The 144,179-nt window shown below is 43.7% G+C and overlaps 2 protein-coding genes and 1 pseudogene across 4 annotated transcripts; 2 read left to right on the top strand and 1 right to left on the bottom strand.

Annotated features, from left to right (window-relative positions):
* Positions 1–48,760: 48,760 nt before the first annotated feature.
* On the top strand, positions 48,761–66,594 carry NMI (N-myc and STAT interactor). 2 transcript variants are annotated; one of them, XM_084797551.1, is made up of 8 exons: positions 48,761–49,092; positions 57,033–57,122; positions 57,937–58,032; positions 60,846–61,008; positions 63,878–63,984; positions 64,077–64,263; positions 65,346–65,452; positions 66,309–66,594. In XM_084797551.1, the coding sequence occupies exons 2-8, from the start codon at positions 57,039–57,041 to the stop codon at positions 66,486–66,488; spliced, it is 924 nt and encodes a 307-aa protein (XP_084653677.1). In that variant the 5' UTR covers positions 48,761–49,092; positions 57,033–57,038; the 3' UTR covers positions 66,489–66,594. The 2 variants fall into 2 exon arrangements, with proteins under 2 accessions (XP_084653677.1, XP_084653676.1); XM_084797550.1 differs by having other exon boundaries at positions 48,762–49,158.
* Positions 66,595–67,405: 811 nt separating this feature from the next.
* RBM43 (RNA binding motif protein 43) lies at positions 67,406–83,872 on the top strand (the record flags this gene model as incomplete). The annotated part of the gene is given in 7 exon segments (XM_084798976.1): positions 67,406–67,445; positions 74,558–74,781; positions 74,783–74,827; positions 74,830–74,955; positions 78,837–79,029; positions 81,071–81,150; positions 81,952–83,872. Coding segments are annotated over 7 exon segments (1,467 nt in total). The 3' UTR covers positions 82,711–83,872.
* Positions 83,873–111,864: 27,992 nt separating this feature from the next.
* On the bottom strand, positions 111,865–112,300 carry LOC311606469 (large ribosomal subunit protein eL30-like; annotated as a pseudogene). Its single transcript has one exon. The product of its transcript is annotated as a large ribosomal subunit protein eL30-like (transcript).
* Between the last annotated feature and the right edge of the window lie 31,879 nt (positions 112,301–144,179).

The raw sequence follows: 144,179 nt of genomic DNA, 5'->3' as shown, positions 1-144,179 counted from the left end.
TTTGGCCCTCTGTTTTGCTTCATTGATCTGCATATCTGTTTCTGTGCCAGTACCATGCTGTTTTTATGACTATACCTCTGTATTATAGCTTGAAATCTGGAATGGCCGTCCCTTGGCATTGTTCCCTTTGCTCAGGATTGCTTTAGCTATCTGGGGTCTTTTGTAATTCCATATAAATTATAGGATTTTTTCCTATGAAGAATGTCCTGGGGATTCTAACTGGTATTACATGGAAGCTGTAAATTGCTTTTAGTAGGATAGTAATCTTCACAATATTAATCTACCAATTCACATCATGGAAGGTTTTCCTATTTCCTAGTGTTTTCTTTAATCTCTTCCTTCAGAGAATAACAATTTCCATTGTTGAGGAATGTTGTTTTATCTCTTTGGTTAGACTTATTTCTTGATTTTTTTTGGAGACTATTGTGAATGGATTCTTTCTCAACATGCTTGTAATTGCTATACAGAAAGGCTACTGATTTTTTTTTTCCTGATTCTATATCCCGCCACTTTATTGAAAGTATTGACCGTTTCTAGAGTTTTCTGGTGGAATGTTTGGGAACTCTTACATAGAATATCATTATCATCTGCAACTAAGGATTGTTTGACTTCTTCTTTTCTGTTTTATCCTTTAAATGTCCTTTTCTTGCCCACATGCTCCAGATAGTGCTTTGAGTGCTGTATTGAGGAGTGGTGTTGGTGGACAGCATTGTCTCACTCTGGATTTTAATGCGACTCTTTTAGGGTTTTTCCATTTAGGTGATATTGGCTGTGGGTACGTCATTTATAGCTTTTAGTCTGTTGAAGTATGTTCCCCTCAATTCTTCTCTCTGTAGGACTTTAATCAGGAAGTGTACTGAACTTTCTCAAAAGCCATTTCTACATCTAATGAGATGATAATGTGATTTTGTTTTTAAGTCCATTTTTTACTATATTTACTGATGTATATATAGAGAACCATCTCTGCATGTTGGGCTAAAGCCAACTTGGTCATTATGAATGATACTTTTGATATTTGCCTGTATTCACTTTGCAAGTGTTTAATTAAGAATATTTGTTGTTTCGGTCAGGCGTGGTGGCGCACACCTTTAATCCCAGCACGCAGGAGGATCAATGTGAGTTTGAGCAGGCTGGTCTAGAAGAGCTAGTCCAGGACAGCTAAGGTTATCACTGAGAAATCCTGTCTCAACAAAACAAAACAAAACAAAACAGACAAACAAACAAACAAAAAAGAATATTTGTTTCTGAGATCAGTAGGGATACTGGCCTATCACTTCTTCCTTTATTGTGTCTTTACAAGGTTTTGCCATTACAGTGATACTGATTTCATAGGAGTTTGGTAATGCTCCTTCTCTTTCTTTCTTTCTTTTTCCTTCCTTCTTTCCTTTTTTTTTCAATAAGCTAAGAAGTGTTGGTTGTAGTTCTTTGAAAGTAGAATTATGCTGTCTCACATTTGGGTCACTAGCAGAGCTCTGCTGTGACTCTATCTGGGCCTGAGCCTTTTCTTGTCAGAAGGTCTGTGTTGCTGTCTCAGTCTTGTTTACTATGGGTCTGTTTACACTGTCGACCTCTTTTTGGTTTGGCTTTGGTGGTTTGGATGAATCTAGAAACTGATCCATTTCTTTTAGATTAGTTCTTTGAGAAGTTTGGTCAAGTACTTTGGTCATATTCACCCTCCACCAGATCCACCCCTCTCCCTGCCTACTCAAGTTTTTGCTCCTCGCTTTAGAAAGCCCACCAAGGCCAATTTGTGCTGCCCACATGCTCTTGCAGGTGCGCCTTGCACTGGTCATAGTCCCTTTTGATGTTCTGAATTTCTCTGGTCTCATACTGTTTCCCTATTCATCTCTGATTCTGTTTATTTGGTTCTCCTCTTTCTCTTGGCTACCCCACTCCCACACCCTTTGAATCCGTTTTCTTTGTTGGAGCTGGCAGCAGCTGGAGTTGGGTACCCTTCCTGCTTCCTGCTGCCCCCTGACTGCATTCTGGGAAATAGTTTCGTCGTTGTTTTAATAGTGTTCTTCCCTTCTATTTACGAAAGGACAAGAGAGACAGGCTGATCAGAGCTGTTGGTTGCTCAGCTTTAACTCCGAACCCTCTTCAGTCTCTCCGTCAGACTTGTTGCCACGGAGAGAGCAGTTTGCGCTCTTACTTCCTGAGGTGATTGCCATCCATGCCTACTTCCTAGCTTCCCAAAACGACATATTAGATCCTTAAAAATGTAAGCAGTTTGTGACATTTTAGTGGGTTTCGGGGGGGGGGGGAGGGAGGATGTTAATGTGTTTGTAAGCCCCGTAGCCCTCACCTGTTTGAAGCTTACGTCATCACCTCGTGGTGCAGAGTGGAGCGCCCTGCATCGGCCCCACCTGTTTCCCGTTCACTTCTGAGCATCCTCACCTCCAGGCTTTGGTTGTTGGTTGCTAACAAAACAAGATCATTTGATAACTTGTTGAGACTCGAAAGTTACAGGATTCTTACAAAGAAATGAGTAATCTTATGAAAAAAAAAAAAAGGCAAGGGTGACTTAAGAACTGTGACGAGTCTTGCTAGAGCGCCACCAAACAAGTCTGTATTAATACCATAATCCATCAGGGCAGGGGCTTTGTCCTTGGCCGCCGCTGCTGCACAGACCTGTTTTCTTTTTACCACTCTCATCCTCTTGAAGAATCTCTCAACACAAATGTGGGCTCTTAACTTCTCCGATTCAGCAAACACATGGCCTTGGAGCACCCCCTTGATTGGACATTTTCCTTCACACTGTGTCCTGCACGTGATGACCATTTGAGAAAACACAGTGCACTGATGACGGAGGCAGAGTCCCCGCTGTCCAGATGGCCCACCATTGCTTGGGTTTCTGTTGTGTGACCTGATCTTCCGCGAGAGATGAACCATTCTTCAGGCCTTGTCCATTTGGTTTCATTGATTCAGCCAGCGCCAATGACCTTCTAATTACTTGCCCTTGTGTCAGCAAGATGGCTTAGTGGCAAAGGTATCTGCCACCAAGCCTGGCAACTTCGATCCCACGTAGTGGAAGGAAAGAAACAATCCCCACAAGTAATCACACACACACACACACACACACACACACACACACACACACACATAGGCACACACATACTCACACACACACAAAATAAATAAACAAATAAATGTAACAAAAACCAAATTTCCCCTCATGCTATCATTGTCAGACAAAGTTCCAAACAGGCGGTCCTGCAGCCTAAGAAGGCAGTTTAAAAAAAAACCTAAACCATGTGCCTCAATTTGAGCAGATTAGCCCCGGCATCCTCTGCTTAGGAAAACAATAGTGGCCTCTCCCATTGGTCCTGCCCACGACCTACGGGCAGGGCAAAGCGCACTGCCCTGCCACTGAAGCTCATGTTTGTCTTACCAGGGCCAAAGAGAATGACTCACTAACGAGGCCCAGATTTCCCTTAGTCCGACATGCCAAGGCCATTGTTTAGTAATATTTGAGAGAAATCTCTAAAAAAACAGCACAAATCCAAACCGGCCAATAAAATAGCCATACACAAAAAATGCCAGACTAACAATAATATACCATTCTTTCTTTTTTTTTTCTTCGAGACAGGATTTCTCTGTGTAGCCCTGGGTGTCCTTTGCTTTGTAGACCAGGCTGGCCTCGAACTCAGACACCCACCTGCCTCTGCCTCTCTTGAGTGCTGAGATTAAAGGCGTATGCCACTACACCCGGCTATCATTCCTATAGATTTAGGTAAGCCAAGCAATCCAGTTAGGATTACAGTCTGATAATGTGACCGGAAGTCCCTCTAGAATAGCCGCACCGTTATCAAGGATCCTGCAGGGCTGATGACTGATTAGATATTTGTGATTGGAATCTGAGTGTTGGAATATTGCGGATCCAGAGCCGAAATTCTCTTGTGCTATCTTTAGTCCCTTAATTAGACACTCCTTGTTCACCTCCGACATCCCCGTGACTATCAGGTAAACCCTTTGGAATGTTTGAACAAACCTCTGGTTTCTATGACCCAACGAGCTAAGACTGTCTTTAGATAGTGTCTGAAACCTGCAGCGGAGATTTCTCCACTTTGTTATAAACTGTCTACTACCCGCAGCCCCCACCCTGCCCTCAACAAGGCATTTGGAAAGTTTGTTGGTTTGTAACTTTCTTTTATTCTGTAACTATAAAAATTTCATGAAAATGATCTCCACACGGGAACATGTTATTTGGAGCAAACTGAAGCTGTATTCCCCTGGCGAGGGGTGGGGGTGGGGGGAGCTGTGGTCACACATATTTGGCTCAAGAATAAACTCCTTTCCCTTTGAAGTGAGAGCTGTGTTTTATATGGACAACAGTAAGGGTTTTTATTTGTTGAAGCCATTTAATCTAACAGGCACAGATACTTACCATGTGCAAATATATGTACGTCCATTATTTTCAAACATATGGACTAGCACTTGGGGAAGGCTCAGTGCTTATAGTGCTTGCTTTTCCTGTGCAAGCATGAGGACTTTGGCCCAGATTCCCAGAACCCAAACCAAAGCCAGGCAGGGCTAGTAGCTGCCTATAATCCTGACTCTTGGGAGCAGAGACAGAGGAGGTCCAGTACTACTTGGGATCTGTGAGCTCTAGTTCCAATGAAAGACCTGTGTCAGAAAGTAACAGTGGAGCCAGGCAGTGGTGGTGCACACCTTTAATCCCAGCACTCAGGAGTCAGAGGCAGGTGGATCTTTGAAGTTTGAGGTCGGCCTAGTCTGTAGCTTGAGTTCCAGGGCAGCTAGAGCTACACAGAGAAGCCCTGTCTTAAAACAAAACAAAACAAAACATGGTTGAGCATATGTCCCTGTTGTGTGGTAGGGCATTTTCTGTGTATATTCCAAGGAGTGGGATAGCTGGGTCTTGAGGAAGCCCTATTCCCATTTTTCTGAGAAAGCACCAGATAGCTTTCCAAAGTGGTTGTACTAGTTTGCATTCCCACCAGCAATGAAGGAGTGTTCCTCTCTCTCCACATCCTCGCCAACATGTGGTGTCATTTGAGTTTTTGATCTTAGCCATTCTGATGGGTGTAAGATGGAATCTCAGTGTCGTTTTGATTTGCATTTCTCTGATGACTAACGAGGATGAGCATTTCTTTAAGTGTTTCTCGGCCATTTGATATTCCTCTGTTGAGAGTTCTCTGTTAAGTTCCAAGCCCCATTTCACAATTAGGTTGTTTGGTTCTGTGGTGTTTAATTTCTTGAGTTCTTTATATATTTTGGATATTAAATCTTTGTCAGATGAAGGGTTGGTGAAGATCTTTTCCCAGTCTGTAGGCTGTCGCTTTGTTCTACTGATAGTGTCTCCTGCTTTATGAGGTCCCATTTATTAATTGTTGACATTAAGGCCTGGGCTGTTGGTGTACTGTTCAGGAAGTTGTTTCCTGTGCCTATGTGTCCCAGGCTCTTCCCCACTTTTTCCTCTAATTGAATTAATGTCTCCGGTTTTAAGTTGAGGTCTTTAATCCACTTGGACTTGAGTTTTGTGCTTGGTGACAAATAAGGGTCCATGTTCATAGCTGCTTTATACATAATAGCCAGAACATGTAAACAGCCTAAGTGTCCCTCAGTAAAAGAATGGACTAAGAAACTGTGGTACATTTACACTATGGAATACTACTCAGCTATTAAAAACAAGGAATTCCCGAAATTTGTGGACAAATGGATTGACCTAGAAATTATCATAATGAGTGAGTTCACCCAGAAGCAAAAAGAGACAAACAGTATATACTCACTTATATCAAAACACTAGTCCAAGGGATACGTCCCATGAAAAACTTTACTTACCAAGAAAGTGAGTCAGAGGAGAGGACATCCTATTGAGACTTTAGGAGAGAGTAGCATGGAAGAATGGGGAAATAATAGGACCCACAGGGTCCTGGAAACCTACAAGAAGAACTTTATGACAGGCAGATCTGGGTCCTGGGGTCCTCCTCAAACTAAGGCACCAGCCAAGGAGAATATAGGCAGTAAACTTCGAACCCCTACCAAGACCTAGCCGACGAACATGATATTTTCCACTGTTGAGTGGAGAGTGAGATCTGACTCTCACATGAACTCTGGTGCCCCTTTTCTGACCACGTCCCCTGGATGGGAAGACCTGGCGGCACTCAGAGGAAGGATAGCAAGTTACCAAGAAGAGACTCGATATTCTAAGAGCATATATAGGGGGAGGAGGTCTCCCTCAATCACAGACATAGGGGAGGGGAGAAGGGGGGAAGTGGGAGGGAGGGATGGGAGGAAACCGGGGAAGGGCTAACAATCGAGATGTAATATGAATAAATTAATAAAAAAAAAGTAACTGTGGCGAGCCATGAAGAAGACACCTTTTGTGCTCGCTTCGGCAGCACATATACTAAAATTGGAACGATACAGAGAAGATTAGCATGGCCCCTGTGCAAGGATGACCAGCAAATCTGTGAAGCGTTCTATATTGAGGAAAAAAAAAAAAAAAAAAAAAAAAAGAAAGAAAGAAAAAAGGAAAAAAAAAAAAGAAGACGCCCTTTAAAATTACACAACTCCATAGCCACATCCATACATGTGTTTGTGCACATCCCCTTACATGTGTGCTCACACATATGAACTTATATATATATATATATATATATATATATATATATATATATATACACACACATACACACACATATATAGCATACACATACACAGAGAGAGGAGAGAGAGAAGAGAGAGGAGAGAGAGAGAAGAGAGAGAAGAAAAAGAGAAGAGAGAGGGAGGAGAGATAGGAGAGAGAGAGAGAGAGAGAGAGAGAGAGAGAGAGAGAGAGAGGGCGGGCTGGAGATGTACCTCAGTTGGTAGATTGCTTGTCTAGCAGTCATGATGCCTGGTTTCAATCCCAGCACTATGTAAGGCAGGTGTGGTGGTGCACACCTATAGTCCCAGCAGTTGGGAGGTGGAGGGAGGACAATCAGAAATGTAAGGTTATTCTCAGCTGCATGGCAACTGTGACAGCAGTCTGGGATACATGGAACTCTGTGACGACATGCCCCCCTTCCCAGGTCTTATTTTCAAAATAACTTCCTAGCTGGTCCACGGCGGAACATGCTTTTAATTTTAGCACTGAGAAATTTGAGACAGGAATATTGCAATAGGAGGCCAGCCTAGGCTACAGAGCAAGCCCCTATTTCAAAGTAAAACAAACAAATGGCTGCAGTAGCGCAATGCTTGCATAGCTTGAGAAGGGCCCTGACTTCATTACTCAGTATTGAAATAAAAAGAATTACCCAACAATCCAGGTGTCTATGGGGTGAAAGCTGAAAGGGCTCTTGTCTAAGTCCACTGTCCCAGAGCCCATTCCCTCTCCACAGTTAACCTCGCCAGTGGTTAGATGTGTGTGTCCTTTCATGTCTGCTTGTGACTTTTTACTCCTACATAGATATTCACACATCCATTGATCTGCATATTTACATGCCTGTAGTCTTCTCCATGACACTCTGTGACATGCTCTTCTCATTTATCCACCATAGCCCGGAGACCTTTTCATATCAATATTTGTTCATTTTTTAAGAGTGACCACATCAAGAAGAGACTTGAGGGGGCTGGAGAGATGGCTAAGAGGTTAAGAGCACTGACTGTTCTTTCAGAGGTCCTGAGTTCAATTCCCAGCAACCACGTGGTGGCTCCCACCCATCTATAATGTGATCTAATGCTCTCTTCTGGCCTGCAGGGGTACATGCAGACAGAACACTGTGCACATAATAATAAATAAATATATCTTTAAAAAATAGCTTCATGGCTAGGTCAGTGGAGCGTACCTTAAAAAAAAAAAAGAAGAGACTTGATACTCTATGAGCATATAAAGGAGGAGGGAATCCCCCTCAGGCACAGTCATAGGGGAGGGGAGTAAGGGGAAAATGGGAGGGAGGGAGGAATGGGAGGATACAAGGGATGGGATAACCATTGAGATGTAACAAGAATAAATTAATTTAAAAAAAAGAATAAACTTACATTTGAATTCTAAAAAAAAAGAGTGACCGCACAGCTCACCTCTGGATTCAGTAATTGCCATTTGTTTTTCCTAGTACTACTTTGAACATGGCTATGCTGTGTTGTCTATTGCCAAATGCGCTTTCATAAATGAAAAATTCTGTCGGAAGTGGAATTGTTGGCTAATGTTTATAAATGTTTAATAAATTGAAGATCCTGCTTCCCTGGCCTCTCTGCTCCCACCCCCCACCCTCCTTCCCTCCCTCCCTCACCATCCTCGCTCCTCCACCATAGTCCTTTTATGGCTGGCTAGAGAGGTTGAGGTCTTTGTTCATATTTTGTACTTGTCCTATATATAGAGCTGGAAACATCTTATTGCTTGAGCAATGTACTCAGGGAGAAGCACCTTCATGATACGCAGTGGAAGTCTATAAATAAACAGCAGTTTCACCTCCTGACCCTCATTCATTTGGAGAATGAACATAAATAGAATGACCAGGCTGGATGTAATGGTGTATGCTTCTAATCCTAGGACTCGGGAGGCTGAGGCAGAAGGATCTTCAATCTCAGGTCAGGTTAGGCTATAAAGTGAGATCCTTCCTAAAACCAATCAACCAACAACCAACCAACTGACCACCAATCAACCAAATAGCTGACTAACAACCAACCAACCAACCAACTGACCAACAATCGATGAACAACCAATTGACTAACTGACCAACCACCAACCAACCAACCTACTGACCAACCACCAACCAACCAACCAACCAACTGACTAACCAACCAACCAACCAACCAACTGACCAACCAACCAACCAACCAACTGACTAACCAACCAACCAGCAAACAGGCCACCAACTGACCAACAACCAACAAAGCAACCAACCAACATAACCAAACTACCAAAATGACAAAAAGGCAATGTTTATTTGACTTTTACGTTGCTAACTAAGGAATCTATCAGTACCAGTTCATATCAATTTTAGAACAAACATGTAGATCTACAATAACCTAATTCTTAATTAAACACATGTAACCTATACCTAAAATCTTAGCAATGGATTTATCTTTTAAAAGCATCTCAAGACGCACAGAATAAGCCAGATTCATGCACACTTTGGCATTGATGGCAGGGTTGAGTCACATCCAGAACTGAATTAATTTGTGTGAGTGGCTCACAGAACCCAGGGAAATCAGGCTTACCATTTTACTGGAAAGGAGCTACCAGAGGACACAGATGAAAAGACACAGAGAGTGAGAAAAGGAGCTCTAGAGCTCCCATGCCTTCCAACCTCTAGAACTGTGAGTTTGGCTGCCTGGAAGCTCCTGAAACCCTGATATCTGGGGTATTTATGGGAACTTTACTGCAAAGCCTTGGTTGCTGAAAGACAGTTTGAAACCCAAACAAGCCTGTGTGTGGAAAGTCTTCCTTTCCTGTCTATGGTAGTGCTCCCACCAGGAATGAGGAAGTTCACATGGCCTCCTGAAAGACAGGAAGGTCAGAGTCACAAACCAGAGACCAGCAGCAAAAATCAAAATATGAATCCTAACACCACAGACTACTTTTAGGTCATGCCATCAGCCAGGCGTGTTGTACCCACTGTCTGCTTTGCACAGTCAGAGACAATTTGTGTCGCTGATTTCTGGGCACTTGAAGGGTTTGGCAACCATTTCTGCATGCTTCTTTGCACCTTGATTCTCAGCTCCTTGGCAACATTTAGTTTTTGCTTCCTGTTTCATGGGGAGACCGTTGTTACAGTCTGTTTGTACCTTTTATTTTTATTTTTATTTTTTTTTTCTGGCCAAGCATGACTCTTCCTCCTCTGTGCATGGGTACTTTTGAAATTTTCCTTCCCATTTCTTTCTCATTGTTTTAGCGAGCTTCTGAGTGACAGTGAGAGTGAGCAGGTGTTTGCCCTTGCCAATCTGTAGTGTGCTGTAGACTTCTTGCCATGTGATATCAATGGATTATTAGTGTTATGATGTGGCTGTGCTCTCAGGGGTCAGCCAACACGGGTTGACTGTTTTCTTAGTGGTCAGTGTCAGCTCTAGTCGCTGCTCTTCACTGTCTAGTCTTCTGTCCTTGTCAGTAGTGGAATTCTGAAGTGGGCACACAGCTGCCAACTAAGGAGTGAGTCTCTGTGTGCAGGACTTAGTGACTGGCAGATGCCATGAGCAAATACAGGGCTCTGTGTTTATGCCCAATTTATGCCCAATAGAACCTAGGACACTCTCGAGAGCCAACTCTGCCGTCTGGAAGTGAGACATGGGCAGTTCAGAGGGAAGTGGCAGAGGACGGTGGAGAAACTGTTCTACCCAGAAGCCTTAGGGAGCAACATGGCCAGAAAGCTAGATCAGGAGTCTGCACTTGTCTCATCCATATGCTTGGAATGGTACTGAGTACAGAAATTAACTTCAAGCTATATCTTTAAAAAAAAAAAAGATTTATTTATTATTATGTATAGTGTTCTGCCTGCATGTACACCTACAGGCCAGAAGAGGGCACCAGATCACATTATTGATGGTTGTGAGCCACCATGTGGTTGCTGAGAATTGAACTCAGGACCTCTGGAAGAGCAGCCAGTGCTCCCAACCTCTGAGCCATCTCTCCAGCCCTCAAGCTATATCTTGAATAGAAACTGAACTGCTGTTTATTCATTTTCTATAGTTATATGTTTACATTTATATGCTAATACACAGAAAGCCTGTTTTGACCCACCATAAACTACTATTTTGAATATGGAAATGTGTTTTATACTGAGGAAGTTGAGATAGGAATAAAGAGGAAGCAAAGAGAAAATTTTTAGAAAGTATTTTATTCCTGGAAGGGAGTTTATACTTCAGGGAAATAAGATGTATGGAACAGAACCCATCCTGGTTGCAAGCCTTTCTGTGTAGGCTTCAGTGCCTGCATGACTTTTCTATTTATAACAGCGAGAGAGTGAAGGAAAATAACATTGTAGTGTACTTGGTAGTTGACTGGTGCCATTTATTATTTGTGAAAAAAATACGTTTTCTTTTTCCATTCCTATATTTTATCCAGACATGATGTCATATGAATCTGTTATATTTTCTTCTGAGGTAAAATTATTATTAGATTTCTCATACTTTTATTAACCTTGTCTTCTAGTTCCTTCCCAGTGAGCTAACAAAACACCCTGTGAGTAACGCTGAGCCACAGCTTCACTATGAGGTGCTCCCACGCTGAGCCCGCACAGGAAGAGCCCTGTAAGGAGAGGTCCAGCACATCACAGCTTTAATAGCTTTTCTCTGTGATTCAGCCTCTTCCTCACTTATTCCCCACCACGTCCGGGCTCTTACGTAGAGAGAAGATGATGCAAGGCCAATGCGTCTTATTCATTTAACATCGACTAAAAAACAAAACGTGTTGAAAGTACAACTTCCACTTAAAAAAAAAAGATTATTTATTTATTATGTATACGGTGCTCTGCCTGCATGTACACCTGCACGCTGGAAGGGGACATTAGATCACATTGTGAGTCACCATGTGGTTGCTGGGAATTGAACTCAGGACCTCTAGAAGAGCAGACAGTGCTCTTAACCACTGAGCCATCTTTCTAGCCCTACAGCTTCCATTTTAAAGAACTCCAATCAGCTTGCTTGCTCTTTATAGATTTCTTTTTTTTAATTAATTTTATATTTCACATATATATGATTTTATTTTATTTTTTTTTATTGTTTGGTTTTTCGAGACAGGTTTTCTCTGTATAGCCTTGGCTCACTTTGTAGACCAGGCTGGTCTCGGACTCCCAGTGATTCACCTGCCTTTCTGCCTCCCGAGAGCTGGGATTAAAGGTGTGTAGCACCATGCCCAGCCTATCAATATGATGTTTGAGACAGAGTTTCTCTGTGTAGTTCTGGTTGTCCTGGAACTTGCTCTGTAGACCAGGCTGGTCTCAAGATCACAGAGATCTGCCTGTTTCTGCCTCCCAAGTGCTGGAACTAAAAGGTGTGCATGCCATTAGTCCCTACATTTGTATATTTTATGTACAGGGATAGACACAGGCATTACATGCTCATCTCAATGAACTAAACCAGTGTTTATCTTTACATTTATTTGTTTCTTCTGTGTGAGTACCACAGTGCATGTAGAAGTCAGAGGGCAACTTTTGGGATTTGATTGCCTCCTTCTACTACGTGAGTTGTAGGGATCTAGTTCAAGTCATCAGGCTGAATGCTGAACACCTTTCCTGGCTGAGCATCTAAGAGGCCCTCCATTCAGTGAGTTTTGACAAATGAAGACACACTGACTATTTCCACCACCGGAGAGAGCTCCTCACAGTTTTGGACAGCAAATATTTCACTGTCCGTGGAGTGTCTGCCCTGCAAAAGCCACATGGAAATGTGTTGCCATTGCAACAGTAGTGAGTATTAAAAGTATTTACTATTAATAATGTCATGTGTCAATAAAAAAAGTAGATTCTTGGGGCTGAAGGGATGGCTGAGCACTTAAGAGCTCTGCTCTTTCAGAGGACCTACATTCAGTTCCCAGCACCTATGCTAGGTGCTATAGCTGTCTCTAAGTTCAGTTCAGGAGAGCTGATGCCCTCTTCTGGCCTCTGCAGGCACTGCACACATGTGGTGCACAGACAGGCATGCAGCCAAAATACCCATACTAGAATCTCAAAAACAAGTTTTAATAATATGCATATGCTAAAATATATTAAGAATAAACATATACCTAATATATAAATATATGAAATACACCAAAAAGAAAGTGGGGCCTTCAAGAGGTGCTTAATAATGCACGGAAATTGTGAGATGACACACACATAAGTTGACTACATTTTTTGCCTGATTTGTGCTGCAAGAATGTGTAACATTCAGCACACAGTGGGTTTGCAGTGACTGCTAGTACCTGTGTGACTGTCAGGAACATTCTGTGTTTTTTACTGAACATGTGTTACTTAAGAACTTTAAAAATTTTTTTGAGACAAAAAAGTCCTGAGACAGTATCTCACTCTGTAATGTACTCTGGTTCCACACTAGCACCAGTCCTATGACTCAGTCTCCCACAGTTACCAGCTGCCATCTCCAGCTAAAAATCTGTTTGTTGTAAATAACACCCAGTTAGGTCTTCCCTCCTCTTGCCAGGCTCACAGTCTATTGCTTGGTCAGTCCATTCCTGTTAAATGGAATTTCTTTTCTTCTTCTTCTTTTTTTTTTTTTTGGTTTTTCAAGACAGGGTCTCTCTGTGTAGCCTTGGCTGTCCTGGACTCGCTTTGTAGACCAGGCTGGCCTCGAACTCACAGGGATCCGCCTGCCTCTGCCTCCCGAGTGCTGGGATTAAAGGTGTGCGCCACCACGCCCGGCTAAATGGAATTTCTTGATCTGTAAAGTTTTAATCAACAGTGTTATTATTTGTTTTCCACTTGGTCTTTGTTTCTATTTCTTTTTTTTTTTTTGCCTTCTCTTGGGTAATATCAACTAATTTAATATTTTATTTAATATCAACCCTATTCCTTTCTACCTATTGACATTTTTTAACCTATTAATTTTAATGCTAACTTTTGTTGTTGCTGAGATACAAGCGTCATCTCTAATTTGTCACTGACTACAAATATTATTTTCCTCTTTAAAACAATATTATAATATACATTTGGATTTTTTGAGACTGGGTTTCTCTGGGTAGTTTGGGGTATCCTGGAACTCATTCTGTAGACCAGGCTGGCCTTGAACCCACAGAGATCTGCTTGTCTCTGCCTCCCAAGTGATGGTATTAAAGGCATTCTCCATCACTGCCCCACACTATATTATAATCTCATAACTGGGCAACAGCTCTGTTATTACTTTGGTTTTTGGTGCTCTGGTTGGCATGTGTGTTATGCCTACAATACAGTGTTAATTTATTATTTGTTGTTATTGATTACATATAAATAAAATCAAAATAATGCACTGTGAGATGCATACAAATTTTAGCAAATATAAAATAGTGTATGTAATTTAGGATACTAATTTACATTTTATCTACTTAATTATTTTAAGTTTAAGGGGTCCTTTTTTTATATCTTGGAATCTCAGAGTTTCATATGATAGCTTTTTCCTCAGATTTTAACGTGAAGACTTTCTCTTAGTGTTGGAGACAAATTCTTTACCTTTTCTTGAAAAATGCTTTAATTTGGGAGCTGGAGAGATGGCTCAGTAGGAAAGAGACCCCTTAAGGTCAGGATGGCTCTTACAGAGGACCCGAACTCAGTTCCAGTAGCCATATTAGGTTACTAGCACCCACTTTTAACTCCAGCTTAATGGATCCAGAACCCCTGGTTTCATAGACACTTGCAATCACACACACACACACACACACACACACACACACACACACACGTGCATACAATTAAAAATAAATAAATTAAAACAAATTTGTTCTTTACATCCCAGTTATAGGCCCCTCCCTAGGCTCCTTTGGGTCCCACCCTCCCTGCCTCCTTCATCCTCCTTGCCCCCTCCCCTAGTCCTCAGAAAGGGGGAGCCCTCCTCCCCTATCATCTGACCCCAGCCTATCAAGTCTTATCTGACTGCCTGTATCCTCTTCCTCTGTGGCTTGGTAAGGCCGCCCTGCCAGGGGGAGGTGATCAATGGGTGGGCACCAGAGTCCACGTCAGAGGTAGCCCCTATTAGCCACATAATACAGGATACCCACACTACAACCCACAGACCTAAAGAAGCCAAATAACAAGGAGGACCCTAGGGAGGATGCTTAATTCTCATTCAGAAGGGCAAATAGAACAGAGAGTGGACGCAGTTACAGAGAAGGAACAGGACAGGTGCCTACCATAGAGGTCCTCTGAGAGACTCCACCCAACAGAAGATCCAAGCAGATGCTGAGACTCACAGCCAAACTTTGGGGTGGAGCACAGGGAGTCTTATGAAAGAACCGGGGGGATAGAAGGACCTGGAGGGGACAGCAGGAGTGCCACAAGGAGACCAATGGAGCCAGAAAGAAAATATTTTTAAATGTCCTCATTTTGCCTTCAAAGTACATAGTCAATGCAATTTCTGGTTTTAATTCCCCGTTTCTGAAAGTTTCTCTTCATCCTGTTTTAAACAATTTGTTTTTTTTTATTTTTCACAATTTCATACTTTACATAATTTGGACATTTTTTTTACCCTTCCCCCATGACTCTCTCTCACCCCCTCCCCCAACTCCCAATGACCCCTTCTCAAGCCTAACAAGTCCCTCCTCCCATTCTCATGTCTTTATGTGTGTGTATGATCCGTTGAATTGAGGCTGCTTGTATGTGCACAGGTAGCTGATTATTTACTGGGGCATAGAAAAAATAACAGTGGCTACCCCACTGGAGAAAGTACTGGCAATATGTCTGATATCGTATCAGTGTTCCTCGCACTTTAAAGCTACTAACTGTTCTGTTAGCTTCTAGCCTTTAGTAGTAGTGTTGTTTGGGTAAAAAAAAAAAAAAAGATCACTTGTAATTCAAATTTTTGCTTTCTTGTTTATATTCTTTTCTAGTTTACTTTAAGATTTTGTTTTCTTGCTTTTTTTTTTCTTTTTTAGAGAGATTTATTTATTGTTATGTATGTATATGGTGCTCTGCCTGCTTGTACACATGCAGGCCAGAAGAGGGCATCAGATCACATTATGGATGGATGGTTGTGAGCCACCATGTGGTTGCTGGGAATTGAACTCAGGACCTCTGGAAGAGCAGTTAGTGGTCTTAACCTCTGAGACATCTCTCCAGCCCAAGACTTTTTTTTTTTTTTTCTGAGACAGAGTCTCTCTGTGTTAGCCCTGGCTGTCCTGGCTATAGACCAGGCTGGCTTCGAACTCACAACAGCAATCCAATTGCCTCTGCCTCCTGAGAGATGGGATTGTTGGCGTGTACTACCAATCCCGGCACAAGATTTTGTTTTCAAAGTTGAGCAGTGGTGGTGCACACCTTTAATTTCAACATCCCAAAGGGAAAGACGAATGGATCTATGTGAATTTGGGACCAGCCTTGTTTATAAAGTGAATTCCAGGACATTTGGGGCTACACAGAGAAACCCTGTTTTAAACATCCAAAAAGGGGGAAAAAGATTTTGGCTTACACCATGCTCAGGATGTAGGATTTTTGTTTGTTTGTTTTTGAGGTAGAGTCTTTAGCTACCTATGGCTGGCCTGGAAGTAGACCTGGATAGGTAGACCAGCTGGCCTTGGATTTAGGACAATCATTCTGCCTCTCTATCATAGGCCCTGGAATTTTAGTGTGAACCATTATGACAGGCTTGCATCTATCTATCTATCTATCTATCTATCTATCTATCTATTATCTATTGAGAACAGTGTCTGATGTAGCACAGGGTGGCCTCAAATACGCTATGTAGTCTGTCCTTGAACTCCTGATCCTCTTGTGTCTGCCTTTGCCTCCAAAATGCTGAGATTATTGGTGTGTGTCATTATGCCTAGTGATGTGTATTTTCTTTATTATTATTATTATTATTATTATTATTATTATTATTATTATTATTATCATCATCATCATCATCATCATCATCATCATCATCATCATTATTTTCTGTTGAACTTTACTGAACTCCCTGCATATGTAGGGTTTTGAAATACATTTTAGATAATTACTGATCACTAATCATCTCACGTATTTCTTTGTTCCATTCTCTCTGCTCATAGGAAATGGTGACGATCCAACAGCATCCGGATTGGACCATTCGAAACCATTTTTGGCTCTTCTGTTCTGCTTTGTTTATTCAGTTTTTATATTTGCGGTGCTTGGCATAGAACCCAGGGTCTTCCATGTGCTGCGTCATCTTGTTTTTTGAGTTGTATTCAAGTTCACTGATCCGTTTCTGTTTCAGACTGCTACCAAACCCATCAAAGTTATTTACTATATATTTATTAAATTTATTTTTACTTTTTGAGTGTGTGTGTGTGTGTGTGTGTGTGTGTGTGTGTATGTATGTGTGTGTGTATACCTGTGCCATAGTGTGCATGTGGACATCAGAGGAAAGTTTGTGGTAGTTCTACTTTTACCCTATAAGTCTTCTTGGGCCTATAGCACTAGCTGGCCCAAATTGAAATTTAAGTATTTATATATGTAAATATATATTAAAATTAAAATTAAAGATTAACATATAAAATTGTATATTGTAAAATGCAAGGTGTTTTTTCTATTCCTGCCATTGTTTTGAATAATGACATGGAGACCTTTACATTTATTAAAAGCTTCAGGCACTACAGCTGAGCAGATGCTCGGCTATTCTAACTCGATTATCCTCGCCTGGCCTACTTCCTAGCCACGTGGCTGTTACTTGCCGTCTCAGTCTCACCCTGGCTGCTCCTTCTCCATCCATGTCCTCATGGCAACTTCTACCTCTCTCTGCGAGCCCCACCTGAGCCCCCTCCTCACTGGGATCGGAAGTCCTGCTTTACCCTCTCCTGCCTGCCTATTGGCTGTTTAGCTCTTTATCTGACCAATCAGTGCATTATGGAGCACAAAGTTTACAGCATACCGAGACAGGAGATGCTTCATAAAAAAACGACAACGTCAAAGTCTGACCGCAGCCAGATCTCTGGGTACAGACACCAGCATTTGAGTACACAGTGCACGAAAACATCCTCTAACAGTATATGTAGACTAAAAATGTAGATTTGTTTACTTTATGGTTGAATGTCTTGCCTGCGTGTATGCAGGTATATCTATCACATGTGTGCCTGATACCTTGGAGGTCGGAAGCAGAAGTTTGATTCCCTGGAAGCAAAATTCCAGTTGTGAACCTTTATATGAATGCTGGTCACTAAATCCTCTGTAAGAGCAGCCAGGGCTTTTTGTTTGTTTGTTTTTGTTTTTTAGAGACAGGGCTTCTCTGTGTAGCCCCCCGGCTGTTCTGGAACTCCCCCTGTAGACCAGGGCTGGCTTTGAACTCAGAGCTGTGCCTGCTTCTGCCTCCTGAGTGCTGTCATTAAAGGTGTGAGCCACCACTGCCAGGCCTGAACTCTTGTTTTTGATCCTATTAAGGTTTCAGAGTGCCCTCCCCTAAGCCTAGTTCAACTTTCATCTCTACTTGGTGGGACTGTTTGGGGAGAAGGTAGGAACTTTAGGGTTCCTTGGGGGCATCTCATCTCTGATCATTCCTTTTTCTGTTTCCTAGCTGCTCTGAGTTGAAGAGTCTCTGCTTCTACACACACTCCCATAGCCAGCGTAACTGTCAGGGCCCACGAAGGCCAAGCAAGCGTGGGCTGAAACTTTTTGAACCAGGGAGCCAAAAGGTACCCTTTCTCCTTTAAGTTGTTTATGGTCGATAGTTTATGCCATTGATCATATAACTAATCATAAAATCAATACAGTACTCTAGAAGGAAAGAAGGAAATAAAACAAGGTAACAAAGAGTAAAGGCCAAATCTATGTCTGTAAGAGCTCTTGTCAAGACCCCTGCACACCTTTACATGGTGTCTGGTAGAACCAGAGCCAAACAAAATGATTTCTGAGGTGCTCATGTGTATTAAGCCTTGTACTGCAGCCTCATACCATAAACCAAAATCGTCTTCCTGCCTGCCTCTCACAATATGCACGGCTGGTCCTTCCGCCTGTTGCTCAAGGTGAAAACAGACAGAAGGGCACAGGTGAATGTTAACTCTTCTGTGTCGCTCTTCTGTTCTCTCTATAGAACCGAGGCTAACAGTTTATGCAATAAGAAATGTCTCCCTTTTTGAACCACACATAATTGTTGTACAAATTTTGGATAAGGGAGTTCTGTTAGTTATTTATCGCTATCTTATAATCAGTCTCTGAAACACAGTACATCGTAGCGGCACAAACTTATTACGTCATACAGGTTTTGAAGGCCAGAAATCCAGGAGTGGCGTAAGTGGGTGGTTCTGGCTCACAGTCTCTGATGAAGTCATAGGCTGTGGCTGGAGTCATCTCAGAGCAGAAGTTGGCCTGCAGAACGCACTTCCAAGCTTACGCACACACTGAATGACTGGCAGTCCTTCCTCATAGGCCATGGCTTAGGAGTCTCCAGCCTTTGCCAGTGGGGTTTTCCCTTGGATGGTAGAGTATCCTTATAAGACTTCCTTAGAATGAGTGAGAGAGAGAGAGAGAGAGAGAGAGAGAGAGAGAGAGAGAGAGAGAGAGAGAGGGAGAGGGAGAGAAGGAGACAGACAGAGAGAGACAGAGAGACAAAGACAAAGACAGAGACACAGAGACAGAGACACACAGAGAGACACACAGAGAGAGACAGAGACCCACAGAGACAGAGGAGAATGACAAGAGACAAGAGAGAGAAACACACAGAGAGACAGAAAGTACCCAAGTAGGAACTCAGTTGTCTATGATGCTATCTGAGAAGCGACATCTGCTCACTTCTGCTGTGGGCTGCAAATCTCACAGACCAAACTTGTCCTTTTGTGGGAATACAGGAGGAGGGTATAGTTGTGAGGCTTATTTTTTTTATTTGTTTTAATAGTAGCATTCATTTATTTTGTGTTCATTTATTTAAAAATTTTACATTATATTTTATTGTTGGTCCCAGCATTTGGGAGACAGAGATGGGTGGATCTATGTGAGTTGAGGTCAGCCTGGCTTGTATAGCTAGCTCTAGGCCAACCAAGGTCACGTAGTGATATGCTGTCTTTCCTCTGCTTCTACCATATGGGTCCTGTCGATAGAACTCAGCTCAGCAGGCTTGGCAGCAAGCGCTTTATGCAAAGAGCCATCTTGAGGATTCCCTGCTTCTTAATACATTTTAAGGCTGAGTCTCTTGTAGCCCAGGTAGACTTCAAACTCAATGCATAGGGGAGACCGGCCTATGTATTGAAGAACTCACGGTCTTTCTAGTGGTAGAGCTACAGGTCTATGCCACCGCGCCTGGCTGATTTATCCATTTAAATAGGCTTACGGCTGGACTGTTAGTTCTTAGTCTTTCAGCATGCCTACACCCAAAACTCTGTGACCCACGTAAGTGCAGATCTTTTCTTTTGGGTCATGAACGTTATTGAACAAGCTAAATCGGAATGATATTTGGTGCCATTAGAAGTGTCAGAGCTGGGCACCATGGTGTGTACCTCGAATCTGAGCATATTAGGAGGCTAAAGCTAGAACATCACAAGTTTGAGACCTGCTTGGGCTACCTGGTGCTCTCCAGGCCAGCCTGAGCTACACGTGAGACCATGTCTCAAAACACCAAAACCCAAAGCAAACCAAACTGAACCCAAACCCAGGCGTTTGGGACTGCCGCTTGTCCTCTGGTTCTGCAGTCCTCAGCACAGGTGTTGAGTTGTGTTTACTCATGTCTCCATAGCGCTTTCCAAACCTTACCTCAAACTTTCTTCTCAGCATTTCTCTCTCTGCAACTATCCTGCTCCCCTACATAAGAAAAAATATTTAAAAATTTCTACTAAACAATACTAAACTATTCTGAAATGAATTTCAATACTTTTCTGCCCAAGCCTCTCTCTTTCTAAAACCTTATGAAGTTCTGGCTCACACTTCAGCTCTCCTGAGGAATTAATTCTAAGCTCAAGACCTGCACACACGAAGGCACAGAGTTTAGCCTCAAAACTCAGTGCTCCCACTGTGACAGTTCCAAGACCAGCTGCAGCACTCAATCTCAGTCACACAGAGCAGACGCCCCAAAGTCAAACCACCAGCTCTGCCAAGCACCACTGCCTAGCAAAGTGCTGTATTGGCTTAGAGTGGACTAGACTTGAAGATAGGGGTCCAAGAGACAGACAGAACAAGAGGAAGAGGAGAAGGAAGAGGGAGAGGAGGAGGAAGAGAAGAAAAATATGGGTAAGACAGACGTAGTGGTATGCATTTGTCATCTCAGCTATTCAGCAAGATGAGGCAGGAGAAACACTCGAAGCTTATGGTCAGCCTCCGCAGCTGGCCTTAAACATGTTTTTCTATATGGATGACTCTAGGTGATGGATGGATGTACAGTCAAGCTTTCCTTCAGCCCCCTGCCTGTGCGGCGCTCTCAGCTCCCATGCATTACTACCTATCTGCTCGGGACACTGGGGATTTAGAGACTCCTATTTGACATGGATTTCAATTTGCCTTTGCTTTATTTATTCTCTCTCTCTCTCTCTCTCTCTGTTTTTCATCTATTCCTACTCTTCTCCAACTCCAACCCTTCACCTTTGCCCTGGAGAGTTCCCGTCATCCTTGGCTGTCTTAACTCCTTCACAACAGCATCTTTCCTGGAGCCTGACTCTCTTCAGCTGTCGCCTAGCTCCTCACCTTGTAATGGTAGCCAAGTGTCTTCCTTCTTTGCCCATTGCAGCCCCTGTCGCAGGAATCTGAAGTCGGCTGACCGTTTCCTGTATTTTATTTTATTTCAATGGATCACAATAGCCGGTATTCTTCCTGCTTAAAACTTTATCTCTCTTTGCTCTTATAAAAAGCAGTGCTCTTATAAAAATACAAAAAGTTAGACAGATTCCATATTTTTCGTTACTATTTTGCTTATCTTCTGATAGGAAAAAACGAGCCAGTACCCAGGTGTGAAATGCTTACTACCATTTTTTTTCTCCAGGCTTCTCATCTTCACAGAGCTCACATAATACTTCTTATGTGAAAGAAGGACAAACCATGATTCACTATTCCCTAATAGTAAATGACACAGTAACAGAGTACTCACTTGCAGTGGTGGTCTGGAATCCCAGCCATTCAGCCACTGACCTGACGCGTCTTCTCTGAAATGAGATAAAGATAAAAAAAAATCTACTCTATATAGTGGCTTTGAGGCCAAATGCTGATCATGTCTGTCTAGCATGTAGTTACTCATGGTGAATTGTAGCTACAGTCACTGTGGCTGTTGTTGCTGCTTTTGTGCTTGTTGCCATGCGAACTCCGTGTGGTGGCCTCTGACTCTTTCCCTGTCTATTTAATCTCTTATAGCTTTCTGTTAGGCCTTTTCTAGTCACACAATGAACTCAGATTCTCTCAGACTTTTTCCAGACCCATTTTTATTGTTTCTTTGTTCTCAGTAATTTTATTTCCTTCTGTAGAATGTTGAGAAGCACTTGTATGCAATGCTTCATTGTTATAAAAAACAAAACCCCAATCATTTGATTTTAACCAATGAAGACTTAGGAGCCAGATGCTGGAGTGAAAACTTGCTAGTTCAGAGAAGCAGAGAAAGGACCCAGCAGCTGATCTTCCTCCTCAGCACATGTCCTGAAGGAAAAAGCCAAAACCCAAAAGCTCAAAGCTAAGAGGCCAAGCCCGAACGCTTGCTTGCTCAGCTGACAGCCTAGGAGGAAAAGAGTCAAAAGCTCTTTCTTCTCCACACTGTCTTAAATACCCTTCAACTCAAAGTCCCTCCTTTCTGTTTAATCCTTGTCATCTGGTTACTTGCTCCAACTCCCCCCCCCCCTTTTTTTCCGAGATAGGGTTTCTCTGTGTAGCCTTGGCTGTCCTGGAGTCACTTTCTAGACCAGGCTGGCCTCGAACTGACGGCAATCCGCCTGCCTCTGCCTCCCGAGTGCTAGGACTAAAACTTGCTCCAACTCTTGACCTAGGGTTAACTTTATTAAATCCTGTGTATGAAAGTTCTTGGATGAAAGGTGTGTGCTAGGGATGAACCACACCATAGTCACCTGCTTACAATAAACAGATAGTTCTTGAATTAAAGGTGTGTTAGGGCTCAACCACAGCAGACAAGAAACGGGTTTTTAACAGTTCACCATCTGGAGTTTTGCAATGGGATCAAATATCCTGCAACAGCTCTTTCTATAAAGTCTTGGACTCCTGATTCTAGCCTGTTAGACATATCCACTTGTTTATCCAGCAGATGCCCTCATTCCTTCTTCCCAAGCCTATGCCTCTTCTTGAGCCATGTGATGGCAATAATATTCGTGACACCAGGAACTGAGAGTGACCTTAGCTACTTCTCTTTCATTCATTTATCCATTCATTAATCATTAACCCAAGCACTTTATGTCCTGAGATGTAGAGGAATGTTAATTTAGAACATGGCTGTTCTCGTAAGAGAACACATCCAAAGATCTTCTAGGTCTGTGTGATCTGGCTGGAATACAAACATGTCTTTTATCCAGAAGACAGAGGAAAGCAGATCTGAGTTCAAGGCCAGCCTGATATAGAGCAAGTATCAGGCAAAGAAAAGCTTAGGTTCAGGTGTGGTGGTACATGCGTTTAATCCCAAAAGAAGATAAGGTTAGTTTTTAGAAAAAAGCACCCATGTTTAAAAGTGATATCTAATTGAGTGACAGAAAAGGTGACAAATCAGAGAAGATTTGACAGAATAGGATACACCTAAGTCTCGTGAGAAGAGAGAGGAAAGGGAAGCTACTTAAGAGGTAGTTTTAAAGAGAGAGGAGACAGTTTTACCAGGACAGTAATAGAGAGATGGGTTGCAGAGAGAGAAAGAGAGAACTTAGGTGAAGATGGAAAGAGCCAGAAAATGAGAAGAAGCCAGAAGATTCGAGTAGATTGCTGAGTTAGTTTGAGGCCAAACAGAAGAATTCTGGGTCGAGAGAGAAGCGAGATTAAATAAATCAGCTGGGAGAAGAGTTTGACCCAGAACAGCTGAGTTGAACCAGCCAGCCCAGAGCTCAGAAAGAACAAGTAAGGGTGACCTCATTAAGCAGTGAGTCTCAGAGGCTGAAAACATTCTAGGCCTAGATTAGATTATATGGAGGCTAGAAGCTTTCATGACTAGGCCTAGCAGAAAGAGACAGTAAGCCTCCCAGACAACAATTGAGCCAGGAGAAGAAAAGTTCCTTTTATACTGAGAATTTTCCAGCTCTCTCTCCTCCTAGAATTGTCTCTCAAATACAGTCTAGCCACCCCTGGACTCTACCCATCCTTGTCAGATCTCCAAGCCCTGTTGCCATCTTCTGAATAGACTGCTTTCATTTCTTCCTTTCATTTATTACTCTATGATAAGGACAATCTTCTCGTATGTAAGCCAGAGGGTATTGCTCTTTGCTTAAAATCTTTCAACAACATAAGTCTCCTCCTGTTCTGGCTCCTTCCCTTCTCCCCCCTCTCTATAGAGTTCAGGGTGTCCTTGAACTCTGATCCTCTTGCCTTAGATTCTTCAGTGCTTCCTTTCCATGTGCCTGGTTACCTACTTTCCTAAAACTCTTTAGAATGAAGTTTAAACGTCATGAGTTGACGTCAGTCTATATTTTCCACCTTGTCTGAAGGGGCTATCATTTCTCCCCAATACTCTATTCTTGTCTCACTCTTCTAAAACACTTGGTGAGTTCATATTTCAAAATACAGGTGAAGGCGAGGTGTGGTGGCACATACCTTAAATCCAAACAAAGAGGTGGGGGCATCATGAATCCAAGCCAGCTATATAAATATTATTTCAAAAACTCAAACTCAGCCAGGCTTGGTGGCACACATCCATAATTCCAGCACTTGGGAGGCAGGGGCAGGTGGATCTTTGTGAGTTTGAGGCCATCTTGGTCTACAAAGTGAGTCCAGGACAGCCGATGCTACACAGAGAAACCCTGTCTTAATATAACCATCCATCCATCCATCCATCCATCCATCCATCCATCCAACGAACCAGCCAATCAACCACCAACCAACCCCAAAACTCAAACCCCGAACCAAAACCATAGAAAACAAAACTTACAGGTGAAGTATCCCATTCCATCAGTAACTTCCTTTTATATCGTTAACATAACTCTCAGAATTTCCTTTAACAAATGTGTGTGTGTGTGTGTGTGTGTGTGTGTGTGTGTGTGTGTGTGTGTGTGAGAGAGAGAGAGAGAGAGAGAGAGAGAGAGACAGAGACAGAGACAGAGACAGAGACAGAGACAGAGACAGAGACAGAAAGAGAGACAGAGACAGAGACAGAGACAGAGAGACAGAGAGACAGAGAGACTTGGTAACTCTTTAGTACAGTACCTTAAGTCTATTCACTTACATCGATAAACATGTTTTATACTTCATTTCCTTGTTAAGGATCAGGGAAACTTGACTAAAAACTAGAAAACACAAATAAAGGCAGAAAATAAGTCATTCCCAACTTTACTTCCAAATGTACTGGATATATTGATATTGGGATTCTGTGTTTATAGAAATATTAGAAGTGGGGACAAAAGTGGAGTTACTCTAGACCTAATTTATTTCTTCTTTTTACTTTTTTCTCTGAGTGTGTTTGTTTTGTTTTTCAGTGTTATGAATTGAAAGTGGGCCGCAGGCACACAAACCAAGCATTCTACTCTGAGCTACATTCCAAGGGACATGCACATAAAGCCAATAAATACATATTTTTAAAATGCAAAAAATTTTTTGAAGGTGTGTGTGTGTGTGTGTGTGTGTGTGCATGTGTGTGTGTGTGTTCACACATAACATAAAGATCAGAGGAAACTTCTTTGTGGGAATTAGTACTCTCCTTTTACCATGTGGATCCTGGGGATGGAACTCTGGTCATTAGGCTTGGCAGTGGGTAAAAGCTGAGATGGTTTAGCTTTGTGAAAAAATAAAAAAAAATTAAAGGAAAATCATTCTGTAAGTCTAACAGGGGAAATGAATGGAAGTTCACGTAAGCAAGAAGTCAAACCTAAGCTTGGGCATAATGGTCCATGCTGGCAATTCTAGCTCTTGGGAGGCAGAGGCAGTGGGGTTGCTAAAATGTTGAAAAGGACAAGTGGGATACACATTGAGTTTCAGGCTAGCTTGAACTACAAGGAGAGAACTTTTTTTGAAAAAAAAAAAGTTGGATGCAGTGGCGCACGTCTGTAATCCCAGCACTCGAAGAGGTGAATGGATCTCTGTGAGTCAGAGGCCGGCCTGGTCTACAAAAGGAGTACAGAACAGTCAAGACTTCATAGAGAAGCCCTGTCTTGAAAAAAAACAAAACAAAACAAAATAAAACTAAAGTCAAGGCTACCTTAACAAACAACTGTGGAAAGTAGATTCAGGCACTTGATAGACAGTTGGGTAAGATGAGCTCTGACTTCTTCAGTTTGGAGCTTCTGTGAATGAAGACAGCAGACAGGAATGTGTAACGCTAGTTGGACTGAAATGGCTAATAGGCAATTCTCAGAAGGTAGAGTAGAATGTCAGATTTAGGCTGTCAGGATGGCCAGGCAGGCCAAAGTGCTGTATTCAGAAAGTCTGGTTCGTGGCATCTTCTATCAGGAGCTGGGTGTGTTAAGTGTACTCAGAGGAAACTCAGAGGAGGTGATTTCCATAAGTGATGAGTGTGTGCTCAGAAACTTTTCTCTTCCTACTTTTCCATCTCCTCCCCCGTCCCCCTGTCCACACCCCCACCCCGTCCTGCCCTGACTGCTTTTCTTTCACATCTACAAGAAAATGATCAACATGGCACACACAATAAAGTTTATCCTCAACCTTTAGCTGTTGAGTGCTGAGGTTTGAACCTAAGGCTTTCTGCATTCCAGGTAAATGTTTAGCTACACCCCGACCCCACCACTAACCACTTAAATGGTCTAGTGGTATCCAACACCCTCACTGTTATACAGTTCATCTCTGGACTGTTCGTTCTTCCACAATGAAACTCTGAAGTAAGCAACTGATCATTCACCCTTTCTTTTTTGTTTTTGTTTTTGTTTTTGTTTTGTTTTGTTTTTGGATTTTGAGACAGCCCTGGCTGTTCTGGAACTCTCTTTGTTGACAAGGCTGGCCTTGAACTCACAGAGATCTGCCTATTTCTGCCTCCCAAGTGTGGGATTAAAGGCACGAACCACCATGCCTGGCACTACTAATTTTTGTATGTTTTGTTTTGTTTTTGTTTTTGGTTCATTCACCCTTTTGAAGGTCCTTGCAACCATAGCTGCAGTTCCATATCCATGAATTGGCTTCATTAGGCACCAGCTGAAAACAAAGCTGCAGCACATTTAACCTTCTTTTCTGTGAATATCTCGTCCACTCAGTACACTGTCATCCTACAACCTCTGTCCATGGCTACATCTCTGAAATAATATAAACACCCAAGTCTCTAGCACACTGCACCATCCAGTGAGGCAAATTTGTTTGGGTCATAATCTTATAGCCAAAGGTCCTTTCAAGGACCCGGACTTCTGGGATCTGGGTTAGTTGCTGTTGAACTATTTGAAAGTTGTCCAACGTTTTAAAATTTCACCTGGAAACTGAGAGCTCTTAGAGCCTTTTGATTCTCACATATATCTTCCATTCTCCCAAGAAGTAAAGCATCTTAGGCCTAGAGTTGGGGTTAAGCAGAAAAAGAATGAAGTTAAGGCTATAAATAAGTTTCTGTTACCTGATGTAACAGGTATTTGTAGGTCACGTCTGTGAGGAGTAACCCTGAGGTCGCTGTGATAACACTCCATCCATGCTACCCAGGTGGTGCTTGATAGACAGAGAAGATGTAAATGCCTAAGCAGTGGGCTCGGCACCACTTACATTCTGTGCCCAACAACTGAGACTGATGCTTAAAGAATGCTGGCTGCGCTTTTTCATTCCCAATCAACTGCAGCCCCAAACCCCAGAAACAGACAAAGATGGGCAAGAGACTGTATTCCACTGTCCTTTGCATGGCACCTGTTCTACCTTGCCTCTGAGGGTATGCTGTCAGTCATCTGCAGAGGAGACCCAGGGACGATGCTTCCTTTAGCTTTCTTCTTCCCTTGAACCCATGAGCCATCACGGTGTTTGTATAGGACACATCCATGTGTAAGGAAGAGCATTGCAACATGCTAAATGATGTAGAGAGAACTCTCCCTTTCAGACACTTGAGTATATTATCACTGTTGTCCCAGTAGATAAACTGGGGTTGCCTCTGAGTCACCGCCCCCAGTTACACACTCTCTCCCACATGTGTAAGACTGATGCAATCTCTTTGGTAATTTTCTGGAGAACAGTGACTTTTTTGTGTGCTTCCCTGTAATATTACTTTGGTTTATACCCAAAAAAGCATAGATGGGGTGTAATCCTCATAAGCACCCATTGAGCTAATTTTTTTTCTTGTTTTCTTCTGGAGTTCTCCTTAATAATATTTTCATCATAGTAGCAGGCGCCAAGAAGTTTCAAACCACGGAAGCCAGTCCAAAGATTAAAAGCATATAAACTATTTTCTCAAGTGGAGCCCAACAAGATGAAATCTGAGAAAGTGCCATTTTTCTATTCTTTCATGTTTGCACCACGGCAGAGAAATTCCTTGTAAATAAGTTCTCTTCTTTCTTCCAGAACAAAGTCGATTACAAAGAAGCTTTTTGAGTGCCTCTGGGGATGGATGGAAGTCCCATCTCTTTGACTCATCCGAGTAACTCAGTGGGAGTTGATTCTACGAACTTCGGTGGCGATGATCTCATGATTTCATCTATCGTGTCTACGTCTACCACTTTAGTTTACATAGCAAGGCTGCCCTCTCTGATGGAACCTCCTCCTGTCTGAGAACAAACTGTTGTTGCGCTTTAATAAATCCTCCCCATTAGGCATGAATCAGTCTGCTCTTTGGTGTGTGGTACCTAGGAGTGAGGTCAACCCGGCGAAGGTGGTCTGGCTCCAGGTCATTACTGGAATTTCCAATTTGGCATCTGTGAGAAGAGCTGGTAATAGTTACTTAGCTGGAATCTTCATAGCAGCATGGCGTTCTAGAGGCAACAGCGGCCATGGCCAGGGCCTGGATCCGACTGCTTTTTTGTCTCCAAGGTGAGGGGTCAAGAGACAACTCTTAGATGCAGTGCTCCAAAGAGTGAACAAGGACCAGTTCTCCTATGGTGTTCTCTCAGTTGCTACCAAGCACATACCAGAGTCAGCGCCCAGGAAATGTCTAGTGCTGTAAAACACGGCTCGAGCCAGGGTTCTTAGCTTAGGTTCCAAACACGGCGTAGGGATAAGCGAGCCATCTGACATTTCAGGCAGTTTTGTGTCTTGGTGGCTGCTTCTAGGAAGAGAATCCATAGCTCACACCAGAGTGTCAAGAATCCCACGGCCTTGCCTTCTGTGCCTCTTCTGTAATCTTCACTGTCAACTTGACAGGACTAGTGTCACCAATGGTGGCTCGTGGCTGGGTGTGCCAGTGAGGGTGTGTCAGGCTCAAGTCTGCATGGAAAAACTCACCCTGAAAATGAGCAGCACTGCGCCCCCTCCTCTCCCGCTATACACACACCTTGGCTGTGGTCCTGGGTTGAATGAAAAGGAGAAAGTGAGCACAGTGCCCACCCTCATCAGTGCTTCCTGATGTTGTCACAAAGTGGCTGGCCACCGCCGCCTCCTGCTGTCACGCTTTGCCTCCCTGACTGCCCCTTCAGGAAGGATGAACCCTATCCTGGAACTATCATAAGTCCTGACGAGCCCTTTCCTCCTAAAGCTGCCCAGCTCTGGAATTTTCTCTCAGCCATGAGCGATGTGATCAGAGCATCTTCTCTGTGATCCAGGATGACTTCCTTAGCATATCCGCAGTTTCTAATTATTTGCTCCATTTGGTAGGAAATGAAGGGTAAGAGCTGGGAGTATTGGCTCACCCTTCTAATCTAGCACTGAGAGGCTGGAGCAGGGGGATCACCACAAGTTTGAGGTGAGCCTAGGCTATACGGTGGGTTTCAGGTTACACTGGGTTAGGAAATGAGACCTTACTGCCACCACCACCATCACCCTCCAAAACCAAGAAAGAAAAACAAAACACAGGGTGTAGGAGTGAGTGAAGTCCTGCATCAAAGCGTATGACCTGGGTCCCGGACCCTGGAAAGGGTTCTCTGAGGCCATACCCTAGCCCACAGGCTGAGGCCACTGTTTGGGTAGGCCTGGAACTCACTGTGTAGCCTAAGATGGCTTCAAACTCACAGAAATTCTCCTGCCTCTTCCTGCTTACAGAAGAAATTACAGGGACGAGCCACCATGCCTGGCCAGATAGCAGCATTCTGATGGTTTGACAAGATGCTGAGGCACCACCACTATGTGACACATGTGTGTTCAAATCTCACTTGTCTGAGTGTTTGCTGAGGTATAGAAAGGGCAGAGGGAGTGCCTCAAACATGGTGCGGTGAGAGCGAGAAGGGGCCTTTCTTGTTCTGGAGCTTGGGTGTGGAGAAAGGGAGCGATGGATGATACAACTAGCCAGTCATGGCAACAGATGTCCTTGGGACTGGGGAAAAGAGGGAATGAACAGTCTGTGGTTTGGACTTTATATGCTGACTGTCATCTGCAAGCAGTTAACATGTTAAGTGACGTGGTGAAAGCAGCATATTTGGAAGAATAATGTGGCAGGGTCAGCAGGAGGAATGGAAAAAGGGACTCATTGGCAGGGCAGGTGCTGGATGTAAATTAGCTGTTATAGAATGCTCTGCAGAAATGAAAGGATCAGCTGCAAATTCTGATGTAAGAGGCAGTGGGGAGAAAGCATGCTGCCTATGACACCGGGAGTGAAGCAGCACCTATAGGACTTCTCGGCTGTTTTTTTGTTTTGTTTTGTTTTGTTTTTTTTAAAGAACACTGGGCCACCTGGTCACATTGCTTCTGGGAGGAGGAGGGCAGATTGGGTTGGTGGTCCTGCAGAGGCTCCGTACAAAGCAGGAAAATAGCACTGCTGATCCAGGTGATTTCAAGGTGAAAGGAGGTAGCAATATGACTGAAAAAAAAAACAAACCCTGCTCTAATTACCTCAGAGAGGGAGAGAGAGAGAGAGAGAGAGAGAGAGAGAGAGAGAGAGAGAGAGAGAGAGAGAGAGAGAGAGAGAGACAGGGAGAGAGAGAGAGAGAGAGAGAGAGAGAGAGAGAGAGAGAGAGAGAGAGAGAGCGCTTGCGCGAGAGCGCTCAGACTTGTCATTTGACTTACTCAATTCAAGACCAGCAGCTAACCATGTTAGGTCTTGGCAGCCCAGAAGCCTTCCCTAGCCACATTGCATAACCATAGTGCACACCAGGAGGCCTGTGCGACGCACCACGGGGAGCTGACTCAGGTCCCAGACTTCATTAAGTCATCCAGTTATTTTCTTCTGTACAACACTCACCCACTTCAGGTCTTCCCATCACAGCTTAAACCTGGAAAACTACAGTAATGCTGGCGTCCAGTTCTGCACTGTTTAAGGGTTGTCGTTGTTTTTTTGTGCTGTGCTGTGCTGTGCTGAGACTCAGTGCTCTGTGTGCGCGGCAGGGCAAGGCTGCTTCACAGGTGACTTTTTCAGCTCCCTTTAGCCCACTTGATCCTCACAAGGCAGCCAGCAAGATGGCTGTGTGGCTAAAAGGGCTTGCTTTGCAACACTGGGGACCGAATTCAGTGCCCAGAACCCTTAGTTGACAGAAAGAACTCACTCCTTACAGTTCTCCTTTGACTTTCACACAAGTGCCATGGTACACGCCTGCACTGTCTCACACACACACACACACACACACACACACACACACACAATTACACACACACTAAAAGTTTAAAACTCCTGGAACACTCTGTATTTAATTGTTAGACTAACATTATTACCTTTTTTTTGTGATAATTTGGAAGCGTCACTGAAAACCCAGGTTGTCAGCCTGTAGTGTCAAGGGGAGGGAAGGACCCTTTAAGAAATGGAGTCTTGCTGGACGTAGTGGGGCATGCCTTTCATCTCAGCATCCGGGAGGCAGAGGCAGGTGGATTACTGTCAGTTCAAGGCCAGCCTGGTCTGCAAAGTGACTCCAGGACAGCCAAGGCTACACAGAGAAACCTTGTCTCGAAAAACCAAAAAAACCAAACAAACAAAAATGGGGGTCTTGCATTAGGAAGTTGAGTCACTGGGTCTGTACTTTGAAGATGACACTGGGACCCAGGACTCTGCCTTTCTCTGTGAGTATTGGCATGAGTGGTCACCTTTGCTGCATGCTCTCCATCATGACGTGGAAGCCAGAAAACAATGTGCCCAAGCACCCACGGACTGAAGCCCCAGAACTGCGAGGCAACGCCAATCTTCCATCCCTCTTGAAGTTGGTTTTGTCGGAGCAATATAAGATGCAAAGCCAACACATTCCTGTTTGCAGACACTGGAAAGCTGCCTTTCAGAAAGATGCAGGGAAACATGAGCCCTGCAAGCTTTGCTGAGCAGCTATTATGTGCCAAATCCACTATGTATGTCCAAGCTCACGAAGCCATAGAGGACAAAGCAAAGACTCACCTCAGTTCTCTTGGCATTTTAAGGTGGTTCAGTTTCTGTCATAAACTAAATTCCTGGGTGTGTTTGGTCATTCACCTGAGAAAACTCTGAGCTCTTATTCTTCCGAAAGCTGAAAAACAATGCAAGTCAAATGTCCTCAAAGGCAATATTGTTTCCATTTCAATTCATAAAGCCACCAAGAGATAAAATCTGAAAGGCTACTTTCGTGTTTTATTTTCATTGGGGATGAAGCTTGTTTTTATTTATAATTTCCATGAAGGAGGTTAAACCCCAAGGGGGATAAATTAACACTGGTTTTTTATATCAAACATCATCAAACTGCCTCATGCAGCTTTCATGTTATTAAAATGAGCCCTGTGTGTGAGATCACTCTATTTTGTTACACTGCACACTAGGGCAAGCTGCTCAGAATCAATGGAAATGAATAATTAATTAAAGAGAAAAGAATATTCCTTTTAAGTTCCAAGATACGTTAGCCTTGTTCTTTTTCCCTTGGCCTCTCTCTACTTCCTCTTTCCACTCTTCTGTCGTTGTGAACCATTCAACTCCAGAGTTTATTCCTTCCCTTTTGGCTCAGAGTAGCCATAATGTCGGCCAAAATCAGGCAAGGAGCCAGTGCTCTCTGAAGGAGAGGCCACAGGAAATCAGGGCCGTTGCTGTTCTTTCCTCAAGAAAAGGGCATCAATGGGGTCCTAGAAAGAACCCGCACTTCCCACTGATGGATCCAACACCACCCAGGCTGGCCAACAGGAAGAAAGCCCTGGCCTTCCTGGCCAAGGTAAGGCAAGCGGCAAACAGACTCATCCCAATGAAGGGCCATTTCTTCAGATGCTTTGCTTTAGTGATGCTCAACCTGGTGAATCCCTGGGCAGTCCAAACCCCAGCACCATTCACACTATCCAAACCCTAGCACAATTCACACTATCCAAACCCTAGCACCATTCACACTATCCACACCCCAGCACCATTCACACTATCCACACCCCAGCACCATTCACACTATCCACACCCCAGCACCATTCACACTATCCACACCCCAGCACCATTCACACTATCCAAACCCCAGCACCATTCACACTATCCACACCCAGCACCATTCACACTATCCACACCCCAGCACCATTCACACTATCCAAACCCCAGCACCATTCACACTATCCACACCCAAGCACCATTCACACTATCCACACCCCAGTATCATTCACACTATCCACACCCCAGCACCATTCACACTATCCAAACCCCAGCACCATTCACACTATCCACACCCCGGCACCATTCACACTATCCAAACCCTAGCACCATTCACACTATCCACACCCCAGCACCATTCACACTATCCACACCCCAGCACCATTCACACTATCCAAACCCCAGCACCATTCACACTATCCACACCCCAGCACCATTCACACTATCCAAACCCTAGCACCATTCACACTATCCACACCCCAGCACCATTCACACTATCCAAACCCCAGCACCATTCACACTATCCAAACCCTAGCACCATTCACACTATCCACACCCCAGCACCATTCACACTATCCAAACCCCAGCACCATTCACACTATCCAAACCCTAGCGCCATTCACACTATCCACACCCCAGCACCATTCACACTATCCAAACCCCAGCACCATTCACACTATCCACACCCCAGCACCATTCACACTATCCAAACCCCAGCACCATTCACACTATCCACACCCCAGCACCATTCACACTATCCACACCCCAGTATCATTCACACTATCCACACCCCAGCACCATTCACACTATCCAAACCCCAGCACCATTCACACTATCCACACCCCAGCACCATTCACACTATCCAAACCCTAGCACCATTCACACTATCCACACCCCAGCACCATTCACACTATCCACACCCCAGCACCATTCACACTATCCACACCCCAGCACCATTCACACTATCCACACCCCAGCACCATTCACACTATCCAAACCCCAGCACCATTCACACTATCCACACCCAGCACCATTCACACTATCCACACCCCAGCACCATTCACACTATCCAAACCCCAGCACCATTCACACTATCCACACCCAAGCACCATTCACACTATCCACACCCCAGTATCATTCACACTATCCACACCCCAGCACCATTCACACTATCCAAACCCCAGCACCATTCACACTATCCACACCCCGGCACCATTCACACTATCCAAACCCTAGCACCATTCACACTATCCACACCCCAGCACCATTCACACTATCCACACCCCAGCACCATTCACACTATCCAAACCCCAGCACCATTCACACTATCCAAACCCTAGCACCATTCACACTATCCACACCCCAGCACCATTCACACTATCCAAACCCCAGCACCATTCACACTATCCAAACCCTAGCACCATTCACACTATCCACACCCCAGCACCATTCACACTATCCAAACCCCAGCACCATTCACACTATCCAAACCCTAGCGCCATTCACACTATCCACACCCCAGCACCATTCACACTATCCAAACCCCAGCACCATTCACACTATCCACACCCCAGCACCATTCACACTATCCAAACCCCAGCACCATTCACACTATCCACACCCCAGCACCATTCACACTATCCACACCCCAGTATCATTCACACTATCCACACCCCAGCACCATTCACACTATCCAAACCCCAGCACCATTCACACTATCCACACCCCAGCACCATTCACACTATCCAAACCCTAGCACCATTCACACTATCCACACCCCAGCACCATTCACACTATCCAAACCCCAGCACCATTCACACTATCCAAACCCTAGCACCATTCACACTATCCACACCCCAGTACCATTTACACTATCCAAACCCCAGCACCATTCACACTATCCACACCCCAGCACCATTCACACTATCCACACCCCAGCACCATTCACACTATCCAACCCTAGCACCAATCACACTATCCACACCCCAGCACCATTCACACTATCCACACCCCAGCACCATTCACACTATCCACACCCCAGCACCATTCACACTATCCAAACCCCGGCACCATTCACACTATCCACACCCCAGCACCATTCACACTATCCAAACCCCAGCACCATTCACACTATCCACACCCCAGTATCATTCACACTATCCACACCCCAGCACCATTCACACTATCCACACCCCAGCACCATTCACACTATCCACACCCCAGCACCATTCACACTATCCACACCCCAGCACCATTCACACTATCCACACCCCAGTATCATTCACACTATCCACACCCCAGCACCATTCACACTATCCACACCCCAGCACCATTCACACTATCCAAACCCCAGCACCATTCACACTATCCACACCCCAGCACCATTCACACTATCCACACCCCAGTATCATTCACACTATCCACACCCCAGCACCATTCACACTATCCACACCCCAGCACCATTCACACTATCCACACCCCAGCACCATTCACACTATCCACACCCCAGCACCATTCACACTATCCACACCCCAGCACCATTCACACTATCCAAACCCCAGCACCATTCACACTATCCACACCCCAGCACCATTCACACTATACAAACCCCAGCACCATTCACACTATCCACACCCCAGTATCATTCACACTATCCACACCCCAGCACCATTCACACTATCCACACCCCAGCACCATTCAAACTATCCACACCCCAGCACCATTCACACTATCCACACCCCAGCACCATTCACACTATCCACACCCCAGTATCATTCACACTATCCACACCCCAGCACCATTCACACTATCCACACCCCAGCACCATTCACACTATCCACACCCCAGCACCATTCACACTATCCACACCCCAGCACCATTCACACTATCCAAACCCCAGCACCATTCACACTATCCACACCCCAGCACCGTCCACACTATCCACACTCCAGCACCATTCACACTATCCACACCCCAGCACCATTCACACTATCCACACCCAAGCACCATTCACACTATCCACACCCCAGCACCATTCACACTATCCACACCCCAGCACCATTCACACTATCCAAACCCCAGCACCATTCACACTATCCACACCCCAGCACCATTCACACTATCCACACCCCAGCGCCATTCACACTATCCAAACCCAAGCACCATTCACACTATCCACACCCCAGCACCATTCACACTATCCACACCCCAGCACCATTCACACTATCCAAACCCCAGCACCATTCACACTATCCACACCCCAGCACCATTCACACTATCCACACCCCAGCACCATTCACACTATCCAAACCCCAGCACCATTCACACTATCCACACCCCAGCACCATTCACACTATCCAAACCCTAGCACCATTCACACTATCCACACTTCAGCACCATTCACACTATCCACACTTCAGCACCATTCACACTATCCACACCCCAGCACCATTCACACTATCCAAACCCCAGCACCATTCACACTATCCACACCCCAGCACCATTCACACTATCCACACCCCAGCACCATTCACACTATCCACACCCCAGCACCATTCACACTATCCACACCCCAGCACCATTCACACTATCCACACCCCAGCACCATTCACACTATCCACACCCCAGCACCATTCACACTATCCACACCCCAGCACCATTCACACTATCCACACCCCAGCACCATTCACACTATCCACACCCCAGCACCATTCACACTATCCACACCCCAGCACCATTCACACTATCCACACCCCAGCACCATTCACACTATCCACATCCGAGCACCATTCACACTATCCACACCCCAGCACCATTCACACTATCCACACCCCAGCACCATTCACACTATCCACACCCCAGCACCATTCACACTATCCACACCCCAGCACCATTCACACTATCCACACCCCAGTATCATTCACACTATCCACACCCTAGAACCATTCACACTATCCACACCCCAGCACCATTCACACTATCCACACCCCAGCACCATTCACACTATCCAAACCCCAGCACCATTCACACTATCCACACCCCAGCACCATTCACACTATCCAAACCCCAGCACCATTCACACTATCCACACCCCAGCACCATTCACACTATCCACACCCCAGCACCATTCACACTATCCACACCCCAGTATCATTCACACTATCCACACCCCAGCACCATTCACACTATCCACACCCCAGCACCATTCACACTATCCACACCCCAGCACCATTCACACTATCCACACCCCAGCACCATTCACACTATCCAAACCCCAGCACCATTCACACTATCCACACCCCAGCACCATTCACACTATCCACACCCCAGCACCATTCACACTATCCACACCCCAGCACCATTCACACTAACCACACCCAAGCACCATTCACACTATCCACACCCCAGCACCATTCACACTATCCACACCCCAGCACCATTCACACTATCCACACCCCAGTATCATTCACACTATCCACACCTCAGCACCATTCACACTATCCACACCCCAGCACCATTCACACTATCCACACCCCAGCACCATTCACACTATCCAAACCACAGCACCATTCACACTATCCAAACCCTAGCACCATTCACACTATCCACACCCCAGTATCATTCACACTATCCACACCCCAGCACCATTCACACTATCCAAACCCCAGCACCATTCACACTATCCACACCCCAGCACCATTCACACTATCCACACCCCAGTATCATTCACACTATCCACACCCCAGCACCATTCACACTATCCAAACCCCAGCACCATTCACACTATCCACACCCCAGTATCATTCACACTATCCACACCCCAGCACCATTCACACTATCCACACCCCAGCACCATTCACACTATCCACACCCCAGCACCATTCACACTATCCACACCCCAGCACCATTCACACTATCCACACCCCAGTATCATTCACACTATCCACACCCCAGCACCATTCACACTATCCACACCCCAGCACCATTCACATTATCCACACCCCAGCACCATTCACACTATCCACACCCCAGCACCATTCACACTATCCAAACCCCAGCACCGTTCACACTATCCACACCCCAGCACCGTCCACACTATCCACACTCCAGTACCATTCACACTATCCACACCCCAGCACCATTCACACTATCCACACCCAAGCACCATTCACACTATCCACACCCCAGCACCATTCACACTATCCACACCCCAGCACCATTCACACTATCCAAACCCCAGCACCATTCACACTATCCACACCCCAGCACCATTCACACTATCCAAACCCCAGCACCATTCACACTATCCCCACCCCAGCACCATTCACACTATCCACACCCCAGCACCATTCACAGTATCCAAACCCCAGCACCATTCACACTATCCAAACCCCAGCACCATTCACACTATCCACACCCCAGCACCATTCACACTATCCAAACCCCAGCACCATTCACACTATCCACACCCCAGCACCATTCACACTATCCAAACCCTAGCACCATTCACACTATCCACACTTCAGCACCATTCACACTATCCACACTTCAGCACCATTCACACTATCCACACCCCAGCACCATTCACACTATCCAAACCCCAGCACCATTCACACTATCCACAGCCCAGCACCATTCACACTATCCACACCCCAGCACCATTCACACTATCCACACCCCAGCACCATTCACACTATCCACACCCCAGTATCATTCACACTATCCACACCCCAGCACCATTCACACTATCCACACCCCAGCACCATTCACACTATCCACACCCCAGCACCATTCACACTATCCACACCCCAGCACCATTCACACTATCCACACCCCAGCACCATTCACACTATCCACACCCCAGTATCATTCACACTATCCACACCCCAGCACCATTCACACTATCCACACCCCAGCACCATTCACACTATCCACACCCCAGCACCATTCACACTTTCCACACCCCAGCACCATTCACATTATCCAAACCCCAGCACCATTCACACTATCCACACCCCAGCACCGTCCACACTATCCACACTCCAGCACCATTCACACTATCCACACCCCAGCACCATTCACACTATCCAAACCCTAGCACCATTCACACTATCCACACCCCAGCACCATTCACACTATCCACACCCCAGCACCATTCACACTATCCAAACCCCAGCACCATTCACACTATCCACACCCCAGTACCATTCACACTATCCAAACCCAAGCACCATTCACACTATCCACACCCCAGTATCATTCACACTATCCACACCCCAGCACCATTCACACTATCCACACCCCAGCACCATTCACACTATCCACACCCCAGTATCATTCACACTATCCACACCCCAGCACCATTCACACTATCCACACCCCAGCACCATTCACACTATCCACACCCCAGCACCATTCACACTATCCAAACCCCAGCACCATTCACACTATCCACACCCCAGCACCATTCACACTATCCAAACCCCAGCACCATTCACACTATCCACACCCCAGTATCATTCACACTATCCACACCCCAGCACCATTCACACTATCCACACCCCAGCACCATTCACACTATCCACACCCCAGTATCATTCACACTATCCACACCCCAGCACCATTCACACTATCCACACCCCAGCACCATTCACACTATCCACACCCCAGCACCATTCACACTTTCCACACCCCAGCACCATTCACATTATCCAAACCCCAGCACCATTCACACAATCCACACCCCAGCACCGTCCACACTATCCACACTCCAGCACCATTCACACTATCCACACCCCAGCACCATTCACACTATCCAAACCCTAGCACCATTCACACTATCCACACCCCAGCACCATTCACACTATCCACACCCCAGCACCATTCACACTATCCAAACCCCAGCACCATTCACACTATCCACACCCCAGCACCATTCACACTATCCAAACCCCAGCACCATTCACACTATCCACACCCCAGCACCATTCACAGTATCCAAACCCCAGCACCATTCACACTATCCACACCCCAGCACCATTCACACTATCCACACCCCAGCACCATTCACACTATCCAAACCCCAGCACCATTCACACTATCCACACCCCAGCACCATTCACACTATCCAAACCCTAGCACCATTCACACTATCCACACTTCAGCACCATTCACACTATCCACACTTCAGCACCATTCACACTATCCACACCCCAGCACCATTCACACTATCCGAACCCCAGCACCATTCACACTATCCACACCCCAGCACCATTCACACTATCCACACCCCAGCACCATTCACACTATCCACACCCCAGCACCATTCACACTATCCACACCCCAGCACCATTCACACTCTCCACACCCCAGTATCATTCACACTATCCACACCCCAGCACCATTCACACTATCCACACCCCAGCACCATTCACACTATCCACACCCCAGCACCATTCACACTATCCATACCCCAGCACCATTCACACTATCCAAACCCCAGCACCATTCACACTATCCACACCCCAGCACCATTCACACTATCCACACCCCAGCACCATTCACACTATCCACACCCCAGCACCATTCACACTATCCACACCCCAGCACCATTCACACTATCCACACCCCAGCACCATTCACACTATCCAATCCCCAGCACCATTCACACTATCCACACCCCAGCACCATTCACACTATCCACACCCCAGCACCATTCACACTATCCACACCCCAGCACCATTCACACTATCCACACCCCAGCACCATTCACACTATCCACACCCCAGCACCATTCACACTATCTAAACCTAGCACCATTCACACTATCCACACCTCAGCACCATTCACACTATCCACACCCCAGCACCATTCACACTATCCAAACCCCAGCACCATTCACACTATCCAAACCCCAGCACCATTCACACTATCCAAACCCCAGCACCATTCACACTATCCACACCCCAGCACCATTCACACTATCCACACCCCAGCACCATTCACACTATCCAAACCCCAGCACCATTCACACTATCTACACCCCAGCACCATTCACACTATCCACACCCCAGTATCATTCACACGATCCACACCCCAGCACCATTCACACTATCCACACCCCAGCACCATTCACACTATCCACACCCCAGCACCATTCACACTATCCAAACCCTAGCACCATTCACACTATCCACACCCCAGCACCATTCACACTATCCACATCCCAGCACCATTCACACTATCCACACCCCAGCACCATCCACACTATCCACACCCCAGCACCATTCACACTATCCACACCCCAGTATCATTCACACTATCCACACCCCAGCACCATTCACACTATCCAAACCCCAGCACCATTCACACTATCCACACCCCAGCACCATTCACACTGTCCACACCCCAGCACCATTCACACTATCCACACCCCAGCACCATTCACACTATCCACACCCCAGCACTGTCCACACTATCCACACCCCAGCACCATTCACACTATCCACACCCCAGCACCATTCACACTATCCACACCCCAGTATCATTCACACTATCCACACCCCAGCACCATTCACACTATCCACACCCCAGCACCGTCCACACTATCCACACCCCAGCACCATTCACACTATCCACACCCCAGCACCGTCCACACTATCCAAACCCCAGCACCATTCACACTATCCAAACCCCAGCACCATTCACACTATCCACACCCCAGCACCATTCACACTATCCACACCCCAGCACCGTCCACACTATCCACACCCCAGCACCATTCACACTGTCCAAACCCCAGCACCATTCACACTATCCACACCCCAGCACCGTCCACACTATCCACACCCCAGCACCGTCCACACTATCCACACCCCAGCACCATTCACACTATCCAAACCCCAGCACCATTCACACTATCCACACCCCAGCACCGTCCACACTATCCGGGAAGCTTAGACACAAAGATGCTTCAGCCCAAGCATAGGGACCCAGATAGATTTGTAGCAGGGGTCCCCTGGTTTTCTGGATGCTGAACTCTGATAAGAGCTGGTCTACAGATGTCTTCTTGCAAACAAATAACATTCCTTTTCGTATTTGAAATTATGACATTCCAGGCCCGGTGGCACATGCAGGTAATCCCAGTTACTCAGGAGGCAGAGGCAGGTGGATTACTGTGAGTCCCAAGACATCCTGAACTCTAGAATGAGTCCAGGATAGCTCCAAGACTCTGCAGAGAAACTCTGTCTCAAAACCAAACCAAAACAAAACAAAAAACCCCAAAACAACAACAACAACAAAACAAAAAAGAAAGAAAAGAAACCATGATACACACTTTAATGTAAGCTGAGGTAAATATACTAAAATATGAGTTACTAAAAACTATACCTCTGCATACAAATAAAGTTTACCGCGACCAACCAGAAAACAAACTCAACTTAGATTAAAAAAAAAAAAAGTTGAGCTAGTTTTCTGTTTTGTTTTTAACAGTCTGAATTGATTAGTGACTTTCTTTGTTGAAACTATTTGATATCTCTTGCAAGTTCTGCTCAAGACAGGAAAACAATATTCAGGGAAATAATTAGAAACAATTATTCTAACACCAACTCAAATATGGTCTCTTGGCAATTTTTGGAATGCCTCATGCAGCCCCTTAGGCAAAGAGAAGTGACAGAGGCAACTGAAGATTGTCCAACAGAACAAGTCCCTCTAATGTTTCTTTATTTACTTAGGCTTAAAAAAACAAAAACAAAAACAAAAAACTAAGCCCATTGAGAAGCTGCAATGACGGCTTTGAATGCTTTATTTGATGATTTTCCATTTGTGAGTTTTGATAGTAAAAAACCCAGGAATGTAATACTTTGTATTCTTCCACTGTTCCTTGGAAACAGTGTGTTGCTTAGCCCAGGCTGGTCTGGAACTTGCTGTGCAGTGGAGGATGACCTCAGATCTCATATCCTCTTCCTCCGTCTACCGTCTGAGTGCTAGACTGTATATGTGCATCAAATCCAGGGCACTGGGCAAGCAAGCAGAGCAGGACGACCTCAGCAACATTCTTAGATTTTGTTTTATACTTTTTCTTTTTCTTCCAGATTTGGGGATCAGACTTCACATGCAGGAGGAAAGCGCTCCACAGCTGAGCTGAGCTTCGGGCCTAAAGTAATTTCAAAAACATGAGACTTAGTACCTGTTATCACATGGGGCTTAGAGCCTGATATCACATGGGGCTTACTACCTGATATCACGTGAGATTCAGTACCTGATATCACACTGGGCTTAGTACCTGATGTCACACGAAACTCAGTACCTGATATCACATGGGGCTTAGTACCTGATGTCACATGGGGCTTAGTGCCTGATATCACATGGGGCTTAGAGCCTGATATCACATGGGGCTTAGTACCTGATATCATGTGAGATTCAGTACCTGATATCACATGGGGCTTAGTACCTGATGTCACATGGGGCTTAGTGACTGATATCACATGGGGCTTAGTACCTGATACCACATGGGGCTTAGTGTCTGATATCATACGAGACTGGATATTAGGTGCTGTTTATTTTGAGTCTCAAGTTTGAGAGCCTTGGTTTTTCCCTTTTGCAATCAACACTGTCCGTATACTTTAACAGATACTTCACTGTCCATATACTTTAATAACAGAGTTTTCTGACTGATTATGAGTATATATTCGTGACCCAGGAAAAACTTAATAAGATGAAACCTGTCATTCCTTGAGTTAATTATTATTTCACTAGGACGTATTTATTTCTACGTATTGATTTATTTTATGGTGTTGCTATTTTATATTTGCTTGCATGAATTTATTCACAGACGTCAACATGAAACCTTCACAAGGCATTGTAACATGAGGCCCAGAGCAGTCGACTGCTGCTGTGGTATCTAGCTAGTAGACAGAAATGAATCCCTACACAGCAGGTGCTAGTGTAGTAGATGCAGTCACTGTGCCAGGAACTGTAGCTAATGCCAACGGAACAACCCCCACACTTCCATGACGGTATTCCTCTAGGTACGGGAGACCAAACCAAAGAAACATACTGGGAACGTTGAGAGACAGTAGAAGAAGCCAGGTGTGATGAGGGATGCCAGTAATCCCAGCACCTGGGTGGTGGCAGTGGGAAGATCAGGAGTTCAAAGCCAGCCTTGACTATAATGTGAGTCTCAGGCCATTCCGACCTATGTAACAGTTCATCTAAAAAACAAAACAAAACAAAAAACAAAAAACAAACAAACAAAAAAATCCCACCAAACAAAAATCCACAACCACCACCACCAACAAAACCAAAACAAGGGGACTGGAGAGATGGCTTGGTAGTTAAGAGCACGTGCTGCTCTTAGAGAAGACCTTGGTTAGATTCCCATCACCCACATGTCCAGGTCCAGTGGCTCTAATTCCTTCTTCTGGTGCCCCAGGCCCCAGGCATACACTCAATACACATGTTTGCATGCAGGCAAAACACACATACACTTAAAAAAAAAAAAAGTAAGAACAAGGCCAGGTGTGGTGGTGCACAGATTTAGTCCTGGCAATAGCAAGGCAGAGGCAGGTGGCTTTCTGTGAGTCCCAAGCCAGCCCTGCTCTCCTTTTGGCTTCCTTGACCAGCCAAGGCTATAGAGTGAGACCCCATCCGAAAGAGGGTGGGGGAAGAAAAAGAAAGGTAGTATGACGTTAATGGCTTCTAGGGGAGGGAGAGTCGGCTTTCTTTGAGGATGTGGCCCCAGATCGTGTGTGGTCCGATTCCATAAGTAAGTGGGCAGCACAAATTTGGACCAGTGGGCTATTAAAAAAGAGAGAGAGAGAGAGAGAGAGAGAGAGAGAGAGAGAGAGAGAGAGAGAGAGAGAGGGAACACGAAGATGGGAAGGTGGGTGTGGAGGAGTTAGATGAAGGAGACGGAGGGGACTATGATCAGTACATTCTAAGCAACGTAATAAAAACATTTTCTTTAGGAAAGATTGACCTGGCAATGGCTGTCAGTCATCAAGGCTTGCCATGGACAGGGTGCTGTGCTGAGTCCTTTGCCACAAGCCTCATTTTATCCCTGAGCTCCATTTTACAGATGAGAACATTGAGGCAGGGAAACTTTGGCTGTTAAACTTGATATTTAAACCTATGCCTCCTGACAGCAAATCTATGCGTTTATCTCCGTTGTTCTGCCTGTCTGATAGAACAAAGCATTTCCTTACCATTTATACATTGTAATAACCAGCGGCTTGAGAACTAGAGCAATGTTACAACTTCACTTTGTATCCCTTAGGGTCTTGCTCAGGGCTGGGCTTCAGTGCCCACCATCCCCAAGGATGAAGGGCAAACTGGATCACCATGTGACCTTCCGAAAACCCATGCCCTTGGCTGACTATGCTAGATCTTTTCTGAAAGGAAGGGCATTGAATGATGGGCATCAGGTTACCGTCTCATGGTTTGTACTCCCTTGGAATTTTGTGGCTTTCGGAGATGTGCCGTGTTCTTCAGTCCATCTGGTCAAACAGAACACCACTCATTGGTTGCTCTCATAAACTACAGAAATTTATTCTTCATCGTTTTGGAGGATGGGAGTTGAAAATCAAAGCGCCAGGAGATTCAGTGAAGGTGGGTGGGTAAACGCTTTTCCTGGCTCACAGGTATTGCCTTATATGGTGAAGGGGGCCTGTTTTATAAAGGTGCTAATCTTATTTATATGGGCTTTCTTGACTTAATCCTGTACCACAGCCTACAACTCTAATACTACCATCTTGAGGGGAGGGGGGGTGGTAAAATTTCAACACAGGAATCTTGGGTTCTATAAACATTCACTCCATTGTACATGCTTTTGGGATTTTTGTCAGTCTTCCAACTCTGCTTTAAGAACCAATATGGTCTTTACCTCTTCCATGAGGAAAACTCCTGGACCTGCTCTCTGCTTTGTCTTCTACTCTTCCTTGCTTCTCTCCTCCGCGTAGCACACATTACACTATCTGGAAACCCCCTGCCCCCTGGTTATGGACTGTATGGGGAGCATTCATTCCATTTGCTGAGGGAGACAAAGGTGCCACAGAATATACAGCTATGCCTGTGAGATTCTTCTGTGACCCCCAAGCTACAGAAGTTGTATTCAGTGAGTGCCTGACAGACACTGACAGATAATTAAACATTAGCTGGTGGAATGTGATAAGATTACTTAATCACTCTATTAGAAATTGTCCCAGGTTTTGGGGCTAGGGATGTAATTCAGTGGCAGAGAATTTGTTTGGTACATATAAGACCCTGGGTTTGACCTCTAGCACTGGAAAAAAAAAACCCAACAAGTATCTAAGATTATAATACCCGTTTCTTGGAAAAAAAAAAAAAAGACTGGCTATAGTATTCTGCCAAATTCCAGGTTGAGTAAAGTAAAATCATTACTACAATTAGTCACTGTATCATATATCAGTCACTGTATCCCTGGCTGGCCTAAAATTTGCTGTATAGACCAGGTTGGCCTTGAACTCACAGAGATCTGCTGGCTTCTGCTTCCTGGGATTAAAGGTGTGCACCACCATGTCCAGCCTAAAGTTAAAAATTGTAACGCTTGCTTAGTTTTTCCCTGCAGTGCCCCTCAGACTCTCAGTGTGCCTGTGAACACTATGACTCTCTAAAAGCAAGTCCAGCATGTAGCATGTCCTAATCATATCTAAGCAGAGGCTTCTTTTTAAACGGAGAACGCAGTTTGGTTCTGTGGTTGAGAGAGGACTATGCTATTAGAGGCTCTGTATGTGGATCACCCCTTTATGCTTTGCTTTCTTCATCTGCACAATGGAGAGAAGACTTCAGTCTCACATAGTTGTTGGCAAAATAAAAAGATCCACGAAGTTCCCAGGAATCCTTATAATATCTTAGCAATTACAGTAACTAATATCATTACCTACAAGGGCCAAGTATCTACCTTTATGGGTCATGCTTTGCAGAGTGCCTGCCTAAAAGTCAAGCTGAATTCACACTGTCGGCATGATTTCTTTCGCTTTAGAATGATAGGGTTGCAGCTAGGCCTGGTGGGGGCATTTGTAATCCCAGCACTAGAGATGCCTATGCTGGAAGGTTGTGAGTTCTAGACTGGCTTAAACAAAACAAAATAGAAAAACAGAATATATGAGTCACAAAAACAGTTGGGAGATTATTTCAGGGGAGGAAAGAGATCAGCAAGAAGGGGAAGGGGGAGGAAAGAAGGAGAGTAAGAACAAAGCATGCATATATATATTTACTTTATATGTAGATATGAGAATGCCACAATGAAAGCCAGTTCTTTGTATGTTACTAAAAATCAATAAAAAGAAAACAAAAACGGTAACAAAGGATGTTCGGAGGCCAGAGAGATCCCTGAGCAGGTGAAAGCGTTTGTCTGGCAAGCTTGATGACTTAGTGCCCACATTCCCAGAGCCCACATTAAAAAGCCAGATGCAGTCGCCCACTCATGTCTCGACTTCCGGCACTCCCACTTTGCGATGGCACCGCCCCCTTCCCCAACAATGGCAATAGCAGAGCACGCTGGTGTGGCAAAGCAGCCTCTCTTCCCCATCCCTCTCAAGTCTGTATTAGAACAGCTATTTGTAGCCACGCTTGTGTCTCCTTCCAAAAACTAAGATAAAAGTTAGACAAGAAGAAATTTCTATCGAACAAATAACTCATGGTTGTCAAAAGACAACCAAGTTGACTTTTTATTTGTGATTCTAGAATCAGATTCTGATGAGTTGTGCAGATATTTGATTTATAGATCAAAAATATGAGATGCCTGAAGAATGTAACTTCCTCCCTAACAGAAATAGGTTGTTAAAAACAAACAAACATGTTTTTTGATTTATTTTTATTTACTATGGAGGAGTGTTTCGACTGCTGTGTTACTACTTGTCTGCCCACTGAGGCCAGAAAAGGGTGTTGTCTTCTGGACCGAGAGTGACAGCAGGATGTGTGGGGCTGGGAACCTAATGGGAGTTTCTTTGCAAGAGAAACAAGTGCTCACTGAGCCATCTCTCCAGCTCCCAAATGGCTGGTTTAAAGTTCTTGTGTTCTAAATGCTAAGGCTATTATTCTGCCTTGTAAGACTGGCTTGCTTAGGGACGTGGCCGTAATCTCTCATCTGATTTCTTGGAACAGTAACTTTCAACATGAGCGATTTCCTTTTTGCTTTGGCTTGCTGGCCGAACACAGTTCAAACCAGTGGCCTCTTATGAGTTTTTTATTAACATAATCATGCTCCTGCTAAAATGCAGAAGAAAACCTAAGTAATACATAGACCATTTGACCTGCTTAAATTCAGAAGAAAACCTAAGTAATACACAGATCGTTTATCTTTTCCACTTAGCTGACAATACAAAAGAAACCCTTTAAAAATTGTTATATGCCATTTATTGAGATAGCGACAAAAGAAACCCATAACTTTCTGTATTTATTTATTTTTGTCTCTCTATGTAGCCCCGGTGTTACCGCTGTAAACTGGATCCCATCACTGTTCTTGACAGAAAGAATTTTGCTTCTGTTAATGTGTCATTTTGGACCGAGCTATTGGTTACTATGCACAGATACAGGGCGTCACAACCTAGAAGGCTCTGCGATCTTTTCGCTGTCTTCCACAGCTCTGTGCCCACATGCCACTCAGCGGTGGAGTAGCTCTTGGTGTGGGATAAGGGAACACTACCGTTCTTGATAGAAGCCAGATATATTTTTTTTTCTGGCTAGGAAAAGCCCACCTTCAGCGAAGAGTTTGTTTACAAAACCTTTACAACAAAGACAAAGATTAGAAGAAAACTTTTCAAGAGTCAAAAAACCAAACCCGGAAGCAGCTTTCCCAGCTTCATGGTCCGTCTTGTGCTGGAGTCAAACTTTATAGCAGTCTAGGAAATTACAGTGAGAGTTAGGGCTTGGATAGAGCGTTCTGCCTTGTCTTTACTTTTTATCCAGGTTTCAACAGTGCGTTTCGCATAATGCACACATAAAAATAAGCTTTCCAAAGCATGTCTTGGATTCAGTGCCAACATAGAACCATCAGCAATGGCGCCCGGGACGAAGTCCGCGGGACATGAAGCAGGAACATCCTGTTTTAAAAATAATCGAAAGCGAAAGTGTCGCCTGTGACAGAGCGCTGCTCCCCTCAGAGGCCAAGTTTGTGTTTTTGAGCTGGGGTTGAGTTTTAGGGCGCGGGCTTCCGGGAGCTGAGCCGCGGAGCAGGTGAGTGCTTGTCCTATCGGTCAGGTCCCCGGGCGTCCCGGGTCCGCCACCCGCCGTCAGGGGTGCTCCAATCTTCCAACCCGCGCGGAGGGCGGAGGCTTCTAGTCCGGGGTCTCTAGTCTCAGGGTCCCCGGCTGGCGCACTCCCTGGGGAGTCGCCTGCCCCGACTTTGCAGTGCTTCGCCTGCCAGGGAAAAGGAAACTGGGACCATCTCCAGAATGTTCTTAGTAAAATGGATTTCTCAGGACTATTCATTTCTCCTTGGCAGGCACTGAGCTCTGCAGTCATGCCTCATTTTTTTTTTTTTCAAAATAAATTTTGTTTTGTTTTGGAAGGAGATGTTGAAAGGAGATTATATATAGTCAATAAAAGTTATAGGAGGACACTGGCTTGGCTAAGAGGACTCTTGTACCAGAGGCACTCATGCTATCTTGTGTGCCCCTGAAGGAAACTTTTCATTGCCCTCTCCACCCAGGAAAGAGGGAAAGCCTTGAGTTCCACTGGCCAAGAGAATGAAATTACCTCTGGTTTAATCCGGACAAAAAGCATGTAGATATTCAACAGTCAGTTACTGTGTTGCGAGTCTCCCTGATTCTGTCCTGCAAAGAGCAGAACTTTGAACCAATCCGTTTCCTTTCTACTTTTTTTTTCCCTTCACCTTTCTTCCCTGTCTTTTCTGCAAAACAATGAAAATATTTGAGACAATCGCCTTCTGTTTACACTGTGCTCTCCTTGACCTCTTGGTCTTCCAGTTACAGAACTGGGCCACCACAGCCAGACAGACCGCTCACTCAGATTCATTCATTTAAATGTTCCCTGATTATAAAGTTGTAAAGAAATACAGTGTGTGTGTGTGTGTGTGTGTGTGTGTGTGTGTGTGTGTGTGTCCCCATGTCTGAACACGCCATCTGTGGAGGCCAGAGGTGAAAGTCTGCTATTCTTTCTTGCTCTACCTTAATTTCTGTGTCAGGGTCTCTCAATGGACTTGGAGCCCACCGATTGGCCAGACTGGCTGAGAGGTGGGTTTCAGGACAGCATCACACCAGTGCTTACCCAGCAAGTGTTTCTACCCCTGAGCTGCCCCGACTTTCCTAGTTTACAGACCAGCAAGCAGCAATCCTGACTTCAGTCTTCTCGGCAGTATAGTCTAACCCTTCCCCATGTTCTTGGTTTTCTGCTTACCATGCAATTACTTGAAAGGGAAGAATTACCATACATTTCACACAGTGTGTGGGAGAAAATATTCAGATGACAAATATGATGAAGACGTCCTGGGGGCAGGAGTGCTATGCAATAGACCACTTACAGCCAGAGCTTTTAAGAATATTGGTGCTTTAACAACAATATTTAAAAACAACCATAATGTAATTTCTCTCTTAAGAGATGTAATGAGGAAAATCCATATATATGTATTTATACACACACACACACACACACACACACACACGTGCTTTCTGAGCAGGAAAAAATACCCAGTATAATATGCACAATTCTAGGTTGCATAGGTTCCTTGGATGGCTGCAAGCAGGAGTGCCTGTGGATCCAGTCTTCAAATATTTATTGGTTAGTATAGAAAATGACACATATAATGAAAGTGCCCATAAGCAATAAAGAAGAATAACTCATGTCCTCTGGGGAGGTCAGAAAAGGCTTTAGGGACGTTTGGAGGTTTGCCAAGACCCCTGAAGGACTGGAGGGTGTCACTGGGTGGAGGCTGAGGCAGTGAAGGACCCTTCAAGAGATCTTTGAACTGACCTAAGGATCTGATTATGTAAGGCGGAGAGGTAAGTTGTGGGTAGACTATTACATCTTAGATGCACATGTATGCCAACATAATTTTAGACAACATATCTCAAACTATCTCAAGCTTATAGAAAAGTTGTACATAATATAAAATGATCTTTCTCTCTGGATTATTTGAGAGTAAAATTTCAATCTAATGACCCTCACTGTGGAATAATCTTTAAAAAAGGGGAGAGGGGTGAGCGAGAGTTCCTGTTTGACCATGACACAATCTGAAAAATTAAGAAATTGTGATAGTTGCTGCTTTTTTAGTGATTTTACCAACTGTCCCAATATGAACATCATAGATTGCATTTAGCTGTGTTTCTATAGTTGTATTCCTTCAATCTGGAAATTTCCCCAAGAAGGGAACACATGTAGTATTTGTCTTTCTGGCTTATTTTATTTCACATACTGTTGTACCCATTTTCTTGTAAATGCCATAATTTTATTTGTATTTATCGCTTAATATAGTTCCATTGTGTCTATACCATATTTTCTTTATCCATTCATTTTTTATGGATATCTAGTTTGGCCCCATACCTTGGCTACTGTAGTCATGTAGCAGTATGTGGGTGCACAGGTATCTCTCTGTGATGTGTGTACCCTGGACAGGCATTTCTGGATCCCATGGCAGCTTTGTTTTTGACTTTTTTCCAGGAATACCCATGTTGATTTGTTGCCAAAATTGCTGCCCAGGAGAGACAAAGGCAGTTTCTATCTCTTCTAAGGTCCCAGCAACAAATCTAGCACCATTCTGCCCATGTTCACCCTGGAGAACCAATGAGTTCATTGGCGGTCCTTACAGAGCACAGGGAGGCTGTGGATGCCTCCCTAAGAGGCCACTGCAGAACAGCCTTTAATAAGCAGGCTTGAGGGCTTCCCCGTGTCTCATAGAACGAACTGTCTCCTCCCTGAGGCCACATGCAGTTAAGGCAGAGTTACCTTGGTAGGGAATGAGTGGACACTCAGGTGACGTTTTTTGGTGGCCCCCACCCTCTGTGAGGAGTCTAAGAAGCCAGTATTTGCAGCTGGGATGAGCTTTTGCTAGTGGGCACAGCAGGATTTCCAAAGGGACCACACAAGTTTCCAGTCTCATCCACAGCTCCTCTTCCCTCACATCGTTGTTGGTATGTATGTGTGTATGTATGTATGTATGTATGTATGTATGTATGTATGTATGTATGTTTTTTGAGATAGGGTTTCTCTGTGTAGCCTCGGCTGTCCTAGACCCACTTTGTAGATGAGGCTGGCCTCAAACTCATAGAGATCCACGTGCCTCGGCCTCCCTGAGTGCTGGGATTACGGGCATGAGCCACACCTGGCTCATTGTCTGCAAGGAAATGCCTACAATAAAGTTGTTAATTTCCTTGGCGGTAGCCATGGTGACTGGGGTGAGAAGCAATCCAAAGTGCTTAAAGTTTGCATTTTTCTGATCTTTAAGGATACTGAACACCTTTTCAGTTAGCTTTTGGCCACCTGTAGGTCTTCCCGTGAAAACAGCGTGTTCTATTCATTAGCCCATTGATTGGCTGGATGATTTGGGGCTTCGGTATTTAATTTTTGCAGCTCTTTTTGTATTCTAGTTGTTAATGTCCTGACTAAGGTGAAGTGGCCAAAGACACTTCTCTGTTAAGTTGTCCCTTCACACTGGCGATTGTTTCCTTTGGTGTCCAGGGGCATTTTAATTTCATGCAAATGCAATCCTATTTGTCAATTCTTGGGAATATTTCTTGTGCTATTGGAATCCTTTATAGGTAGTCCTTACTCCTCTCTCTCTCTCTCTCTCTCTCTCTCTCTCTCTCTCCCTCTCTCTCTCTCTCTCCCCTCTCTCCCCCCTCTCTCTATATATACATATATATATAATTATATAATTATATATAATTTTCTTTGATATTACATTACATTATTACATTAATATTTTCTTTGAGACAAAGTGTCATATAGCCAGACTTGCCTTGAGCTTGGTATGAATGTAGCTGAGGCTGACCTTGAACTCCTTATCTTCCTGCCTCCAGCCTTGTATCATAAAGCACTTTGCACAAGTTTCCCTTGGAAAAACCTTACATTAAGGCATTTGATCTATTTTGGATAGATTATTGTGTGGGGTGAGACATAAGGACCTAATTTCATTCATGAAGACATCTAGTTTTCCAAGCATCATTTCTGGAAGAAGCTTTCTCTTTTCTCTTTTTAAAATTTATGTTTTGGATGCCTTTGTCAAAGATTAGTTGGCTGTGGCTGTGTGGGGTTATTTTAGAGTCCTTTATCTATTGCACTGGTCCACATAACTGTCTTTTGAGTCAACACCATGCTGTTTTTGTTACGTTAGCTTTGTACTGTAGTTTGAGATCAGGTACTGTGATGCTTCCCGTATTGTCCTTTTTTTTTTTTTGCACTGGCTGTTTGGGGCCTTTGATGCTTGCATGACTATTAGGACTTTTGTTTTCATTCTGTGAAGAACGTCAGTGGAATTTTGGTGAAAACTTGCATTGATTCTGGGGGATAGCACAATCATTTTCACAGTATTAACTCTGCTAATCTATGAGCATGAGATGTCTTTCCATATTCAATTTTCTTACTCATCTGTTTATTTGGTGCTTCAAAGTTTTCATTATCCTTATTTAAATTTATGCCTAGGTATTTTTTTAAAACTGCTGTGAATGCTCTTCCTTCCTTCCTTCTTTCCTTCCTTCCTTCCTTCCTTCCTTCCTTCTTTTCCTCCCTCCTCTCTTTTCCTTAGCCAGTTTGTTATTGGTATACAGAAGAGCTAAATTTTAAGATAGATAGAGTATTACTGTGCAGCGCTGGCTTACCGTGATCCCACTACATGGAGCAGGCTGACCTCCACCTCCAGTGATCCCCTTCTTGCCTCTCTTTTCTGAATGCTGGGATTAAAGTTGTGTGCGACCATGCCTGGCAAGCTACTCATGTTTATATCCTGATATTTGCAAAAATTACTTGTCAGAGCAGTGGTTCCCTACCTTTCCACTGCTGTGACCCTTTGATACAGTTTCTCATGTTGTGGTGACCCCCAACCATGAAATTATTTTGTTGCTACCTTGTACCTATAATTTTGTTACTGTTCTGAACTGTAAATATCTTTTATTTTCTCTGTGCCCCCCATCCAATTTTGGTATCAGGGTGATGCTGGCTCTGTGGAATGAGTTGGTAATGTCTTCCTTTTTTTTATTCTGTAGGACAGTTTGGGGGAATCCCTGTTTGTATCCTTCCTGTATCATCCTGGCTTCATCAGTTTCCCGTATGGGTCCTTGAGCACTGGGAGATGCTTTGCTTGGGTGTTTTTTTTTCCCCGTCATATTTCAAAGGTGCCTTTAAATTGTCTTGTGTATTTCCTGTCCTACACTCATTGCGTTTTGGTTCTCTTCCCCCTACCTTTCTTTTCTTTTGGTTTTTTAAGAGACAAGGTTTCTCTGTGTAGCCTTGGCTGTCCTAGAACTCACTCTGTAGACCAGGCTGGCCTCAAACTCAGAGATCTGCCTGCATCTGGTTCCAGAGTACTGGTATTAAAGTCCTGTGCCACCACTGCCTGGCGCTTTTTGGTTCTTCATATTGGAAAACAGAGTTAGAAAGCACTGACTATGCCATGATCCCTTGTTTTTCTGGTGTCCCTGTATTCACATTGGATAAACTAAGGCATGGCTAACTTTTTCTTAGTCTTTTATTTTAGTTTAAAATTTGATTTTTCTGTTTCTTTTCTTTTTCCGAGACAGGTTTCTCCATGTAGCCTTGGCTGTCCTGGACTCACTTTGTAGATCAAGCTGGCCTTGAACTCACAAAGATCTGCCTGACTGTGCTTCCCAGAGTGCTCAAAATCAAAGGCATGCACCACCATGCCCATTGACTTTTTTTTTTTTACACGAAGGCTGAGAATTTAACCACTCAAAATCTTTGAAAAGTATATTGCTTCTAGGTTTGTACTGTGCATCTAATACTATTTGGTCTGGGAATCTTCCTTTTTAATTAATGTGCAGGCAGGGCTTCTTCACCTTTTTTTGGTGCCATTTGACTCCTTTTGCCAGACAGGTTTTCCTTTAACTTCTTTTGTTTTTAAAATTATATATATATATATAGTGCTCTGTCTGCATGTACACCTGCAGGCCAGACGAGGGCATCAGATCACATTATGGATGGTTGTGAGCCACCACATGTCTGGGAGTTGAACTCAGGACCTCTAGAAGAACAGTCAGTGCCTTTAACCTCTGAGCCACTCTCCAGGCCTGCTCTCCCTTTAATGTTCTTTTAAACATTCCTTTAAGCACTCCTTTGTGAGTGAATAAGCAAATGGATATTTAGAACTGCAAGAGAAACCAATTACACTGAAGTGTGGATGCCATAATACTTAAGCAATTTAATTAATTTTTTTATTACATGTTCTTATATGTGTGTGTGTGTGTGTGTGTGTGTGTGTGTGTGTGTGTGTGCGCGTGCGTGCGTGTGTTGCATGTGCAGGGACCGCAGCATGTATACAGAGGTCAGAGAATGACGCATGTGTCAGTGTCAGACAGTTCTTTTTCCCACCTGGGGGGTTCCAGAGATGGACTTCAGGTTGTTGGGCTTGGTCACAAGTGTCTGTCCTCTAAGCCACCTCTCCAGCCTCAAACTGTTGATACACTGGCAAGAGTCACTATATTATAATATAACATGGAATCTGGTAGAGAATTTAATAGATCCTATAGAAACAGGGTTAAAAAAAGACATGTTAGCATATGTGCCATGACACAGTCTACTAAAACACCTGTGCTGTCTACTGATGACTTTGTCACAGGTGCTGTGAGTATTGTGGTAGTTAATCTCTTTTCCTAATGAAGGAGAAGGCCAACTTTCAGCTAGGGGTTTAGTAAAAGGCCTGGACTTTTTTTTTTTTTTTTCTCATCCAGGTTTACTGACCCTGAGGCAGAGTTGGTAGAAAGCCAGGTGAAGCTGCCTATAGATAAAAATGCTTCATAAGGTGATTTAAGTATTTAACCCAAAAGTCTGGAAGATCAAGATGGTAGTCTTTTAACCATGAAACGTTATTATGATTGAAATGTGAACTTCAAAGACTGTGAACACCCACTGTTTTCTGTGTATCCTTGAGTTGAAGGAAAAGGTTATTTATTTATTTATTTTTTAAATATAACATATATTAGTGTCTGGTTCAAAGGAAACTCCAGCTCCCCAAACTCCAAAAGGAAAGCCAGATATCCAGAAATGAGTGCAACCTGGATTATAGTTAGAGTTCTGGCTCTTAGACAAAAGCCAGCATGCTGCAGCCAGTTCTGTCTGCCCAACGGAGTTATTTATTTACCTTACCCCTGGCAAAAGGGAGACGTGGCTCGCCAGTGGGCATGCACCTGTGGCACCTATCAGCATACCAAGGTCCATGCAGGCCTCCAGGCTCCCTCAGGCCCTACTCACAAGCACCTGTTATATGTTTCAGAGCTCCCACTCCAGTCTCCTGGCCCCTCCCTCCCTGAAGCTACTCGCCCTCTTTAGAACCCTTGCTCTTCTCACTAAGTTTTCTCCATGCTCACTCCTGCCCACTCGTGCTATTCTCTCTAATGCTTTTTAAGTTCTCTGTCCCCTGCCGTTCTCACAGACAGCCCTGGCCACGTCCAGTCTGCTGACCCTCTTCCGTCTACTTCTTTCTCTCTCTGCTTTGGACTCTTCGCAGTGGCTCTAGATATTTTCTCTCTCTAATTCACACACACACACACACACACACAAAACCCTCTTAATCATACAATGGAGTGGTCATGCCAGCAGCACTTTTACTGCACTTCCTCCTATATGATTACAGATGTGAAGTTCTCACAGTACAGGTGATGGTAAGTCACATAGGAATCAAGACTTTGATGATAGGGGAAGAAAACCAAAACACAGAGCTAAGAAGACACCTTTTGTTGGACCCTAGAGTTTACTCTACTCGGGTAGGGGGTCGTCGTGAGAGACCACTTGAGGACCACAGTGTTGATGCAAAAGCACAAGGTTTATTGCTGATATGCGTCTTCTACGAAAGAGGAAAAACTGTTGTTTTTTTCTTGACTTTGTGTATTATACCAGTTAAAAAGCCCTCTGCTTTTTATTAGATAATCATGGATGCTGATAAAGACAACGCAAAGCAAGTGGGTGAAGAGTACTCATCAGAGAAAGAAGTCATGACAAGTGAACAAAACATGGTAAAAAGGAAAACCAGTAGATGCTTTTGAGACTGTCCAGTTCTTTTTAACTAAGGTGCACATTACGTTTTCGGCATTGCAAGGCTATTTGGCTTCTCACAAGATCCGTACACTTGTCGTATTGTAAAAGCTTTACACTGAGAGTTGCGTCCCTGTTTCTTTTCTTACACATTTGTTTTCTCACCTCCTTCTTTTCTGGGTTTACACTGGGAAGCGAAGTGTGAGCAATTACCTAATGAGACCCCAGTGCGAACAGAGGCCCAGGCTCTCAGGCCTCTCAGCAGAGCGTGTGTCTGACTTGTCAGAGCAGCTGGTTACTATCTGAATCACTGCTGATAAGACAAACACACAAAACAAACAGACAAACAAAAACAATAAATAAATAAACAGACATAACAAAACAAAGCAAAAAGCAAAAACAACAACAAAAACAAAACAAAACAAAACCCAAACCTGCCTCCATATAATGTGTCTACGATTAGAGTGCAACTAAGTCTTATAATAGTTGCATATAATATTTAGTTAAGTCCAGAAGGTCTGAGTCTCACTCCTTGCCTTAAGAATTTATTGTCTAATATGGAAGATATCAGCTTCTTTGTTATATATTAGAACCAGAAAATCTTGATAGGTGTAGAAGAACCATTTGGCGATGGAATAAGATGGTAAGCAAAGGCACTATTAATGTGGGTGTATTTATTCTGAGATTGTCCTAAGGTTGCCTAGACTTAGGGTATGGGGATTTGCATCTTTAATTAATCTAGAAAAAGGAGCCCAAAGATGTTTAATTTTTTTTCAATTTATTTGATATATTTAGGGATTACTTCATGAAATTATGAGGGAAAACCACGAGCTAGAGGAGGAGATAAAAAAGCTTGAAGCTGAGTTACACACGAACACCAGAGAATTCCAGGTACTGTGCTTATATATATATTTTAATGGACATGTACTTTTTCTGAAAAAGTCATTTAGTTATACAGGATTAACTTTAAAACATCATAGCCACTCAGCACCAGTATTTGTATTTTGTTTTTGTTTTTAAGACCAGCCCTGGCTGGTCTTGAACTCATATTATGTGGACCATGCTGGTCTCAGGCTTACAGATATCTACCTGCCTCTGCTTCCGGTGTAGGCATTAAAGGGGCGCACCATCATCATGTCCAGCTTGAGCCACTGTTATGTAACAACCCCAAACTGAGCCCAGTCCAAGTGTTCTTCCATAGTAGAATAAACTAATAAATGACTGTTTAGCTATACAGTTAAATTCTACACCACAATGAGAGCAATTATATACAACATGGATTAACGTAACAAACATGATATCAATGCATAGAAGGCACATAAGAGGGCATTCTATATGCTTCTATTTAAATATAGTGTCTTCAGAGTAATGTAGGGGTTCACTCTGGAGGCAGGGGAGATCCTTGGGAGACCAGGAGGACTTCAGTGGTTCAATCTATTGCCTGGGTTCTAGCTTCATATGATTTCTTCATGTATTATACTTGTGATGCATATTTTTCTTAATATCTAAAACTTAAAAAGTGAGCAAAATTAGTAGAAGTTAAAAAACAGAGCCCTGCTAACTGCAGATTATTGTTGGATTAAACATTTTTTCTTCTCATTGATTCCGCTTATTTCTTTATCTAAAGTGCTGGAGTAATTTAAATGATTTTCACAGTTTAAAGAGTTTGGTATAATCTGGACATAGGGGAATATACCTTTAATCCTAGCACCCAGGAGACTGAGTCAGGGGGATTCCTGTGGGAGGCTAGCCTGGTCTCCATAGCAAGCTCCAGACCAGCTAGGGCTATACAATGAGATCTTGTCTCAGAACAAACAAGTCAGGCAGTTATTAATCTGTATCATTTAAAGTCTCCTAAACTGTCCTGTGTTTGAATTGTCTAATAAGCTTTTATCCCTGTTTCTTCTTGACAAAGCAGGTTGTTGCAGTTTTGAAACTGTCACGATTTTTGTTTCTGGGAGATAGGATGTTCTGTGGTTATGTAATGGGTGACCAGGCACGAGACTGTTAGGTTTGGTTATTTGTCCAGCTCTGGCCAGATCAAAAGGCCTACCAGCCGTGGACCCACTTAACAGAAGACCCAAAGTTGGGTACAGCTTTGTCTTTTGTCTAACTCTGCAAAATGCTTGATGTCAGAAGGTGTGAATGCTGTGTATGCCCACATGACTGAAAACACTCTGCCTCTCCACAGGCTTGGAGGGTTGTTTTGACGTTAGCCTACTGTAGCTAGAACCCTACTGATTCCTTGTAAAGGCACAATAAGTGTCAGGAAACATCCAAAGACTCACTGAATACTTGCGGTATTTTTCTGATAGCATATAGTATATAAAATAACCATGGGATACCAATGTGTGCACATATAACTTACTGGTACATTTATGCACAATTACACATTTGTTGATATTGATTTTAGACAGGTAATTGTAACAACCTCATTTTACCCTGTAGGTAACAGTTCTTATTGACAATATTTGCTTCAGTGTTATATAAATTTAAATTATGAATATTCTTGATAGATTAGATATGGTGACTTGCCCATATCAGCAGTCTTAGCACTAGGGATGCTGAAGTAAGAGAATCCTGACTTCAGGGCAGCCTGGGATACAGAAATCCTACCCCTCTCAAAAACCAGACCAAACCAAACCAACCAAACAAAAAACCAAACCCAAACCCAACAAACCCTTGGGAGATTTGGGGGAAGTTGGAATTTAACTTTGTCAATTTTCTTATCATATAGCTCAGGGAGTCTTTTGACCAAATGGAATTATCTGAGTTGGCCATAAAAGTTTTACCAGTAGTATAGAGCTCTTGGTCCTAAATGGAACATCTATATTACTCATTGCTGAAGAGAGAGTGGAAAAAAATGTAAGAGCCAGAAGTTGGGGTATAAGCAATAAAAAGATGTTTTCTGGACATGACATGGCTGTGATGACCTTGATGGAGATGTGGCTATCTTCATGAGACTGGGCAGTCAACATTTCACCACCCATGGGGGAAAGGGCCCACGGGGCTCCACCCATCCTGAACGCATATTGCCTGTTAATGATTGGTTGGGCAGTGGTGTAGCCACTGATAATTTGCCTTGCTCCAATAAATGACTTCCCACCCATACTCACCCAAGAAACTAGTCAAACTTGGGGGACACCAGAAGAACTGAAAGGAAGGAGACTTGCTGGGTTGAAGAAAAGATTTCATCAGTGGAGGGAAGTGAGATGAGAGAGGGGGGGATGGGGTGAAAATTACTAAAATCCACTGCATGCAGGCATGGAACGGAACGAATGGAAGAAGTCCCACAGCGCACACAGCACGACATGCATCTCACGCATCATGTTTCCGTGTCATGAAACTAAACCATAATCTTTAGCATTTTCCTTCTGGGACTGTGCAATACCGGCACAGTTATTTAAAAGGTACTTATTCACACACACAGTGGGGACTTTGGAATTGGACTCTGCACAGTATTGACCATAAATGCTGGTTAGGAGAAGTGAGAAGAGTATATATACTTAAGATTTCATCTGTAAAATGACATTAAAGGGTTTGATTACCTTATGAGATGTTACACCGGAAGAAACAATTACTGTAGATGTTAAGTAAGAAAGTCAGTTGACAACAAATTATTGGATGATTATATTGTACTGTCATTGGGAGGACTGAAGTTATTTCTTGTCTTGGTTTTAACCAAATGCATCTGTTTTAACTAGATTAAAGAGAATATACCAGAAAGAAAGCTTAAATTCACCTCAGTGGAGAGTCCTGAGAATGGTGGCCAGTTCTCAGATAGCTCCTGTTCATTTCAAGTGAGCTCACAAATTATTTATGTGCTGCAGAAGGGACAAGCACTTGTCACCTTTGAGAAGGAAGAAGGTATGGCTGATCTTATAAACATGACCGTGTCACTTTTTAAAAAAAATTAGTTTATTCAGATTACAACTCAACTGTTATCCCATCCCTTGTATCCTCCCATTCCTCCCTCCCTCCCAATTTCACCCTATTCCCCTCCCCTATGTCTATGACCGAGGGGGATCTCCTCCCCCACTTTATTGACTGTGTCACTTTTGCAAGCTCTTGGGCCTTCAAAGATCTTCTCAATAGATGTTTGGCTATCACTTTACAATTTGTGTGTTTGCTGTTTCTTCTTGTCCTCATGTTGGTGTTCTGAGGCAGATGTGATAGTCTCAATTTACAGAGAAGGAAACCAAGCATTAACTATATTAGATGTGTTGGGTCTATTACCTGTAATATGTAATGATGGAATGTATATAATACATAGATTCTGAGCATGTTCAAGTGACTTAGCAAATCAGTTAGCCAGTGATTAGACCAAGTGCAGGGATGAGAGATTTAGATGGGACCTGATGTTGCCAAATTAAAAAAAGTATGGGCCCCTTCAAGGCTTGGCTCCCTTCACATGAAGGATTTGGCTTTTAGAGCCAGCTTTGTCTCCTCATGAAGGCATGGTTTTAGTTCTTGGTAAGCCTTGGATTTTGATAACAAACTTTGTGATATTCCAACTTCATGAGCCGCTTGTGTATGAAATGAAAGTGTATTGAATGCACACCACCAACACACCCATGTTGGCTGTCACTGTTGCTGTGGGTTTCCAGACAGGGACACAGAAGCCTGGAGAAGAGCTTCTATTGCAGACCTCGAGAGCTGAAAGGATACCCTAAGTGCCTGCGCGCTTCCTACCACACCGACAATCCTGAGGGCAGGCCACTGATACTCTGGTACTGCAAAGCTCCAGGATGGGCCCATTTGGTATTCAGGGTCCTTTCAGGACTAAGACTCAGGAGTCTTAGTATCTGTGATTTTAACCTGTGTCTTCTGGCATCTGGCCCATCACGCTGGCCTGGAAATAAATGTTAAAAGGAAGCACACAGAAGGTCAAGACTAGCAGAGGAGGCCTCTATCCACAGGGTGGTTTTTGTTTCCCTTGGATCCATGCCCACAGTTGAAGGGCGCCTTTGCTGGGAATGGGCAGTCCCGGGGATGTTATGGGCAGATGTAAGGGAGGATATGGGAGCAGGTTTCTGTGTAGCAGTCACTGCATGGGGGTCACTCGGGCTTGCTGGGAATAGGAGCCCCTTCGGAAGCAGCCATGATGCTGCTTGCTCCCTGGATGTGGTTCTGAGGTCCCCATGCCAGGGGCAGCTCCACGGGAACAGAAGTAAACAAGAGTTGTTCTGACAGTCATGATCTCTAAAGTTGGGATACAAGGGGTCCCTCTCTGCTGGGTCAGGTCACCAGATGTTAGGACTCTAGGGATAATGATAGGATCATCTGAGGATTACTTCAGTGATGTTTGCTGTTATTGTCATCTGTTGCCATTAGCAAAACAAAACAAAACATCTCAATTCTAGAGTCATATTGTGGTACAGTGAGCCTGAATTCCCACCCAGCAACGCCCTTCCCTCCAGCCTTGTTTCTTCCTCAGGCTGTGGTGTGCTCCTTGGTTGTCATAAACACACATGGCCTTTATACAAGAGGAAGTAAACATCTCTTATCTTCATGATAAATTACAGTAAGAGACTCCACATGTCAACAGCTGGAGTGTTGTATTAAGCTACAGTACACAATTAAGAATAAACACCTACCCACGTACATCTTATTTTATTTTTTAAAATTTATTTATTTATCATATACGCACAGTGTTTTGCCTGCATGCACACCAGAAGAGGGCACCAGATCTCGTTATAGATGGTTGTGAGCCACCATGTGATTGGCTGGGAATTGAACTCGGGACCTTTGGACGAGCAGCCAGTGCTCTTAACCACTGAGCCATCTCTCCAGCCCCACCATGTACATTTTAAATGAGTATGATGTTATTCTTAGATCTTCCACTGGCTTTGGGGTAGTTATATTAGAATCTCTCCCATCTCTGTGGAGAAATGAGAGTGCTCTGTGATGGGTACCATGGGGCGCTCCGTTTTTTAAAGAGTGTTTGTGAAAAAAAGCAAATTAGTATATAGAGACTAAAAGGATAATTTTTCTTTGTTGCTAGTAATGTATGAGCATGACAAAAGATAAAGTAAGATAAAGTTGGTTATAAAAACGACCCTGGCCCACAGTGTTCCTAGCATACAGATCAGGGAAGACATTCTGACTGAGCCTTGCTGGATTAGAGGAATTCCCTGGTTGTGCTGTGGAACGGAAGTGTGTGCGGCTCGACCAAAAGGATAAAAGAGTCTGAAAAATTATTAGGCTTATGTTGTAAGAGAGAATAGCATAAAATCATCCTTTAAGACAAATTTAGAAATTGAAAATTTCTATGCTGCCGTTTTTTGCTTACACACTGTGATGTTGAAGTCTCCTATTTTGGTGTGCTAAGACTATTATTATAACTTGGAAATCCCGAGAAAAGGGTTAACATTTGATCCTTTAAAACTAAAGAAAATGGTGCTAGCAAGATGGCTCAGCAGCTAAAGGCATTTGCTGCCAAACCTGATGACCTGAGTTCTTTCCCTAGGACACACATGCTGGACGAAGAGAACCAACTCCCACAAGTTCTCTGATCTCTACACAGATGCCCCTTACAAGAACACACACACACACACACACACACACACACACACACACACACACACACACACACACGCACCCACACCCACACACCTAAGTATAATAAAAGCAAAATTGACGAGAATGGAAAAGACAATAACCTGTCCTTGAATAAAAAGCATAAAGTTTTCTCAGGATATCATGAATATCTACTTCTTCTAAAATTACCCTTCAGTTGCACAGAATGTGATAACGATGGGGAGGCATGTTGTGAAGATGGAAGATGCCTTTGTGGAGGTCACCGCACATCCGGTTCCACTGACCACAGGAGTCCGATTCCAGGTGAGACAGTCGTTAAAGCTTTGGCCACTCTGTTGGACTCAGGTACTTTTTCCCCCGACCTGTGCTTGTGACTGTGAAATATGCTTTCCCAGGTTCATGTGGACATTTCTAAAATGAAGATCAATGTTACGGGGATTCCCGATGACCTGCCTGAGGAGCAGACCAGAGACAAGCTGGAGCTGAGCTTTTCTAAGTCCAGGAATGGAGGCGGAGAAGTGGAAAGTGTGGACTATGACAAGAGGTCAAGAAGCGCTGTCATCACATTTGTGGAGGCTGGAAGTATGCAAACACCTCACCGCCATCTTACTGTTTCTGCCTGTTTGTCTATTTGAAATGCATTAGCATGATAACTGGGGGGAGTGTTTTTCTCAACACTCTTTAACATTTTTTTATTTCCTTAGAATTACTTATCTATTTAACATGCACATGTACGTGTCTCGGTCCTGTGTGCATGCCATGACACTAGTGTGGAGGTCAGAGGACAGTGTGCACCAATTGGTTCTTTTCTGTCACCATCAGAATCCTGGGGATTGCACGCAGGTTGTTGGTTTGGGCAGCAAGGACCTTTACCTGTTAAGCCATCTTGCTGGCCCAGTTGGGGTTTTCTTACACACACACACACACACACACACACACAGAGAGAGAGAGAGAGAGAGAGAGAGAGAGAGAGAGAGAGAGAGAGAGAGGAAAGAAATCTTTCCTTTCTCATCTCTCCTCTGCTCCTGTAATCTTTAGGGTCTGCAAGATGGCTCAGTTGGTGAGTGTCTGCTGTCAGGCTTGTCAACCTATGACCAATGTCTGGAACCTACACGGTAGACAAAGAGAACCAATTCCCACTTGTTATTCTCCAAGTTCATGTACATGTTGACATGCATATATATACACACACACATAGGCGCAAAGTCAACTGAGGAAATGTGTACAGTGTAAATGTAAACGTGCTCACAATATTGTGCCACCAGCACCACTGTCAGCCCTCAGAGCGTTTTATCATCTTAAGTAGAAACTCCACCCATTAAAGGATAGTTCAGTCTGAGCTCTTCTTCTAGTCCTTGGTCTCCCCCAGTCTCTTGTCTCTACAAATGTTCCTGTTCTAAGTGTTCTACTTCATGAAGTGGATTCATGCAACATTTATCCCTTTCATGTTTGGTGGCTCAAGACAGAAGGTTCAGCTTCCTCACTGTGTAGTCTTGTGCTTTTCAGAATTATTACTGTGACGCCTCCTATATGGACTGCAGAGTTTCTTAGAGATCAACTGCTCACGTCGGTGTTTCTTTTGATACTATTGCATTGGAGGGAAGTTTTAACTATGATCAAAAATGTTTATGATGTTAAGGAAAAACACGTTTGTTTACTTTCAGTTGCTGACAGGATTTTGAAAAAGAAAGACTACCCTATTTTCATGAATCAAAGCTGCTATAGAGTTACTGTTTCTCCATTTATTGAGCGACGCTTGGAAAAATACCAGGTAGAGTCCTCTCCCTGCCTTCCGCTTGTAGTGCAGTGCTCTGCCCCGCCCCATGCAGACCCCCATGTGTCTGTCAATCGCTGCGCTTCAGACACTATTCTCCTTATGCCACACACTCCCTTTTATTCTCAACCTGCTCCCATATCCTATTCCTCCTCAGATATTGAATGGCAGTACTACCTACTTAGTCTGCTCACAATCTGAACACTTACACACACACCAGCACCACACACACACACACACACACACACACACACACACACACACTCATACACACATGCAGACAGACAGACAGACACACACACTCACACACACACACATGCAGACACACAGACACACACACATGCACACGCACATGCACACATTCACACACACACACACACACACACACACACACACACACACACACACACGCACACACACACTTGGGGGAGTCCTGAGCACTGAACCCAGGCCTTCATGTAAGCACTTCATGTAATCACTCTACCACTGAGCTTCCTCTTTACATTTTTTTTTGAGTCAGTGTTGCCATGTAACTTAACCTCAAAATCAACCATCCTACCGCCTCAGTTTCCAGAGTTCTGAGGTGGCTGGCCCGTGTCACCCCACCTGCTGACAACCCACACCTTACTCTGTGTCTTTCACATCCTCCAGCATTTGTCTGGCTCTTGGTATGGCCAGTCACACCTCTGACTACCCATGCACAGCTCTTCCTGTTCTTTGAGCTGCCCCTCTGACACCTTTATTTTCATGGTGTGGCACAGTCCTCTTTCTCAGGCTGAAGTCTCTCTCTGACACTGTCTTTTGGCTCCCATCAGAAATGCAGCTCGTTCAGAAGCTGGTTTTTCTTCTGTAGGTGTTTTCAGCTGTATCCAAGAAGACAGTGCTCCTGACTGGATTAGAAGGTGTTCAGATAGACGAAGAGACGGGGGAGGATTTACTCAACATTCACTTCCAGCGAAAGAATAACGGAGGTGGAGAAGTAGACGCCGTCAAGTGCTCTCTAGATCAGACCTGCATGGCGTATTTTGAGTAACAGGCCAGAGAAAGCATATGAAGCTAATAGCTTTGAGCCCAAATCACTGTAAACATTTACAAAATACTGTTTTCCTTAAAAAAAAAAAAAGAACTTTAATTTGTCATTGTCTTCTTGTTCTTCAATGCAAAAATCTATTCTTGAGCTTAAAAGTCTTCATCCTTTTCAGCTCTACTGTGTGTTTACCAATGCATGCGTGGCCTGTCTGAGAGGAGTTTTGTTCCTAATCTCTGTGGATGAACTTTTTGACTGTCAGTCAACACTCAGCCCCACAGATCTCCTCTGCCCTCGCTGGCTGGCTCTGTCATGATCATATGGGCCAATCCCGTTTTTGACCCTTGCCCAGCAATACGTAGATTTGATGCATAATGTCATCCAAAGGAAATACAGTTCAATCCAGCAGTCTGTGAGTCCTGTAGGACTTAAGATGCAAGAGGCTGTTCCACTTTCCATAGACTTTCAAAACGCCAGGACCGGGGCTGGAGGTTAACAGTCCTGGCTGCTTTTCCAGAGGTCCTGAGTTCAATTCCCAGCAACCACATGGTGGCTCACAAACCATATATAATGTGATCTGATGCTCTCTTCTGGAGTTCAGGTATACATGCAGGCAGAATACTGAATATATAATAAATAAATAAATAAATCTTAAAAAAAAACACTCCAGGACCCCCCAGGTCCTCAGAGCCTCGTGGCTGTGTTTACGCAGAAAGCCAAGCACCTACTGATTCCTTTCAGGCGTCCCTCCCCTAAACACACCTGGTAAAGGCCAGCATTTTCTTCCCCGTATATCTTTCTTGTTTGTTCATCTTCTTTCTGTCTTTTGAAGCAGGGTCTCATTGTGTAGCCCAGGCTGCCCTTGAACTCCTGGTCTCCTGCCTCAACCCCATGGACTTGGAGGAATACAGATATCCGCCACTATGCCTGGCTTCTTTGACATGCTCACTAGAAAGACTCAGCGTAAGAGATTGACGGTTTCGGAATGGATCCCCTCAGGAATGCCTGGCGTCGAAGCTGAACACCGCACTCTCTCAGCTTATTTAGTTGGAGAACGTCCAGATACCTTAATGATGAACTGAAAGCTCCCCACTCAGGGAAAGCAAGGTTCTCGTTGCTAAGGGATCTTTGGACAGAGTTTATTCTGACATGTTTCATGACCTGGAAACAAGATGAAATTCAAGCCAGTCACGGTGTCTGTCGACTACCTTGAATCCCAGCACACAGATTGTAGGTGGGATTTCTGTGAGTTCAAGGTCAGCCTGGCCTACATAGGTAGTTTCGGGCCAGCCAAGGTAATATAGTGAGAACCTTGTCTCAAAAAAATGACAATCAACACGATTAAGTTCGTATTTCAATACTGGCAGAAATCACTCACTCTAGAAAATGTTCTTTTGCCAGAAGGGGAGATTTTGGGTTTTGCTTCTGATATTTTACCTGTAGGTTTTAAGGTTAATTGCCAGAAATGTTCACTAGTTTTCTGTCAGGAAACATACAATTTACAGTAAATGTTTGTATTTGCCATAAAAAAACTCATTTCTATATATTAAGATTATTTACAACTTTAAAAAATATGAAGAATGTTTCAGTCAGTTTTCTATTACTGTAATAAAGTACTTGAGGTTAGGTATTGTATAAAATAACAGAGGGGCAGGGACTATAGTGATGGCTCAGAAGACCTGAGTTTGGTTCCCAGCACCCACAGCACCCAGGCAGCTCGAAACTACCTGGACTTCTAGTTCCAAAGGATCTGACACTTCTGGCCTCCTGAGACACTTGTGCTCACATGAACATACCCTCCCGCATACACATATAGACACACGTTTACACATCGAACTGAAAGTATACTCTTTTTAAAATACAGGGCTCTTTAGTTCACGATTAGAAGGCTGGGCTAACCCAAAGTAGGCTGCCAGCATCTTCTTCGTGTTTAACGAGGATCCCATTCTGTATCAAAACGTGACAGACAGCATCACACTGTGAAACAGAGCAAGGAAGCCACAGAAAACTACCTTTCATAACAAAGTTACTTCCACGCTAACCTGGTAATCCATGGCTCTATGAACACAAGAATGTATTAACTGTTGGTGGAATCCCAGTTCTCAGAAGTCAAGCATCTCCCAAGGCCCCACCTCCAAACACCACTAAAATCTAGGTTTGAGAACTAAGGTTCTAATTCAAAAGTTTAAACAATACGTTCAAGCTATCACAAGTACCCTGCAGCTAAGCTGACCTAGTACTCTTTGTAGCCCAGGCAGGTGTCTCCTTGGTCCAATCCCTAACTGCTGGGATTACAGGTTATAATCAGCTACCACATGTGGCTACTACCTTCCACAGGTGGGTAACGTCCACAGCTGCAGACTAGGTGGGCAGATAGTTTCTAGTGTGTGTTGGACTATATGGGGATGATTTAAGACAGAGTTTGAAACAGTGACTTCTGTTTCTTTGAGGGTCTTCAGTTCCGTTAATTTCACCTAATGGTGGCATCAAACTCAACATAACTAAGCTCTATGCAGAATGGGGAAAGTTTCTAGGTCTGATTGTCACTCTCGTCTGTTGAGAGACTCGATGTTTGTGTACCATGTCCCCACTGCTCCTGTGTTGAAGGTGAGTTCCCCAGCCACCAGTACTGTTGGCTACTGGATCTTTATCATCAAACACAATTCTACCCAGGCTTTGTTGCTCAAAGGGCCTCTATGTTTTACTTTTTTATAGTCTGGGAAGGAGGAGAAATGTTGTTTCTTCCAATTTTTCAAGTTAGAAATGCCAGAAGTCTATATTTCTATAATTTTCTTTCTTTCTTTCTTTCTTTCTTTCTTCCAAGATATGCTGATTCTTAAAAAAAAACCCACTTCATTAAGACTGCTCAATAATAACAGACACATGATACTAATTTTCTGTTTCCCAAGCGCTATTTTTAAGTCTAGAAACTAATTAAATTCATTATCTGCCCTTCCAAGTGGTCTCATATGACAGTATACCAGTTGTTTTTCAACCACATAATATGGGCCCCAGCCTTCTAATTTCTGATAACTAAGATTACTAACTGCCACTTGATTGCTAAGGGCGCTCCTCTTTCAGGAGCTTGAGTTGGAAGCTTGATTTCTAGAACAGCAGTGTTGAGGTGGTAGAGAAGACTTTAGGAGCTGGCTAGTGGAAGGTGATTAGGTCATGGCCGTTCTACCCTTAGAATGGACGGATTAGGGCAGGTCTTATGCAGCCAAACCAATATTGGAGCACTTGTCCAGCACACATTCGGTCCTTAGCAACACACACACACACACACATACACACACACACACACACACACACACACACCTACCTCATTGTCCACGTGAGCTGCCCTTACCACTTGGCTATGATGAAAATGTTATGAAACATGGGTGCAAAAAGAGGTCTTCAAGGGCCTGTCTTCCATTTTAAGTTTACACTGAAAGATGGAATTGCTGTGTCCTAGAATTGCAATACTTTGAATACAGCTATGCTGTTTCCGTGAAGCTGTACTGTTTACATCTCTGCCAGCAATAAGCAAGGGTTTTAGGTTTTCCACATCCTTACCATTACCACTATTTTCTGTTTTTAAACAACTGCTGTCCTAAAGGTTATAGTGTAATTATAACTTTGATTCGTGTTTTCCTAACAACTAATGATGTCATCCTTTTAGGAACTTATTTACCTACCATTTGCATATCTTATTTGCAGATGTGCTATTCAAATGCTTTATCTAATTTTCTTTTATAAAAATTTTACATTTATTTACTTTTATGTGTATGAAGGTTTGCATATTTGTAAGTACATACACCATGTACGTGCCTAGTGCTCGAAGAGGCCAGAGGAGGCCAGAAGATTCCCTGAAACTGGAGGTACAAATAGTTGTGAGCCACAATGGGAGTGCAAAAATCTGAACCCAGGGTCTTCTGTTAAATGTTCCGAATAGCTGATCCATCTCTCCCATTCCATTTGTCCAATTTTAAATCAACTTGTTCTTTTACTTTAAATTTTTTAATACCATGAATTTTAATCCCTTATCAGATATTCAATTTGAAAATATTTTCTTCTACTGTATGGGTTGATTTTGCTGTCTGTTGATAGCATCTTTTATTCTATAAAATTGTTAAAATTTTGTTGAAGTTCAATCTATTTTTTCCCTAGCACTTAAGGTGTCATATCTTCCCAAACCATGGCCAAATCCAATGCCATGACATCTTTTCTGCGTGCTTCCATCTTAGCTCTTGCATGTAGGTCTTTCCATCAGCTTGGATTAACTCTGTGTTGATTTTCACATGTGCTTTAGGGAAGGGTCCACTTTCACTGGGGGAGCTCACTGGCTAAGCAAGTACCTATACTAAGCCACACCCTCAAAACCGTTTATTGAGAAGGCTGTCCTCTTCCCCATTGAATGGTCTTGGCACTCTTCTTGATAATTATTTGATCACATAGTTGATCAGAGAAACCGACGCCTGGGATGCACATAGATGGGGTTTTGTTGTGAGGGACTGGTTCGTAAAGAGAAACCCCAGGATCTGCCGTTTGCAATCCAGAGGCACAAGGAAGCTGATGTTATGGCTCCAGTCTTAAGTCTGTAATAGCAGGACATAGGTGACTTTTTTTTTAAGAAAAGAAAGAAAAGAAAATTAATAAAATAAGTTGAATTTGGCCATGTGTGGTGCTATATGCTGTAATTCCGGCCTGTAGGAACCTGAGGCAGAAACAGGAACATTCTGAGCTCAAAGCCAAAGTGGGCAGTGTGCTAAGATCTCTACTTTTAAAAGGGGGGCATCTGTGGTAGTGTTGCCTTCCTTCTGTTTCGCTCTGTTAGAGTCACAGTAGATTAGATGATGCTACACATTGGTGAGGAGAGAGCCTCTTTTATTTTTATTCACTCTACCCACGGAATGCTTATATCTCCTAGAAACACTTTCACAAACATATCTAGAAAGGGTGACTTGCCAGTTAACTGCTCATCCTGTGCCCAGGGTAGCATATTATGGTTACCTCACTGTATTAGTCAGATATCTGTCCAGGAAAAAAATACGATGAACTTTAGAGGGGGGAACAGACTGATTTTAGCTCACTGTTTCAGATGTCTCAGTCCGTATTCCCTTTGCTCTATTGTTTTGGGCCTGGGGAACAGTAGTAGCAGGGCATCGGGATTACAGCAGACACTGCTTTTGTTGTTGAGAAAGGGGCATTCTTGCGTAGAGCAAAGAGGCGAGTTTGTTCAGGGATGCATGGTGGATGACGTTCTCAACATGGCTTTTGTAAACAAAAGAGAGGAGGGTACTCCTCTGCTGACAGACATTACTGTGCCTTGGCAGCTGGGCCCCCAAAGAGCTCGCAGAATCTGAAAACCGTTTCAACCTCTCTAAAGAAGATGATGTCCACCAGTATGTTGTCACGATGTCCTAGAACAAAGAAAGTAGGAAGCCCAAGACCAAAGCCCCAGAGAGTCGGCATCTTGTTATCCCACGTGACCTGCCACACAAAAGCTCATGAAGCGCTGAAGAAGCAACGCAGCAAGAAAAATAAAAGAAGCCTGCAAAACGTGCTAAACGTTTGGCTGAGAGAATGAAGGAAGCTGAAAGCTACTACTCAAATGTCTGGGCCCAATAAAAAACCAACATAAAACGAAACAACCAAAAAAACTCTTTAAAGGTTAAAAAAGAAATGATCAGACTTGGGGAAAAAAAAAAGACCTTTTTTCTTTGGCTATTCCCAAGTATGTTGAAAAGACAGAAAAACCTTCTTACAGTATAATCTTTGATTCCTTTTTTTGGCAACATAAATGCAGTTTATATAATTTTATTAACTACTATAATATTTTAAAACTTTAGAAAGGGCCTTTATGATCATGTATTAACTTTCTTTTTGTCAGTTTGACAATATCTAGCTAGAGACACTTAGAAAAGAAGCTTCAGTGAGGACTGTCTAGGCTAAGTGGGTCCCTGTGTTCATATCATGGGCAGTACCAATCTCTGAGCTCAGACTGTACATCACGCTAAGCACTCGTACATATTCATTAACTCATTGCTTTCTGCTCTTGAACACGGATGTGATGTCATCGGTTGTCTCAAGTTTCTGCCACCTTGACGTCCTGCAGATGGACTGCAACCTAGAATTGAGAGCCAAGTGATGATTCCTTTCTTCAGTGGATCGCTTTTGTCCAGGTATTTGATCACAGCAAAGGGAGGGGAAATGAACAAACCATGCTACATCGAGAACATAAATACAGAGTATAAACTCGGTGAGAGAGTTCGAAGCCTGGAGTCACGTGGATAGCACTGGCTTCAGCCCAAAGTACGTGAAGAAACAAGTTCTTTCTATTTGATCTCACTAACATTTTAGATGTTTATCGGACATTCAAACTGGCACAGTGGGGTGTGCCAGCACAGCGGCATAAGCTTGAGATCCTAGCGCTTTGGAGGCTGAAGATCTGGAAATAATGCCTAGATTCAGCTACCGCATAATTGCATGTAGATCGACCTCATGCTGTCCTAAAATCTTTGTAGCCTTGAATGACCATCAAGTACATAGCAGGCCCTTTCATGGACAAGCTGAGTGGATTCCTCACTACAAGCAGCGCATATTCATTTCTGTAACAGCCTCTTAGGATCACTCATGCAGTGCCGTTGGAGAGGACCGTCTAAGAGTGGAAGTGCCAAGTTCAAGGATGATTATAACCCGCACATTTACGTTTTCACTCATTATGTTTCGATGACACTAGAGCAAGAAGGTGTTACCATTGCCTTAGCCATGGTAAAGGTCACAGCTACCAGGCCTACTGAAAAAAAAAAAAAGCAACAGAACAGCATAACGAATTTCTTAACAGCTTATCAGCATTGAATGTGACACAGAAGCCACCAGAAAGAAGCACCCAGAGCCCCAAAGAAAACAGTTTTTATGGTCAGGTTAGATAAAGAACGGACAGCTTTGGGAAATGTGACTGTACAGAGGTTCCGCTCTCTTGACAACAGACCGATGGGGTGCCCAGCAAGGCTCACCTTCTGCTTTGCTCTCTGTTGCTGGCATCAATGCCATGACCAAGAACAACTTGGGAGAGAAAAGATCTATTTTAGTTTACAGGTTACAGTACAGCAAGGCTGGAAGCCAAGGCAGGAACTTGAAGCAGAAACCTAGCAGGACTGCTGCTGACCACTTCCTGTCAGGCTCACTTAGGCTACCTTCCTTATACAGCCCAGGCTCACCCGCCTAAGGATAGTGCTGCCCACAGTAGGCTCAGCTCTCCGGCATAAATCTTGCATAAACTGACAATCAAGAAAATGCCACAGCCCCGTAGTGGTAGCACACCCCTGATATTCTAGCAGAAGTAGGGAAATCTCCGTGGGTTCGAGGCCAGCCTGATCTACAGAGCAAGTTTCATGACAGCCTAGGCTTCACGGAGAACCCTGCTTCGAAAAACCAAACTGGGGGGTGGGGGGGAGGGAAGGTCACAGACAGGCCTACAGTATAAATAGAGGGCCCTCTTCCAAGATGTAGCAAGTTGACAGTCGAGATTAGCCACCCCAGCCTGTCTGCACTCTTTGATTTGTGCAACATTCCTTCCGGCTGAAATGGTCTTTCCCTTGGAGAGAGGCAAGTACAATGGTACTTCTAGGTTTCATAGCTTTTTTGGCAGGAGAGGTGTCTATTTTACAAGACCCACTTTGGGGACAAGGAATCCTGACTTCTATGACTGGCTTAAGGACAGCGAAGGTGCAGGAGAGAAGCGCGAGCTCAGGAAGGGTTAGCTTCAAGTCTAAGTGCTGCACATGGGGAGTTGTGTTCTGAGTCTCCTACAGAGGCCCAAATTCTTAGAAACGCTTGCTCCTTCACCGGCTTCAGATAACATTGGGTTATCGCCTACTAGTTGAAAATTTGTATCTCACAGTTTCAGTTTCTATTTCTTTACATAGGAGCTCATCCATTTGCCTTTCTTCATATTTCTTTGCTTTCACTTCGTAGCCTGGGCTAGGTTTCCCATGCCTCAGGTGCCAGCGCCACCTGGACAGCTGGCGAGTTCTTGGGCGGGTTCTTGCCTTCCCCCCTCCTGCGCTCTACGCTCTGCAGGTGACGAGCTTGGGGTGGACCCCGGTGGCAGGAAGGTTGTTGCAGGCGACCCGGATTGAGAAAGCGCTGGAAGGAGCAAAGTGCACGGAGCAGGAATCATCCAGAGCCTCGTCTGGAGAAGCGGGGATTCCCGCGGGGCACCCTGCGCAGGAGCGGCACCGTAGCCCTAACCCAGCGGGACACCCTCCCCAGCGGGGCGCCGCCCTTCCTCCCTGAGTCTCCAAGGCAGCGGGAACTGGAAAGCGAAAGCAGAACCTGCCCGCCGCCCTCTTGAGGCCCTTGCGCTGCCCGAACGTCTCTTCCGTGCCATGGCAAGTCGCTTTCCCCGGGGTCAAGGTGCAGGGAGGCGCGCCGAGGGTCCCCGAGCACGTGTCCTCGATCACGCGCCCTGAAGTGGCCGTCGCGGGTGCGGCAGGCCTGGCTCCCACGCAAGGGGACGCGGGCGCCTTTCGCACCCCTTGCTGAGCAGGCAGTCAGGGACACCCGGGTTTTCTCCAGGAGGTGGTTAGGGAGGGACTGTGACGCTCCCACGGTCCAGGACTGAGGGCGAGGTCAGTGACCCAGAAATGGAGGCCATAGCTAATTACTGGAAGGAGCTGATAAAGGACACTGGAGCCTCCCTTTCTCTGTCGGGGCAAGTCCCTTGCTCAGGGCCCTGGGTTTTTGTCTAGACACCTAGATGACTGTTTTGGAGCAGTTACTGTACATTCGGGGGTGTCTGTATATGTTTCACGTGGTCTCTCTCTCTCTCTTTCTCTCTCTCTCTCCCTCCCTCCCTTCCTCCCTCCCTCCATCTCTCCCCCCTCTCTCTGTGCGCGCGCATGTGTGCATTTTACCTGGTCAATGTATACTCCGTGAAAATAAACAGGTGATTGACAAAGCAAATAAAAACTAAAACAGAAAACGAAATATTTCTTCATAGTACCACAATTTAAAATGTTTTACTTTACATCATCTTCCTTGCTTCTGTTTCTTTCTTTCTTTCTTTCTTTCTTTCTTTCTTTCTTTTCTTTTCTTTCTTTCTTTCTTTCTTTTTTCCGTTCTCTCTTTCTTTCTTTCTGACATAAAGGCCCAGGGTCTCTTAAAGCCGAGACAGCACGGAAAGGGTAAAATGCCGTCAGACCTCTGTTGAAATTCCCTTGTTCCAAAGGCTTTGAACGGATTATCTTTCTTCAGGACACTTGTTTTTCTTCTTGACTGTGCACAGAGGAGACTGATAATTCTCTGTTCAGAACTGGTCTCAGGAGAAGACATGCAGCCATATGTCCTCAGACATAAGTGAATTAAAGAACGCCGCGCAGGGCCTTGAAGTATCTCATGAGATTATTGAATGCACTGAGGCCTTGCAAAACAAGGTCAACAGGGAATTTCTTTGATTCTAAAGATAAAGTTTGTGAAGACACTTGAATCAGAGGAACGCAGTAGTGCTGATGGGGTGTAGAGGTTTCCTGAGCTTAAGTGGGTGTTTTTCTTTTATATTGATGAGCAGTGGGAAGGATGGTGGTTCAGCAGCCACTTACCACAGAGGCTGGTGTGGGCTGTCAGAACAGAATGCCAGGAAGTCGCCTTTCTTGGAAAGGTCATTTTGGTTTTTTGTTTGTTTTCTCCCCTCTTGTAAGGGAGAATTATCTCAGGAAAATTATAGCAAGTGTCTGGGGATTAGGCTGGTGTATTTTCATGTTTTTACTAATCCATCTAGTAATCATTTACTTCTATTAAAGCATCTTTCCTGCCATACAGCCAGTGAGTTTTTTACTTTACATACATATTGCACATAATATATTTGTGAGGACTTTTTATTCAGGAGGTCTCCTTTTGTCTGGTACTCCATTAACATGAGCCATGCTCTACTCCCCACCCCACTTTGTGTGCTGAAAACTTTTTCAGTTTGGCTTTTCTGGACAGGGTTTCTCTGTGTAAAAGAACCCTGGCCTTCCTGGAACTTGCTTCATAGACCAGGCTGGTCTCAAACTCCTAGAGATCCACCTGCCTCTGCGTCCCAGTGCTGGGATTAAAGGTGTGCGCCACCACTACCCAGCTTGAAAACTTCTTTTCATTTGATACTTTGTCCTGTCAATTCCAATCTGTCTCAGCCTTCAGGGCCTCTCACTTATGACACGTCTTTTGGACTTTAGCCAGAATTAATCTTACTTCTTAATCCTGGATGGCATTTACTATAGCTTTAGGATTTTATTGTGGGTGAGCTGTGTTATCAAATGAGGTGTGTTGTTTGCTTCTGTACAGCAATAAAGAGCCATCGTCCATGTAATCAAACTCCTTTGACATGACCTAAGTGTCTACCTGCTCATCCATGATCTAGAGGTACCGTCCTCACAATCTGAGTTGTAGAGTCCATTGGGAGCTCCATGGCAGAAACACTGCGCAGTATATTTTAATTTTAAAATTCATATTAGTATGTGTGTGTGTGTGTTTTGCCTGCATGTGTGTATGTACACTGCATGCATGCCTGGTGTCCTCAAAGGCAAGAAGAGGGTGTCAGAACCCCTTGAACTGGAGTTACAGGCAGTTCCCAGTTCAATCCTGGGAATTGAATCTAGGTCCTCTGGAAAGCAGCCAGTACTCTTAACCACTAAGCCGCCTACAGCATATGTTTTGGAGAGAAGAGAATTTCAGGGCAACAGTTTTTTTTTTCTTCTTTCTGCTTGACACTTGTAGTACCCAACATATTGTCAGATGTGGAATGTAAGTTTAATTCATACAGTTTTTATTAATGGCTTAAGTGATTATATATGTGTATATATATACATATGCTGAGAACTTTGTACATACATTGTAAACTTTAAAAAAAAATCAATTAGATGGGGGCCTGCATGCCATTATATTTTGAATCAGCAGTGGGCTGAAACCGCAGAGATTCCTGCGCCATCACCATTGCCTGAGTCGTTTTCTGAACTCTGCTATAGGAAGTGAGGAGGGTTGATTGATATCCTTACTTTTTGACTTTGAAAGCTGTACTGTTACAATTTTTCTGTGGGCTGTTTCTGTAACGTCTATAACACACTTAAACTGTGTATTAAATATTACACTGTTCTCTATGATGTCATCTTGTCATATCCCCCCACCCCCTTAATTTCTGCTAGCACTGCCTTTATTCTTACATTGACAGTGTTGGATATTTTCATTTTTTATGTTTTCGGTCTTGTGAAGACTTAGCACATGTATTCTAAAAGCTAAAGCTCAACAGTAGTGCATTATAAAGAGCATTATAAAGACCAGCGTGGTCTAATTGTATGCTAAAATTGCTTTCCCTGCTTTTGGCCTCATGTCATGTGTAATTTTTATTTTCCACAAAAGGGGGTATATTTCTAATGACGGTCGACATTTCTTTTCCTTTTGTTTAAGATTTAGTTTGCTCATGATCTCTGAGGTCTCTTCAAATGCCAGAGAAGAGGGGGCAGTATTCATGTGTGCCCACGCTAACTGTACTCTCTAGAGAGAGTTAATTTGGTATTTCTCTTAAGGAAAATGGTCCTCAGTATCTGCCACTATGTGTGCTCAAGCTTGTGTGTGTGTGTGTGTGTGTGTGTGTGTGTGTGTGTGTGTGTGTGTGTGTGTGTGTACACGCTTCAGGAAGGCAGTGTGAGGAAGAAGCTGGAGCAGTCATTTTATCAGCAGCCATCCATGACCTGCTGTGTTTATGCCCTTTTCATGCCTGAGGGTCTGTCATGCAGAATGTCACCTTTAATCCCCCTCTCCTCCCTTTTGTTTCTTCTGTCTCATTCTTTCATACACCTTGGTGTATTTTTGTTTCCTGAAACAGGTTGAAAATCTCCTGTACCAATGGACAAATTGTACTCTTTTTCCTTTCATTTTAAAGGTTCTTGGGACGGGTGGTGGTGGTGAACAGAGCACTGTGTTTACATAGACCATTCATTCATCTGCTGTCCTTCTGGGAGGCTGGACGTAGGCTCCTCCCCCAGGGGACTCCTGTGTGAAACACAGTCCTTGCATTGAGAGCCTAAAGGCCCTTTGTGGTTTGGTAATCATCAATCTAGCTCAGGAGACGTTGTCCTTTCTCAGCCAGTTAAGGCGGATTATGTCTGAACTTTGCTACAGTTAGTTTGGACTCACTGTAGAGATCTTCAGTGAGATTCATGGATTCACTTTCCTAACTCGGGGCGGGAAACAAGGGAAGATTTTAAGTAGAAGTAGATTAAGAAGCTTAGGGAGTAAATGAAAGATTTTTAAAATTTCATTTTATTTTGTTTTTTTGCTGTGTACTTCACATGGAGCAGCATCTGTAAGCATCCACTTGTTTTTCTGCAGGCATCATCAGCGTCGAAGGGCAAAGACCCCACAGTTCCTGGGAGAACGGTTGTAGTCTCTGGTCTTCCACCTGGTCTTTCAAAGGACCAGTTAGTGAAGCGCTACTTCCAAGATGAGGCTGGGCACGTGGAAAAGGTGATATATCAGTCAAGATCCAAAGGAGTTGCATATATCATATTCAAGGAAAAGAAAGGTATTTCTCAATCAAAATTTTATCATCTGAGAAGCGCTTTCCCAGTGAAATGAAAATTTCGTGTTGTTAAAACGAGTCGTGGGATTGGCAAGGTCTGAAGTAGCATTAAAAATTACTCTATTCTGAAAAGTAGGCCGCCTTATATTTGCAAAAATATATGAAAGTAGCTCGTGATAATGTGTGAGTGACTGGAAATTTTTGAAGACTTTAAAAAGTATTTTGCTTCTGTATATATATCTTGGGAGAAAGATATAGAACATGTGTAGAATAAACTTAAATTACATGCAACCTCTTAGATAAGAAAAGTGCTTTGGGACGTTTCAGGCGGCAGCAACAATAATTGTCCTCTCTGCTTCCCATCTCTCAAGTGGAGAGTCCAATAAGGAATCTACTTTGTTACTGTTTTTTTTGAAATATTTTATTTGAAAAATTCATTTCTATTATTTTATTTTATGATGTGTGTGTGTGTGTGTGTGTGTGTGTGTGTGTGTGTGTGTGAATTTCATGTGTGTAAGAGGCCAGAAGAGGGAGTTGAATCTCTTGGAGATGGAGTTACACACAGGAGATTGTGAATCACCAGATGTGGGTGCTGAGAATGAAACCCAAGTCCCCTAGAAGAGCAGGAAGTGCTCTTTCCTGGTGTACCACCTCTCCAGCCCCTCCCATTCTTATTTCCTTTTTGAGACGGAATTTCATCATGCTGCCCAAGCTGCCCAGGCTGGCCTTGAACTGAGGTCTTCCTGCTTCCTTTCCCTGACAGTTGGGATTATGAGCTTGTACCACCAGATCTGGTTGGGAAACATTGTATGGATGTGTGTGTGTGTGTGTGTGTGTGTGTGTGTGTGTGTGTGTGTGTGTGTGTGTTTGTGGAGTGTTTGGGATCACATCTAAGGTTTTATGTTGGGGGTAATACCCAAGGTTTCATCCACGCAAGCCATGTGCTGTACCAACGAGCTATGTTCCTAGATCTGAAGTACTCTGTTTACATAACCACTGAGCAGATACCAGAATGAGGCAAGAGCTGGGGGGGGGGGTGGGGGGGGGCAGGAGAGGGATTCATGTGGGTAAAGGGGAAGAACATTGTAGCACATAAAAATGAAGGACTCGCACAAATTGTGGCTGGGGTGGGGTGGGGAATGTGGCGATGAGGGAAGGGGACCATGTCAAGAGGAGCAATAGCAAGGAAGCCATTGTGGCAGGAATGGAGTGAGTGTGGGCAGAGTTAATAGGTGTGGGTAGCACGGGAAGCTGGGCCCATGTGTTGCTGGCAGCCTGTGGTCCAGGCAAGGGTTCTGGGTTGTATTCTGGTGATGCGGGAGCCACTGCAGTCTGAGTAAAGGGCCGAGAATTGGAATTTCTGTTTTGAAACAATGGCCCAGCGTGGAGCATACATAGGATCTGAGTCCCTGCTGCCTAGAGTGGCTGTAATAAATAGAAGGTGAGTCCTCAGTTCTCGTTGTTGGAGATGTGCACAACAGTGTCCAAGGGAACGCTGACCAAGAAGCCAGCTCTCCTGCATGTGACAGGGGTTAGGATGATGACATAGGGGCAGAAGTTTGAAAGTGATATACGCGTAGAGATACCTAAGGCCATAGAGACTGAGAACAGCCATGGGTGATTATAGTCAGTGAAGAAAGAGGCTGAGGTCTGTGTGCCCCAATGTTGAGAGAAGGGTAGGCGATGGAGGGGTTAGCAGGGAGTGAGGAGAAAAAGCTCAGCAGTGTGCAATAGCTCAAAGGCAGTCTTTCTCTGCCAGAAGGGATAGCGTGGAGGATTGACTCTTAGGTTATTGTTTTTAACTCATGTATGTACTTACGTGTGTTTAAAAATAGAATTAGGGCCCCATTGACATGTTTATACTGGCTGTTAGTGTGGTAAGCACAACAGAAAAGTTATTTGAATGTCAGGTTTGGAAGAGAAATGTAGCAAAAACTTTACTTTCTAAACAATAGAATTGAACATCTTCATTTTTTTTTTTTGTAAATTAAGTTCACTGTTGGTGTGCCATGCCACAAACACTTTTGATGCTAATGTTTTATAGTTGCACAGAGTGTCATCAGACAAAAGCAGTGCCCTCTTGCCTCCAAGCCTCAGCTAACAGTCTCTCACTTCAGTGAAAAGGTGAGTGTGTGCCCTAGGGTGGGGTGTGAGGCCTGGACTCCATTTCTTTAGGGAAACGCCCAAAGTACTCTTGCCCCATGACTTTTTTAGGAAAGAAAGTAGAAAGTTCTCAGTTCTTAAAGGCAAAATCTTCCTTAGAAATGCTGTTTTTATATTTCTCTCTCTCTCTCTCTCTCTCTCTCTCTCTCTCTCTCTCTCTCTCTCTCTCTCTCTGTGTGTGTGTGTGTGTGTCTGTGTGTGTGTGTGTGTGTGTGTGCCTTTAAAGTGACTGTGTGATTTTGTGCTACCATGGATGATTGGAAGGTTAACGGTTTTATATTGGGAAACAATTAGGATGAATATTAAAGAGAAACTGTGAAGGAGCAGGGAAAGTGGGAATAAGAACAAAAGTTAAAATCTACAGTGTTATTTTCCATGTATATTCTTTAGGGATCCCAGCCTTCTGGTGTAGCTAACTATTGCAGTTTAAGCTGGGAGAGGTGGGGCAGGCCTGACTCCAGAGGGATGTCTGTCTGTGGAGCATATGCCAACAGTTAAACTCTGAAAAGCTGTTTCAAGACAGCATTTTGTGTCAAATATTTTTTATCCTCCATTTCTGGGGTGTGTGCTGAGCACCCACATTGAGCAGCGTGGGCTCCCTGAAGGGGAGATCTGGAGCAAGAAGCTGGGAAGTTTAGGCCCAGCCATCCAGGCCTGACCTAGACCAAGTGCCGCACATATGGGAGAGTGGCAGGAAACTATGCGTGCTACTGCTTTCTCCTCTGGGCAATGCTGTTTACACTTTTCTCTTTCTCATTTTAGGTCTTCAACTACGTGATGGCTATTCTTGATCTGTCTGTTTTTCGGAATCAAATTGGGCTAGAAACCCTAGTAATGGATCTGAAAAAGAAAATGCCAACTTTAAACTTCAGCGCACTGGGACCCAGTGGGAAGATCTCTGTGCGAGGTTCCTTTCTGGCCATCATGAAACTCAAACAGGCTTTGATATCAAAAGCCATCTCCCCTTTAGAAAACGATAGGAATTATGCTGGCGAAAGGAGAAGCTGGAATAGACAGGCGCCTAGGAGGGTCCTCCAGAGAGGTGAGAGGCCTGCAGCGGCCCTAGGGAGCTCTGAATCCAAGCCTGCCAGCAGCCGAAGCACACTGGTGCTCGATACAGATATTTTCCTTTACCTGAAATACAAGTGTGAGTTTTATGAACAGACATTGCACAAATACCACATCATGTGCCAGGAGAGGGTGGATGGTGAGGTCACCACCATTTGTCTACAAGATGTTTGTGACAGGCCATGCCCTAGCAATGTCAGACACGTGAAAGAGCTCATTGAGGAGTGGGCCCAGGGCCTCCACCTTGAACTCAGGAAAGAGGTTCTGGTTTTGGAAGGAAGAGGAGCTAGAGAGAGAAGAAATATTAAGCAGGTTTCTGAACAGCTGTGTTGCAGATATCCTAGAGTTTTGATTAATGCTCACAGCACACGTATTGACATTACAGGGCCTTCTTCTGACACGTACCTATTTAAGGCACAGCTCATGAGATGTGCAGGGCACAAGGTCACTTGAGGTCTCAGCCACAGCGATGGTGGTTGGTTTCTCCGCTGAGTGAAAAGTGACTGTGCTTGCTTCTCATATCACCCACCTTTCCGTGTGTGCGTTGTTGTCTTCTCTCACAGGAGAAGAAGATAGGACTTAGGGAAATTAAATCCCTTATCCAAAGTCACTCAGCTGACAAGGAATGGGACTGGTGTTGAATAAAAAAATAATACCTAAAACAAGCTTTGAAAAAAGAGCTCACTTAACATTGAAGAAATCTCTTTCTCTGCAACTCCAAATTTAAAAAAAAAATTTAAATTTATTTTTATTTAATTTTTAAATTAATTCATTCATATTACATCTCAATTGTTATCCCATCCCTTGTATCCTCCCATTCCTCCCTCCTTCCCGCTTTTATCCTATTCCCCTCCCTTATGACTGTGACTGAGAGGAACCTCCTCCCCCTGTATATGATCCTAGGGTATCAAGTCTCTTCTTGGTAGCCTGCTATCCTTCTTCTGAGTGCCACCAGGCCTCCCCATCAAGGGGACATGGTCAAATATGGGGCACCAGTGTTCGTGTGAAAGTCAGTCCCTACTCTCCACTCAACTGTAGAGAATGTTCTGTCCATTGGCTAGATCCGGGTAAGGGTTCGATGTTTACTGCATGTATTGTCCTTGCAACTCCAAATTCTTAAGAAAAGAAGTCTCCCCCCTGCATAGGTCTGTGTGATGTTATGCTGGTGTTAAGCCCTCAGGGTTTGTATTCACTCCACCTAGCATTAGAAGGTCAGCCAAGATCACTTGGAAAAGTAGTGGTTCTGTTAGATTTGTGAGGAATCCGGAGAGGAATGTGTGTGATTACTAGTGTGTAGATGATTCCTGTTTTACGATGGTGTGGCATCCAGATTAGCATTGTGAGCTGAAAACACTGTGAGTCAGAAATGCCTTTAGTTAATGTAATTTGCAGAACATCCTAGCTTTGCTATACCATCTATGGCAGAGAAACGACTGCTTACCCTGGTTGCGGCGTGCACTGACAGCTCAGGCTCATTGTTGCTGCGCAGCACTGTTAGAGGGCATAGCGCTGTGGATCACTCCTAGCTTGGAAAAGATTCAATGTTTGAAGCACAATTCTACTTACTGTATATTCCTTTTGCACCAGAATAAAGTGAAACTTACAGAAAAATTAAGTTGTGAGTTGATGTCATTTGGTGCCTCGTGGGTGGGTGGCCTGGGTCCCACAGCCTGTGGGCTGGTCCAGGCACTGCTTGTCTCCAGACAGGTAGAGCGCTTTAGGGTGAGGGTCATGGCCTGGGTACTAAGTCAGATTCTCAGCCTCTCCCAGGGAGGTGGAAAATGAGTTTTCCATTGGGTGTCATGGGTTAGCTTTCTTAAATGAGACTGCAGGTCTCAAAAGACAGTGGAGACTCTGGAGCTCCACAAGCCTGTGCTGATACAAAAAAAAAAAAAAAAAAAAAAAAAAAAAAAAAAAAAAGAAAGAAAAGTGTTACAGCTCCTTGTTTGAGCTGCTGTGCTAACTAAGCATGGCAAAGGAAGCAGGCAGATGTTTGATGCCCGCTGGCAGGCAGTGTAATGCCCAAGTCATGAAACCCCCAAAGACCACCAGGAATCAGTCGGATGCAAATCACTCAGGGGCTCATTTATTAATCAAGCTCAGAGCCTGGACAGTCTTGTGAAGAGGGAAGATGGTGGCCCCTAGTGCGAGGGAAACAGGGTTTTTAAAGGGAAAAAGCTGCAGGTAGGGGTGGGGTGGGTGGTGGCGGTGGTGGTGGTGGTGGTAGTGGTGGTTTCAAGCCATTTCATTTCTAAGATTAGATTAGAAGAGTACAGGAAAGTTACCCATCAGGGGGGAATTTTTAAGTTATTCTGGTCACTGTGGTGTGTGGCTCTGATTCCTTGGCCCTGGGTCAAAGTTCCTAGGAACAGTTGCTACCTGTATGTTTGTGGCTCTGGCTCTCCGTGGAAACTCCAGGGTGTGTATGTTTGTGGCTCTCCGTGGAAACTCCGGGGGGGGGGGGTTGTCAAATTCTCAGGCCCTGAACACAAAATGGCATTGGTTTGGTCTCTACTGCAGGTCTGGTGAGAAAGGTCAACACCGAGCTATCAGCAATAGTGGGTCAGGTTTCAGTGGCTGCAAAGACAGTCCTGCCATTGCTGCCTGGCCACTATGCATCCAGTACATCCCCTCCCCCCTGGTGCCCCCCCCCCCCCCCCCGCACCCTGCCAGCCCCGAGTAAATGGAGCCTTAGATGATCATAGTGGAGGAATATCGAGCAAGATTGCAAGCAAGCCAGAGCATCCCCAGCAAGCCAGCCAGCCTTTATTTATAAACCTTAGGCAGAGGGGAGAGGTTTTGAGGGTGAATGTGTCTGATTCACTAGGGCCAGGATACTTAATCTAAATGCCTCATTTACAGTCAGTAAATGTACAGTACCTCTTTTAGAGTCAGTAACATGGGGGCCCCAGCATAAGAAGGGGAAAAACAGTACGAATAAATGTCATGTGCTGGAGGCTAGGATCGCAGCATAGGGTGGCACACTTCCAGGAATTTCCTGTGATTGCTGGAAGTTTCTTATCAGCAAAGGGTTGGGCTTGTAGTCTTCGTTTAGAGTTCTGTGACACTCTTTACAAAATCAGGGGTTACCATATCAGGTGGAGTGAGAACTCTGCTGAGAAAAGGGGGTCTGTCTTCACAAACTGAGCCCAGAATGACTATCCCCAGAAATGTCAGACTTCACCATTATCCAACAGAGTCCTGCAAGTTGAAACATTATTTTGAACCAAGCATCATCTGCATTCTGAACATCCATGATCGTATTCCTCAAATGCTATTACTTTAACAGCACGATAATAAAGACAAAGAAAAGCCATCGTTACTTGTTTCCAGGTCTATGACTCCCTCACATTTAGCCTCAGAGTAAGGCGATTTTAGTGGAGCTTAGCAGACCATCCGGTTATAATAAATACTAGAACTATATCTATTCCTCTTAAAGTAAACAGACATGATCATGATTATTTTAATTTAATTATTTAAATCAGCAGAGAAGCATGAGAACAACCTGTTCTGTCTTTAGTTTTCTTTGCCATTCACTTCCCAAATGTTTAAATTAATTGTCTCCTTAGTATACTTCTGACACCAAAGCACAGACAGCAAATCCGAACCTTGACAAATGGGGCTATGGTCTGAACAACATTTGTGCCTCAGAGGACGCCATCAATCTGGTGAAAAGAAGGCTCTCGCTTGTTCGGGCTGCCGTAACAAGTTTTGAGAGATGGCTTACACAATAGGCATTTCTCACAGTTCTGAAGGCTGAGGAGGCAGATCAGGGTTGGACCATGATAAGGGCCCTATTCCTTTGAGAAAGTGAGAAGGTCCCCTGTCGCTTGGAAGAGCACTAATCCCATCATGATGACTCTCCTTCATCTCAGTCACACCCCCCCGCAAGGCCCCTCGTCTAAATATGTTAGGTTTCTCTAGCTGTGACCAAAAGAACCTGGGCAAATTGGCAAGAAGGAAAGATGAATCTCAGCTCATAATTTCAGTCCATGGCTGTTTGACCCATAACGGGCTGTGCTAAGGCATTGTCCTGGTGAGGAGGGGATGGCAGTACTAAGATGCCCAGTTCATGGCAGCTGGGATGCAAAAGGAGTCAGGAGGAAGGTCTGGGGATAAGCATTACTCATCACTCTTCAAAGTTACACCACTGCTGACTCCACCGAGGCCCTACCTTCCAATGGTCCATCTAGTTATGAGCTCACCAAAGGATTGGTCTGTGATGACAACAGCACACTTATGATCTGCCCCTAGCACTCTCAGCTGGGGACCATGCCTTCCACATATGAATTTCTGGGGATATTTTACAACCAAATCATAGCCTCACATTGAGATTAGAGTTTTTAACATATGAATTGTTAAGAGTAAAAACATCCAGCCTTTTAACATTCCATTCCTGGACCTCAGAAATTCATGTCAAGAGCCAAACATTTGTTCTAGGGCAGAGATGCTTCATGGCTAAAAATGGTTCATATGTGCTGATCCTGGGGACCCACATGGTACATGCATATGGGTTTGCGTATCTACACACAGACACACACACACATGCATACACACATCAATAGATAATTTAAAAACCATGGTGATATAAATTAGAAATGTCCTCAGTTGGTAGAACTGTTAGGAAAGGTGGCGGAATCTTGCTGGAGGAAGTATTCACTGGGGGCGGGTGTTGAGAGCTCATAGCCTCCTCTACTTCCGGTTTGCTCTCTCTGCTTCCTGTTTTGGGGTAAAGATAAATTTCAACCTGCAGCTCATGACCCACGCTTGCCCCACTGTTGCCATGCCCGCTCCGCAGCAGGGGTTCCCTGTCTGGAACATTAAGCCAAAATAAATAATAGACTTTTTCTCTTTCAGTGATGCAGATATTGGCCAGATCAGACCAGATTAAAAGCAGATAGAAATGCAGGCTTATTAGGTTCTGCTCCAGGGTAAGTTCACCAGTTCCAAGGAACAGGGGGTCCAGAGAATCTGTGTGCCTAGGCTAAGGCAGGAAGGTTTTATAGACCCTAGGCAAGGGGTGATGATGTGTCAGCCAGGAGCTGGGACTGTGCCCAAGTAGGGTCCAGAGCTGAGCACTTAGGCGGGGCTTTGGGTGGCTGGCAGCATCACCGGTGGAGGTTGTGACCGCTGCCAAGAATGCGGAACTGGTTTCCTGGTGCCTTGCCTCCCCAGGGCAGGCAAGGCGGGCTTGGGGTTAGGAGGGCAGATGAGGTTTCACAGCTTTGCAGGGGCAAACAATAAACATGGTATTCCATGAGTTGATTTTGGTCATGTGCTAAAATTAGCACAGCAACAGAAAAGTAGCTGTCCACCCACAAACCCACGTTTATTCCATCTCGACAGCTCCAGAGATCCTAACTCCAACATCCACGGGAGTCCAACCTCATTTAACCAGGACAGCAGTGAGACCGTGTAACACCGTTGTACCAGAAGTCCTTTCTAACTACAAATTTGGGAAACCGAAGATGTTTTGTGCTTTCAAAATTGGACGGTGGGCAAGGAATAAGAAAGGGAAACACAGGAGCTGAGGAAGAGGGTATAGGTTCGTAAGTGATGGTACCGGAAGCTGCTTGGAAGCTATTTTCAGTTCAGTGCACTACCTTCCTGGCCCATGGGGACCAGCAGCTAGCTACAAATCCCACCAGACAGTGACTCTGTCAGTGACTTGCCTTTGGATCTCCAGCCTCCAGAAGTGTGCGCCACAAATGTCTTTTGTTAGGAAGCGACCCTAACTTGAGAGAGACAGAGAGAGGAGTGATTTGTCTCGAGGAACAGCTAAGGTTTCGAGGAGCCCCTAGGACTTGTGAAGGGGCAAGGAGCGTGCCTCTGGCCCTGTAAACATACTGATTCTAGACTACAAGGGAAAGACTTTTGGTTTTAAGTCCTCATTTGTGGTAGTTTGACACAGCCAACCCAGGATATGACTAGACCTGGCTTAAAAAAAAAAAGTTTGGTGAGAGCTTCCATCTTTGCAGATGGTTTTGGGTGTGGACTCACTCTTGCTTTTTTTTTTTTTTTTTTTTTACTCCCACATCGTCTTTCTAGAGGGGAGGAACTTTTCTTACTCTGTTCACCACAGTTTATGTCAGAGCACCCGATACACAGTCAGTATTCTGCAAATGCCTAGGAAGTTTATGAACAAGTTTTATAGTTCAAGTAGCAGCATTTGACACACGACCGTGATGACCAATCTTGATTGTCAACTCGACTACACCTAGAGCCAAAACCCAAACATCTGGGCACACTCATGCTAAATCTGGACCACACCTGGTGGCAGCCCATAGAAAAGGACTTGGAGGAAGGAAGATTCGCTTTTTAAGCCTGCTTGTCCTCACTGGCAATTTTATCTCTCTCCTTCCTGATGCATTCCTGTACTAGTGTTTGAACCTACTTCTTGGGGATTCCAGGGCAGACTGAAGACTGACGACTCTCAGCCTAGCAGCCGTGCCTAGTGATGTGAACTCTCTACTGCTCCAGCGCCAGGCCTGTCTGCCTTCTGCCATGCTCCCTGCCGTGTTGCCTGCGGCTCACACACTCTAACTTCTGCAACTGTGAGCCCTAAATTAAACTTTTTTTTAAAAAAATGGCTTGCGTTGGTCCTGGTGTTTTGTCATGGTGACAGAAAAGTAACAGAGACAAGGACTTTGCTCTTAGTATGTGATTAAACCTGTGTCCAACAGACCAGGATGTTTTCTGTCTTTTTTGTTATGTAGTGTGTTCTGTCTTGTCAATACAATATTAATATTGATTTTTTTTTTTTTTACTTTCTTATTAGAACAGGTCTGCATTTCCTATTTGTATTATTTTCTCCAGTGCAGAAAATTCTCCCTGGCAAGACACATGACAGTTAAAAGGATATCTGTCCATTCTATTCTTGTCAAGCAGGCTGGTCAGTGCCCGGTGCTGCGGTCAGGCAGCGGGCATGCTCTCTGGACTTATCTCTAAACTCGGTTTCACAGAAGACAAAAGCTGTGAAGATTTGCTGAGTCTGCCTCGTCTGACACCTGGCTGTAGCCACCTGTAAGAGCTGGTCAGGAACCCATAAAGTCTATGAAGAGTCCACAGGTTAATGCTGGAAAGGTTAAAACATTTACATCACTAGAAAAACCTCTATCGCATGTATAGTGTGGCAAGATTGTCCCATGGTTAACATATTCCCAGTTAGTCTGGCAAAGGCAAAGGGTAGGATACGCTTGCCCTTGAGGTTTTAAGTGAAACAGAAGGCAGGAGGAAAGGAGTCTAGGCAGTATTGCACAGACTCAGCGAGCGAACGCGGAGACAGTAACTTAGAGCATAGCTATCTGTGGCAGATGGGAAGCTGCGAGATTTATCACAAGCGTCTTCCAAAGGGTTCCTACACACCTGTTTCAAATGACGAATAAGAACTTTCAGGGCTTTGTGTGAGAGTGGGGAAGGACAGCTCGGATGGGTAACTATTGAAAATACTCATCTTTCTCCCTTTCCCCCGAGAGCCGGCTTTGAGAGTGGAATTCCCACTATGTACTCCTTCCTGGGTTCTGTAAGTCGGCAAGCATTTGGGTTCTGTCCTTACATCACCCCCTTTCCCATCTTCTATGCATGACGCTTTGCTTCCGGATAAAGTTTCCTTGCTACTCTGAGGTCTGTGTGCACCTCTGCGCATCCTTTCCTTGCGTAAGACATTTTAGTGTTAACTTGCCACACATTAAAATCACCTGAATAGGGAGCCTAACCTGAAGGATTGCCTTACCTGGTGTGGGAGGAGCTACCTCGCAAAATGTGGCAGCATCTTCTGCTCTCAGCCAAGATTTTTAAAAAGGAAAAGCACCGTGGGATTTCTCACTTCTTACTCACTTGGCCTTCTCTCTTACTGCTAAGGCTAAGGGGCGCTTTAGGAGAAGTGATGGAGTCAGAGGTGGGGAACATTGAGGCAAAGTAGTGTGTTCCAGATGTGACAGGCAGGAATGCTACACTTAAGAACTCACGGCAGCTGCGCTTGCCTGCACCGATGGGCAGGGGACACATGGGCTCCCACTCCGGACTGCTAGGAGAAGGAGAATCAGTCTCTTCCAGGGTGTGGTCCCTGGCAGGCAGGCCATGCTTCAGTGTGTGGCCCCACGCGCTTGGGTGGCACTAATGGGATTCAGTGTGCTAGATTTTTTTTTTTATAAAGGACATGAAGTTCGGAGGGGGACATGGGTGAGATTTGGGAGGAGTGGGAGAAGGAAAGTAGGAAAGTTGAATACGCTTGAAGTACATGAGGGATAGCATCTTCGACCTCAAATAAGAAGAGAGTGAACTGGAAGTGGGCGGGGCTGTGAACTCTCAGAGTCCTCCCACAGTGGTGTACTTCCTGCCTACAGCAAGGCTCCACCTCCTAAAGGTTCCAAAGAGCATCTCACCAGTTCTGAGCAACTGTACTTCCATGGTGTGTGTTTCACCTTGTTACGAGCCCTAACCGAATCAGGGGTCATTGTATTACAACGTAGTTTTGATGGTGGGAATCAGAATTCTGACCCAAAGATTTCCAGGAGGCGGCGGGGGCGGGGGATGGGGTGGGGCAGGTGACGGTCCTCTCGCCAGTCTGAAGATAACAGATGAGTCCCTGGAAGGAGCTGAGCTATGTCTTTGTCCTGAAAAGAAAACTGCTGGTTACGTTAACAGAGCTGCTGTTGGAGGTTGTATGTACTTACTGTTCTTCCCCCAGAATGCTTTGCGCCAACGGGAACAGATCTTTCGTTTTCATGGGTGCCTTGCACTCCTTGTGTTTTTAGCAGGGGCTGTGGAAATATAGTAGTCACAGGAAGTTGCTTTAAGCCTTCTTACGTTCTGTTAGTTAGGATTTTATTGCTGTGAAGAGACCCCACGACCACGACAACTCTGATAAAGAAAAACATTTCATGAGGGCTGGCTTACAGTTTCCATCGTGGTGGGAAGTATGGCAGCATGCAGACAGACCTTGTGCTGGAGGAGCCGAGAGCTCTAAATCTTGATCTGAAGGCAGCCAGGAGACTGATTCATTGGGCATAGCTTGAGCTTAGAACTCAAAACCCGCCCCCACAGGGACACCCTTCCTCCAGCCAGGCCACACCCATCCCAATAAGGCCACACCTCCTCATAGTGCCTCTTCCTGTGGCCAACAATTTAAACACATGAATCCATGTGGGCCAAGTCTATTCAAACTACCAGATGCTTTCAACTGACCTATCCTGTTCTGGCACACCAGAACACAAGGTAAGCTCACATTTTTTTCAATTATTTAAATAAGAGAGTCCAATCTTGATTAACCTTACTGTGGTGGTTTGAGCAAATGGTCCCCATATGCTCAAATATACTCAAAGCTGTGGGGTGGGCCTTGAGGTTTCAGAAGCCCATGCCAGGCTCAGTCTTACTTTTGTTTGGCCCGTGGATCAGGATGTACTTGTAGTGAGACTTTTGGTTTCTTAAAAAACCCAGTTATGTTCTGTGGATATGTTTTTGTTTTCATTTCAGGGGTGGATTTGTGCTGCTTCCGATCGTCCACAGCATCTAACTATAGTTTGACTTGTGCTCTAGCAGAGGTGTGATTGCCAGCTGAAGATAGTTTATGTATGGAATTCTGGGGACTCTTGAGATAAATGCAAGAGCCCCAGAGGGGCCTGTGGTGGCTGCTGCTGCGCCTGCTGCTGCCCCTGTCCCTGCTGCTGCTGCTGGTTCCTCCTGCTGCTGTTGCTGGACTGCTGCCACTGGGTTGTTGGTTGCTGGTATTCTGATGATGGAAGATTGGACTTGCCCCAAGGAACTAGATACCCCTAATAAGCAGGAAGTAGTCTAAAGAGGTCTATGCCCCCTTTCCCCTCTAACCTTCCTTCTCTCCTAGCTAATGTTGGGGAGGCGGATTGGGGTGAAGAAGAGTGGTAGATAGAGGAACCCAAATTAAGTAGCCCAAATGCCTGCCTATAGCTATTCTCAGCTATTGCTTCAGGGCCATAATGCGCTGAACCTCTGAAACTGTAAGCCAGTCCCCAATTTAATGCTTCCTTGTATAAGAGCTGCTCTTCATCACAATAGAGCCGTAAATAAGACACCATTATAAGAAAGCCTTTCCTGCTGGGCATGGTGATGCATGCATTTAATCTCAGCACTTGGGAGGTAGAGGCAGGCAGATATTTATGATTTTTGATGCCAGCCTCATCTACATAGTGAGTTCTAGGCCATCTAGGGATACATAGTGAGACCCTGTCTCAAACAAAACAAAAAAGAAAAACAACTCTTCTCCCAAACAAACAAACAAACAAACAAAATTAAAACAAACAATAAACCAAAGAACAGCAAAAATCCTCCATGCTGAAAGCAGACATGTGAGAGGGCATGTGACATTTAGAAAGAATGTAAATAGAACCTCACAAACAGTGCGATGATGCTTTTTGAAGGTTTACATGGCTTCACTTGGTTTTCACTTTGCAGAGAGAAACATTCCAGAGAACTGCTCAAGGTACTCCCGCTGAGTGGCTGCTTCCACTGACTCGTGCAGATTCGGCAGAGCCTTGCTGTTTCTGCTGGATCATGCTGCTGCTATAGATTTGTGTTGCTGTTTGGTGTTTTCTATTGGACTGGACTGCTGGTATCCTGACAAGGAACAGTGGAATCACCTGAAGCAACTACTTCTAAACAGATCTACAACCCCTTTTTCTTTTTTCTTTTCTTTAAAGATTTATTTGCTTATTGTGTGCAGTGTTTTTACCTGCCTGTTCCCCTGCACGACAGAAGAGGGCACCAGATCTCATCCTAGATGTTTGTGAGCCATCATGTGGTTGCTGGGAATTGAACTCAGGACCTTTGAAAGAGCAGACAGTGTTCTTAACCTCTGAGCCATCTCTCTAGCCCCCAGCAACCACCTTTGCTATTAATCTTTCTGCCTTACTTCTGGTCAGTTAGTTAGAAGGAAGGTAGAAGCGTTTAAGAACCCTAAATAAAGTAGGTTTTGAAAAATCTAAGCCTACAAAGGTATGGAAAGAAGTCTCTTAATTTTTATTTATTATTCTCTCATTCTATCTGTCCCCCACCTCTCTCTCTTTACTTTCTCCCTTCATCTCTCCCTCTCTCTCTCTCTCTCTCTCTCTCTCTCTCTCTCTCTCTCTCACACACACACACACACACGTGCTGACAATCTCACTATAGTGTACATATGGAAGTCAGAGGACAACTTCCAGGAGTCAGTTCTCTCTTTCCACTGGATTCTGGGGAGCAAATTCTGCTATTCAGGTCTCTGTATAGCTGAGCCTTTATGTTAGTGCTGCATGGAACAACATTGTTGACAGAGGAAAACTAGGCATAGTCAACTGGACTGACTGAAACAAAAAAGCAGAAGTAAATAGCCATGATGTCATGGATTCCAGATATTTATTAAGTATCCTGGGAATCTTGCGAAGCACTTCTGTTCTCACTAGGATTTAGTCTTGAGTGATTTTTTCTTTTTTTCTTTTCTTTTCTTTCTTTCTTTCTTTTTTTTTTTTTTAGCTCAGCCTCCCAGAAACTGGACCAGATCATTGTACCTGGAAGAAAGGGGGTTAACATATGCAGTAAGATGTTCTGAAAAATAAATCCCCAGAAAACAAGGTTCTGTATTGATTCGTTTCTGAAACTGTGACCCGAGGCTCAAAGGAACCTAGCCCTTGTCTTTTCTAGAGGTGATGGTTGAGTACTTGTAATTCAGGGTTCTTGGAGACTTCACAGGGCCTACGTATCAACAATGGGGTTTGGAATGTGAGGGAGCCTGAGTCAGCAACCATCCTTGTGTAACGACTTGGTGAGGACTCCATTATCTCTCAAAGGGGCCTCCCAGACCCTCTTGCTGTTGTTCTCCCATGGCTGTGCACACCCTTGTCAGGGGAACCCTGTGCTCCATCTCCGCTGTTATCTGAGTAGTGGTGACAAAAGGCGATGGGATAAGCTTCCGCTCAGTCTAATCCACTCCCGCTCATTTCGGCAGACTTCTGCCAGCCCGAATCCTCTGGTTTTTCTTTTGGGCCAGATACAGAGAACATTTCTCATTCTGGTCTTGGAACAATCTCTAGTGAGAATATTTACTTCTCTCTCTCTCTCTCTCTCTCTCTCTCTCTCTCTCTCTCTCTCTTTCATTTCCTTAACACATGGTTGAAAAAATAAATCAACCACACCCCAGAATGTTTCTGAAGACCTGAGCTGATATGGAGAGTAACGTGAAGATGGAAAACAGTCCCCAGGGCTCACCAGAAGTGATGAGTGAATGGGCCCTGGGGGCAGGCGAGTCAGATTCATGCTGGGCTGGGGATTGAATTCACATTGAACTGAAACTGCAGCGGATGTGTTGAACCTTAACTTTTGATGAAGAACTTAAAGGTGACAATGTTCTAAGCTTGACTTTCTCTTGTGTATTCAATAAGTCGTGAAAAGTTGTTACTGCTGAGCTCCTGTGTAAGAGTGTGCTCATCTGGTGCCCAGAGATGGAGCTGTGTTTATACTTTGCTGTTCTTCTTACTGCATCACCTCCTCCTCCTCCTCCTCTTCTCCTCCTTCCTTTCCTTTCCTATATTCCTGTTGCCTCTTCTTCTTACAGGGTTTTGCTGTGTAGCTCAAGATGGCCCGAAACTCAGGATTTTCTTACTTTAGCATGTCAAGTGTTGGGATTATAGGTGTTCACTACAATGCCTATCTCAATTTTACATACTCATCCTCCCCTTCAAAATGTGTTTTAAAAAATAGTTCATGGCATTATGCTGTTTGGTGAATATTAACGTGACACAAACTAAAGTCACCTGGAAAGAGAACATCTCAACTGAGGGACTGCCTTCATCAGACTGGCTCATGGGCTGTAAGTAGGACATTTTCCAGATTAATGACTGATGTGGGAGGGCTCAGCTCACTGTGTGGGGGGTGTCATTCTTGGGCATGTTATCCTGGGTTGTATAAAAAAATCCAGCTGAACAGCCATAGGGAGCAAGCTAGTAAGCAGTGTTCCTCCTTGGCCTCTGCTTCAGTTCCTGCCTCCCAGTTCCTGTTTAAGTTCCTGAAGTGACTTTCTTAATGATGGACTGTGACTTGGAAGTGCAAGCCAAATAAACATTTCCTCCTAGAATTGGTTTTGGTCCATGTTTACTGCAGCCACAAGAAGCAGACTAAAACAGTGGTGATTATTTTTAAACATAAGGATAGAAAAGTATGCTTTCACATAGCTGTAGCAGAAAATGCAAAGTTTCCATATATTCAGAAATATGGAATTATCCAAGGTAAACAAATGTATCTTGGTTTGATTCTCCTTTTATTTTCATATTAGTTTTACATCATACAGCATCAATTATTGCTGTATGATATGTTAATTTCAACCTCTCACTATTTAAAATACAATATTTCTAAGACAATTTATGCTTCTTTCTTCCTTTATTCTGGTTGTGTGGCCTGGCCTTAAGAACTCTTATAACATATTTATATGATTGTCTTTCATATTGCCTCCCTCATCTCTGTTCTTGTCATGACAAAAGCCAAGCATCGCTCATTACCTTAGAATAGGCCTTGTTTTCCTTCCCTAGTCCATCCTGAATGTAGTTATGAGGGCCACCAAGAGGCAGCAGTTTGAAATATGAGATATTAACACACAATGGAAGTGTGCAGGAGACTGACACTCCAGCATAAACAATGGAGGTGTCACTCTGAGTGATGGACTGTGACATCCTCCTGAATAATCTGAGGACTCAAGAGAGAATAAACAATTTGCTCCTGACACAGCTTGGATTTCAGTGTTACCTCTCAATGTTAAAGAGACTCACTGAGTACTGTGCTGTAAGGAAGACACAGCCAAAATGTCATCAAGGAGCAACTAGTTACACCAGGGTTGCTTTTTGTTTCAAAATTGGGTTGAAACTCAGAAGCAGGTACAATCAGAAAAAGCACTAGAGGGCGCCAGACTCCTTTGTGAGGAAGTCTTCTTTGTCCTGCAGAACACAGCACCTTCACGTCAGCCTGTCAACTTGTGACTTTCAGGGATCAGCCTGAGTCCGTAGGCACGATTACACACGCATTAGAATTTTAACAGTCACAGACTTTAGAGGGTAAAGTTACGAGTGCACATTAAAACGGACTTAAGAGACCTATTACCTAAGACAATCTATGGTCCTTACTTGAATAATAATGCAAACATCATTCTTAAAATGATGTTTTCAAGACACCCAGGGAATTTGATCACTAATAAAAGTTATATTACAGAATTATTATTTGTTTTATTAGGTGTAGTAATGGTATCTTGGTAATGCTAAAAATTCCTTGGCTATTAAATGTTTGCATGATATTACTTGATGCCAAAATTCATTATAAAATATTCTACAGTAAGGGCAGAGTGCAGCTTGGTTGTAGAGAGTTGCTTAGCATCTACAACAAAGGGATAAAGTGCATGCATGTCTCTGTCTCTCTCTGTCTCTGTCTCTGTCTCTCTGTCTCTCTGTCTGTCTCTGTCTCTCTGTCTCTGTCTGTCTGTCTGTCTGTCTGTCTGTCTCTTTCTCTCTCTCTGTCTCTCTCTCTGTCTCTCTGTCTCTCTCTCTCTCTCTCTCTCTCTCTCTCTCTCTCTCTCTCTCTCTCTCTCTCTCTCTGTGTGTGTGTGTAGTGGATAATAGAAGACAGAAGATGGATAGTCTGGATTCACTTTTTAGATGAGTCTGGCCTTGAACTCACAGAGACCTGGCTACCTCTGCCTCCTCAAGTGCTAGATTACGAGCATGCACCTCTATGCTTGGCTCCAAGCCTCCTTTGAGTTGGGATAATACCCAGAAGTTTCCCTTCTGACTTTCTTAGCCCTATTGCTTGGCCGTTTCTGATGGCCACTCCTGTGACAGCTGTGGCATGGATGACCTTGAGAATGCTAGGACACAGGTTGAACAGGAGAATAGTCAATTCTGGCTTTCAAACCCTATGACTCACCTGGGCTTTTGGGTTCAGTTCCCAAGAGAGAGGGGTACACACAGGCCACCCTCTTAAGAGAATATTGAGAAATCTACTGTCTCTCCAGGAAGCGGGTGGTTTCTTAGCCGGTGGGTAGACAGAGCACGTGGCCTTCTACAGACGTAGGGCATAAACATGCCTCAGGCCTTCAGAGCCCTGGCTGCACTGATCATGAGCTCAAAGGGATTATGAAGAACATGTCTTCAGTTAATGCGATAACAGTGAATGATCACATTGAATAATTGTAATTAAAGACTTAACATCTCCTCCACACAGAAAGGAAGCAGGGAAGCTAAAGGAAAAGGTGCTAACAGGGCACAAGGCTAGGGTATGGGCTAGTGGTACAGTGCATGCCTAGCACACAGGCTTGGATGTGATGCCCAGCACCACACTCACAGAAAGAAGTTAGGAACGTGGGGTCTGGACTTTAACAGACCCGTGTTCTGATTCAGATCCTGTGACATATTTTGGGTATATGTGTTTATATATATATATATATATATATATATATATATATATATATATATATATATATAAACATGTTATTATTTATAGAGATGAGTCGATCCAAGTTTTGCTTAAACAAGAGAATGTATAATAGACATACAAAGAAAATTGGCCCTTTGTATAAAACCTACACACGACAAGCATTTAAAAACACAACAAACAGGAAAAGCCTCTTATCTAATTTTTCCACCTGGTTACTGGATCTTCCTCCTAAGACTTATTAAGCTATTAGCTCAGGCCTTAAAGGGCCGTGTGGGAGTCCAGGTGGAGCCCCAGGTGCTGAAGCTGCCACGACTTAGGAGAAAACATTCTCTCTGGCATCCAGGCCGAGGTCTGTGGAGCTGAAATTCCCCTGGTATTTTGAGAAATAACTGTGAAGCTTTCATTGCCAGTGTGGCCCATCGTTTATGAGCTGTCAGTGGGAAGGCAGCAGAGGAAAGGAGGGATTCCTACAGTATCATGTCGCTGCGGCCTCAGGAAACAGAAGAAAAGAAACCCAAACAGTTTACAGTGGACAATCTTCCAGATGCTTATTGTCAAGATCTCTGCTCAGGATAGAAAGAAAACCCACACCGTGCCACATGCTTCTTCTGCACTGTGAGTAAAAGCCATGTGTCCGTCCTCAGGTCTTCCTGCCTTGATGGCCTGGGCAGTATCATCTGGAGAGAGAAAATGGGGATGACTGTTCTGTTTTCTCTGGGATACCTTGAGAGTGACCCCGGGCTAAACTGCTGCTGGCTCCTTTCTGTTTCATGGCCATTAGGCTCCATTCCCCCCCCCCCCCCCCCCCCGCCTCCCCGCCCCAGGAAGAGCTGTCCAGCTTTGTAATTAGCTTTCTTCTTCAGGCGGATGGCTGAGAGGGTACCAAGAACTGGCCCGGCCTGAAAAACCCCAGCGTCTCGCACACACATGCTCTATATCCAGATGCAATCTTTTAATTAATCATAGGTGCTCAGAGGGCTTGTTCGCATTTTAATGCTTTTTAAAGTAAGTTCAGTGAAAAGAAATTTCGTATTCAGGAACCAGTGGCTATCGCACTTCTTAGCAGAAACCTCTCAAGCCAGGATGTCTTAAAGAGTGCATTTGGTGTGGGTGTGTGGGTCTTGTGAAAGTTTCCTTTCACTATAAATCCTGTGACTTCATTGAATGCCCTCAGATAATCCAGATAACTCCTCCATCCCAAGATCTATAACGTGTTCACGTCTGCAAAGTCATTTTGCCTCATAAGGTAGAATATTTATAGGCTCCGAAGACTAAGGGGTGGATTCGTCCTGAACCATTATTCAACCTACCACAGCCCACATCTGAGCACCAACAATTTATTTCTCTTCCTCATGAAGGATACATTCATCTCATCCTATTTATCTCTGAAAGTCTCAACACAAAATAGTCTGCCTTAGGTTGGCGAGTAGGCACTTATCTTTACCCATCATTGGCATATGAATTCCATCATTCATAGCCTGTCTTAGGTCCAACAAGGCTCAGACTCACTCTTCCCTGTCTCTGGCTTGCCTCCATATCAACACATAAAGGGCAGTGTCTTTGAGCTCTATGCCATGTGCATGTGCTTGTTCAAAGTTTCCGATCTCAACAAATGTACTGGCTGTGGGTGAGGCTGATAAAATGGAAAAAGAAAATTGAATTTTACTTTGACCTTTACTATTGTTTGAAGGTTTAACTCTGGGGCTGGTTTTGATGCTTTTGGGTCTGTGGGAAGGCAGCAAAAGTGGTGGAGAGTCCATGGTTGGAGCAAGCTGCTCCTACTCACAGAGGCCAGGAAGCAAACACAGAGAGGAGACTAGTGCCCCACAGTCCTCTCCAAGGGGAAGGCTTAGTGACCCAAGACTTCCCACCAGTTCACACCTCCATTTCTCCAAGCTCCCTCACCTTCCAACAGTGCCACAGGAGATCAGCCTATAATAGATAGGCCCTGGAGGACATTTTAGATCCAACGGTAGCTGTCCCCTGATTCCAAGCTGGCTGTTTCTGCAAGCTTCACTTTGAACCTTGTGAGCCTTTCATGTTTACCAGGAAGACTTACTCCATTATTACAAAAAGGCTTCTTCTCTGCAGCCTTTCCCGACTTCCATGGAGATGTGGAGGGATCTCATGAGTCACAAAGTAATCTTTTCAAAGGCCACCCCTGCTCATTCCTTCTGACCTACTCATCTTCCTGAAGCACTAGCAAAGGGTCTTTATCCATGTCCTTAGCTCTCTTCTCAGAACGCAGTGGCATGTGCCTACTAATTTTTGTGTCTTTTAAAAAGATCAGAATATGCCAGGTGTGGTGGTGCACGCCTTTAATCCCAGCACTCGGGAGGCAGAGGCAGGTGGATAACTGTGAGTTCGAGGCCAGCCTGGTCTACAAAGTGAGTCCAGGATAGCCAAGGCTAACACAGACAGACCCTGTCTCGAAAAACAAAACAAAACAAACAAACGAAAACAAACACACAAACAGATCAGAAGAGGTTGAGGCGCAAACCATCAATGGCTGGCTTCTCTTCCATTCAACAGTTCTGGTTATCCACCATTTCCTCTTACATTTTACTAGAAGAGGTAAGATAAAGGTTGCACCTTCAACACTTTGGAATCTCAAGTTCATATCCAAGTTGACTTCTTTAGTTTTCTCTCTATACAACTGTAGGACACAGGTCAGTGAAGATTCCTGAGGCATATAAAAGGGTATTTTCACTATAATTCTCAATAACATGCTTCCAAATTTTGTGTGAGCCCCCAGGGCAGTGTGTGTAATGCCCATCTTTTCCCCAATGTTCTCCTCCTGACAATTTAGATATTATTTGAGAACATGTATTATTTTTCTGCTGTATTTCCTACCTCCTTCTGAATCCTCATTAGCAGAATTAATTTAAATATTTTGGTTTTTTAAAAATGCAACACAGCAATATATGACTTTAATAATAGGGGAAACCTGAGGATAGGAGGATATGGGAGTGCTGCCCTCTCTGCTTGTTTTTTTTCTGAAGCCTGAAATCACTTTAAAAGTCTACTAAATGCTGTAATCGCAGCACTCAGGGAGGCAGAGGCAGGCGGGTCTTTGTGAGTTCGAAGCCAGCCTGGTCTACAAAGTGAGTCCAGGACAACCAAAGCTATACAGAGAAACCCTGTCTTTTTTTTTTTTTTAAAAAAAGTCTATTAAATGGGGCTAGAGAGATGGCTCAGTGCTGAAGAATACTTGATGTTCTTGCAGGGGACTAAGAATTTTGCACAGCACCCATTCAGTAGCCTTACAACTATCTGGAGCTGTGCCTCCGGGTGATTTAATGCCTTCTTTTAGCCTCTTCTGGCACTGTACACACATGACACACATACATACGTGCAGGGTAATACTCATACACTTGCAATAAAATAAATATCAAAAGCTCTAATAAAACCATAAATCCTTAAAAATCAGCAACTGCAATTCAGCTAAATAGTAATCCAAACTGGAGGCATCAGAAAATACTGAAACAATGGGACATATGGCAGTGACAATTATGATGCAAGTTGATCCAGTTGTGGGCTCTCCAGTGTTTTTGTTGGTAGAGCTGGGAGGAGAGAACTCCCTAGATGTGTGTCCTCTTTGTTTGTTTTTTACCCCTAGAGGAAAGACAGAGAGGTTTCTTTTTTTTTTTTTTTTTTTTTTAATTTGCCATTATCTCAATCACATCAGATCAAAATCATACTCAGATATAATTTAAAGCAGCACATTTTGGAATGTATTCAAATGTGTCATACAATGTGTGTTTTAAGATCTTTTCTATTATAATCAATCTTTCACTGTCTTCGATTCCCTCTAAGACATTCAAGAAATAGTATATCATCGTCTAGTGTGAGAAAGTACAGGCTGGTAGCCAGAAGACAGAACAATTCTCTAGGGAGTGCAAGGCTGCACACACATTGCAGCAAATTTCTTCACAGAAGTGTGTGTGTGTGTGTGTGTGTGTGTGTGTGTGTGTGTGTAGGTTGGAACAAAGCCTCACAGCATTGGGTTGGGCAGCTCTTGCAGGAGATCTTACCTAAGACACCTATGTATACTTCTGAATTATAAGTTCAATCATTTTATTTGCCTTTTTCTTAGCAATATTCCCTTACATTCCCTGGCATTTGGACATAACCAGGCCCCCTCGTGACATGTTAGGGTTGTCAGAATTTTGTGTGGGCGTATACATACCCCTAAAGTCTCAACACATTTCTATTTTCTTCTCACTGACACCGTGGCTGGAGTCTGACATTTTCAGAGAAGACAAAGCCAGCAGCACTTGAGGGTATCTGTGGTTCCTTTCCACCAGCAGAATGCTTGACAACCTGTGTGTAGTAATAGTCTATAACCACTCTAGGCTTTTCTTACCATGTTCCTCAGCTTTTTTCCATCCTGTGCCCATTGCTCAGTTCCAACGCTAGCTTTTCAGGTATGTCTTACCGTAGCACTGTCACTCAGGTTCCCAAATCTATGTGCATTTCTTAAATTGCATCTGATTTATAAAAACTCAGTGACTTAAAGCAGTACAGATTCATCGCCTGGAGATCAGAAGTGTGATCTCAATGTGCTTCTCAGGGTTGTGCTTCTCCTGGAGTCCCCAGGGGAGGAACTTTCTAGCTTGCAGGAGCTGCTGGCCTTCATTGGTTTGTGTTCAACAGTCACATTGCTTCGACCTCTGCTCTATCTGCCACAGCCCCCCCCCCCTTTGGAGTCTTGACTTTTGTATTTCTCTATTTTATAAGGGTCTTTATGGGCTGTAGGTGGAGCTAGTGGATGAGTATTGCCTAGCCTGGCAAGCCTCCGAACTGATCTCAGTCGTCCCAATCAAGAGAAAAACCAGCCTTAGGATTATATTGTTCCCACCTGTGTGATAGAACAGACTTTCTGTATTTAGAATCCTTTTGTTAATTACACCCAAAATGCTTGTTTTGCAAATAAGGTTACAAGTTCTAGGGCTGAGGATACTATAGCTTGCCTTCCTTCCTTCCTTCCTTCCTTCCTTCCTTCCTTCCTTCCTTCCTCTCTTCTTTCCTTCTTTCATTCCTCCCCCCTTCCTTTCTTTTTTTCTTATCACCACATCTCAACAGTCTCAGGTTGGGTTTTCTGGAGTCAGACAACGAAAGTCTGTCTGGGCTTTAACAATATACATCAGGAATTAAGTACTGAGGAAGGAAGCAAAAATGAACAGTGAAAACTGTTGAGGCGTGATGCAGGCCTGATTAAACTTCGGCCCCTGCAAGGCCAGCTGTGGTCAGAATTGTGCTGCACTGAGCCAAATGTTGAAGCTTCTGCTCCCATGCTGTGCTCAGGCACTGGAGAGGTGCTGTGCAGCCAGGCAGCCACCGAAGGGGTCTGTGGCTGGAGGTGGGCTGCTGGCTGCAGTCACGAGGAAGCCTCTTTCTTCCTTCCTTCCTTCCTTCCTTCCTTCCTTCCTTCCTTCCTTTCTTCCTTTCTCTTCCTTCCTTCCTTCCTTCCTTCCTTCCTTCCTTCCAAAAAGTTAAAAATTGTTTAAATATATTTATTTAAAATTTTTTTAATTTATTATAATTCATTCAGCTTACATTTTGAATGTTATCCCTTCACTTGTATTTTCCTGTTCCCATCCTTCCTCTCTCTTCTGCCCTATTCCCCTCCCCTAGACCTCTGACAGAAGGGTACCCTCTCCCCCACCGTATGGCCACAGAATATCTGTCCACTGGCTAGATCTGAACAGGGGGTTTACTGCATGCATTGTCCTTGGTTGGTGCAACAGTTTGGGCAGGTCCCCCCTGGGTTCAGATCCACCAGCCTTGATGGTCTTCTTGTGGGGCTCCTGAAGCCTCTGGCCATGTGGACGTTCAGGGGCTGGAGGTGTGGACGGTCAGGGGCTGGAGGTGTGTACTTATACTCGGGTGACTTGTCGAGTGGAAAGCTTTTGGATCAGCTCAAGTCCTATAGCTATCGTGGTAGACTCTCATGGCCTGTACACTCTTTCCATCAGCTCAGGAAAGGGCTCAGCTAGATTCTTGGTATCCACAACCATCTTGGAAGTTTCCTTGCAAGGTTTAGGTTGTTAGAAGGAGTCTAATTGATTCAAGGCCTAGCCATGACACCCCTCTCTCACAAGTACTTATTAAGCGATAGAGAACTTGCCTGGCATATATACATGAAACCCTGGTGGCGAGGGGGAAGTTGCCAACTTTTATGCCAATATTCATCATTATAGTCATCATCAAATTAAACACTGATATTATGTATCAAATATTGAATATTTGATACCTAATATTTTGCATGCAATATGTCTCATGCAATCATTTCAATATGTTGAAACGGTTCAAGGAGTTGGTCTGAGGACAGAGGGAGGGAGTGTCTGTGTTCTGCTATATCCCAGTGCTTCTTCCTGGGATGTGACATCACAGCTTGATGATGACATAGGGAACAGCACTCATTTCGGCCTAAAGCCTGGCTTGTAACGTATGATGTGATATGCTACCTTGCAGTGTGGAGTTCGGTTGTTTGAGGTCTAGAACATCATTTGAACAACTGACTCCAACCCCAGCCTGTTCTAGTGTTCTTGTGAGGGCGTGCACATTCTTATCCTTTACGAATGTGGACTGGAGGGCGGGAGATGGCTCAGTGGGTAACGTGCTTGTCACATATGCAAAAGGCCTGGTTTTCATGTGCAGAATCCATGTAAGAAATTCAAGTGTGCTCTGGTGCCCCATATTTGACCACTTCCCCTTGATGGGGAGGCCACGTAGCACTCAGAGAAAGAATAGGCAGGCTACCATGATGAGACTTGATAGCCTATGACCATAGAGTTGGGGAGGAGGTCCCCCTCGGTCATAGACCTAGGGGAGGGGAATAAGGTGAACGCTGGAGGATACAAGTGATGGTATAACAATTGAGTTGTAATCTGAATAAATTAATTAAATTATTAAAAAAAAAAAGAAATTCAAGTGTGGTGGTGTCCACCTATAATTCCATCATGTTAGGATTCGGGATGTTGGAATGGTTCAGGAAGTTGGATCTGCGGGGCTCACTGACTAGCCTCTAATTGGTGAGCTCCAGGCCAACGAGATATGCTGTCTCCACAAAACAAGGTGGACAGAATATGAACAATGACACTCAAGGTTGTCTGACTTCCACAGGTGTGTACATACTTATGTGTATGAGAGCACATGAAAGAACACACACGCAAAATAGAATTGGAAGTTGAGAATGGTATACCTTATACTTATACTTCGAAGAGGCTGAGGCAGACTGTCTTCCATGAGTTTAAGGTTAGCTTGACTATATGTAAGACCCGTAAAACACACACACACACACACACACACACACACACACACACACACACACACACACACACAGAGGATTGTGATTTGTGCCTTTTTCTTAGAAAGGCTAGAGCCCAATGGAAGGACAGATCTGGCACACTGCCTATATCATTAAAGTCTAATTGCAAATTAACAGTGCTAAGTGAGCCTGTCAGTCTGGAAGCTGTAAGGAATATGACCCTCCTAGGTTTCTGATGCTGTGATTTTGCACGTGTGAGTGTATTTTTGCCTTTGCTTGGTATATACAGTGATCAGATAGCCAGGCTATCTGACATAGAAATGAAAAGCTATTTGCAGACATGCTTGAGTTTTATATATATTGTGTGATGTCTTTTTTGAAGTCTTGGGCTTAGCTAGGAGAATCTGTTCCACTTTTGTGAAATTAAGCATTTTGCCTCCTCGCAAACTCTGGTGGCATAACTCTGGGAGACAAATCAAACCCTCTCATTTTGTAATTTTGGACTCAAGTTTTTAAGCCACATGTTTGAAGTCTCCTGCATGATTACAGACTACAGGCATAATTTCTCCCCAGCCCCACTCTCTTCTGAATTCTGTAATCAGATACGCATCTGTGCACACATGCTTTCAGACTCTGGGCGTGTGTGTGTAGACTGTCCTCTCCTTCTAGTCAGGATTTTGAATTTTCTCTTAGCAGTAAAACTTGAAGAAGGAAACTTTCTTACTGAAATCAGATGATTTAGTCCAGCCATTAAGGTGATCCTCAAGAGAGAAAGGAGCACAAGTAACTATTGTTCTATTCTGTAGGGCCAGTCTATAGCAGTGATGGGTACCCTGGTAGGACCCCTTGTTCCTGCCCTTCCTGAGTTTAGGCTGTTGCCACCTGTGTCCTGTATCAGATGCTGGTTCTGCTGTAACCAATTTCTACCAATCAGTGGTTTCTAATGACACAGAAGGCCAATATGTGCATTGTGGGCGATCAAGGTTGGCTGTAGATGATGCAGGGCATCCTTGTCTTGCTCAGCTTCCACTTGTATCCTTACATATACGGCTGCTGATCACTATGACACCAGTTCTCTTTGTCTTGTTTCTAATTTTCCTCTCTCTCTGACTCTGGCCCTCTTTGCTTTGTTTCTACAAGGAAGTCATTGGCTATACTGGGTGCACCTGGATAAGCCAAAATCATCTCCCTGGTTCAAGATCCTTAATAGAATCACAAATGCAAAGTCTTTTTTTTTTTTTTTTTTGGCCATGCAGGTCAACATACTAATAGATTCCAGACACCAGAATCAGGTTGTAGTATTTGCTGTGTCCTTGTATAACAGGAACCTCATAGGCTACACAATTTAAAGAGAACAGGCATTTATTTCTCAGGGTTCTAGAGCCAAGGTCAGGCCATCAGGTTAGAGTCTGTCTATCTGCTTGCAAGGTGGTGCCTTGAATCCTGTACCCTCTAGTAGGGGGGATATCATGTCCTCACACAGCAGAGGAGCAGAAGGGAGGCACCTACCCCTCTACCTTTTATGATGGTGTTGCTCCACTGACCCAAATGCCTCCAAAAGGCCCCTGCCTCCCAAACCTTTCCATTTGTGATTGGTGATTAAGCTGCTAACGTATGAATTTTGTAGGGTCTAAAAATACAGCATAGCAAATGCAGACTTCTTTGGCAGGTGGCTTACTTAACACAACGCACTGTCTGTTTGTATTGTACCTCCCAACTAAGCTGACTTCTTCAGAGGACTGTCTAGTCCTCACTTCTTCCTGCACCAGGTTCATACTTACCTGAATGCTTTGTAAAGCCTTCTCCTTTTAGAACCACCTAGGATAAAAGAAACAGTCTTGTAGGCTCCAACTTTCCACCTACTTTTTTGTTGTTGTTTTTTTTAAGTGCTTATACCTCTCTTCCAACCTGCCTATCTTAGATAGGAGAGAAAAGAGGTTAATGGGAACAGGGAAAGTAGACCTTGTTGGATTCAGTTCCTGGGAACAATTCTCCTGGCATCATTGGCAGGATTTCAGCAGACCAGCAACTCCACCAAAGTTGCTCCTGAAATCTGGAGCAACTGGAACTTGGAGCAACTGGAACCTGGAGCCTCAGCTGGAGCCCAAAGCCTCGAAGCCTTCTCTGGAGTGGTTCTCTCTAGGAGCATCTCGAAGTGGAGTGATGAACAGCCAAACAATACCAAGATCTCAATCCCCTCTCCTGTTTTGGGCTTATATATGTATCTCTTCTCAGAGTCTGTACTAGGATGTTTTTCAGCTGGCAAAAACCAAGCACGTACATGAGGTGGTTCAACCTCCAAGTGGATAAACATCACCTGTTCTCTCAAAAGTCTGTTCCTCATGCCACACTTGGGATCAAAACAAAAACATGTTTATATCTACTACACAGTCTAGTCTGTCATCTACTGAAGAAACAAAGGGAGAATCCCTTTCCCCCTTTATATTCTAATATCTCCATATTATGTGACTTTTCCTGGAGAGATATGAAGACAGTATATTTACCTTAGATAAGAAACTAATGGCAGACTAAAGAAATTACTCCCCTGCCTCTAGCTTAGGCAAACCAATGACTTTATTGGGGTTATATATAGGAACATGGGGGAGCAGTTACTTACAGGAGCTGGATTATTCAAAGGCAGCACCCTCTTGCGAAGCTTGCTCCAACATGGGTGGTGGATGGACTTCATGCTGCATCTCTGGAGGCCCCCTGAACAACCTGCAGGCACCTCCCAGGGAACAGCTCCTCCTAGCAATTTCCTGTTGTGTATATAGCCTTGAAGGGGCCCTTGTGAATCCTGTAATTTTCTGAGTTTCTTGAGTCTGGAAAGTTCCATGAGCTCCCTGTCAATGTTGTTAGCTTCCCAAGCACTCCAGGAGGGAGTGTTTCAATTTGGAGGCAATAGCTGTACAAGCTCTCATTTGCATCTTGATTTCTGCAGAGCTCTGTGTTTCTATCCAAAGTCCCCCAGCCCTGGTGTATGAGGTTCGTCCCATCGTCCCATCCAGTCCTTGCTCTATATACATGCTTTCCTTTTGTTGCCTGGTGCTAAGGAAGGTTCTGCCACTTTTCTTGAGTGGGTAGTAGGTATCTAGCCTTCAGAGACTGTTGTGTTGCCCTTAGAGTGAGCCATTTAGTAGTCAGTTGTAATCATCTTAGAAACTTAGAAGAATGGGCCACATGCTTTTTGTGTTTGCTTGCTCTAATTGTTGGTAGTTTCCCTGCCCCCTATGGCTTCTTGTAGATATTTATAGCCATGGATGGAGTTGCAGAGATCTCCCCACTTTTGTCCAATTCTGAATCTATCAAGGAATCTTTCTATATTTGCCCAAAGAACATGACAGCTGCTGAATAGCCATTTTGGCTTGTCAGTTTTTAATAATGAGCCTAGGAGAAAGGTATTAACATATTACCCTCATTGTATACATACATTACAGAGGACTACACTAAAGTATCTAACATTGAGTGACAGGTCAATGAGAATGTAAGGGTTGGAATACAAGCAATGAACTCATAATTGTCAGAGACAACCTTTATACTAAACAATTGAGGCAGGGGTGGTGGTAGTGGTAGCACAAACCTGTAATCCCAGCACCCAGGAGCCTGGGGAGACAACAACAGCAAAGAAATTGAGTCATATTCTGGTAACTTCTCATGCAAATAATAGAACCTGACATATAGAACAGAGCAAGAAAGTACTAAGGGATTTCAAATAGAGAAGTGTCCTTTCTTTGGTTGGAAGATAAGGCATGTCTTTTGACATCTCATAGTTGATTTTGTTTCCTGCTTTCTTTGCTTTGGAAGAGAAGGTAAGTAGGAAGGAAGCTATTGATTTCCTCCCTGGTCAAGTTACTAGTGGAATTTTTCCTGAAAGGGAGTTCTGTTGTTCCTGTCGACCAGGGTGAAGGGTCATTATTGACAGCAAAATCACAATGGTGTGAGAGACAGTGGTTCACAAAGACCATTAGTCACATAGAAATTGATTCCTGAGTACATGCACACATGTAGTTGTGTATGCACACACACATATGTTACATAAAGCTATTTTGATTAATGTCAACAAATTCAATATATTTTTACTCCAAAGTTTCAAATCACGAAACAATGTCATGTTTTTCTTTTGCTCAGAAATATCTATGCCTTTACAGAATTAAACATTGACTACACGACAGTGCCAGGGTGTTGTTTTTGCTTTTGCATAATTAGAATAGATATTAAGTGATAATTAATTTTAACCAGAGTCATTTACATTAGGGTATCATTTTCAGTAAAATGTATGAAACACTTAACACAGTGAAATAAAGAATTTGGCTCTTCAGGGTAACAACTGATGTCTGATTTATGCTTTGCTCACAAGTTATGATACAGCCATCTGCATCACTGTAGATTCTGGAAGACTAGAGTGATAACCACTCTTCATAAAAAGTGCAGCAGTCTGAGATGCTTGCCTTTTATATTTCCTTACTGGCTGGTAAACTCATCTAAGCTAAGGAACATCCTTAATCATCTTCACACACATCCCTGCTGTTGCCTCAAACACAATATGTGCGGTTGCCCACTCGATATGCAGCCCACTGCAAACCAGTGCGGCTCTGCTTAGACCATTTAGCCAGGACTTTTTTTATTTGAAACTATGATTTATGTTTTATGTTCAAAGAATCCTAATGTATATGATGCTTTTTTTTTCAGACTGTTGATCAACAGTATCTTATGCTTCAGTTTTAACTGTTCTGGGATGCTAGCCTGCCCATGTCATAGCGTCACTGTATTGCTTATGTTCTAGAACAGTATCATGCAGCTGAGAGTTTTCACATCCAGGTGGTTCCACATGTAGCTCCACATTTGACAGAGTCTGATCAGGTCATTCACACCTTACCTAGAAGTAGAAAATAGATGAAACTTTAATTTCTTTAGTATAAAGTAGAACATGAAAAATGGGGACTGACATAAAAACACAAAAGAAATAATATCAACCCTTGAGACTGCTGAAGGGTTGGATGAAGGTAATGTGATAAACTTTAGCAGAAATTAACATAGAGTCTCATTCTGGGCACTCAGAACATTCCATTTAAATAAAGGCTAAGGAAAAATGTAGTTTAAATAAAGTAGATATTGTGTAGATGTACCACAGTTTCATTATACATTCTTCAGTTGAGGGACATCTGGGTTGTTTTCCAGTTTCTGGCTATTATGAATAATGCCACTATGAGCATAGTTGAGCAAATGTCCTTGTTGTATGGTGGAGCACTTTTTGTGTATATACCCAGGAGTGGTATGGCTGGGTCCTGAGGTAGCACTGTTCCCAATTTTCTGAGATAGTGCCAGCTTAATTTCCAAAGTGATTGTACAAGTTTACACTCCTACCAGCTATGGAGAGTGTTCCCCTTTCTCCACATCCTCGCCAGCACGTGCTGTCACTTGAGTTTTTGATCTTAGCCATTCTGATAGGTGTAAGATGGAATCTCAGAGTCATTTTGATTTGCATTTCTCTCATAGCTAAGGATGTACCTACACAATGGAATACTATTTAGCTATCAAAAACAAGGACATCATGAAATTTGCAGGCAAATGGATGGAGCTGAAAAGATCATCCTGAGTGAAGTAACCCAGACCAAGAAGGACATCCACAGTATATACTCACTTATAAGTAGATATCAACTACATAATACAGGAAAACCATATCACAATCCACAGACCTAAAGAAGCTAAGTAACAAGGAGGACCCTAGGGAGGATGCTTAATTCTCATTCAGAAGGGCAAATAGAATAGACACTGGGAGCCGTTGAAGAGAACAAACAGGATGAGGGCCCCAGCAGAGGCTGATACACCAAACAAGGACCATGTATGGAGAAGACCTAGGCTGTTCACTCAGATGGAGCCAATAGGCAGCTCAGTATCCATATGGGTCCCCTAGAAAGGGGAGCAGGGGCTGTCCTTGGCATGGACTCTGATGCCTGCACTTAGATCATCTCCCCCTGGCAGGGATAGGCTGGGGTCAGTTGGTAGGAGAGAAGGGCTCCCCTTCTCTGAGGACTAGGGGAGGGGAATAGGGGGGAGGAGGGAGGGGCCTATGAGGGTCATGAGCAGGAACTAGAATGTGTATAGTTTTCAGCACTGTGGGAAACACCTTGTCTTCTAGGCTAACAGTTTACTGTAGAAGAAATCCAGCACACACTCAGAAAAGCTCAGAGGGATGGGGTGGCTGAACTATGTGTTAAACCCATGTAGCAGAGGGACTTTATGGTCATTGCAAAAATGAACAAACAAACAAAAACAAAAACAAAAAAACCCTCCTTCATTTGAGAGTCAGTTTGACATGTGTAATTTAAAAAAAAAAGTTTTTATTTAACATAATATATAGCTTTTGTCACTAGCCAAGGACAATATAGGTGGTAAACTTTAAACCCCTACCCAGATCTAGCCAATGGACAGAACATTCTCCACAGTTGAGTGGAGAGTGGGATATGACTTTCACACGTACTCTGGTGCCTCATATTTGACCATATCCCCTGGAGGGGGAGCCCTGGTTGCACTCAGAGGAAGGATAGCAGGTTACCAAGAAGAGACTTGATACCCTATGAGCATATACAGGGGGAGGTAATCCCCCTCAGTCACAGTCATAGGGGAGGGGAGTAAGGGGAAAATGGGAGGGAGGGAAGAATGGGAGGATACAAGGGATGGGATAACCATTGAGATGTAACAAGAATAAATTAATAAAAAATTAAAAAAATATATAGCTTTTGTTTAAAAAAAAAAACTCTTGAAATAATACATCATATTGAGGAAAAGCCAAGATTTCTGAGCATAGAAAATAGATGATGAGCTAAAATGGTTGGGTAGCCATCTTTTATAAAAACTTTAATAGAAAAGTAATATCTTTAAATTAATCTACACATTTATTTTACCATATTAATTCAAAAATGAAGTATAACATACCAGTATACAAATTTATTTTGAATTTTAAGGAGTTCTGGCAAATTTTTATTAAAGGAAAACTGTCTTGATTTACTCTTCACCAGTCTATTCTGGCATCTTCTAATAATACCAGAATCACCTGGGTCAATAACAGCCAGTGTGCATACTCTAGTATTTTCTGCACACTGTGCCCAATTCAATATTATTGCCACTGTAGTGGTGGACACCAGTTTTAGCCAACATGGCATAGTATTCTATTTCATATTTTCTCAAAGCTGGGCAGTTGTTGGTAAGGATAACCAATTTTGCTTTGCCTTGTCTGATCATCTTCAGGGTCTAGTTGTATCCCAGCACATACTTTCCACTTTTCATAACAAGCTAGAGGCTAGAGTTAACCAACTCCAGAGACATTATCCTCTTCTTTGCAGCCACCATCTTATGGAGAGCCGCAGACAGCGCTCAAAGAAGAGGTCGCCTGGAAGCTTGCCAAGTACAATGACTTGACAAAATCCACTTCCTGCTTCTTCCCCAGAGCAATGCGCCCTTGAGTGAGCCCTTTATGCGCATGCCTGAGGGCATAGCGTGAGGTGGCGTGATCCACAAGGACCAACCAAGAGTGACAATGTGGCAGTCTCTGATAGGACCAGGCACACTATAAAGGTTCTGTGGGCGTTTTCCCCGAGGTCACTTTGGTAATCAGGGTTCCTGAATAAACTGCTGCAAGAAGAGTTCCTGGTGTCGGTGTCTTTCCTGCTGGTCGGGGGCGGCATCGACACCCTCTTCCTCCCTTAGGTTTGGGATAATCCCCAACCAAGATCAGCCACCAAGACGGCCAGGGAGCGAGAAAGGCCAGTGCACAAATCTTAAGTGTGGCCAATTAAAAGAGAACACTTCTTAAAAATCCATTAAATGACAATATAAAACATTACTATGATCACAGCATCGCCATGTTCATTCCTTCAATAGTTGCCCTGAAGGTGGTCATCCAGGTTTCAGTTTCTATAGCTCCATCTTATAAGGTTTTGATCTAAAAAAATGCAATTACATTTAGTATTATCCTTTGTGTTTGTCTTTTTTTTTTTTAGTGTTTTGTAAGTGAATTATGCTTATTGAAGTTTGCTATGTTCAGTATAGAATCTCATTGTATGAATAGGTCATAATTTGTTTATTCCATGGTTGATGGATATGTGGGGTGTGCCTTTGTGTTGGTTTGCATAGGTGTGGCCCCCACAGACTCAAGTGTTTGAATATTTGGCTAATAGAGAGTGACACTCTTAGGATGTGCGGCCTTATTAGAGTGGGTGTGGCCTTGTTGGAGGAAGCATGTCACTGAGAAGGCGGGCTTTGAGGTTTTGTGTATGTTCTAGCTATGCACGGTGTGGAACACAGTCTGCTGCCGCCTACTGATCCAGATGTAGAACTCTCAGCTTCTTCTCTAGCATCATGTCTGCCTGCATCCTGCCATGTTTCCCACCATGATGATAATAGACTAACCCTCTGAAAAGGTTAAGCCAGCCCATATTGAGTGTTTTCCTTTATAAGGGTTGCCGTGGCCATGGTGTCTCTTCACAGCAATAAAGCCAAACTAAGAGAGTTCTGTTTTAGTTGTTGTGAATAAAACTCTGTGAGCATCCTTTTAAGTGTCTGTTGGTACACATGCATGCTTGTCTCTTGTGGATCCTTCCTAGGAGTTTCACTACCGTGTAATAGAAAAAGGATGCAAATGGCTCCAGTAGACAATTAACAACTGTTTTAAGTGGCTCTGCCAGTCTTAACTCCTGAATGCCATAGGAGAGTTCTGTTTAACCATGCTCTACCTAGTACTTGACTTTGTCAGATTTAAAATATGACATGTGGTGATATTTTTACTAAACTTCTCTGATCTGCTTACCAATCTATTTGCATGTTTTCTTTTGTGAAGTACCCATTCTAGTCTTTCTCAATTTTTATTTTTAAAAATTTTATTGACATCATTACTATTGGTGTGTGTGTGTGTGTGTGTGTGTGTGTGTGTGTGTGTGTGTGTGTGTGTGTGTATGCCACAGTATGTGTGTGGAGTTTAGATGACAACTTTCCTTCTACTTTGGTCTCCAAGGATTGAACTTGGGTTGCTACACTTGAGCAGCAAAATGAATGATTTCGCATGTCCTAACCTAGTTTTCACTTTTAAATTTATTCGTCTTTCATATATTACATCTTGACTGCAGTTTCCCCTTCTTCCTCTCTTCTAAGTCCCCTCACCTCTCCCTTTTCCCAAGATCCATTTCTCCATTTCTCTTCAGAAGAGCAGGCCACCCAGGGATATCAATCAAATTCGCAAATCAAGTTGTAGTAAGACTAGCCACCTCCCCTCATATCAAGGCAGGATAAGGCAACCCAGTAGGAGGAAAAGAATCTCAAAGCAGGCAGCAGAGTCAGAGAGAGCTCCTGCTCCCACTATTAGGAGTCCCACAAGAAGACCAAGCTACACAACCATAATATATATGCAGAAAACTTAGGTCAAACTCACACAGGCTCCCTGATTGTCAATTCAGTATCTGTGAGCCCTGATGAGCCCCAGTTAAATGATTCTGTAGCCCGTAATCCATGCTCTTGTGATGCTCTTGACTCCTTTAACTCCTATAATCCTCCCCCTCCTCTCTGCAGGGCTCCCCCTGGGTCTGACTGATGTTTGCTGTGTGTCTCTGCAACTGCTCCTGTCAGTTCCTGGATGAAGCCTCTCTGATGATGATTATGCTTGGCTCCAGTCCACAAGTACAACAGAATATCATTAGGAATAATTTCATTAACATCATCATCATCATCATTACCACCACCACCATCAAAGTCATCATCATCATCACCACCACCATCATTATCACATCATCATCATCATCATCTGCCAGTCATGTTTGGTTCTATCCTAGGTCTCTGGGCTATGCAGCCTATGGTTCCTGGCCCTCCAGGCAGTTTCAAGCATGGGTTCCCTCTTGTGACATGAGTCTCAAGTAGGACCAGTAATTCGTTGGCTACTCCAACAGGTTCTGCGCCACTTTGACCCTAGCACATATTTCAGGCATGGCAAATTATAGGTGAACTGTTTTGTGGCTAGGTTGGTGTCCTAGTCCTTCTGTTGGAAGCCTTGCCTGGTTATAGAAGATGGCCAGTTCATGCTCCATAGTCCCCATTACTTGGAGTCTTTGCTATGGTCACCCTTGTAGATTCCAGGGAGTTTCCATGCACTAGGTTTCTACCTTGCCCCCAATTCCGGTTGTCTCTCCCAGCATTCTCCCTTCACTCCTTGCCTACTTGATCCTCCCTGTTCCCATCCCCACCCACTCCCTGTCCACCCACAAAATCTATTCTTTTCCCCCTTCTTAGGGAGCTTCATGCATCCTTTCCCCCAACCCCTTGAGCGCTCCTTGTTACTTAGCCTCCCAGGTCTGTGTGTTGTAGCATGTTTCTCCTTTACTTTGCAGCTAATATCCACTTCTAAATGAGTATATACCATCTTTGTCTTTCTTTGTCTGCTTGCTCAGGATGATTCTTTCTAGCTGAATCCTGCAAATTTCATGATGTCATCTTTTCCTTTTTAATTAATTTATTCATATTACATAACAATTGTTATCCCATCCCTTGTATCCTCCCATTCCTCCCTCCCTCCTGCCTTCACCCTATTCCCCTCCCCTATGTCTGTGACTGAGGGGGACCTCCTCCCCCTCTATATGATCATAGGGTATCAAGTCTCTTTTTGGTATCATGCTATCCTTCCTCTGAGTGCCACTGGGCCTCCCGTCATGATGTCATCTTTTTAAACAACCAAGTAATACTCCATTTTCTCTGCAAAGAAGGGGAAGTCCTCCGTGGATACCAACAGGACTTGACATATCAAGTTGCAGTAGGGCAGCATTTTCTCCTATTGAGGCTAGGCAAGACAGTCCATTAGGGGAAAGGGATCTAAAGGCAGGCAACAGAGTCAGGAACAGCCTCTGCTCCAGTTATTAGGGGTTCCACAGGGAGACCAAGTTGCACATCTGTTACATGTGTAGGTAGCCTAGGTCCAGCCCATGCATGCTCTTTGGTTGGTGGTTCAGTCTCTTTGAGCCACTGTGGGCCCAGCTTAGCTGATTCTCTAGGTTTTCTTGTGGTGCCTTTGACCTCTCTGAGCCTAACCCACTTTTAAACAGCCTTTTTTTTTTCTTTTCATTTTTCTTTTCTACTCTAAATACAAGACATTTGTACAATGTAGATATTGCACATTTTGTCTTCTATTTTGTGACTGGACTTCTTCCCCCAACCCCCTCTGACTTTTTAAAAAATTTAAACTTTATTTTAGAAAGATGTGCCAAAACCAAAAAAAAAAAATTACACACATCAAAATTAATCAGACCCAAATCAACAAAGACTATGCAACTCAATGAGCTTCTTTAAAGCTAGAGGAGCCATTAAGGACAGAAGCTGTGGAGCTATACACTGGATTTTATTGTTTTTAAATTACCTGTATTATTAGTATTACCAGTATGCCCAGCTAGCAATCCATTAAGACCTAGACACTTATTATATTTTAAAATAGCCTTAGTTAACCTGGGGCAGGGCAGGCATTAATCCTCTAAACTACATCCCATACCTGCCCCAATCCCATGCCATCTGTTTCTAATAACTTCTATCAAGCTACCTCCCCTCCATAATCCCAAATGCTTGTTAATGTTTTTCATCTGGGCCGGATTCTCCATCTAGCCAGCCACGTGCTTCTCCTTCATCTAACCCATGGCGGCCTTCCTCTCTTCCTTGGGTCTTTTTCCTTCCTCCTCATGGCAGCCTCTCTTCCTTTCCCCAGAATTCCTCTCTCTCCTTGGGACCCTTAGCCACACCTCTATCTCCTCTGCCCTGGCCAGGTGGGATGGCTTTTTATTAATTAAAAGGTGAGTCACAGAGACAGCAAGCAGTAATTAGCATCAAAATATATTAGATCATCCCCCAACAGGATTTTATACATTCACTGTGGAATATGTTTTTATGCATTAACAAATATTAAAAAATGGTGACAGGCTGAGAAGTAGAGAGACACTAGCTTTTTATCCTCTCTCATAACTCACGGTTATTGCCTGCATTCAGCTCTCCCTCATATTCTAATATTTAGCCTTTCTTCTTCTATTTTCATAGAACACTGAACACATTAAAATCTATTAAGAACAATAAATAAATACACTCCACCTACACACACATTTGTTCATTCTCCTAATGGTGCCTTTAATGAACAGAGTTGTAAAACTAAATGTAATCCAGTTATCGATCTCTTCTTTTATACTTAGTGCTTTGAATCTCATTTGAATTTGTTTACCTGGCTTATTACCAGGGACACATTTTCCTATGTAAGTTTCTAAGGGAAATGCATGCTTTTGCTTTTCACACTTAGGCCTATGGTTGGCATGGGATGAATGCTTACATTTGGTATGAACTAGAAGTGTACACTTACCTACCGCCCTAGCTGAGCTGAACCACCTATGACAGTGCTTCTGTATCACAGTGTCCAGACTCAGTGTGTCCCAGTGGTCTGGGGTCTAGGCTTGTGTCAACCACCCATTGCATTTCACTGTTTATGTGAGAAGGCTTCAGCCACGGAGGTCCCTCCCCCTCCCCATGTCTGTCCGTTCTTTTAATTTCTGTAGCTTTGAAATACAACTTGATATTTGCCAGCGAATCCTTTCAACTTGGTTCCTTCTCTCAAAGATCACCTTGATTCTCTTGTGATCCATTTCTTGTTGGTCTCCTTAATGCCTCCTAATGCTGGTGTATTCACTGGGGTTACCTTGAATATGAACATCAAGTTAGAGAGAACTGACGTTTTTCTTTTTTTCTGAGACAGGGTTTCTCTATGTAGGCCTGGCTGTCTTGGAACTCACTCTGTACACCTGGCTTGCCTTGAACTCACAGAGATCCATATATCTCTGCCTCCCAAATGCTGAGATTAAAGGGGTGCACCACTATGGCCCAGCAGAATTGACATTTTAAAATATCAAACCACAAACATGGTACTGTTTCTTTTGTCATGGTCTTGTTCACTTTTGTTATATCTGTATATCTATCTATCTATCTATCTATCTATCTATCTATCTATCGGCATTTAATGTATTTTTCTTTGTTGTACTAGAAATGATATTTCTAAAAAGTTAACATTCATTGGGAAACACATTTAATTTTCATGTACCAAGCTTGTGTTTTATGACCTTACTAATTACCTTATTTCTGCTTACTTTTGTATGTATATGTATTATGAGCAGTAGGCTAATTAAATTACTTTGTTTGAGGCATTGTTTTACTTTTTCATTTTAGGTAATATTTGTTGTGAACATTTTTCTGCTAGTCTCTTAGTTCAATGTCATTTCAACAGGTTTCACATCAGCACAAACAGAAACTCAGAGACACTAAAGCAAAGCGTCTAATGTAAAGTTCTGTATCAAGGGGGCTTTTATTCATCAGAGCGAGTGGGATAAAGACATTGTCAGAAGAAGAGTCAGAGAGTTAAGTATGCCTGTAACTTTACTAAGAATAGCTATGTGGGATATGCCACTGAAAGAGAATGAAGAATATATTAGGGAAGAATATATGTGGAAATTGATTCTGGGATGTTTTAGCAATTATTCAAAAATATTGTGAATATAGCAGTTGGTAGGCAGAGTCATGTGAATCTCTTTTAGCCTGATCTACATAAAGAGTTCTAGGCTAGCCAGGGCTAGTGGATTTGCGTATGTATGTATGTATGTATGTATGTATGTATGTATGTATGTATGTGTATGCATGTCTCATCTATCTATCTATCTATCTATCTATCTATCTATCTATCTATCTATCTATCTATCATCACCATCTATCTACCTACCTATCTACCTATCATCTATCTATCTATAAAATGAATGGAGAATACCGTGAACAATTCTTTAGAAATACTTTTGAAAGTTTACATTAAAAGAACATTTTTCTGAACAAAATTTTCAAATTGGATTAAAGAAGTCATGGAACATTGAGTAAACCAAAACCTGTTAACAGCAACAAATAAACCAAAAGCTCTTATAAAAAAGTGCAAAATATACCTTTGTGGATTTGCTAGGATGGTACGTAGGTAAGTTTTACCAGTTCCCCCAAGGCAGGTGGCCTGCAGACAAAGCATTGTGATGAACAGAAAAAAAAGTTTGTGAATCCAAACTCATTTCATAGCAATTGTATAGTTTTGATGTCACACAAAAATGTACAATGATAATACAAGAAAATAAACATGAACAGAAACACCAAGTAAAATATCAAAATTGGTAACTGCTTGCCATGATCAAATACACATGTCCAAGCTGATTTTACTTCAGAAATAACAGATGTTAGTGAAAGAGCACGTAAATGTAATTTGCAGGCCAGGAACTCTTCCCACAGCCCGTGTGGAACCTATGGTGAGCATCATCCTTAGGGGTGACAGTCGCGAAAGGAAAACACACTGTGCCCTGCTCAGCAGACATGCTCTGCATTTTGGGGCTCACTTAGGAAGGCTAAGACGGTTCTCTTTTGCATCGCAGAGAACTCTGTATTTGAAAACTTTCATACTGAGTGAAAAAGTGCAGTTCACGTCTGTGAATCGCTGATCTCTAAATAGTTTATTCTTGGGTGTGAAGGACTTCATTCAAGAACTTCCAGATACCAAGGGGACACGCTTAGTTTTGACATCCAGACAAAGACAGACTGCTTATGTTTTAGAACATTCCAACTTAAACTCCTGCCAAATCTGGTTATATATACACTTCGTATAAGAGCTTACCCATACATAAATAAGCCATGAGTCATTGGAAAGTCCGTGACTGAGGCACCGTCACTAAATTATGCAGTAAGGTAGAAATGACTGCTACATAAACATTAGGCGGAAAAGCCTGCTGTTGTATTGCTGCAAGGAAGAAATACAACAGGTCCCGAAGATCTGAAGATGAAACACAGAGAGTTTTATGTTTACAATGATGTGATGTCTGCATAGGTAATGCAAAGAATTAGAACAAGTAGGAAGTGCAGTGGGTTGCTGCGTGACGAGATGTTTGTGCAGGCACTACAGAAGAATTAGAGGCAACAGGAGACACAGTGATCTGCTGTATGCAGCATATTCTAACACAGTTAATGACATTTTATGGAGAGACAAAAAGGAATTGGGAAGCATAGCTAGAACTGAGCTGCTGATTCAGTGGCAACACAAATAAGCAACTTATTTGAAAGAGACTGGTTTCTTTAAAATATTTGAATCTTTAATTCTAAAATTATGCAAAGTAAGCCATATGTGGCAGGGAGGTTGCCGTAAGAGGATCACAGCATGTCTGAGGTCAGCCTGGACTACAGAATGACTGTCTAGACCAGCCTGGGCTACAGAATGAGGCTCTATCTCAAATTCTCAAATAAATAAATAAATAAATAAATAAATAAATAGTTTTTTAAAATACAAAAGGTGAAAAACATGACAGAAGATGCAAATAAAGGATGCCTGTTCATAGGTTCTGTCACTCAATGTGCCAACTATCCCTAAATTAATTTATGAAAAATGAGCTTCAGTATGAAGGAGCAAGAGGTTCTCTTTTCATTAAATTTATGATACTAAGAAAAATAGGTTCAAGATCAAGTCCAGCAGATTTGTTCATAGTATAAATACTTATTTCAACTGTACTATTAGGTGTAGTAATTAACCATTTATATATAATTTAAGGATAGGATTGTTCTACGTTGTCCAGGCAGGCCTTAAAGTGCAGATTTTTCTTGTCCCAGTCTCCAGGAATGCTAGGAGCACAGCATATACTACCATGCACGTGTTGTAGTATGTGCTGTAAGTGCAGGAATAGATGGACCTTTGAAACAAAACTGAGAAGCTAGACGCATATAGTTATCTGGAGCCTTGATGTATTTTCAGGTGCTATTGAGCACTCTCCTGTTTGCTAGGGTGTAGGAACCAGGCCCGACTGGGCTGCCTGCCTGTCTTGCTGTTTCATGTCCTGTTTCTAGCAGCTTCCGTGTCTGTGTTTATCTTGGTTAGCTAGTCATGTTTACTGCTCTGAGAACGCGCCCCTCCCTTCCTCGAGACTTGTCCTCCTGTGTGCGATCACCTCTTGAGGGATTTCACCTGGGAGGAGGATTCCTGTTTTTCTGCCTATAAGAAGGCTCTTTGGACTCTGAAGGGAACAAGAATAATAAACCGCTGCTGCGGCTGCTGCTGTGGCTGCTGCTCTCTTAGCACGAAGGACCCGCTGTGTGTGTGTGTGTGTGTGTGTGTGTGTGTGTGTGTGTGTGTGTGTGTGCATGAGTTAAATCCGTAGTCCCTCGGCGGGCGGGCACCACACTAGGGCACACTTCTTCATTGTCTGCAAGATTTTTTTTTGGACATAATCCTAGCAGCTATAGATAGTTCATTTACTGTCTGCTATGACCAAACTTCCTGATTCACCTGCTACATTTCTTATTCTTAATGCAGAATTAACCATTTCCTTAAGATGTTTTGGCTTACTTTATGGAAAAATAATTTCAGCATTACATTCTGTATAGCACACAGAACTTGCCATGCAGACCAGGCTGGCCCCGAACTTGCCGTGGAGAATAGACTGGCCCTGAACTTGCCATGTAGAACAGGCTTGCACTGAACTTGCCATGTAGAACAAGCTGGCCCTGAACTTGTAGCCATTCTTCTGCCTCGGCCTCCCAAGGGATTACAGGTGGGTGGCACAGACGTTTATACTCTCATATATTAACTTTAATATCTTCTTCAACATTAGAAGTCATGGACCTTAATGGCTTAAAGCATAAAACATTTCACGGATTCTATCACCACTAAGTATCTTCTCTCTCTCTCTCTCTCACATAGAATCATCTGAGAAGAATAGTACAACCAGCAAGATGGCAGGAAAAGCTGGTCAAGGTAAATATTGTCTGTGGTTTTGGTTTTGCTGTGTGGTTGTTTTGTCTGCTTTCATGGGAGTTGGGGATCATTCACATCTCTGCTGCTGCTCCAGCAGAGGCATGTGCTGGCTCAGGAGCCTCCTCAAAAAGTCCTGATATTGTCCCCAGATAAAGGAAAATGCTAAAGGGCTGGTCCAGCTGGCTGCTCATTTGTTTAGTCTAGCAGAGGGCTAGCATGTGACTTATTACTAAAGGCCACTGCAGTGGGGCCAGTCCTGCCCCATCTCTCCAGCCTAGCACTACTGGGGATTCTAAAACAAGTTTGCCAACTTGAGCCGTGCTAGCAAGGCTGCCTTTGCATTGTGGTCAGGAATGTCAAAGTGTGATTTTGGAGAGGTCTAGCTGGCTGGCTAAAATCTTCAGTAATCCTTTGCAACTACAAATAAAAGGATGATTTAAATAAAAACAGTATGATTATTATCTGAAATGAAACACTGATAAAAACGACTGATTGCTCTCTTCAGCCACCTCACTGCTTCTTAGCCTGGCCTATGGAGACACAGAGGCAGCGTTTCTGCTAGAGGAATGTATCATGTTTGGTTGCCCACTACCCATGTCCTGTGCTTATGCACAAAGGCATTACTTTCCTTTTAACGAATTGTCTTTCCTTGGAAATGTCCAGTTTCCAGAGGTTGTCTACACCATAAGTTCAGATCCTAACTAGCTGGACTCTTCTGGAACTTGGTGTCTTGGCTAGAGTCATTCAGAGAGGGTACAAGGCAGAGGCCACTTACAGCAGTGACGGCAGAATGGCTGAGCACTGCCCTGATGCTTAGCCTTATAGCTTGTCTCCCTAATATGCTTCTCTAGGTGCCTAATGCTGGTCGGAAACATTCGTCTTCTGTTTAAAGCTGGTTTCCGTTATCTGTAAGCAAAGAGCCATCAGGGCTCAGTGGCACCCTGGAGAACATACTGCCATTTGCAGCCCAGTGTCGTCACTTTGCCTACAGGCATTCTTAATTTAAAATCATTTCCTTGAGTCATGTTTACCAAGCACACAGGGTAATTCCTGGAACAAAGTAGGCACTCCAGAAGTATTTGTGTATTTATTTAATAAAGATTGTGTGTGTGTGTGTGTGTGTGTGTGTGTGTGTGTGTGTGTGTAAGTGTGTATGTACACTCGTGTATGTCCATGGAGGTCAGAGGATAATCTTGGGTGTTAATCTCCTCCCTCTGCCTTGTTTGAAGCAGCGCCTTCGTTGTTTACTTGTGTGTGTCAGGCTAGCTGACCCACAAGCTTCTGGGGGATCTCCTGTCTCTGTTTTTCATCTTGCTGTAGCAGCCCTGGGGTTACAGACACATGCAAACAAGCCTGGGTTTATGTGGGTTCTGGAGATTTGCACTAAGTCTGTGTGCTTGTGAAGCAAGGATGTTTCCCATTGAGGTGTCCCCTTCACCCTTAATAAAGATGCTTGAGACATCAGCCTCCTCAGATCTCTTGATTATATGCATGATGCTTAGTACTTGGTTCACTGTGAGACCATGGCTTGTTCTTGCTGCAGTTAGATTGGGTATATAATCACATTATGGGTTCGCCAAAAATATGATTCAGCAGAGGATGGTAACTGATGACTTTCTACTTCTAAGAAAATGAAGAAATCTGACCCTCATGGAGAGCTTATGCAGGGTTTCAGCTCTTGACGCCTAGCTGAAGTTCATTTCACATTGTAAGAGAAAATATAAAATTATCCATGATGTTGGTACGGTAAAAGAAGATTTAATTATGGGGCTGGAAATCATCGCAGTTATTTTAATAAAAGCTAAGTTTTCACTCATTCCAAATGAATGACATTGAGTCCAGTCAGTGTAATGCCATGGTCAGGAGTGAGTGGGATCTCAGGTGGCAAGGCGTTCCAGGAGAGGATGGCTGAGGTGTGATTGGTGCCATCACCACAGGGACTGAATTCAGAGTGAGATTAGTACCAGAACATGATCCTGGACAGGGGAGAAGAATTAACACGTATTAAGAAAGTATTATGTTTCTGATGATTTTTACACATATCGTTTTATATTGTAACTTTCATGTGTATCTTTCATATTATAGTCAAAATAAGCTCACGATAACACGATAATTTTATGATGAAAGGGATGAGAATATCAAAGTAGTTGATTTATAAACAACAGGAGATGGGGGCAGACCCAGAGTCTGGTTTAGGCCAATTGGGTTTCTGGTCTGTCACTCTTTCTCTGCATCACCTCCACCATAGGAGGTGTGTGAAGTGTGAGAGCTCAGGACACATGCTGCCTTCTCTCGGTGAAGACAGTGGAGTGCCCCTTGTCAAGATATAAACCTTTTAATAGCTACTACAACAATATATTTTTTTAAAAAGGCATTAATGCTTGGGGACAAGAAAATGGGAGAGAAAATGATTGATAAATAGATGGAAAAGTGTTGATTGATGAGCTGTCTCGGGCTGTAAACATCCGGAAGGAGAAACCTGCGGTTGCTAGTCTTTACATACACTGATCAATCATCCATAAACGTGCAGACAGGAAATCCTGAGGAAAGCTTCACCATCCTCTTGAGCCCCACTCAAATGGGTAATGCCTTGTTAAGTTACCATGAGCACACACTCGGCCGGGAGTCCCTGACAGGCTGTGTCTTTGTCCAAATATATCCACCCAGGGCTTCCCTCACTCAGGGCTTCCTCTACTACCTGCATCATGGCTTTTCAAAATGAAAGACCTAATGATATTAACACCATGACAATTTAAGAACAACCCTGTGGCAAATAAAAGCACACAAAATACCCCCTCCTCTCTTCTTTTTTAGATATAGGGTCGCTACATAATCCTGGCTGTCCTGGAACTCACTATGTAGACCAGGCTGGCCTTGAACTCACAGAGATCCACCTACTTCTGCCTCCAGAGCACTGGGCTTAAATTTTCATACCTACCTTATTTGGGGGTTCTTTAGTGCTTATTCCTCTCTTCCAACCTACCAACTCTAGACAGGTGAGAAAAGAGGCTAATGGGAGCAGAAGTCAACTTTTGTAGACTTAGTTCCTTGAGGTGATTCCACTGGTGTAGTCAGCAGGATTCCAGCCCACGAGTTAAACAGCAAACCAGCAATTCAGCAAAAGTGACGGCAACCGCAGCCTTGGGAGCCTGAAGCAGCAGCCAGAACCTGGAACCTTCCAGCATTCTATGGAGCGGGTCTCTCTAGGAGCGTCTGGAAATGGATTGATGAACAAAAGGAACAACGGGAAATGATGTCAAGACGTAAAGGCCAAAAAAAGCCCAGCCTCTGGTTTTGGGGTTCAAATATATATACATCTCCTCTCAGAGTCCGTACTAGGATGTTTATCAGTTGGCAAAGGCCATGCCTCCACAACAGACAGTTCCTCTCCTAGTGGACAAACATCACCTGTTCTCTCACAAGTCTGCTTCCAGTAGAAAAAAAAAAACTCTGCATACCCTCACACAAGTCTGTTTCACACCCCACACTTGGGACCAAAACAAAAACATATTTACATCCACACATTAAAAAAATAAATTAAGTCGAAACAAGAAAGAAAGCATGCATCCTTGTTCTATTCTGCCTCTGGGGTCCTTTTATGGCCAACCTTGTGAAGAAAGTAATGGAGAAAATTAGCATTTTAAATAAATTTTACCATCACTTTCTGATTTGCTTTTTTATTCTTATTCAAATGTATTTTTTTTTTAATGTTAAAGCCACTACTGACTAGAGCAGGAATTCTGTGGCTACACAATTCATTCCAAGTCAATGTGCTTGTTGGGAAGTTGGAAATTTATTGTTCTGAGCCAAACTAACACCTAATTGTCCCCACCTCGGGAGAAGCCTGAAGACCTTCATGACAATGGGGCGCAGAGTTTAGTCCTCCCATTTAGTTAACACCTCATAACACTCTGAAGGTTTTTCCCTCCAGGCTTGTAGAACTTATGATGAAGTTTTAATCCTTCCTTCTGCTTTCCTTAGACTTTAAAAGCAAATGTAAAACAAAGCAAACAGCCTATAAAACCACGTCCTCTCTAGCCGCACTCCTCAAGTCACATGCCATGCAGGCTGCCCGGCCCCTTTAAACACTTGCTCCAGACATCCTCCAGCCCTGGCCTGTTTCTGTAAAAGTGATACCAACAGGAAGTCAACATTTGCACAAGTTGTGTTATTCATTTTGCTTTTGTTTTTTGAGTATGATGATTTGAAATATTAAGTTCATGAATTCCTACAAATAAAAACCAAGCATTATTAGTGTTACAAATAAGACAGTATATTTATGTAGAAAATAAAATAGTACAGAAAGTAATAAAACTCTCCAGGGCAAGCTCTGCCCTGATGCCTTTTTGCCACATTTTGTCAAATGTGGCATTATGTAACTGTGAGAAATATGAACATTGTGTAAAATGCTGTTTATGTCAAAATTTAAGGCTTTACAAAACCAAAGTATTCAACAGCAATCAGGCTAACAAGACAACTACCAACAACACAAAACCAAAATGAGAATAAAACCTGGAGGCAGGAAGATTCCCAGAATGGCCAATTACTAGTCTCATTTCCAAGGGCAGAAGATGACTGGCAAAAAACTGATGTCCTAACAAAAAACCTTTGTTCTAGAAAAAAAAAACAAAACAAAGCAAAACAAAACAACAACAACAAACTGAAGATGACAACACAAGCAAAGCCCCAGGTCATTACCTGGGAGGAGCAAGAATCTTACTCTTGAATGAAAGATACTACATCCTATCACTTATCATCCAAATGATATATATTTTGTGGATTAATGGAGACTTTCTTAGCTCCTGTTGGATTTAACTCAGAAAGCTATGGGGTATGGGACATTCCGCAGTCACCAAAGCCACTAGGGCTAGCTGCTTAGAGTTTGTTATCTCATTTTTGATAAGAATAAGGACATGTAGATGAGGAAGGAGGAAGAGAAAGTAGGGTTAGTCATAAAAATGAGAAAGGACTCCAGAGAGAGGGAGAGCGAGACAGAGAGACAGAGAGACAGACTGACAGAGACAGAGACAGAGAGAGACAGACAGACAGACAGAGACAGAGACAGAGACAGAGACAGAGACAGAGACACAGAGACACAAAGAGACACACAGAGACACAAGGAGAGACAAAGAGACAGAAAGACAGAGATAGAGAAAGACACACACACACACACACACACACACACACACACACACACACACACACACACACATATATATATATATAGAGAGAGAGAGAGAGAGAGAGAGCGCAAGAAAGGAATAAGGGTTGTGGTCCTGCTCAATGGTTTCATATGGTTGGAGGCTGAAGTAGTCTTCATTGAGAGTGCTCATTCTGAACAGTTAAGTGGCACACATACCACTTACATACCTTCTCTGCCCAGCTAGAGACACAATCATGTGTTATTCTCCCACCAGGGTAGGGCCACACATTGCGATCCCCTTCATCCACTGTCTTTCCCAAGCAGGTTACTGATTGAGTCACATGGACTACCATGAGACCTGCCCTTACTTACTTAGGGAGCTAACTCTTGTCTTACAAACAGGGACAGAAGACATTAAACCGGAGCAGTGCTCAGTGACTGTCGCATGGCTCTCCTGCACAGGGCACTCCCTCAGTTTAGGGCAGCACTGATTAAGAACTGCAGGCTCTTGTTATTTTGTAGTTTCTTGTCTCACACTTTAACTCCCCGTTACATGTTGCTTACTAGTTAGTAACCTGCCTTGTCCCTCATTGCAGAAGCATCCATCTGTAAATGGTGGACACTGGAGCAAGCTCTGCCCTTATGCCTTTTTGCCACATTTTGTCAAAGCTCTAAGATGAACACTCAAAGCCTCCTCATCTGGATTAGGAGTCTGGATTAGGATTTCCAGATGCCTGTCTGTTTGAGACAAATGATGGTTGGTGTCAGGATATTTTCCAAGAGTCTGATTACATCCTCAAATGTTAGGTCTGTTTCTCTTGGCCTGTAGCTATAGCATCCATTGCACAGGAGACATCCAATGCTCAAGAAACATTCAACTTCAAGAAAGCTAACAACAGGTTAGAAGGAGGCAGGCCCAGAGGAGCAATGACCCTTAGAGGAAAGACCAATAAAAGATTGCTTTCGGATGGAAAGGATCTTTTCTCTGGGGCTCCCTTGCTTTAATAGAGGATGATGATGATGAAGATGACAGTGACGATGACGACGATGATCATGGTGATAATGATGATGGTGGTGGTGATGATGATGATGATGAGTGCCAACTGTCATGGTGGAGGTCAAGGGACAGCACTCAGTTTCCGCTATGAACTCAGGTGGTCAAGCTTGTGTGGCAAGTGCTTCCCACTGAGCATCTTGCTGGCTTTTTTGGGGGGGAATTTCTCCTAGGTTTGGAAAATGTTTCTACATTTTCTGTTCTGGATCCTTTCAGAGATGTACAAAGGTTTTTGGGAGAGCTCTGGGGGAAAATGTCTGAGGTAGTCCACTACCCAAACAGTACTGCAAACAACCCTAGACAGACTTACTTCATCCTTAGACAAAGTGGCAAGCTATTGAGGGCAGGAGTGGTCTACGGGAAAGTAAAATTGGGCTGGGCATTGACAGACAAGCGCCATTATAAAGGAGGGCCTGAGGGGATAACGGGGACTTGTTATGAGTTTAAGAATCTTACAATTGAGGTGGTTACTTCGCCTGCAGAGAACCCAAGTTCAATTCCCAGCACCCACATAGCAGCACCCAACTGTCTGTAGCCTCAGTTCCAGGGGTATTCATCACTCTCTCTGGCCTCTGAGGTTGCCAGGTATACAGGTTGTGTACATACATACATACATGCAGGCAAAATATTCACATACATAAACCAGAAATATGTTAATCTTTTTTAAAAAATCCTAGAATTGAAATGCTGTGTTATGAGAGCTACTGGTAAGGTGATTTGTGAGGCTGGCGCAGGCCTTTCTAGGGAGCCCTTCTTACAAAAACTGATATTAATAATATAAGTAATATTTGACCGTATTTGCCTTAATGACCATAATGTAATGCAATAAAACATGTAGATTTCACTTCATGTATATAATTCACATGAAACTCATTTCTTCTCAGGCTAGTGTTGCTTTTTTTCTTCTACTGAGGCTGTTAACTGAATGAAGCCTAGACATATCACAGAGGATAATCTGCTCTGCTCAAATCCAACTATTTCAATGTCAGTCTTGATTCCAAAGTACAGAAATACTCAGACTACTATTTGCCTAGCTATCCGGGCAGCCTGTCGTCTAGTTAAGTTTGACAGGAAAGTAACCATCCCACATGGTGTCCTGAGCGGTCTGCCTTGTTTCCTGTCTTCTTCAGATTTGCCGTCCATCGCAAAGGCAAGTTGGGCCACAGGGCTCTTGTACTCACGGCCTTCCATGGCTCCGACGCATCTCCAGGGTGGAGTCCACATTCCTGAACATGGCTGGTTCTCCGGAGATGGAATCAGTAGTGTCTGTTGTGCTATCGTGACCTAGGGTAAAGAGGGCCTGAGGACGCAGCCCTCACTTTTCCTCTTCTTCAGGTTTACTTCCCAATCCCTCTGGTGACACAGGTGTTAAGTGCTGTGCACACACTAAGTTGAGACCTCTGTGCTCCCTGTAGCTGAAATTGTTTTCTCCTTCCCTTCCTGAAAGTGGCTCTGCTTCTCCTTGCTCTACCACTGACTGACACCCATGTCAAGGCTACACTCCAGGAAGATTCCTGGCTTCCCATGATTTTCCAGACTATGCTTTTATACATAATATTCTGTTTGTGTTCATACCACTCCTTAGCACATGGTGTTAGGAATAACTTCATTGTTCTAAACAAAGACCAAACGCACTGATCTCCTTCCTGAGAGGATTCTTAATTATTTTTATAATTTGATGGTCAGAGTACCTGGTGGCTTAATGCTGCCAAATTGAAGTCCACTACCAACTGACTGATTGAGTTTTAAGTGCAAGCCAGAAGATAAAAATGAACACAAAATAGGGACTTCCTTTGGTGATGTTAAACAAAAAGAAAATCAACTGAAGTGCACCCATGGACTTTAGATTCTTTTGGGAAAGGGATTCCGAGACTTCTCACTGGGCTTTAGGAATGTGTGGAGGGTTGGAGTCCAGTATGAATTTCTTCTCCCATGTGTTAAGACACATCTAGATAGTGCCAGGACAGGCCTGAAGATTCAGAGCAGGGACGAGTGATTTCTGTTACCCATCAGATACAATCGGCGGATTCTTACAAAAGTAAGATCATTATTATTGCTCTTTTTTAAAAGGTTTCAGATGATGACTATGATCATTTTTTTTTTGGTCTTATATTTAGTACACAGCCGTTTTCCCCCTGCAAGCCAGTCCATGCTTTATACACTGTAGTACTTGAAACCATGGAAACCACAATTTATAATCATTTGGAAGAAATTTAATTTGGTGGAAACTTCTAGAGGCACTACTCTGGCAATTATCTCTGGAAATGGCTTAAAAGGGTTTTGATAGTGAAGTATTTTTATTGTCATTCCATCTCCGCCCACCTCCAATTCTTGTGTTTTTTCCTCTGATTCAGTAGCTTCCCCTTCTTCAGACTTGAGAGGTAAAAATAATGTTCATCCCCAGGGCTATCCGTGGGCAATTTCTTCTGAGACCAGGCTCACAGAATTTTGGGTGTAGAAGTGGGTACTTTCTTATAAAGGAAGTCATAATGCCCCCGCCTCATCTTCCTGTGAGTTAATACCATGGGGGCGTCTTAAGTAATTTAAATCCTAAAAGGCAAACTCAGATAGTTAAAATGTTTACCATACTTTTTACACAGGTGTCAGGGCAGAGAGTAAAACAAGGTCACTACTTTAGAAAGTGGCTAACAAGGAAGAAGGCAGACCCAACTCCAGCAGCATTTTTTTTTTTGAGGCAGGGTCTCTCTGTGTAGCCCTGGCTGTCTTGGATTTGCTTTGTAGACCAGGCTGGCCTCGAATTCACAGAGATTCGCCTGCCTCTGCCTCCCCAAGTGCACCACCTCCCGCAGCTCCTTATATCTCCCTGCATCTCCCAAATGCAGAAGCTGAATCATCTATCGATCACTAAGACTGGTGTCACAAAACAACAGGCTGGGTTTCAATTCTTAATGCTTCGTACAGTTTGAATTTAGAAGCTCCCGCTAAGAATGACTCAAGATGAATTCTCACATTTGTCAAAACTTGTGGATATACCCAGAAAATTTCCTTCTATTCAACTGGAGGAAGACAATTTTGTCTTCCCTCAAAGTCAGCTAAAAGTTGCTGTTGGTACAATATTTACAAAGCTGCACTTTCTAAGTTACAATCATGATGGCAAACACATCTACAAAGAATTAAATGTGGCCAAGTGGGAGTTCGGGCAAATGCATTCTTAGCAATGTTGACAAGCTAAATGGGGAGACTCTAGGACATTGTAAATTAGGATTCAATGACTTATTCCTTAACCCTTTGTAACTGTGTTGGGGTATGTGTGTCACAGAAATAATATAAGTATTAAGATTTTTTTCTTGCAAATATTTGTCTCATTTGCAAATATCTGTATGCCTTAGTTTTCTTTGGATCCTATGCTTGGCTCAGTATATACTGAGTCCATTAGCAGCTGAAACATTTTTAGAAGGAAATTAAAAATTGTTCATTTCTCTATGTAAACCCTCCTTCCTCGGGGGATAGTCCTATTTTTTCGCAGCAGTACTTTGGTCTTGTGCTAGTTTTGTAGTGCAGCCAGGAACACCAGGAAATTATGCAGCCAGTGTAGAACTCTATAAGGGATCCCTGCTACAATCCTGGGGTGGGGGTGGGGGTCTCAAGCTCTTCATAGCAAATTCTACTTAGATTTAAGACCCCTCTTCTCCCCTCTGTTGATATTGGGATCACCCCGTACAATTGTTACAGAGGCCTTATACAAGCTTTAGAGGTCAGGTTGGCTGGTGCAAGTTGACTGGCAAATCCACTTTGGGTTTTTGAAGTCACATAGCTTGATGGCTTTTAATTTTGCACTTTACAGGGCATTCCTGTTTTCCCTCGGCCCCCACCCCTCTTTCTCAGGCAACTTTTCTGTCTTTGTCCATCGTCTGTGATCGGTGGAACCTCATCCTCTTTGTTATTTAACTTCTCAGCCCTCTTCATAACAGCTCATCTCTTGATCTCCTGATCGCTATGTATGCATGACGTCAGAAATAGGCTGAGTGATTACAAATTAGAGCTCTCTTCCTGACGGAGTTTAACCTGGCAGTGGGATACAATCACGCCACGTGCTGTCTTGTAGTCCACTACGTTCCAAGTGTTTCTCTGGAAATATGCTGTCAGGCTCACACACGACTCTTTGCCACACCATTGTTCACAACTCCACAATGGCTTCTCCTTCTCCTCGCGCAGCCTTGCTTTTATTTCACTGAGCTTCATAGTCTACCACCAGACATAGAAGGCAGGTGGGAGTTTAATTATGTGGCCGAGTACAAGGTGGGTTCCCTGCCCTCACCCCAAAGCTAACACACTCCACTATTGATATCTATGGCTGTATCTATGTGTGGATAGCATCCAGTGTCATAAGGTCCTACAATCTTCAGTGCGCAGCAAGAGCCATTTTAGGATACTACTAGGGAGTTCTATGGGAACCCACTGTTTTCCTTTCTCTTCTTTCATAGTTTTTGAGATCATACACTCCACCATACTCGGCTGTTTAAAAATCAGAGACGATGCTTGTCTAACCCCACCTAAGTCCACTTACTTTCCTTTCCCAGCTCTTTTTCATACCCCACGGGCATCACACTGGGTCTCCTGCTCATCAGAGAAGTGGCCAGCAATCCTTTCATCCAAATTCACACCCACAGCTCGGCAGAATGCCTCACATACCAGTTTCTTTGGATGACAGTAAGATGTGCTGTGGATAGTGTCTTCAGTGTGGTTTCCACTCTTTTCTAATGCGTTTCTCACCTTGTGTTAAATTGCTGTATATCTTGCTATCTGGAAGGGGAAGAAGAAAGGAAAGAACACATGCTTATATCCTGTCTCCAGTTAGCCGTTCATTGAACAGTTTTTAATTTTGAGGGGTGTGTGTGTGTGTGTGTGTGTGTGTGTGTGTGTGTGTGTGTGTGTATGTGTGTGTTGGGATCCGTGAAATATGCAACAGTTCTTCCTGAGACTTATGTCATAAGTTGTATGCCTCTGTGCTTTGTTTTCAAGAATGGAAATCACATTTCTCATCTTTATAAGGCTAAGTATCCATGTCAGAATAGCAGTAAAGAGACACTATGGTCAAGAGGATTGATGACTAATTTATTCAACCAGCACAATCCCTAACAATCCTTTATAAACACTTGTCCTCCCACCCATTGATAAGCGCAGTCTTCACCCCTCAGCAAGGAAAGGTCTCTTCATAACACATGGAGACCAGTACAGAAAACCACAGCCAATCAAAATGTGGAGCCCAGTCCCATTGGATGCATCTACAAAACACCCCCGCACCTTAGGCTCAGGGAACATTGTAGAAGAGGAGGGGGCTAGGCGGTATGAGCCAGAGGATCAGGGAGTTTGCTGTGAGATTGTCTTTCCTAGTAACAGCAGAAGCTAATTTCATAGAGTCTCACCAACACGCGCTGAATAAGGATGACACCAATGAACATGCCAGACTGGGAAAAGTCCACAAGGCTTCAGTGCTACATAAAGGACTATAGGCAACCAAGTAAAGCTGAGAGTGGGAGAGGTGGTCCTCTTAGGGGGGGGCGTGCACCAATTGGTTGCCTAGTGCCAAAGAGACAGCTCTAAAAGTATAGGTACAAGTTACATTATATGTACCCAACATATAATATTCAGGAATATATATGTATAAACAAATACATATATGCCTGCAACAACAATTAATTTTAAAAAAGAGGCTATGAATTTTTGAAGGAGAGTGTCAAGGGGTATATGGAGGGGTTGGAGGGAGGAAAGGGAAGGGGAAAATGTTGTAATTAAATTATAATCTCAAAAATAAACAAAAAGCAGGAAACCTTAGACCTTAGCTGTTGAATGATGGAAACCTTAATGAACTGCCTGTCTGTAGCTGGAGGTTCCTGTCAGTGGAGGGATGTGAGAGGCCAGAGAGTTAAGATAGAATTGCCACAGAGACCTATCAGGGAGCCCGAGACAAAGCCATCCAGGTAGGACAAACGCAGGAAGCTACAGTGGAACAGGAGATAGAGGCAGAAGCGGAGGGTGGGGTGGGAGAGGGGTTGATATCCAAAGGGCCTAGAGAGGTGGTACATGCCCGTGAGCCCAGCACATGGGAGACCGAGGCATGAATACCACAAGTTCGAGGCCAGCCCAAGTTATGTACTGAGGTCTTGTCTCAAAATGCCGAAACCTGAAGCAAATCTGTACTGGTCCATTTTTGTCACCTGGTCCAGAATCACCTGGAAGGAGGAAATTTCAACCAAGGAGTCACCTCCGTCAGACTGGCTTGTGGACGTGTCTGTGAGGGAATGTTATTTCTTTCTAAAAATTAAACATTTTTTTTTTTTTTTTAGATTTTCTTGTTTTATCCCGTTGTATGAATGTTTTGCCTGCATGTATGTATGTGTATGTCAGGGGTGGCCACAAGAGGGCATCAGGTTCCTGGAACTGAAGTTATTGGGTGGTTATGAGCCACCATATGAGTAATAGGAATGGAACACTTGCCTTCCTTTGCAAGAGCAATGGATATCAGTAAAGGCACTCTCCAGCACCTCCGCTTGTTTTGTTTTGACCAAGGATTGATGTCAGAGGGCCTGGGCCATTGTGAATGGTGCCACTCCTGAGCAGATCACCCTGGGCTCTATAATAAATCAAGCTGAACAAGCTACGAGATGCAAGCTAGTAAGCAGTGTTCCTCTGGGAACTTGGCTTCCGTTTCCGCCTCCAGGTTCTACTCTTGACTTCCTGCCCTGGCTCCCCCCTGGTGATAGACTGTAAACAGAAAGCCAAAGAAACCCTTCCACTCTCACAGAAATAGATGATGTAGGATAAAACCCAAACCAAGCTGCTACCACCAATAACACCCCAGCTGCAACATCTCAAAAACAAAATGAGGTTACGGGTCTAAGGGATATGACAAACCGACATAGGTGGAAGTAAGACAAGATGGTGACTGAGAGTGTGGGGGTGAGGAGAGGGGATTGAAGCTGCCAGGGTTAGGGTTGGAGTCCCGATCCAGGCAAGAAGTTTGTTAGGTGCTACGGAGTATAAGAAAAACAAACAAACAAACAAACAAACAAACCCGAAAGGTTCTGAGTTCATCTCATTCTGAGAGGCAGCCCACTATCTCTCTGCATGGTGAAGATAAAATGATTTATGACTAATGCAAAGGCCTTTTCAACTCAAGTCTTTAGAGAACTTCGCACACAAGCAGATGTTGAACACGAAAATTCATGCATGTATGCACAGAGAGCAGCATCACAGATCAAATACTGAGAAACCATCTCTGAGGAGCAGGAGGGACTCTGCATGGTCTCGTTTCCTTTTTCTGTTTTGCTAGCATACTTTTAAAATTGGCTGCCACGAATATGTGTTATTATTTTAAGAACAATATTAATGATGTTCCTGGATGAACTCTATTCAAACGAACTGCTGGGAATTCGCAGACAATTTGAAAATTTGGTTTTTTATTTAATGACCGGGTGACTATTCCTGCCTAGATGGGACACAGATGTAAAACCAAATTACTGCTGGACACAACACATTCTCCTGGAACTCGTAAATTTCCACATTCAATGCGCTGCCTTTCATGTTATTATGGAATTTTTTTTTGTTTGGGAGAAAAGACATTTTCTTCCAAAAATAATTATGTAGGGTGGGTCTCTTTAGGACAAAATAAAAGATTTGAAAATGATTGAGCTGAGGTGACTAATTGCAAGGATTTCAACAGAATAAATTATGCTGGACCCCATTCCATGCACCCAGCTGGATACTTTTTATTGGTTGGTTGAGCCCTTAATGGGATTACAGAACAAGAACCTTGAGTTTTGTTTGCAGTTCATTTTGCAAATGAGAAAAGCCTTGGGCAAAATTCCTTTTATTCTTAATGCCAAAATATTTCATCATCACTCCAACACAGAATGTATCAGGTAATAATATTTAAACAAACTCACCAACCCTACCAATAAACGACACAGCATTTAAAAATGTTTCCCATCCCAAATGTTTTCATTAATTCTTATGCTACAAATGGGGTAAGATATATTAGTAATGGAAAGATAAAGAGAGTCTATTATCAGTGAAATTTTTGCTCATATTTGAGAATTGGGTTATATATCATATGAAGAGAACTGGCTATTCAAGTTATATTACATGCATGTGTCTGTCATAGTTTTCTGGTCAAACAGGAGAGTTGGTTTGAATGGCAAGTGTGACAGTATTGTCATCCTTGTTTGCATGCCCTGTCTGACTTTTGGGAGGCCATCAGTTGCATTATGACAAGCATGTGATGGCTTCCTCATGCATTGGATGTTGACTAATGTAAATGCTGGGCTTTTAACTGAAGGCCAATCATGTTTATCATGGATGACAAGTGGAGTTTTGTCAAGCTCATGGGTTCATGCCACATCACCTTTATCCATAGGTTGGGCAGGTAGAGCTCACAGATAAACCAGCAAGGACTATAACAGCCCCTAACAGTGATATTACTCACTTAGCAGCAATTCTCACCTGAGTAGCAGCTGAGACCCTAGAGTGATGTTTGTCAGAGCTCTGCTAATTAGAAGTTCGCTTCACTCTTTGCTGGAGTGAAATAATGTACTTCAGTTAATATCATTAACGCCCCATGAGCTCTGATTATCTCTATACACAGTCATAGAGACCAGTGGGCTCTAGGTGTGTGTGTGCTCCTCAGTTCAGCTATGAGTCCCTTTAAGCCTTTGGTTTAGGGTGATAGAATTTGGTTATTAGGAGGACATGTCTGGGCCCATCACCGTACTGTATTAGCTTTCCTTCTGTGTTTTCTCCATCCCATATACTCTATTTACCAGAGGTATACCTGGGGATGCCAGGCCCTGGGTATAAAAATGCCATTCTCTCCTGCTTGGCCCTACTAATTGCCCTTCTGTACATATCACCAAAGTCTTTCCAGCTTCTAGGTGGTAACTGTCCCAGCCACTCCTCTTGTGTAGATAAGTATTTGTGGACATAGTGTCTTACCACTGCTACTTGTCTGTGTTCTGGCTTACTTGGGGCAATCCATCCATCCATCGCAAAAAAAGAAAGACTGTGCAGGATGAGTTTAGGCTTCTCAGCAACAGGGTGATCAGCCTTTCAAGGAATGAACCCTGAAAGCTTCCCAGAAGCTCTTTTCTTCTTCTTCTTCTTCTTCTTCTTCTTCTTCTTCTTCTTCTTCTTCTTCTTCTTCTTCTTCTTCTTCTTCTTCGTTACACAAAAGACACCTTTAGCAAATCATTTTCTGCATACCAAAATGTCTTATCTGACCCAGGGGTTGTCTTGAAAGACCCATCACCTAAGCAATTCTCAGCCATAGGAGACTTCCTGGTTTGCCAGGCCTGTCTCTGGACTAAGCTCTGCAAATGCTCTGACAATCCCTTAAAAGAACAAACCCATAAAATCTCACATAACAAACACCCACAAAAGGCTACTTCAAAGCTTAGGTGCCATCACTCTGGAATTCATGCCAGACACAATAGTTTTGCTAAAGTTCTGCTACACCTACTCAAGTAGTCTTGGTGGGTTTTTGTGTTGTGTCACTGCTTTGCTGATGCTGGACCACACTTTATGTACCTGGGTGGAACATGAGTCCTTGGGATGTCTTGCTTAAACTTCCATTTCAAAGCAGGATACCCTCTGCTTTCTCTCTCCTCTTTTCACCTCTCTCCTGTCCCCTCTTCTCTCTTCTCCTGTCCTTTTCTCTCCTCTCCTCTCCCCTCCCCACCTACTTTCCTCTCCCCCTCCCCTCTCTCCCTCCTCCTTCTTTTTCTCTCTCTTCTCTCCTTTCCTTCTTTCCTTTTATTTGTTATTTTTGTTATTTTTATATTGAAATTTTAATAATTTATTTTAATTTATTCAGATTACATCCTGATTGTTATTCCTTCACTTGTATCTCCCTGTTCCCACTCTCACTCCCTCTTCTGCCCTATTCCCTTCCTCTAAACCTCTGAGAGAAGGGGACGTCCTCCCCCACCATATGACCACAGGTCTCATCCAGATAGCCGGCTCCCCTTTCCTCTGTGTGCCCACAGGGCCTCTCCACCAAAGGGAAGTGATCAAATCGGGGGCATCAGAGTTCATATCAGTGGCAGTCTTTGGTCCCTTCACAACTGTGGAGAATGAGTTGCCCATTGGCTATATCTGAATAGGGGGTCTAGGTTCATTGCATGCATTGTCTTTGGTTGGTACAACAATTTGTGTAGGCCCCTCTGGGTCCAGGTCCACTGATCTTGATGGTTTCCTTGTGGGGCTCCTGAACCCTCTGGGTCCTTCCATCCCCCTATTTTTCCATACCACGCTCAGCGCTCCATCCAGAGTCCAGCAGTCCAGCATCTGTCCTGATCCCCAGCTGGGTGGAGTTTCTCAGTGGACATCTATGTTGGGCTAATACCCATTTATAGGTGAATATATAATATGTGTCTTTACGGGTCTGGGTTACATCACTCAGGATGATATTTTCTAGTTCTAGCCATTTGCCTGCAAATTTCAAGATTTCCTTGTTTTTACTAGCTGAATAGTATTTCATTGTATAAATGTGCCAGTTTCTTTATCCTTGTTTGGTTGAGGGACATCTAGGTTGTTTCTAGATTCTATTAAGAATAAGGCTGCTATAAACATAGTTGGGCAAATGTCCTTGTTGTATGGTTGAGCATCATCTGGGTATATGCCCAGGAGTTGTATAGCTGGGTCTTGTGGTAGCACTATTCCCAATTTTCTGAGAAAGTACCCGATTGATTTTCAAAGTGGTTGTACAAATTTACACTCCCACCAGCAATGGAGGAGTGTTCCCCTTTCTCCACATCCTCGCCAGCACATGCTGTCACTTAAGTTTTTCATCTTAGCCATTCTGATGGGTGTAAGGTGGAATCTTGGAGTCATTTTGATCTGCATGTCCCCGGTGATTAAGGATGCTGAGCATTTCTTTAGGCATTTCTCTCCTTCTTCTTATTGGCTCCTTTCCTGCCCTCCCCCTCCTTCCTTTCTTCCCTTTTCTCTTTGTCTCCATTCTGAAACAGGGTCTTGCTATGTAGCTAGGTTAGCTTGGGAGTTTGTGATCCTCCTCCCTCAGTCTTTCTACTACTGGGATTATAGGCATGTACTAGCATGCCCTGCTTTTTTCTCATTCTTTTAGAAATGAAGTTAAACTTCTCAGGTCTAGGTTTCAGGCTCTGTGGATTTCAACCACAGCCCTGGACAATTTCTGTGTGAAACTTTTATTTTTACTTCTTTGCTGTGAATAAAAGTAGTTGGTGGACTCTAACAAGCTCAGTTTTTCAGGCCCGCTCTCCAGGTAGCCTAGGGCTTACACAGACAGTCTCCTCTCTCTTATAACTTGCAGGTCTTGAGGATAACTGTAGAATGTGTCAAGAATGCAGTTCAGAGTTGGCAGGAAACGGCATGAAATAGCCTTGGCCTCTTCTTGTCCCTTTTGGGGGAAAGCAAAATCCTGAGAAACAGCCTGGGGTTTTGGTTTTGTTTTTTCTAGAAGAGCAATGTTTTTCAGAGACTTAGCCTAGTGTGTCATGCCACCCAGGAGGGGCTGGCTGCCTCTCAGTGTCCTCCAGTGATGGGGCAAGTGGGGCATTCCCTGTTTGACTCTGCTGGTCTTTGGCTGCTTTTCTGAGACCTGGGGGACAGCTTCACAATGGACCTTAGGTTCCTGTCACTCACTGCCAACCTGTGACTCACCTGTTGCTGCTCATTCTCTGGCAGAGATGAGAGGGTTCTGCATCCCTGCATCCAGGCAAACTGCTAAATAGTCTCTGTGCCTTCTCCATGCTCCATGCATGTGGTGGTTTGCTCCTAATCATAATAAGCAAATAACTTAAAGTTCAGCGGAATCAGCAGAGCAGGGGCACCCTTTGCAGAATGTACCAGAAACAGACCTAAAAGTTGCTCATCTTAAGGGAGCTTGTTATTTCAGAGAAGCCCTTGGGGAGGTTTAGTAAGGCAAGGAGCTCTGTTCTCTTCCTCTACATAAACCACGGGCTTTACATTTATTTGATTTATAATTTTTCATTTTTTGTTTGCATATGCTTTAATGTAAGTATGTCTATAAAGCCAGAAAAAAAAGTTTTATGGTAGCTAGAACCAGAGCAAGGCCACATAGGGTCCTTTTGTGTGTGGTTTTTTTTTTTTTTTTTTTTTTGTTGCCTTCCTACCTTTTGGAGGAGGAACTGGTTTCTCCAGCAGGCTTCCCAGGCCCCCAGGAGTCACCTGCGAGGCTGTATCTTCAGCTCTTCAATTTTTCATGAACCTTTTGGGCTCTGTTGAGTGGATACATAATGAGGCAGGAACACTGAGTCTGGTTCACGCTTCTACCCTTAGATGTTTAGATGCATGCATGACTTGAATGGTCAGTGGGGCTCCCAGACCCTGGGTTTTCTCATCACTGGAACAAGAAGAGAAGGTTTATAAGGATCAGAAACTTTGCACCAAGCAGTACAGTTTTAAAAAACAAAAAAAACTTGAGGGTCCAGTTTTGAAAAACTACCAAATCATGAATTTCTCTATTCGTATTCTAATCCGTACTGCTAAGGACCACATGTGTTCTTTTGTGAACTAAAAATAAATGGGAAAGAACTTTGGGGAAACACATATTTAATGCAGCTAAGTGATTCATGGCCAGTCATGACAAACTGCATTCTTGTGTAATGGTGGAATATATTTTCTCAGGTGGGGAGCTCAGACTCAGTTCTACTGAGGCCTCATTAAGGTCCACTGTCTGTAGGCATGAGCAGTCCTGTAGAATAAAAACATGTAAGAAAGAGAAGCTCCCAGAAGACAATGCCAGTCTTTGGCATTGGAGATACAACCTGATTTTCTGGTTTGGATTCTTAGGTCTGAAGGAAATTTGGGACTCTGGTGGATGGCGCTGTGCAATTCTCATAACCCCACTCTCCCCCCTTACCCCCACCCCCACCCCCACTCCTGGCCTAAGTGGTCATGGAATTTAGCCTAGAGCTCCAGAAGGTGATTTTGTGTTTGGAATGCTGAGCAAGTTGCTGAAGTGAATTATCTGCTGGAGATGGTATGCATCCTTTTGGAAACAGCTGCCTGAACCAGAGAGCTGTCACATTATTTCAATGTGGAATCCGTTTATTTGGCAGTGAGGTAATCTGAGGTTTATTTATTTATTTTCCCTGAGACAGGGTTTCTCTGTGTAGCCTTGGCTGTTCTGGAACTCCCTGTGCAAACCAGGTTGGCCTCAGACTCAGAGATCCACCCGCCTCTGCCTCCTGAGTGCTGGGACTAAAGGCCCAGCATAATTATAATTATGCCCAGCATAATCTGAGTTCTCATTCATCCGGTCTCTGTAAAGAAACCGTAAAGCCTGTAGGAATGCACTGGGGTTTAGATGCGGTTAAGGCCAAGGCAGAACATTGGTGACTGTGATTTCCCATGACCCTTCCTCTCATATGCCAGACTTTGATACCGGAGAGAGAGAAGTAAGATAAACCCTGATTGGTCATTCCCAAAGCTTAGCATGCGTGGAGTAGGGCAGGTGTGGAGGAGCAGCCGCTGCTTATCTTATTGATGGAGGAGGTCAGCGAGCAAGCTCAGAACTCAATCTGTGCATGTTGGTTGCTGGTGTTTCATTAGCACCTACTGCAGGCTCTTCCACTAGCTAAGCTATGTCAGCCTCCTCTGTGTTGGACGTGCAACAGACGGAAATGAAATCGGGTGTGCCATACAGGAGGCGCTCGGATTCAAGTTGTTCTTGGGTCTGTAAAGCCAGACCATACAATTTCCTTAGTTTTCACCTTATTTTTGTCATGTAATTCTGAAGATCTTACATGCCAGTAGAGTGATAGTTAGATATGTTTTCCTGATACCATTCTTTGCTTTCTTATTGCTTATGCAAGGAAAAAAAAAACACAAAGGGAATTTCTAGGGCGCCTTGATGTGGGTGTAGGGTACTGCCTTGTGTGAAATACAACCTTCACAGAATCGGGGTGCCTCACTTCCTCTCCAGGAAATTCCTATTCATTTGGTTTATGTGCCAACAGAGACCAGACTGCCGCTCTCTCTCCCTTCCCTCTTCCTTGCCTGACCCCTATTCTCCTAACCCTTTATTAACCCTTTAGAAGTCAACGGAGCATGTAATTATTACACCATATAGAAACAGTGGCGGGGGGGGGGGGAAATAAATGGCATTGTGCAAAAGGTCAAATTTATAGAGGTAAATCATTCAGAAAAACATGAAAGGAAATGTTTAATTTATTTTAAATCTCTTAATACTGTTGGCTTTCCCCTCTTCAGTTGTGTACATTAAATTCTTCGGGTGACATGAAACATTATTCAATGCGTGCTTCTATAAAAACCCCACCGAAGTTGCTGTAAAAATTAAAATGTTCCAATTTAAATGATAATGGGGAGCCAGCAGAGTCTCAAGCATTTACTTCCTTAGTTCAACTGTGTGAGCATAGCTAGAGTGCTGGCATTTTCATCTGTCAGTAGCTGAAATTACTTCTGTTGCGTCCCAGGAAGATGCAAAGGTGAGGCCTTAGCTTGACAGAGTGTTGGCGTGGCGCAGAAGTGGATGTATGCTGGCGTGCGCATGTTCCTGAGGGGTAGAACGGAAGTAAAAGTAAAATGTTAATGCCAGCTTTGTCTGAAAACTCAACTAAAAGGACACAGAACTCTAGTGGTATAATAGGTGTGTGTTTATGCAATCATGATTATCACATGCCTGGACATATGTGTGTGTGTGCGTATACTAACCCGTCTTCCTTCTTTTCTTTTTTTGGGGGGGTGGGGGGGGGTGCTGAAGATTGAATCTACGGCCTTGTACGTGTTAGGCATCTGCTTTCCTACAGAGTTTTGCTTTTAAAAATTGATGTTTGTAAATACTGTACATTTAAGACTAGCATTTTGCAAGTTTAATTTTGAAATAGCACAGAGTGAGCAAGGCGTAGTGACACTTGAGTCTGTCATCCCAGCAGTTTGGGAGACTGACCTGAGAGGGTCACCTGAGCTCTGGAGTCTGAGACCACCTGGCAATATAGTGGGATTCTGTTCCAAACAGAACAGAAACAAATAGCTATAGAGCATGGTACCGTGGAAAGCATTGCTTTGGAGAGTTTCCTAGAAGGCTTGGTTATATGTCTTCCATTAACTCTTCATGCTGAACTATGGGTTTCCTGTTGGGGGATGATCTGATGTATTTTGATGTTAATTAAAAGAAGATGATGAGCATTAAAGAACCTCCTTATGGAGATGGCTTTAAATGTGACAAAACAGCAACTGGACAAAAATGTCCTCGTTTCTCCCAAAGACAGAATTCTGCCTAAAAATGGGCAAGCTTGGATACAGGCAGAGTTGATGGCCAGACTTTGCCAAGACAGGGGAAACAAGTCCTCAATGGTTCCTGCCTCACAAATATGTCTGTCAGATATACTGGGCCAAAAGGCTGAAGATGATGCTCCAAATTATAGAGTTTTGGGTGACTGGTCAGGGAGTTAACTGTCTCTGTCATTTTTTCATTTTGGAAGCTGCTAACCTGCACTTCCCTTTTACTCAGGTAGTTAAATTTATTCTTTCTCAAGTCTCTGATGGGGTCTAAGACCAGATAGTTAATTTTAAAATTACGTTTAGTTGTTGAAGAGTTAAAAATACTTTTAAGTCCAGATAGATACTTTTAGGTTGATAGAGTTGAGCTTTAATAGATGTTGATTTAGGTTCCAAACCTTAGATTTATCAAGATAAAATAGATAATATTTTCTACAAGGTTGCCAAATACATTTTGATTAAAAATTATGTGTGTAAGTCTTACCTATTGGTTTTTATAAATTTTCACATTTGTACTTACTATATATAAAAATGGCCTTTTTTATTTAGACAGAAAAGGGGAGATGTTGGGGGATGATCTGATGCATTTTGATGTTAATTACTGCTTGCTGTCTGACCCACCTTTTGCTTAATAAAAAGCCATCCCACCTGGGCAGGGCAGAGGAGATAGGTGGGGCTAGGAGAGAGAAATTCTGGGAAAAAGAAATGACCATCACGAAGAGAAAGGAGAAAGACCTGAAGCGAAAGGAGGAAGGTTGCCGTGGGTTAGATGGAGGAGATGCACATGGCTGGCGTGGATGGAGAATCCAGCCCAGATAAAAACCATGAGCAAGTATTTGGGATTATGGATGGGAGGTAGCTCAATAGAAGTTATTAGAAGCAGATGGCATGGGATTGAGACAGGGATCCCATGCCTGCCCCACTATGGGAGGTAGTTTAGAGGATTGATATC

The sequence above is a fragment of the Acomys minous genome (genome assembly GCF_964271855.1).
Source record: "Acomys minous genome assembly, chromosome: 10".
Lineage (NCBI taxonomy): Eukaryota > Metazoa > Chordata > Mammalia > Rodentia > Muridae > Acomys > Acomys minous.
The sequence above is the reverse complement of the archived record's forward strand: the minus strand, read 5'-3'. Positions and strand labels throughout refer to the sequence as shown.

Coding starts and splice junctions, on each gene's coding strand:
- NMI (XM_084797551.1), top strand. CDS start 57,039: ATGGATGCTGATAAAGACAACGCAAAGCAAGTGGGTGAAGAGTACTCA. Junction 58,033..60,845: donor CGAACACCAGAGAATTCCAG/GTACTGTGCTTA, acceptor TGTTTTAACTAG/ATTAAAGAGAATATACCAGA. Junction 61,009..63,877: donor CACCTTTGAGAAGGAAGAAG/GTATGGCTGATC, acceptor ATTACCCTTCAG/TTGCACAGAATGTGATAACG.